This window comes from Gymnodraco acuticeps, unplaced genomic scaffold (genome assembly GCF_902827175.1).
Source record: "Gymnodraco acuticeps unplaced genomic scaffold, fGymAcu1.1, whole genome shotgun sequence".
Taxonomy (NCBI): Eukaryota; Metazoa; Chordata; class Actinopteri; order Perciformes; family Bathydraconidae; genus Gymnodraco; species Gymnodraco acuticeps.
In genome coordinates, this window is record NW_022991881.1 from 431578 (window position 1) to 557823 (window position 126246).

At 41.4% G+C, this 126246-nt stretch overlaps 2 protein-coding genes and 1 long non-coding RNA gene across 6 annotated transcripts; 1 reads left to right on the plus strand and 2 right to left on the minus strand.

Moving 5' to 3' along the window:
* The first annotated feature begins 50231 nt into the window (after positions 1-50231).
* On the plus strand, positions 50232-98050 carry foxp3b (forkhead box P3b). 4 transcript variants are annotated; one of them, XM_034199956.1, is made up of 13 exons: positions 50232-50336; positions 50510-50537; positions 50632-50695; positions 83096-83186; positions 83453-83621; positions 83744-83836; positions 84253-84340; positions 91502-91576; positions 91772-91925; positions 95541-95617; positions 96008-96109; positions 97211-97332; positions 97791-98050. In XM_034199956.1, exons 4-13 carry the CDS (start codon positions 83108-83110, stop codon positions 97846-97848), a joined length of 1017 nt encoding a protein of 338 aa, XP_034055847.1. In that variant the 5' UTR covers positions 50232-50336; positions 50510-50537; positions 50632-50695; positions 83096-83107; the 3' UTR covers positions 97849-98050. The 4 variants fall into 4 exon arrangements, with proteins under 4 accessions (XP_034055847.1, XP_034055848.1, XP_034055849.1 ...); XM_034199957.1 differs by having other exon boundaries at positions 83486-83621; XM_034199958.1 differs by having other exon boundaries at positions 83547-83621.
* Positions 98051-100949: 2899 nt separating this feature from the next.
* Positions 100950-102563, minus strand: LOC117535479. Its single transcript, XR_004567426.1, has 3 exons — positions 102241-102563; positions 101892-101989; positions 100950-101310 (listed from the first exon to the last, which is right to left on the minus strand). It is a non-coding gene; the product is annotated as an uncharacterized LOC117535479 (long non-coding RNA).
* A 1411-nt stretch (positions 102564-103974) lies between these two features.
* LOC117535481 lies at positions 103975-117302 on the minus strand. The gene is made up of 11 exons (XM_034199962.1): positions 117050-117302; positions 116350-116377; positions 116042-116236; positions 115688-115870; positions 114403-115507; positions 109854-109957; positions 109518-109685; positions 109108-109369; positions 108841-108994; positions 108411-108645; positions 103975-104073 (listed from the first exon to the last, which is right to left on the minus strand). Exons 1-11 carry the CDS (start codon positions 117184-117186, stop codon positions 103975-103977), a joined length of 2670 nt encoding a protein of 889 aa, XP_034055853.1. The 5' UTR covers positions 117187-117302.
* Between the last annotated feature and the right edge of the window lie 8944 nt (positions 117303-126246).

Here is a 126246-nt window from a genome sequence, read left to right on the forward strand (position 1 = left end):
GTTTTTTGGTGGTGGGAGACACATTTATGGAATCAGCATTTCAATAGATAACCGTTAAATGACTGGACATAATTTTTCTTTGTTACCAAGGTCCGATATTAGGGTTTACGGTCATTGTTATGACTGTGCATTCATGTTATGTTTGTATCTCTGTTCAGATATCTATGTTCCATTTACTTGTTGCAAACATAACGTATTGATTAGCACCTTAAGGGGGCGGATAAACCTTATTGCCTGTGATGTTTTAAAAATCAGTATAGAACTAAAATATGTGAAATAATATAATTATATCCAGTAAAATTATGTGAAAACATGAATAAAACGACACATCTTCAGATGTTATATATACATATGTGTCCTACACTAATAATAAAAAGTGATTATGGCATTGATTGTATGCTGTGTTACTGTGTACCTTATTTGTAACATCAGTTGCCTATGTATACAGGTGTATAGAGGTTCATGGCAGTGGCGGCCGGCCCATAGGGGCGCTAGGGGAGCCGCCCCACCTCTTCCCACATTCTAGATTGTCATTAAAAAATATTTGTATTTTATTGATTTAATAAAAAAAAAAAAATTAATAACAAGGTACATATTATATAGTTGGTGTCAGTTAAATGTATAATCTACGATAAAATATAGATTAAAATGGTTTTACGATGTCTAAAGTTACTGATAAGTCACGTGTTTCCTGCTTGGGGTGCAGAAATCTTTTCCCATTGACTCTCGTTATAAGTGGTGCATGCGCAGTCCGCACCTCTTCAATGCAACAGATAGGAGCTGCTCGGGGCGCACCAAACTAAAACTAGGGGGCAGCAGGAGCGCCAGAGTGAGTGATTGACGTTTGAATGAGAGAGTTAGATGGAGAGGGAGTGTAAACAAAACTAGATAGCGAATATGGAGAAGGAAATTTATGTTTAATCACTTAAAGAAACAGCCTTTGAGAAGAGGACACTGGAGGGAAAGCTGAAAGTAAAATTCACAATAGCTTCGATAACAAACTAGCTGACTAGTATCACAAGGTTCAAAAACGATCTGGCACTTGGCACAGGGAACACACAGAATATATACACATACAAGGGACTCTACAGGTGCAAACAATAAGGGCGGGGCAGGTAATCAGGTCAGTGAACATACTGACAAAGTAGGAGTCGAACTACCTGAAATGAGAAAGGAAATAACAAAGTAAAACAGGAAATGGCAGACAACAAAAAGGGTTAGCAGACGCGGACTTGACAATATAAACTAAACAGAGAAATAATATTGACAAATCTGACGAGACACAACAGTACCCCCCCCTCTACGGCCGACTCCGGACGGCCCAGAGTCCTGTGGATTAAGCCTGAAAAAGTCCTTTATCAGCTTCTGATCCATAACGAAACTTGCTGGTACCCACGACCGATGTTCTGGACCGTATCCTTTCCAGTCTACAAGGAACTGTCAGCCGCGTCCTCTCTTCCTGACTGCTAGCAGTTTCTTGATGTCGTAGATTAGACCGGGGGGGAGGAGGGAGCTTGGATGGAGGAACCAAACGACTCTCCCGAACCGGTTTGACTTTGGCAACATGAAAGGTAGGATGGACTCTCAGGGACCTGGGCAGGCGCAGGCGAACAGCCACAGGGTTAATAACTTTAGTTATGGGAAACGGACCCACAAACCTCGGAGCCAGCTTCCTGGAGGCCACACGGTATGCATGGTCCTTCTAAATACAAATACACATAGGGGTAGATCTTTTGTAGATAGCCAAACCTTCTGCCCGGGTCTGTAGGCAGGTGCCGGACGACGATGTCGATCTGCTGCCTTCTTCATGCGAGCAGCACCCTTCAGGAGAACCTGGCTCTGCGACACCACCTCACCAGGACATGTGATGATGGTACAGTCACTTCCTTCTCTACTTCTGGAAAAAGAGGAGGTTGGTAACCATAGGCGCAGTGAAAAGGGGAGAGACCCGTGGCAGATGTAGGTTGGGTGTTGTGGGCATACTCCACCCATATCAGCTGCTTGCTCCAAGTTGTGGGATTCTGGGACACCAGACACTGTAAACACGTCTCCAGTTCCTGGTTGATCCTCTCTGATTGACCATTAGCCTGTGGGTGGTAACCAGATGTGAGGCTGGGAGTGGCTCCTATCAGGCTGCAGAATTCCTTCCAAAACTGGGAAACGAACTGCGGCCCACGGTCTGACACCACATTTTGAGGAAATCCATGCAGCTTGAAAACATGAGATAAGAGCGCTTCTGCTGTCTCTTTAGCAGAGGGAGATTTGGGCTGGGGATAAAGTGAGTCATTTTGGTGAATCTGTCAACAACAGTGCAGATGGTGGTGTTACCTGCAGAGGGCGGCAGTCCAGTGACAAAATCCAGCGAGATGTCAGACAATGGGCGGCTTGGAATGGACAAAGGTTGCAGTAGACCCATAGGAGACTTGGTAGAGGTCTTATTCCGAGCACAGGTAGTGCAGGCTGCCACATACTCAGTAACCTCCTTCTCCATTTTAGGCCACCAAAACCTTTGCTTTATCATGTACATAGTTCTTTTGATACCTGGATGACATGTTAGTACAGATGTGTGAGCCCAGTGAATCACGTCAGAGCGGACAGATGGGGGGACAAAGAGGCGGTTAGGGGGACCACCGCTGGGTACAGTTTTTCCCTCTAAAGCTCGATTTACCTTAAACTCAATTGGCCATGTCACCCCTCCTATCACCTGAGTGGGCGGTAAAATGGATTCGGTCTCCTTGGAAAGAGCCTCTGGGTCAAAAAGCCTGGATAACGCATCTGGTTTGGTGTTCTGTGAGCCAGGACGGTAGGAGAGAGTGAAGTTAAACCTATTGAAAAATAAGATCCATCGTGCCTGTCTGGAGTTTAACCTCTTAGCCTTGCGTATGTACTCCAAATTTTTGTAGTCTGTCCACACAATAAATGGCTGTTTTGCCCCTTCTAGCCAGTGCCTCCACTCATCCAGTGCTACCCTCAATGCTAATAACTCTCTATTGCCTACATCATAGTTTCTTTCAGCAGCAGTCAACTTACGTGAAAGGTAGGCACATGGATGGAGCTTACTGTCTTTCTCTGCCCTCTGTGAGAGGACCGCCCCGATGCCCTCGTTGGAGGCATCCACCTCCACCGTGAACTGCCGTTGAGGATCCGGGATGGTAAGTATTGGAGCTGTTGTGAACACTTTTTTTAACTTCTGGAAAGCTTGGTCTGCCTGTGGGGTCCACACAAACTGAACAGAAGGAGAGGTGAGTACATGCATAGGAGCGGCAATAGAACTACAATTCCTAACAAACTTCCTGTAGAAGTTAGCAAATCCAAGGAACTGTTGGACTTTTTTCCTGGAAGAGGGTGTGGGCCAATCAGCCACAGCGCTCACTTTAGCAGGATCCATCATTATCTGGTCAGGACCCAGGATGAAACCCAGAAATGAAGTGGAACTGACGTGGAACTCACATTTTTCAGCCTTTACATAAAGTTGATTGTCCAACAACTTTCTTAATACTTGGCGAACATGCGAAACGTGTGAATCTTCATCACGGGAAAAAATCAAAATATCAGCAAGATAGACAAAAACGAAATTATTCAAAAATCATTTATGAGAGCCTGAAAAACGGCAGGTGCGTTTGTTAGACCAAAAGGCATTACCAGATATTCATAATGTCCGCTTGGAGTGTTAAAACCAGTCTTCCACTCGTCCCCCTCCCGTATCCTCACCAAGTGGTAAGCGTTACGCAGGTCAAGTTTTGAAAAAACTCTAGCACCTTTCAAAAGTTCAAACGCTGAGGCCATAAGTGGGAGGGGGTACCTGTTCTTGATGGTTATGTCGTTTAGGGGGCTGTAGTCGATGCAGGGTCTCAGGGATCCATCTTTCTTCTCGACGAAGAAAAAACCAGCTCCGGCGGGAGATGACGAGGGACGGATGAGGCCCGTTTTGAGAGAGCCGTCTATGTACTCCCTCATAGACTCTCTCTCTGGAGCTGAGAGAGAGTACAGTCTTCCCTTGGGCAAGGGGGACCCAGGCAGGAGATCGATGGTGCAGTCATAGGTGCGATAAGGAGGAAGGGATGTCGCTTTAGTCTTATTGAACACCTCCTTGAGATCTCGGTAGCAGCTGGGCACGTTCGAAAGGTCGGGGAAGTCTGAATCTTGGTTCTTTTCATCTTCCCTGTCAGTGTCTATAATGGGCTCTCAGCAGTTTCAGCAGTTTTACCCCTGAAACACGAATGAGAGCAGTCGCTTCCCCACCCAAACATTTTACCAGTCCACCAATCAATGAGGGTTATGTTTACACAACCAGGGATAGCCCAGAATTACTGCATGTTGTGCAGAATCAAACAGATGGAAAGTCATATGCTCTGTGTGTTCATGATCAATAGTTATTTCAAGAGGCATGGTTCTATGAGTCACTTTGCACATGAGAGTACCGTCAAGAGCGCTAGCTTCAAGTGTCTGAGTCAATGGCACAGAGGCAATTTTCAAACGTTTAGCTAACCCCCAGTCCATTAGATTAGCGTCAGCCCCTGAATCTACAAGTACTTTCAAACCTATGCTGTGCTCATTATTACTAACCTCAACTTGGGTCATGGAACGTGAAGGAAAATCTGCGGTTGTCAGTCGGCTCACCAGCACCCTCCGTTTTACTGGTGAGCCCCGTCTTTTAACGGGCAGGCTCCCAGGAAATGTCCCTGCTTCCCACAGTAGAAAAATAAACGCTCCCGGAGACGCTGCTGCTTTTCCTCGGGAGACAGCCTGGCCCTTCAGAGCTGCATGGGTTCCTCTTCTGTGTTCCATGAAGCAGGTTTCACGGTAGAGGAGGGATAGTGGGTACGAAATCCGGGTCGTCGTGGAGATCGTGCAGGAGGTGAGCTTCCTCGTTTAGTTAGCGGAGGTGACGCTTTCCTGGCTTTCTCCCTCCGTCGCTCTTGCAGCAGAGTGTCTGTGCGTATAGCCAAGGCGATCATACTGTCCAAATCCGGCGGAAGATCAAGAGGAACAAGAAGATCCCGCACACAGTCACTGAGTCCGCTGAAAAACATATAATATCATATCTTCATTCCAACCACTGTCCGTGGCCAAAGTGCGAAAATCAATGGCGTAGTCAGCCACACTCTGATTCTGCTCTGGCAGCTTCTCTCCCCGGTGTGGTTCGGTCAATGATTTTTTTTATAGTCTCAGTGAATAGTTGTAGTGATTTACACACCGGAGACTTCCGTGCCCACTCCGCCATAGCCCAGGCTTCCGCTCTTCCCGTGAGGTGGGACACAATGAACGCCACCTTGGCTATATCGCTGGGGAAAGCAGCAGGATGGCAGGTAAAATGCAGGTCACACTGCGTTAGGAAAGGACTGCAATTACCAGACTCGTCTGAAAACTTCGCAGGAGGAGCAAGACGAATCATGGAAGTTGGCATGGGAAAATCAGCTGTAGTCTCTGCGGCTCCTTAGCAATGGTCATTACCAGTGGTGTAGTGGGGATTTTTTTACTGGGGGGACGCTATTTTAATTAGGTCATCCCAAACAATGCCACACAAGTGCGCACGCGCACAGTGCACTCCCAAAACGGGCAGACAGGTCCACAGAAACTACCGGTATGCTTAGTCCTACTTTAGTTACTGTACTGCAAAAAGCAGACGGCGGTGCGCTCAACACACACACAGACTCAAAACCATGGACACACTGGCACATAAATTACATAAACAATGTATAGGCCTAAATTGCATAAGCTACAGTATTGCAACTAAGCAGACAGTGCTGCTTCTCTCTCTATCTCTCTCTATCTCTCTCTCTCTCCACTTTCAAAATCTATTTAAAAATCATAACAAACAAACACAATTCCCAAAGTTGTCCTGAAATTAACTTATTAAATAAACTAAACGAAAAATATAGCCTACTTATGCAAACAATATTGAATCTGGACTTGAAATTATTCTGATGAGGCCTAGCCTACATTGCAAATAAGCAGACCACACACACACACACACACACACACACACACACACACACACACACACACACACACACACACACACACACACACACACACACACACACACACACACACACACACACACCTTGCGTTTTGAAGACTGATAAATCCGAAATGGATGAACAAACTTTGCAGCCCAGTTTCCCAGCTTTGCAGTCTATCCACGGATATGCCTCTTGTTTCCTCCGCCACATCTCCTCCGTCCATGCATCTGGGAAAGGTGAGCTTGAGCTGGCTAGGGCAACGTTGCTAGCATAGCTACCGTGCACGTTAGCTAGCATTATCCACATCTTTAGGCGGCTCTTCTGATGATGTACTAGTAGCAGCTTCACTTGTAGCTTCGGTGCTGCTAGCCTCTTTATTTTTGTGAATGATATTCTTTTTAGAAAAGAAGTCAAGTATAGAATGTTTACCTGCCAATGTAGAGCTTTCTCATTAGCGTTCTTGAGGGAAAGAGCTGCCGCCAAATCACTGACACACCCCCAGCTCGCCGCGGGGTCACAAGCGTAATGACGAATCATCATTTTTTAAGGAAATCGTTTTTATCTTTTATTATAATTACCGTGAAATGCATTGTGTTTTTGTCATTATTACAACAAATACACACTTGCAACTGATAACACTGGCAATGATTTTATATTTATTAGACAATTAAAAAAAAGATCATGCTCCAAATAAGTGGGGGCGGCGTACCCCCGCGTCCAACGCCCACTACACCACTGGTCATTACATAATTTGATAGCGGTCTGTACTACTGGATTAACGTGTTACATGTTCTGAATGGACCAATCAGAACTTTATTTAGCCTCCGCATTGTTTATGGTTGAATGTGGGCCGCGAAACATTTTTTGATTCTTAAGTGGGCCCTGAGTTGAAAAAGGTTGGGAACCGCTGCTCTATAGCTTACTTACGTAGTACATGTCCTCCTGGTGAAACCTCAAATAATATTCGTAATATCTATCAAACTATAGATCCTACACATCCACTGGACGTGGATCCTGAAGGCCGAGGCTATATACAGGACGGTCCTGTACACAACGCCAAATGGCTATATACAGGACCGTCCTGTACACAGCTCTCTGAAATGGCTATATACAGGACGGTCCTGCACAGAAGCCCTGAAATGGCTATATACAGGACGGTCCTGTATATAAGGTCTCTGAAATGGCTATATACAGGACAGTCCTGTATATAAGGTCTCTGAAATGGCTATATACAGGACCGTCCTGTATACAAGCTCCGAAATGGCTATATACAGGACCGTCCTGTAAACAGCTCTCTGAAATGGCTATATACAGGACCGTCCTGTAAACAGCTCTCTGAAATGGCTATATACAGGACGGTCCTGTAAACAGCGCTCTGAAATGGCTATATACAGGACCGTCCTGTAAACAGCTCTCTGAAATGGCTATATACAGGACGGTCCTGTGGAGATATCTGAAATGGCTATATACAGGACCGTCCTGCAGCTAACGTCAAATGACTATATACAGACCGGGCTATTATAGCATGCTTAAGCAAGTTTCGCGGGTGGTAATGTAGGGATAGGATTCACAGATAAATATTCTCACGACAACATTATTTTCAATGAGTTTCCCCTCAATATAAAATTGTGGCAATTAAATCTCTTTCCATGCCAATTGCTTAGCTTTTTATGCTGATTTCAGTCTTTTTTTTGGCTTATCTTTTTATGTTGTTTCAATCATTTTCTACTTTATATTTTCCAATGCACAATGTTTTACTTGTAAAGGATATCACTGCATACTTTAAAGACTACTCGGTTTTATTAAAACTGAAGGTTTTTTTTTTAAAGAATACGCCGACATTTCGTTGACGTGTAGTGATTTTGCATTGAAAGCAACACAAATCATTTATCGGCTACGCCGGCATTTTTATTTTAGAAATCGGAGAAACCGTATTTTGAATTGTATGTAGTATGCTGTACATTTTTGTAATTTATCCTGCTGTAAACGTTAATTGTACACCAATTATATCCATATTTCTGTAGACTACATAAAAAGCGACTCGATTTTTCTGCCGATAAAGACGTGAAAATCCCATGAAATGTCAGGTTTCATTTCTAAAATTGGTGAAGGTCACCCTCTGGTTTCAAACTACGGCTGCAACAAACGACTAATTTGATAATCGATTAATCTATCGATTAATGAAACGATTAATCGATTATTCGGATCGTTAAGGTTTTAACTGTACTACTACTTATATCGATACTGCTTATCGATCCAGTCCTTTTAACGATAGTATTAACGGTTCTTTTGACAAGAAATAAGGTAAACTAACTAAACAAATTGTGAACAAAACTAACATTGCTTTTTATTTTAATTAAATGCATAATATTTCACATCAAAAGAAACAACAATGTTTTAACAAATCGTATTAAATAATGTGATGACAGAACTGTAAACAGAATAGCTGAAACTTTAACAAAATAAATAACTCAGTTTCCTCTAATCATTAACCCATGTTTGTATAACTGAGTTAACTCTGTGTATTGCTGCTAGCATACATAACACCTGACGTGGAAACGTTACTCGTGGACGGAGCTACAGAGCTGCTAGAAAGACAGTGGAACCCGGTGCATTCCTCCGTGTGAATGTGGAGCACTTTTGATAAATCTTTAGACAAATTGCTCGTGTTACCGCCCTTACATGCTAAACTGTTATTGCACTTTTGGTAACGAGCATTGTCCACATCGAGACGGCTAAAGTTTAACCACACCTCGGAGCGCGTTCTCTCCGCCATCTCCTCCGTGTGTGTGTGTTGCTGCATGTAGCAGCTGCGTGTGTGTGTGTAAACTGCCCCGCCCCCTCGCAAGCAGGCGGGGGAGAGATCTCTCGTCTGAATTGGGAAGATCGAAAATACATTATAGACGCATTTTATAGTCATATTGCATATTAGAAACGGAGTTGGCGACACTAAGACTGCGATATAATGTTTATGTAGCAATAATACATATGACATATGTTTTAAATGTCTCCTGTACGGTCCTGTATATAGCCATTTCAGAGACCTTATATACAGGACCGTCCTGTATATAGCCACTCCCGATCCTGAAAGTGCAATATACACAGGGTTGGGTTGTAACAGAATACATGTAACAGCGTTACGTAATCAGAATACAAAAATCAAGTAACTGTCATCAGCTCGCGTTATATTTGAAAAACAATTAATCTGATTATAGTTACTTTTGTAAACCTGAAGTGAATACATTTTGGAATACTTATTGGAATTATTGGTGGAAAGGTTTCCTCACAAAATGTAATATTCATTACTAAAGCTACAGCCTACAGGAATCATCACAGCTCACAAAACCTAGTACCGCCGCAGATAGAACCAAAAAAGGATAAAAAGCGTTTATAAAAAGCGTTTAAAAAAAGCGTTAAAAAAAACATGTCCGCTCAGTGAAACAACAACAACGAAACATTGAGGGAGGAAAGTCTGCGTTCAAATCGTGGCATTATCGACACCACTTCGAATTTAAACAAGACCATGGGAAGAATATGTTGGTCCAGTGTACCTCGTGTCTTCCATCAATACACTGTCTGCATCAAAGCACTTGCAGGTAAGTCAACGTGTGCTTTTTTTGGCTCTCTTTATTGTTGAAATTATTTCATAACGGAATAAAATCAGAGTAAATAACCTAAACTAAACTAACTAAAAAGGATATCCTGTCTAAACATCAGTCAGGCTTCAGAAAACAACATAGCACCATCACTGCCACAATGAAAGTGGTGAATGACATTACGAGTATTTTAGACAATAAGCAGAGTTGTGCAGCTCTATTTATTGACCTTTCCAAAGCGTTTGATACCGTCGATCATCGCATCTTAAAGCAGAGGCTACTCAGTATCGGCATATCCAGCCATGCAGTGGGGTGGTTTGTGAACTACCTCTCTGAAAGGCAGGGTCGGCGTCATGGGGGGTCATTCACGGGCCATGCCCCCCCAAATGAGTCACTGTGCCCCTCCAACGCAGGGTGGGCAAGCCTTGCCACTTTGCCATTTAAAAAAAAAAAATCATATAAGTGAAAACGTTTCCACTAAAGGTTTTTTGTGTGAAATACGTCAGAAATAAAGAATACACATATAAAAACACAGCCTGAGCTGAGCTCACTGCTGCTCTCTGATTGGTGTGTTGCTTGACCAATGACCCCCGACCTTTGTTTTGTTATCATTACGTGGCTGTACATGTGTTTAGATGAAAGCCCGGTGGCGATCTGTTCATCTGTTACACTGATTATACAGTAAAGCCATCGAAAATAATATGATATACAGTACAGTACAAGTAGCCTACTTCTGGGTCTCTGTGTTTCATTCAAGCTCGGCTCTGTGTGTGTGTGGCACGAGCGCATTTTGTGAGTGCGCAAGGGATAACGTGGAATGTTGTTGTTAGCATCTGGTTAGCTAGCTATGCTAACGGATATAAATAACTGTTTCTACACCAAGGTGGAGGAGAGTCCTCTCCTGACAGACTGAGAGGATCTTATAACGTCAGCTCAGTGAGGTAAAGGACTCTCTCAGTGTTTAGATAGTTAACTTTAATAATAATAATAGATTTAATTTGTTAGCGCTTTTACAGGTGCTCAAAGACTTTAGTGTTGGTTATCTCAGTGGGTCTCAAACGGTTTGGTCCCCATTTATGTAAACCAGTATTTGCGAGGAATACCTTTATATGATCATTATAGTTATTAAAGAATAAGATAATTAAAAAAAAAACGGGTATGAAATACTATAGGACAGTAACACAATAATACAGTTTAAAAGGGGAGTGATTAGTAAAATATCCATAAAGAAAAAGTAAATCTGTGTACAGTTCTGTTTCATATGGATGCTGAGAGATTTAGACTATCCATAGATCTCATAATGTTGCTCTCAAAGTGCACCAGATTGATGCATTTAACTTCAATATTTTTAAAATAATCTTCCCGGGGAAGAATGCCCCCAGACCCTCCTAGAGGAGGTTAGGTCGACCCCCACCTAAAACATGTTCACATGGATAGGATACTAAATACATTTGCACACTTTATATATGGTGGCCTATGTCCATATGTTTCTGTTTTGGTGGTCGTGCCACAACCGTGCACGTATGCACAAGTCATAGGTGCGCTATACAATAGCACTACACCCTGCAATGTGTGTGAAAGACAATAGACTTTACAGCATGTTTTTTGAACTTGCGTTGGTGTGTTGGTTGTTGACGGCAGTGTGTGCCCCCCCTTTGTAAATGATTTCCCCCCCATTCGATTTGTTCTAGAGCCGACCCTGCTGAAAGGTCCCAATGTGTTCACTTTGATGGGCTGTCTTCTGAGTGGTTAAACATTGCTAATGGTGTTCCTCAAGGTTCTGTTTTAGGTCCACTTTTATTCTCCATATATATCAACAGTTTAGGTGAAAATGTGGATGAAGCTACTTTACATTTTTATGCTGATGATACCGTGATGTATTGTGCAGGTCCCTCCATTAAGGAGGCTGGTGTTAAATTACAGGCTGTTTTTAACATTATTCAGACTCAGCTTGCTGAACTTAAGCTTATTTTAAATGTTGATAGAACTAAGGTAATGCTATTTTCAAAAGCTAAAAAGACACCAGAGCCTGTTTTGGATATTGTTACTATGCAAGGACAAGTACTTTAAGTGGTTACCAGTTACAAATACCTTGGTATCTGGCTTGATGATTGTCTTACTTTTAAACTTCATGTCAATAACCTGCTTAAAAAGCTGAGGGTTAGACTAGGTTTCTTTTTCAGAAACAAGTCCTGTTTCTCTTTTGAAGCCAGGAAAAGGCTCTGTGACCTTTTTACCTGTGCTGGACTATGGTGATTTGATCTATATGAATACACCTGCCCATTGCCTGGAAAAGTTAGATGCCGCCTATCACAGTGCCCTGAGATTTGTTACTAACTGTAAAGCACTTACTCATCACTGTACCCTGTATGCCAAGGCAGGTCTGCCTTCACTGTACACTGTACGGAGGCTCAGTCATTGGTACATGTTCATTTACAAAGCCATGTTGGGTAAACTACCTTTTTATATCTGCTCTCTGATCTCTCGACGAATTGAAAGTACATATTGCCTGAGATCTCATGATGTTGTTTTATTAAATGTGCCAAGTGCTAGGACTGTCTTAGGGAAGAAAGCTTTTAGTTGTGCAGCTCCACTAAATTGGAACAGTCTGCAAACATGTTTAAAACTGAGCACTTTGGTTCCCCTGCATCATTTTAAAACTCAGCTGGGTGACATGCTGTTTGATACCTGTTTGATACCTGTCTCTGTAAATAGAGTTTGTAAACTGTACCCTGTACATTATGTTGTATGTCATCCTTATTGTTGTTCTGTTGTTTTTATGTTACATGTGTAACTAATGTCCTGCAGGTCACCCATGAAAAATAGATCTTTTGATCTCAAGGGGCTTTCACCTGGTTAAATAAAGGCTACAAACCTGCTGCTGCTGAATGCATGGGGCAAGTGACTGGCAACAAACGTACTAATTGTAGCTAGTTAATCATTTATTCCGCCATCTATTGTACTGTCCACCAGTGGCGGCTGGTGGAAAATATCTTTGGTGGGGCTGTTGATATAGTGAGTAAAAACATTTTTTTTGGGAGAAATTACCTCTTAAATTAGAACTTCTAGTGATGTAATGGCGCGTTTCCACTGCAGCGCGGAGCTCGCTTTAAGCGTGCCGAGCTGTGCGGGGCCCATTTTTGGTTGCGTTTCCACTTGGCCTAGTACCGGCTAGCGGGTCCTAATTCACAGTTTTTCTGGCCCCATAAAATTGTGGTTCTAGGGCCAGGAACAACCAGGCTGAGTCGGGCTGAGTATGCTAAACTAGAGAGAGAATCGCTGGCAAGGGGGCTACAACTACAACAAGATGAACATATTTGACCGTGATTTAATTGTAATACACGTTTAAAAATGATGCCGAAGTAACAACATACTGATATCGGATAGTAAAAACCATGAATTAATGCTTTGACAAGTCTGCAGACAGATGGCAGGCGAAAAACCTTTTAAAATGCGTGTTTTCTAAATGGAGATTGGCTAAGCTAACGTTGTAAATGCTCCGACCGTCCACACTGACAACAACGGCCTATACAGACATAAATAAACCAGCGACTGTATTCGCCATGACACAGACAGTATGTGGTTTGTACTTCATATCGTTTACCCCCGTCATAGTCCACGGGCACATCGTATCTGTCCCCGGCTGTTTGAAGAGCAAGCATGGGAAACAAAAGACAGCATTTACCTGTTTGCATCCAGCTAGCCATGACTTTCTGGTGTACCAGCTACGTGAGAAGCCTCGTTGATACGTTTTGTCTTTTTCACGAGCTTGCTGCGATATATACAAATCGGGTTTGTCCGGTCCAAGGTCTTTAAGCAACAGTTTATCTCCCAAACTTCTCCTTTCGAAAGGATTGGAGATTAGCTCTTGAATGGAATTGGGCGGGGACTCCACCTGCACATGAAGCCATCCTCATCAACTACTGCCGTACTGCGTCACCCCACCGGATACGAGTCACTAGTGTCCAAACTACTCACAGACTGGACCGGGCGCTGACATTGGCACCCGGTGATCATCAGATTTGACGACGCTGATAGGCTGAAATTATGTTTCGGCATCATAGTTTACAGATAGCAACAGTCAGCTGCTAGTGGCTGCTGCTGCACTGGTTGAGGGCTCCTTTCTTACCGCCCAGACGAGAAAGGGCAATGACCATACATAGACTGTATATATAAAAGGTAATGACACATGGGCAAGGCCAGGCAGGAAACATGTGACTTATCAGTAACTGTAGACATCGTCGTAACACAATTTTAAACGAGATTTTATTGTAGATAATACATTTTACTGATACCAATTATATAATATTTACCTTGTTTATTAAAAATAAAAATGAAATAAATGTATTTTTTAAATATTTAAAAAAATTATTATTATGTATGTGGGAAGAGGTGGGACGGCGCCCCTAGTGCCCCTATGGGCTGGCCGCCACTGCTGTCCACATTGTTAACTGCTCTCAGGTCTGACACATTACTGGTAATCTTTAGCCTGGAAACCAGACGAATGTGAGAGCATTTCATTTGCTCTTCCACATTAGTATGGCCCCAGGAGGACGCATCCTTAATGTGAGTGAGACAATTTGACAGGGGGTGTGGGCAGGTGGTGGACCTCACCTCCTCTAGGGGGGTCCGGGGGCATGCTCCCCTGGGAAGATTTATTTGTTTAAATGTTGAAGTTAAATGCATCAATCTGGTGCATTTTGAGAGCAAAATTAGGGACTAAATCTATGGATACATCTCTCAACACCCATATGAAACAGAACTATAAACAGATTTACTTTTTCTTTCAACATTTATTTGAACAGCAAGTGGAGGCAAAAGTGACTGCACCCAAAACCTGCTAGCAAACTAGCCTAAACTCAGTAACAGAATGTGGGCAACACGTTCTTCTCCACAGCCGCGCGACCTCCGAGTCAGACGTCACTTCCCCCTTTTCTATCCTACGGGTGCAGCCACTCCCCCTGAACCCCGTTTCTCAGCCAACCCCCCCCTCCCCTATGCAAGCCCCTCCCTCTGAACCCAGGGCTCGCTACAATACTGTATACACAAACTAAACAAAAACGCCTTTACGGTTTGGAGCTTGTTTATCCATCTGTAAGCAACTGCCAGCTAGGTCTCTCAGTCACTCACTCCTGATCGTTCACTGCGCAGTGACAGCTGCTACGGGCCTGATGTGTGAAAGTGAAACTATCTGATAATATAGAACATAGGTAGCCTATCAAAACGGCCCAGCCCAGCCCCAGGGAGTCGCCGGGAACACTTACAAATGTGGGCCGGTAGGATTTAGGCCCACGCACAGCACCGGCCCACCGGGAAAACTCCCGGTATTCCCAATGGCCAGTCCGCCCATGGCTGTAGCTTCCTACTGAAGCTAACAAGCGACATTAATAACATAACTTGGTTAATAAAAGAGCAGGCTGCTGGTTTATTGGTATTGGCGTTATCACGTCCTCAACTCAACTCACTATCGGATAATATTCTACGATCTTTGCTACAATGATTTGTATGTAAGGTGAACTTCATTCACGACCAGAGATGGGGTCGTTACTAAAAAAAAGTAATATATTACATATTACATATTACTTTAAAAAAAAATATATATATTACACTACTTCGTTACTCTCTAGATAAAGTAACTCGTTACTTTACTCGTTACTTTACTCGCAGGGCCGGCCCGCCCCTACAGGCAGATCACGCAGACTGCGGCGCACCTACAGTGTAAGCGCGCCACAGTTTTGCCTCTTGCGAGACTCCACTTGCACCCCCAATTACTATTGCATTAAGGAAGACATAACACAAGTATTTCTTTTGATATGCTCTAAAATAGGCTACCAGCCTACCACAACAAGCTAACAGTCTGTGAAACGTCAAGACACTAATTAATGAAACCAGTTCAAGACGCATTATTCTTATCATTCTTTATGAGCGCATAACGGTAAGGTATCTAATTATTTATTTAGTATTCCATAACTTAGTAACAGAGATGGTCAAACTAAAGTGGTAGAGACATGGCAGAATTCCTACAATGAAGCGGGGCATTGAACTGTTCACCCGTGAGAGGGCGATCAACAAAAGAGAGCGAGCGGCCCCGTTGAGGGAGTTTACAGATGAAAAGACTCAGCCATGTTTATGCAGCACTGCACGTGGAGATGTGGTCTCGCAAATCGCACAGATTACATAGGCCTACATGTATATAAACCTGCGGCGGAAACCCCTCTTGTCTGTCAGTGAGTGTGATTATTTTATAAAAGTAACGAAGTAACGCGTGTCGGGGCAATGTTAGTAACTGTGATTACTGAATTATAAAAGTAACGCGTTACACTACTCCGTTACCGACAGAAGTAATATTATTACAAAGTAACGCGTTACAAGTAAGTAACGCGTTACACCCAACTCTGTTCACGACAATCTCAATCTCCAAGGGAGCTGTTATCGAGGAAGGCTTTAAGTGCAGTTGTTTGTTCTTTCAAAAAGAAATACACTGTCCAGATCGTTCATTCAATAATGTTACTTACAGCAGATTCAAAGTGAGCCATCAAATAAAGGCCGCCCCATATCAGATTAACGGTTGTGATTGGTCTGGGAGAGTTGCTGCTGAAGGGAAAAGTTTTCCACATGGAGTGGGGCCAGACTAATGTGGAAGAGCAAATGAAATGCTCTCACAGTCGTCTGGTTTCCAGGCTAGGTAATCTTTGTTTTTAAGTGTTGAATGTAAAAATAATCTAAGAGAAATTGGAAAACATTTCAATTGAATTGGCATAGAAAGAAAATGGTGTACATAGACATTAGTAGCCTATATTAGTATTATTTGTGGTTTTCAGAAGTATATAGTGGTATTTGGCTGGATAGGCAATCAAGTATGTAATATGTTTAAATATGTTGTTTGTTACAGAGAAAACATGCTGGTGTGTGTGGAGTCTATTTTTATATAACAGTACAAGATTCTTATTACATTATTTGCTTATTGTACTCATTGTATGTGCTGTGACTTAGGAATAAATAGACCCAATCACCCCCCCCCCCCCCCCCCAAGTTTTGATGGGGTGGACAGGAATGAAGGGGAAAGTTACATGAGAAAGTGTTTAGCTTGCAATATTGAAAGTAGCAAGGTCGAGTGCAGAGACTGAGAGAACACAAAGAGGTAGTCAGAACAGCACAACGCACCGGCCTTCACTTTGTATGGGAGCCGCGCTCCCCCGCAAAGCTAGGAAGCAACATTATGGTTTCCCACTATATCTGAAGAAACGTTAGAGAAAACAAATTAGTATGATGGTGCCAGAGTAGGGAGGGACTTCCACAGGCCGGCCGAATGCTGATTGGAGGATCGTGTTGCCAAGAGACTCTATCTGAGTCAGCGCACCAACCAAAGAGAAACAAGTCTAAACCGCGGTATCTCTTCAGCTAGTCTTGACCAATCAAAAATGTACGGGCAACGCCCTGTGTAATAAAATGTATTGTCGCACGAGGTTCGAGGCTCTTGACGGATTTGGTGGTTACAGATTACAGCTTTGCTGCCTGTGATTCCCAAAGACGTGATGAGTCCTTGGCCAAGTAAAATATATATTTTGCTCTCTTTACAATAAATAGTTCAACTTAGAAGTTGTCTGTCTTTTCTGGAATTCTGAACCCAAGAAAATGGTGACCCCGACGTGATTCCAGAAAGACGATTGGGAACTCCCGTCTTCGAGTCCGAGGGACTGAAGGACGGCGGAGACCTCCGCCGGATTCCTATCAATACTCACAGAGCCAAAATCAAAGGTAAGCAGAAGCCTGTTGTATAACTACCAACATTCTGCATAGGTAGAATAGGACTGTTAGAACTGTGAGTGTTGGTGGATGAACAGAGATTTAGATTTAGAGCCTTTTATTGTCATTATACACAGAGTATAACGAGATTCAGACTGCAACTCTGTCCCGGTGTGCAAAAAATACAAACAAATACATAACACTAAAAAACACGGCAATAGGACAGACAACATACAATCATACGGGGGAATAAATAGTTACAAATATTGATATAAAAAATAGTATATAAAGTGCATTTAAAAGTGTGTGTATGTGTGAGAATGGTTACAGTTATTGCATTTTGTGTGGTGGTTGAGCAGCCTGACGGCCCAGGGGTAGAAACTGTTTTTGAGTCCGTTTGTCCGTGACTTGAAGTTTCTATATCTCCTCCCAGAAGGCAGGAGAGAGAACAGTCTGTGACCTGGGTGAGAGCTGTCCTTTATAATTTTGTTAGCCCTGCTGAGGCAGCGGGAGGTGGAGATGTGTTCTAGAGAGGGCAGGGGGCAGCTGATGGTTTTCTCTGCCATCCTGATCACTCTCTGCAGGGCTTTACAGAGGAGGTAATGTAAAACATATGAGACAACTGAAGTGTGGGGGGAGCAAGGGATATATTTCTGATAAGTGTGCACATGGTTTAGGTGTCTGGAACCTATGACAAGAATTGAAAATCATCATAAGAGTTTGGTACCTATGTTAAGAATTGAACCGAACCTATGTTTAAAAATTCAACATAAGAGTCTGGGACCCATGTTAAGAATTAGCGATCAACATAAGAGTCTGGGACCTATGTTAAGAATTAAAGATAAGAGTCTGGGACCTTATAGATGAATTCAAGATTAGAGTCTGGGACCTTATAGCATTAAACAAAAGAGTCTGGGACCTATGTTAAGAATTAGTGATCAACATAAGAGTCTGGGACCTATGTTAAGAATGAGTGATTAACATAAGAGTCTGGGACCTATGTTAAGAATTAAAGATAAGAGTCTGGGACCTTATAGATCAATTAAAGATAAGAGTCTGGGACCTTATCAGAAAAGAGATTAAATCCTCGGCCGTGAGGCTCCACCGCCGTGTGGAGGCTGTGGGTTGGGGGAAATGAAGAATAAGGCAAGTGATTGGATTTAAAGTAAGATATTTATAGTAAGTGAAGACTTTTTACGGAGAGCCCGTCAAGACGGCATAGGTTTAAAAGGGTGATTACATTAGGTGAGTGACGACAGCTTAATTGTATGAAGGGCCGTGTAGGCCAAAATTCAAACTCACCTCGCACACACACTACTGAAAACATCTGGCCTTGCACACACACTACTGAAATACTCTCACATTCACTACTGAACACCTCACACACACACTACTGAAAACCTCTGGCCTTGCACACACACTACTGAAATCCTCTCACATTCACTACTGAACACCTCACACACACACTACTGAAAACATCTGGCCTTGCACACACTGAAATCCTCTCACACACACTACTGAAAACATCTGGCCTTGCACACATACTACTGAAATACTCTCACATTCACTACTGAATACCTCACACACACACACTACTGAAAACATCTGGCCTTGCACACATACTACTGAAATACTCTCACATTCACTACTGAACAACTCACACACACGCTACTGAAAATTAACGTCATACACACACTATTGAAATCCTCTCACATTCATTACTGAACACCTCGCACACACACTACTGAAAATTAACCTCACACACACACTCCTGAAAAACATTTTACTGAAAGGTTCTCAGTAGGGAATGTGCATGTGTTTCACCTATGTGTGTGTGAGGGGATTCTTGCTGTAACGGAAGTCATTCTAATGTAACGGAAGTCATCTGCTAGTGGTCTCTTTGCTAGCCCCGTTAGCTTCATTAGCTCCAGGCTGCTACTCGGACGTGTTTGTTGTGTTGATGCCTGGTGGAGTATTCTTCATTGAAATATCGCACTTATCTTATGGCTCTGCGGTTCAAACAGACCGTCTATGAATGCAGTTTATTCGGTAAGTGAAATTCAAGCACTTTATTTCTTACTTGTCTTTTTATTCAGCTAACAAGCGAGACGAAGCTACATCTGTGCTAACGATGCTGCCTATCCGTAGCATACAAGTTAAAACATAATGGAGAAGTGTAAAACATTAAGAAGGATTATACTGTAAAACATAAGGCTTCTCGGTGAGGTTGGTAAAATAAGGTCATGCTTGTACATTAGTTAGTTTGCTAGTTTGGTAACTGTATGCTGTGGTGACCACCTTTAATACACTGGGTTACATAATCCACACATGGAACTAGAGTTGGGGGTATTGTTTCCACACGGACATGTATGTGGTTGTCTATATGTATTGTGTGCTCTCCTGTCTTCTCTCTCTTGTCGTCCCGGGCTGCGACCGAACAACATCTACATTTCTGCTGCTCATTAAAGCAAGCTTTGTACCTCCATTGCACCCTCTCCGACTCCCTATCTCTCGGCAAAACATTGGTGACCCCGACAGCGTCTTGGGAAGTTTCCGAGACGGACCCGAACACGGCAAAGGAAACCCAGGTTTCTTTCTCGAAATGCCGGGGATTTTTTGGAGTCGACCGTAGCTGCTACAGGCACGCGGACTGAGGCTCGGTGCGCGCCTCGTGGAAAGGCTGAGGATGTTGCTCGCCATTCCCGCATCTGCCTTCCGACTACAGGGGGGACGATGCACGACCTGCTGGGTAGGGATGAACCCGATTGCTACCTCGTGGGGTTGTTTCTTCGGGGCGTGCGACTGCACGTCCCAGCTGCGCTAGCTAACGACAACTAGCAGCTAACCACGTTGGCTAACTACGGCTAGCAGCTACCGATGGCTGCCAGCTAACGGCAACAGCTAACGGCTATCGACCTTTTTGAGTTTTTGCTTTTTTTCTGGTGCCTGAGAGGAGGTTCGACCATGTCCGGTCGGCCTCGTGTGGACCCTCTCGCCTTTTCACCACCTCGACGGCGGCTTCGGACGTCACCTGCGTTTTCATCGGCGCCTGGGTGGCGCGCTTCTGGACCCCGTCTCGCCTCGACAGTTTCGGACGTCGCCCATGCCTTCGTCGGCCCGTGGGTGGCGCGCTTCGGGACCCTGTCTGGCCTCCTCCTTCGCCTCGGTGGTTTCGGACATCGCCCATGCCTTCGTCGGCCCGTGGGTGGCGCGCTCCGGGACCCTGCCTGGCATTTCCCTGTCCACGGCTCTTTCCTCCCGGGGGTGCTGCTCCTGCCCCCCGGCTCCTTCCTCCCGAGGACTTCATGCCCGCCGCCGCTGTGCCCTCGCCTATGGCCGGGCAGCGCTCCTTCCTGCTGGGGACCACGGGGTTGTTGACGCCCGTCGCGACTCAGCGACCCGGCTTTCACCGACTGGCGGGTGATGACTTCATTCGCCACGACGCCTACTGCGGCCCCCTCCCGACGGCCCGTTCCATGGCCCGGCCCTCACCTGCAACCTCACCCTCCTCGGCCCCTGTGGTGCTTCCTCCCGGACGCTGGGATTTGGTTGCCATGTTTGGATTCTGGGGGGGCTTGTGTGGTGACCACCTTTAATACACTGGGTTACATAATCCACACATGGAACTAGAGTTGGGGGTATTGTTTCCACACGGACATGTATGTGGTTGTCTATATGTATTGTGTGCTCTCCTGTCTTCTCTCTCTTGTCGTCCCGGGCTGCGACCCAACAACATCTACATTTCTGCTGCTCATTAAAGCAAGCTTTGTACCTCCATTGCACCGCCTCCGACTCCCTATCTCTCGGCACTACAATGCATTATTATTGTTAATTTAAAATAGCTATGCTCGACGATGCAGACAGCTAGCGTCACATTAGTGTTGAAGAGCAGAGTACGGTATGAGAAGATTAACCCATAGATTAACCTCACTATAAGATCTGTGTATCTGAAAAATATGAATCTCACATTTCCAGTTGGTTCCAGAAATAACGTTGACGTAGATATTGCAATATGGTTTGTTGAGCTGGAGTTGATTATTGAAGCTTATTGGTTAACGTTCATCATATTAAACGAACGAACCCAAACGTTGTTGTTTTTATTAATATTATTACCAATACTTACTTAGCATTTTATTATCATTACACTGGAGAAACCGATTTATTGTGGCAGCAGAACGTGAACATGTAACTTAATGCCTGCATTTGAGGACGAAAAATAGCTCAGTCAATGCTTTAGGGACAAGGAAATGATTTGTTTAAATATTAGATATGACGTTATGTGTGCTTCTGTGACAATGAAGCTTATTCATTGCATTACATTTGTTGAAGATGTTTGTATTTTACCCTTACGTGTGTGTTACAAATGAATGTGAATATGGCATAGTACAAATATTTAAATTGACTGTCTCATGAAAAACGATTCTAAAATAAAAAGGACCCCAAAGTGAGTCAGCACATGTCTGGATTATGGACAGGGCATTTAGATAATACGAATAAGTGTTCACTAAAAGTGATAATATTAATAATTATAATAGAAAGAAAACATAGGCCTACTCTTGAGTCAATTTACATTGTTGTGATCTGTTAGTATGCTCTATGCTGGTTTTTACTGTTGTTCTAAGTAACAGTTTTTTTTTTTTTAACAATTTTAAATCCTTTAAAATATTGGAGAATATGTGGGGATTTTCTTCTTGTGTGAAATATATGGAGCTTGAAATATGTGAGTATTTCATTTTATAGGAGAAAATGGTTTACTGAAGGAGTTGTTTTGAGTAAATATGTTACAAATGGTTGAAATAATTTTTTTAAGGAGTTCTGTAATATTCATTCAATTCAATAGACATTCATTTTGTTGTTAAGATGGCATTTAACAACAAAGACAGATAGTATGATTAGAAAAATACAGAGTGGAAAGGGTGGGATTTATTTAACCTCAGTGTGCTAGAATTGATATAGGTAATGCGTCCCGAGGCCTGGACTCTCTCTCTCTCTGCCTGTCAGACGGCTAAGACCCAGACCCGCCTGAGCAAACAAAGACCTAACCCAAGCAGGAGACTGCTGCTTCTCCATCGAACAGACAGAGAACCAGAGCTGAACCAACAACAACAACAACATCAACAAGACTGCATCCAGAACAATCTCCACCTGTGACAGCCAGAATCAAAGCTCCATAAAACAGCAAAGAGACTGTAAAGGAGGAGATGAAATGCAAAGAAGTACAAGAACAGTGGCATGATGGGGGCTGCAGATGTAACTGGGCAGATGGCTGCCTCAAAAAGTTACGGCGGATGGATTCAAGAGCTGACGGACAAAGGGGGAGGAGTCAGAATCAGAGGAGTTGGGCGAGCAGAATGTGCGGAGGCCGGGGTCACGGCTCGAGATAGACCAGAGAAGACGGGAAGGGAATCAATCGGAATGAGTGAGTTTGCACATAAACACACTTATTCAAATAAAAAGAACCAAATTTAAAGAAATTGAATTGACATGATAAATAAGTGAAGATAAAAAGTTGTATTACCCATTAATTAATCAATTGGTAAATTAAAAATAGCAGTAAAGAGTAAAATGAGGGAATAATCCTAAAACACTGAGGGTACTGTGGGATAAAGGGGGAGACATGATGGAAATATTCACTACACTGTAAGCAATGGGTGTTTTGGAGTCAAGAGTACAGAGTAGAACAGATTCTTCAATCTTTTCATCATGTTTACAAATTATTCTTTTAGAGTTTTTATTCATGTGTGAATTTGGTAGTGTTTTAATTTGTTACAGTATTAATCTACAGTTTAAAGGGAGAGTTTTAGTAACCACTCTATAAAATCAGACAAATATTTATTTATATAGGCCATGTTGAAGGGAAAGCTAGTTCTAAGCAAAATATAGTATTTCAATTTGAGGTATTGTGCAACTCGATTTTGACAGGAAAGCAACTGGAGACTTCTAGAATTGTGTGAGTATCATTCTGTTTTTAGACTTCTCTGTTTCAGTGTGTGTACTCTGTATCAATGCTCTGTAGTTGCTCTGACTGAAATTGTGATTTTAAATCTCAAAACCGCTACAGTATCTGTCAGGCAGAAACTTGGGACAAGTAATTTGACTGAAACCTTAAAACTGAACTAACTGACTGCTAGGGTTAACTTTGATTTAAACATTTGTAGAATACTAAGAGCTTTATTGAGTAGGTGTAACTTTATTAAGGGTTAAACTCATAACTTTATAACTTAGGGTTTAATGTATTTGTAAAACCATTGGGCCACTGAAAAGATACAATAACAACTCAGGAGGGAGCCAGTCTAGATTTCCTTTTGAGGGCCACCAGCTGCAGAGAGTTAACTAATTAAAGGGACGTGGCCCCACAGCTGTGAGAACTCAGCAATCAGGTGTCCATTTTAGGTAGCACTCTCCTGGAGCGTAAGCTTCAGCGTCAGACAGGCTAAGACTGACAAAGACATTAGAGTCCTGCGGGAGTAAGACTGACAAAGACATTAGAGTCCTGCGGGAGTCACGAGGGAGGCAAAGAGGAGGCAAATCCTACTTTGATTGAACTAAGTATCGCTGGTGTTTTATTTTCTTTGGTTGTTTAGCCCCTCATGCTATAATCATGTGTATTTTCTCCATTCCTGTTTATGTGTCTTCTCGCAATTATCACTGGCCCCGTGTATCTCGTAATCGATATAACCGGCCTGCTCTCGTCTATCCCACATGCTCCACTGACATCCAACATCTAGTTTCAGGTGGCATGTGGAACTGCCAGTCAGCTGTTCCTAAGGCTGACTTCATCTCTGGCTATGCTTCCCTGCAGTCTCTGGATTTCCTTGCTCTCACTGAGACATGGATTACTCCATCCAACACATCCACCCCAGCAGCTCTCTCCACAGCATATTCCTTCTCCCATACACCTAGACCCACTGGCAGAGGAGGTGGCACTGGTCTCCTGCTCTCTCCCAAATGGAGCTTTTCCCTCTTCAAGCTACCTAACTTCACTCCTTCCACCTTTGAATTCCATGCCGTCACATTAACCCATCCTATACAATTAACCATTGTTGTTCTCTACCGTCCACCAGGCGCCTTGGGGGACTTATTGGAGGAATTAGATCATCTCCTCTCACACATCCCTGAAACTGGTCCTCCCACTGTACTTCTCTGAGACTTCAACCTCCAGACAGGGAAGATAGACGAACTAACATCTCTGTTAACCGCCTTTGCTTTCTCACTGTCTCCGTCCCCACCAACTCATAAAGCTGGCAATGTCCTTGATCTCATATTCTCAAGGAACAGCACTACTTCTAACCTCTCTGTATACCCGCTCCACACATCCGATCACTTCTTCATTTCATTCTCTCTACCCCTTTCCAAACATAACAAACTAATCTCTTCTCATCCTGCACCTGTCTGCCGTAACCTTCGTTCCCTCTCCCCCTCTACCTTTGCCTCATTGGTGCTCTCAGTCCTCCCTTCCTCTGACTCGTTCCAACTCCTGCCTCCAAACTCTGCTGCAGAAACTCTCCTCTCTACTCTCTCATCCTCTCTGGACTCTCTCTGTCCTCTCACATCTCGGCAGGCTCGTCAGTCTCTTCCTGCTCCCTGGCTAAATGATGCACTGCGTGCTAATAGAACCGTCCTTCGGGCAGCAGAGCGGAAATGGTGGAAATCCAAACACCGTGACGACCTCCTAACCTATCAGGCTCTCCTCTCCTCTTTCTCTGCTTCTATCTCTCAGGCAAAAAGCACATTATTTCAAGATAAGATCCAATCTTCCTATTCAAATCCCCAAAAAACTATTTTCCATCTTCTCCTCCCTCCTGGACCCCCCCCCCAAAGCCCCTTCCCCTCCTCCCTTCTGTCAAGCGACTTTGTTAACCACTTTGAAAAAAAGATTGATGATATTCGCTCTTTTTTTTCTGACTCACCTCTACTCACCGCTGGGTCACCAGACCCTCCTTTCACCCACACACTGACCTCCTTTTCCCCTCTCTCTCCAAGTGAGGTTATTACCCTCATTACCTCTGCCCGCCCTACCACCTGTCCTCTGGACCCTATCCCTTCAAACCTCCTTCAGACTATCGCTCTTGATATTCTACCGTTTCTCACCCATTTCATCAACACTTCTCTAACTTCTGGTCACTTTCCAAACAGTCTCAAGGAGGCAAGAGTAAACCCTCTCCTAAAGAAACCCACTCTCAACCGGTCAGATGTTTTAAACTACAAGCCTGTCTCTCTCCTCCCGTTCCTGTCTAAAACACTTGAACGCGCTGTCTTTAGAAAACTCTCCTGCTATCTCAATCAATCAATCAATGTTTATTTATATAGCCCAATATCACAAATGTTACATTTGTCTCAGTGGACTTTACAGTTTGTACAAAATATCAGTATGACAATACGACACCCTCTGTCCTTAGACCCTCACATCGTACAAGGAAAAACTTCCGGAGAAAACCCACAGTTTAAAGGGAAAAATGGGAGAAACCTCAGGGAGAGCAACAGAGGAGGGATCCCTCTCCCAGGACGGACAGACGTGCAATAGATGCCGTGTGTAAATTGAAAAGATAATACATTTGCAACATAGGTAGTCCAAATGTTTGGAAATGCATGTGTGTATAATAGGAAGATGAATCCACGAGGATATCCATCCAGGGCCTATGATCCAGGACCACAGCCACGACTCAAGATCCAGGGCTCGCGATCCAGGACAGAGGAGCGCAGGATCATCCATGACTCCGGATCCCGGCGTATATAGACACCAAAAAGAAAGACATTTGGGGAAGCTGGGTTAATCGGAACATGAGAGTACACAGGTATAGACAGAGAGAAGGAAGAAGTAAGATGTCCCCCGACAAACTAAGCCTATATCAGCAAAACTAGGGGCTGGATCTAATCAGCCCTAACTATAAGCTTTATCAAAAAGGAAGGTCTTAAGCGCACTCTTAAAAACGGATAGGGTGTCTGCCGCCCGAACACAAACTGGAAGCTGATTCCACAAATGTGGAGCTTGATAAGAAAAGGCTCTGGCTCCCATTGTACTTTTAGAGACTCTAGGAACAACCAACAACCCTGCATTCTTGGAACGCAATGCCCTAGTAGGACAGTAGGGTATAATGAGTTCTTTAAGGTAAGATGGCGCCTGCCCATTAAGGGCTTTGTAGGCGAGAAGAAGAATTTTAAATTCTATCCTGTGTTCTATAGGGAGCCAGTGTAAGGCAGCCAGAACAGGAGTAATGTGGTCCCTTTTCCTAACTCTGGTTAGTACACGAGCCGCAGCATTTTGAATCAGCTGAAGCGACTTGACTGACTTCTTGGTACACCCTGATAATAAAGAGTTACAATAATCCAGCCTTGAAGTAACAAATGCATGGACTAGTTTCTCTGCATCGTTTTGAGGCAAGATATGCCTGATTTTTGCAATGTTACGTAGATGGAAGTAGGCGGTCCTTGAAATTGATTTTATGTGGGCGTTAAAGGATAAATCCTGATCAAATATAACACCAAGATTCCTTACAGTCTCACTGGAGGCCAAATTAATGCCATCCATAGTTAGTATATCCTTAGATAATTTGTTTCGTAGATTCTTCGGGCCAAGTACAATAACTTCAGTTTTGGTCGTGTTTAACATCAAAAAGTTTAAGGTCATCCACGTTTTTAAGTCCTTAAGGCAGTCTTGAATTTTATTTAGATGATTAATTTCATCAGGCTTGATTGATAAATATAGTTGAGTATCATCCGCATAACAATGAAAGTTTACAGAATGATTCCTTATAATATTGCCTAACGGAAGCATATATAATGTGAACAAAATAGGTCCGAGCACTGAGCCCTGTGGCACTCCATGGCTTACTTTGGTTTGCGTGGAAGATTCATCATTGACACGTACAAACTGAGAGCGTTCAGATAGATAGGACCTAAACCAGTCTAAAGCAGTTCCCTGTATGCCAACTAAGTGCTCTAGTCTTTGCAATAAGATATCATGGTCGATAGTATCAAATGCAGCACTGAGATCGAGCAAAACAAGAATAGAGACACGTCCCTTGTCAGAGGCTATTAGAATGTCATTTGTGACTTTAAAAGCATTCTAGTTTACTATCTAGTGTAATATTAGAACTTACGTTTCCGGGAGCTGTTGATAACACTATACTGGTCAAAGGCAAGAGGTCATTAATTTTGTTTCTAAGAGTAACAATTTTATCGTTAAAAAAGCACATAAAATCATTACTACTGAGTGCTATGGGAATAGAAGGCTCAATCGAGCTGTGGCTTTCTGTCAGCCTGGCTACAGTGCTGAAAAGAAATCTTGCATTATTCTTATTCTCATCTATTAATGAAGAGTAGTAAGCTGCTCTCGCTTTACGCAATGCTTTCTTATATTCATTGAGAGTAATATGCCAAATTAAACGAGATTCTTCAAGTTTAGTAGAACGCCATATCCTTTCAAGTTGTCTCGACTTTTGCTTTATTTTGCGGGTTTCGGCATTATGCCATGGAGCTAGTCTATGTTGTTTTATTTTCTTCTTTTTCAAAGGAGCAACAGAGTCTAATTTTATTCGCAGCGCATCTGTAGCACTATCAACAACATGATCAATTTGGGGTGGTGTACATTTTGTATAAGTTTCCTCCCTTACATGCAGACATGCTATCGAGTTAAGTATTGGTGGAATCTCTTCCTTAAATTTGGCTATAGCACTAACAGATAGGTTTCTGCTGCAGGAGCTTTTGACTAATGCTTTGTAGTCTAGTAACAGTACTTCAAAAGTTACTAAGAAATGGTCGGATAAAGCAGGATTATGCGGTTCGACTAATAGTTGCTCAATTTCAATACCATAAGTCAGAACAAGGTCGAGAGTGTGATTATAGCAGTGGGTTGGTTTATTTACACTCTGACAAAAACCAACAGAATCTAATATAGAGTTAAATGCAACAGTAAGGCTATTTTTATCATCGTCAACATGAATATTAAAGTCACCTACGATAATTACTTTATCTGTTTTAAGAACCAAAGTTGATAAAAACTCAGAGAATTCAGATAAGAATTCTGAATAAGGACCTGGTGCACGGTACACTGTAACAAATAAGATTGGCTGCAAAGTTTTCCAGGTTGGATGCGTAAGACTAAAAACGAGACTTTCAAAGGAGGTATAATTTAATTTTGGTTTAGTATTGATAAGTAAACTTGAGTCAAAGATGGCTGCAACTCCACCTCCTCGGCCCGTGCCTCGGGCAATATGAGTATTGCTATGGCTGGGTGGAGTGGCCTCATTTATGCTGACATATTCTTCATGTCTCAACCAAGTTTCAGTGAGACAGCATATATCAATATTATAATCTGATATTAAATCATTTACCAATATTGCTTTAGATGCTAGAGATCTTATGTTTAAGAGACCACATTTAATATTCCTGTTTTGTTGCACTGTAGTAGTTGTTACATTTACTTTGATTAGGTTATTATGTATGACACCTCTATTAGGTTTTACCTTAACTTGTCCTTGGGCAGACACACACACCGCTAATATTGGGTATTTTATTGGGTTCGGGATTCCTATGGATGACTGCCTAGGAGAGAGCGCAGAGAAGCGTGTAAGACTGCGACTCCGCCTCCTGGTCTCAACTCCAGTTTGTCATGGATTAAGTCCACAAAGCCCTGAAATGTTTGCCGAAATGAGATCGGCACCTTCCAAAGTAGGATGAATGCCGTCTCTCTTAATCAGACCAGGTTTTCCCCAGAAGGCTGTCCAATTATTTACGAAGCCCACATTGTTTGCTGGGCACCACCAAGACAACCAGCGCTGAAATGATGACATGCGGCTATACATGTCATCATTGATCAGATTGGGGAGGGGACCAGAGAAGATTACGGTGTCCGACATTGTCTTAGCATAACTACACACCGACTCCACATTAAGTTTGGTGCATTCTGATCGGCGTATACGAACATCATTACCACCGACGTGAATAACAATCCTACTGTATTTACGTTTATTTTTAGCCAGCAGTTTAAGATGCGCCTCAACGTCGCCCGCTCTGGCCCCCGGAATGCATGTGACTGTGGAGGCTTCGGTCTCTAATTTCACGTGTCTCATAATAGAGCTACCAATAACCAGAGTTGGCTTCTCAGCGGGTGTCTCGCTGAGTGGGGAATATCTGTTAGATACGTGAACGGGTTGGTGGGGACCTGCGGGTTTCGCGTTATGCCCCTTCTGAACAGTCACCCAGTCTCCCTGCTGCTCGGGAGTTGCCGGGGGACGGCTAATAGGAGCTACCTTTTGCCGGTCCGCACCGGCTAACATGGGCTTTACTGTAGCTGAGTTTCTTTCTAAGATGCGGAGCCGGGCTTCTATGTCTATGATTCCCGCCTCCAACCTAACAACTATACTACATTTAACACATGTACCGGTACCAGTAAAGGAGGTAGGGAAGTAACCAAACATGAGACAGTTAGAGCAGGAAATAGCACCCGAGGGTGGGGAAAGAGCCATGGCTAGCTATCAAGCTAAAGTAGCTACCGTTAGCAAACCCGAAAAGAGTTTAGGCAACTGTGGAGTTACAGTCGCTAAGAGAAGGAGAGTTGTGAGAGCTTAAGTTATAGTAACGTGTGATTACAACGTCAGGCAGTTGCCGTGATCAAGAGTTTTAAAACGATCGATTAAGTTAAGATAATAAGCTATCAGCAACAGAACGGACACACGGGATACCCGGAGATGACAACAACCGGAAGTTACAACATGCTTACCGCAATAGTGGTCCGTGTAGAAACAGTGTCCTGAATGAGCTAACACCCCTTGTTTGATTTGAATCTCCATCAGAACAACCTTCTGGATCCGCACCAGTCTGGTTTCAAGGCAGGTCACTCCACAGAAACTGCCCTCCTTGCTGTCACTGAGGAACGGCACACTGCTAAAGCAGCCTCCCTCTCCTCTGTCATCATCCTTTTGGACCCGTCTGCTGCATTCGACACGGTGAATCATCAGATCCTCCTTCGCACTCTCCAAGCACTTGGAGTTTCAGGCTCTGCACTTTCCCTCCTCACCTCATACCTCAAAGACCGCACCTACAGGGTTACTTGGAGAGGGTCCGAGTCCGACCCTTGTCAATTAACTACAGGGGTCCCTAAGGGCTCTGTTCTTGGTCCCCTCCTCTTCTCCTTGTACACAAACTCGCTCGGATCAGTCATTAGCCCGCATGGTTTTTCATACCACTGCTACGCTGACGACACCCAATTAATTCTGTCCTTCCCCCGCTCAGAGACCCAGGTCGTCGCACGCATCTCTGCTTGTCTAGCTGACATCTCTCAGTGGATGTCTGATCATCACCTCAAGCTCAACCTTGACAAGACTGAACTGCTTTTCCTTCCGGGAAAAGATTGTCCCACTCTTGACCTAACAATCAACATTGGCACCTCTGTTGTTTCCCCGACTCAGACTGCAAGGAATCTGGGTGTGACCCTAGATAACAAACTGTCCTTCACTGCAAACATAGCTGCTACAACCCGCTGCTGCAGATACACGCTTTACAACATCAGGAGGATGCGTCCCCAGCTGACCCAGAAAGCGATGCAGGTTCTGGTCCAGGCTCTCGTCATCTCACGCCTAGACTACTGCAACTCCCTCCTGGCTGGTCTACCTGCATGTGCCATCCGACCTCTGCAGCTCATCCAGAATGCAGCTGCTCGCCTGGTCTTCAACCTTCCTAAATTCTCCCACACCACGCCGCTCCTCCGCTGCCTTCACTGGCTTCCGATAACTGCTAGAATCCACTTCAAGACAATGGTACTTGCGTACCATGCTGCGAATGGATCTGGCCCTTCCTACATCCAGGACATGGTTAAACCGTACACCCCAGCACGTGCACTCCGCTCTGCATCAACCAAACGGCTCGCTGCACCCTCGCTGCGAAGGGGACCCAAGTTCCCATCAGCAAAAACACGTGGGTTTGCTATCCTGGCTCCAAAATGGTGGAATGAGCTCCCCATTGACATCAGGACAGCAGATAGCTTACACACCTTCCGGCGCAGACTGAAAACTCATCTCTTTCGACTCCACTTCGAGCGATAGAACTATTAATAAAGCACTTGTATACTAATAAAGGGCTGGCTTATCTAAAGCCAGTTGAGTAGCACTTTAAATGTTTTTGCTCTATGAAGCCTGATGTACTTATATGATTCTGTTTTCTTCAATTTGTATTTTGTTGGTCGAACGCACTTATTGTAAGTCGCTTTGGATAAAAGCGTCAGCTAAATGCAATGTAATGTAATGTAAAGGTATTGTTTCACCATTGTAGCATATATTATAACAGGAGAACTTTTTATGGGGAAATAACTGTTGTTTGTCGTCCAAAATGTAGAGTTTCAAATAAAAATAAAAAACAGCACATTTAATTTTGAAAAAGCAATATAATTGTAAAAAATTGGGGCCTTGGATCACCCATTGTAAAGGTGCATATTATTGACAACCAATAAGGAGAAGGGGTCACTCAACCCACCCTGCAGTGGTTTTTAAAATCTTACTTGCAGCTTCACAGGGAGCGCACGGCACCAGATTATGAGTTTAAAAGACAAGCGTCACCACCTCCTAATGGACATCCATTTAATTAGTAATTAACTGACATTTAGAGATGTTAAAGAGTAAAAACATACCTACCATGAGTGATAATTCCTAAATTCAACTACAAACCATTGATGTTTTTAAATCCTTGATAAAGAAAGGAGTGATTGTTACATGTTTATGTTTATGTTTATTAAGGATCCCCATTAGCTTTTGCTCTCGACAAAAGCTTAAAACAATACAACAATAATACAGCAACATTTAGGACATAAGTCCTGACATCATTAATAACATTAAAAACATTAAAAACATCACCAATATCATCAACAACATGCGATCAAATTAAATTAGGGTTCACAGCTCACAAGGGTACATGGTCATTAGTAGATGGCCCTTCAATCTCTTCTTGAAAGAGGCTCTGGACTCTATTTCAGTAAGGTAGTTTGGCAATGAGTTCCATTCCTTTATAGCTCTATAAGACACAGAAGATTTCAGAAGATGTGTCCTGGGTTTAGGTGCCAGTAGATGGCCTGATCTAGCTTGTCTAGTCTTATGGTCATGCTCGTCTCTTGTGTAAACTATTTGATCATAAAAATACAGTGGTTTTTTGCTAAATTGGACATTTAAAAAAAAAAGTGATAACACGAGATTGCAGACGTTTCTCAACTGGAAGCCATGATAGGCTTCTATGCATAACTCCAATATGAGTGCGCTTCGAACAGTGTAGAGCTAGTCTGGCAGCCTTGTTTTGAGCTATTTGTAATTTCTGTAAATGTGTTTTTGCTGCTGATGACCATATGACCGGACAGTACTCAAGATGTGACAAAACCAGAGACTGAATGACTTGTTTCAAAGTGGTTGGTGTTACATACTTTGTACATTTTCTCGCCACAGCTAGGCTCCTTCCCATTTTAGTTACGATACTGTCAATTTGCTTTGTCCACCGTAAACCAGAATCAAGAACAATGCCAAGCAACTTAGTCTCATTTACCTGTTCCACTGGCTGACCAGCCAGTGTCAGGCTTAATTGAGGATTGCTGCTTAACATCTGTCTGGATCCGAACACCATTGCTTTTGTTTTTGCAATGTTGAGTACCAGTTTGTTATTGTTGACCCAGTCTGCTATGGCTTTAATCTCTATTTTAAGTAGATAGTTTAACTCACTGCATGTTGATGCTGTACTGTACATCGTGGAATCATCAGCATACATTATTACACTGGACTTATTTAATACGTAAGGAAGGTCATTTGTGAATATAGAGTACAACAAAGGCCCATGCGAACTCCCCTGTGGGACCCCAAACTTCTCGCTGCCTTCTCCTAGTCAGGTAGCTCTCCATCCAACACATAGCAACAGAATCAAAGCCATAGTATTTGAGTTTGTTCAGCAGCAGACTATGATCGATTACATCGAAAGCTGCGCTAAAGTCTAACATCACAGCTCCCACAAGCCTCCTATCATCCATGCTCTTTAACCAGTCGTCGGTCATTTGTGCAAGTGCTGTACTTGTAGAGTGACCATCTCTATAGGCATGTTGGTAGTTCGTTGTCAGATTGTTACTTGAAAAGTAGTATTGAATTTGGGTGTATACTATTTTTTCTATTAATTTACTTAACATGGGAGGAGACTTATAGGTCGACTATTGGAACCAGCAAAGGTTTTTCTTTTATCCTTGGGTAATGGGATGACCTTGGCTTCCTTCCAGATCTCGGGGCACACGCCTTGCTCTAAACTTTTATTACAAATGTGACTCAATGGCTTGGAAATGTATTTGGCCGTCATTTTGAGCAGTTTACCATCCAAGTTGTCAATCCCAGGAGATTTGTCATCGGACAGATGTAAAAGCATATTTTCAACATTCTTCTGTAACATTGTGGAATTCAAACATGCACTGCTTTTCCCTCATGATACAATCTTTAATGATGTGATGTGACACTGTGTCCTTGACTGCACCCATGGCATTCCTCAGCTTATCTACTTTATTTGTAAAATAATCATTAAAATGATTTGCAATATCTGCTGGCTTGGTAATGAATTTACCCTCGGTTTCTATAAAAGAAGGATGCATGTTTGAGTTCCTCCCCATTATGTTATTCAATATTTTCCATAATTTATTTCCATCATTCGTAGAATCACTGATTTCTTGCATGTAGTATTCCCTCTTTCTACATTTATTCAATTTGGTTACCGCATTTCTTAGTTTACAGTAATGTTGTTTGTCACATAGATAACCTGTTCTGTCTGCAGTTTGTTTAGCATCATCTCGTTGGACCATTACACTTCTCATCTCGTCATTCAACCAAGGTGCACACTTTGACCGGGCAGACCATTTTCTCATAGGAACATGCTGATCGGCAATCCCCATGAAAGACTTCATAAATACTCCCAGTGCTTTTTCTGGGTTTTCCTCATGGCAAACATCAAACCATTGCACATTCTTTACCTCCTCTACAAATTGTTCCTGATTAAACCCCTTATAAGACCTTTCATAATTTATCATGGAGCCAGCCTTAGGTATTTTGGTCTTGCGTACTATAGCAACTAGATTATGATCACTAAAGCCAACTGTGAGTGACAACACTTTAGTGCATTGCTCTGGCCTGTTAGTATAGATGTGGTAAATGCAGGTCGTTGTAATAGCCCCATGTTTATTTGTAGCCCTTCTGGTTGGTGATGTTATTACCTGAGTCATGTTACACATTTTGGCAGCTAATGCAATCTTGTTCCACATGGGGCATTTCTCAATGAAGGCATTGATATTCAGGTCTCCCATGAAATATATTTCGCTATTACACTCAGCTGTATTATCTACCATTTCACAAATACCATATAGATAGTTTGAATTGGCACTCGGTGGCCTATAACAGCATCCAATTAATATGGGTTTTAAATTTGGCAATTGTATTTGTAACCATAAAACATTTTTCATTAGGTCGTATCGTACTTTAGCTGGAATATGATTTTGTACATAGATCAAAACTCCGCCACCATTCTTATCTCTATCCTTTCTGAACAGATTGTAACCATGCATTGCAACCTCTGAATCATCAACAGATGAGTCCAGGTGTGATTCTGAGATAGCCAGTATGTGTATATTATTTGATTCTACCAAATGGCAGAGTTCATGCACCTTATTCCTCAAACTACACACATTCAAGTGAGCAAGTAACATTCCCTTCTTTGGCAGATTAACAAAATGTGACATTATTGTCATGTGTTCATAATTAGTTCATATCAGATATACCTTAAAAGTCCAGTGATACAATTAGGTTCTGGAGTGTTCGGACACCCAAGGTTCCACGCACTGTTAGGGAGGTTAAACGTTTTTCTTTAAGTGGACCAGAATTGAAGATAAATGAATATGAGTTATGGAATACATGGCAGAGCTTTACAGATCCTAATAATGTTTTTACTCAAGATAATAATTATGTGCACAAGTTTCTGAAATAGATCTATTAGACACTTTAATATAGATTAGGTGTTAATAAACTGCAGTAGTAGTACTATAAGGAAGTTACATTTTTGGCTAACACATTTCAGGGAATGTGGGGAACAGCTGTTCCGATGAAAAGTTAGAGATATCTGAAAATTATAGTTGTAATCGTGAATCAATAAATGATGGCGCTCCATATATGACAGATTTTTGTAGACAAAGGATACTGGCCTATGCTGAAATATCAAAGTCTCTGCAGAGCACGACACATGGCCAAAAAGACTGAGACCAACTGACCTTTGACCCTGACCGACAGTGTTACTTGAGAAAAGCACTGTCAATGACTGACTCTGGGGTGAATCTGACCAAACTTGACTTTACAACCTGACAGTGTGAGTGTATGTCTGCATGTGATCAGTGTAACTGCATGATTTAAAACAATGACTAATCAAGCATGCTTTGGGACTAATATATTATTCTGGGGCTCTGTGGGAAATGAGGTTTCCTAAAATTCCACAACATTGGAAAACCGCACTTGTGACCCGTTTTTAATCTACTTGATGATATTTTACTCCCACAGGCAGCGGCGGTTTGCAAAATGTGAAGCTCAAACTAAAATGTGAAGATTCTGTTTCTTTTAGGACTGATGGAAAGATGGAGATCAACACTTCATTTCACTGAAGTGTTTACTGTGGAAAATAATGGATGTACATTTGTGAATAATGTTTGGTATTTTCTTATAATCAATTATTACCTGAAGGTTTTCTTCCCTTACAGGATTTTGTTACACATGAGTTCATGTGTAAAAAGGGGGAGTGTGGGTATGATGTATTATATCAACATGGCTGTCAAATTCACAATCTACATTTTTCATTTAGGGACTGAAAGAAACCTGCCGCCCCAACTCGGATGTTCAATCTGACCATTGATTGACAGTTTTAGAATGAACCTGCTTGATGTCTATAAGATACTGTTTGATGAATGTTGACATGTTTCTAATATTGAGTGAGTTATAACAGGTAACACAGATGCAGAATCAGTGACCAAGGGGCTACTGTGAGAGATGTAATTCCAGAATTGGAATACCAAAGAAGTTGACCTGTGATAATGAAACAATTTTGTAATGTGGATTTTTTTTTAACAGATATTAGAGTAAGTGGGGTTTGAAATGTAGAACCAACATATTACAGTTAAGTTAAGCTAAAACATAGTAATGTGATGAGACATAATTAATTTAGACAACATTCTTTCTCTAATCTGGTAAATAATTAGAAGTAAAAGCCATAGACTTTATTGTTCAGGTCATGGGGTTAGAAATGAACACAAGACTAGTTTCACAAGGGCAATTTAAATTCATAATCGAAAGACATTTGATGACAGTATGTTGGAATTATGTATTCATTTTCTCAGCTTGATATATATCTAAGCACTGACAGCTAGAAGCAGTATTGCTAGGAAATCATTCACTTTGACACTATAATGATTCTAGTTGTTGAATCCATAACATGAGTGTGTTTCTTTACCAGAAACATGAGCAGTTCATTATTATATTTAGATTTTAAAAAGGATTTCAAGGATTTGATTTAAGAATAACACAGATGTTTGTCAGAAATTCTGAGCTATTGAAATATGTGATTTAGTTCACCTAAAGATGTTGAAGTGTAATGTTGTTGGCACAGTCCAAGTACTAAGATTCTGAAGCTGCACTGGACAATTAGGAGGTCTAAAATTAATTTAGAAAACATTAACATTAGAAATAATAAGCACACCATTTATAATTTACAGAGATAAGAAAATACGTGGTTTAAACAGAAAATGAAGATGAAGAGAATGTGAGATTTAAAGAGAAAAGTGTAAATGAAAGAGCATGTGTTTGACATGTGAAAATATGAAATGGTAATAGAATATCTAATGAATCAAAGGGCTGTAGCTCAATCTTAAATTAACCATACTCGCAGAACACCCCACAGACAGCAGAACTAAATGGTCCCAGGAGGGAGTTTTTAGCTAAAGACAGCATTAGGGTGCCTCCTGATGAGTTTAAAGATAGAAACCAAATATCAGCAGGTTTTGAATTAATATTCCTCTGTCCCACAATCAACAAGGATGTGGATGGGGTGAACTATATCTATAACCAGCAGAGATTCATAAATTACACCAGAGACGCAGTAAAAAGAAAAATAGACGTAGATTAGATTCACACCTTAAAGGTGTGAAAGGAGGGATTTGAGGAGTCTATTTTTATATAACAGTACAAGATTCTTATTATTACATTATTTGCTTATTGTGCTCATTGTATGTGCTGTGACTTAGGAATAAATGGACCCAATCACCCCCCCCCCCCCCCCCCAAGTTTTGATGGGGTGGACAGGAACGAAGGGAAAAGTTACATGAGAAAGTGTTTAGCTTGCAATACTAAAGTAGCAAGGTCGAGTGCAGAGACTGAGAGAACACAAAGAGGTAGTCAGAACAGCACAACCGTGACTTTTATACCTAGGCCCTCTGCAAAAAAAATTGCCGTAAAACTGTGAAGTAACACTTTTTTTGAGTGAAACCGCTCAATTAACTACTTCTCTGGTCTTGCATAACACACGTCACCAACACCAAGATGGCCGTCACTACTGTCTTGCCAAACAAGTGATTGACTACCCTCACTATCACCACAATGAAACACGTCCAGAAGAATGTCATGCAAAGCTGCCTGCCTTCCTTCGATTCTCCCTGAACTACCTGATCTTTTTAATGTTCAATGTTAACCATTTGTGCAGATAGCATGAAGTAGAAAAGATCGCCGATGCTAATGTAGAGTTAGCGTTAGCATGTCTGCCCCCGGGGGAGGGGGCATCCGGCATTAACGGTGTATTATAGAATGATCACACTGGTGTGACAGTACTCTTCAAAGGGTTCACGAAATGTGACTACTACTCTTACTGTTTAACATTTTGGTTTACTTCATGTTAAGGCTAATAAAAATGACAAGGCTAAGGCTGTAATGTTAACTAACGTGCTTGCTACTAGCTAGGTAGCTAACTTGGTCCTTTCATCAGACGGGAAGTGAAAGAACGAGCAAGACCCATTGCTGGTATGATTACAACCTGGTACAAAGCACACTGTTACGGTGTGTGTAGGAAGCAGGACCCAAATGCAGATTAAAGTGACAAAAATAACTCCTTTATTTCAAGGCTAAACTATTTACAAAGACTGAACAGAACACTCACCGCAGACCAAGTCATAACACAAGACGAACCGACAAAGACAGACAGAAAAACCAGAACTTAAATACACACAAGACTAATCATACAAACAAGACACACGGGTGGCGCAGTGGTCTGTGCATCTGATCATCAGATCAAGGGGGGTGCTGGGGAACTCCAGTTCGAAACCAGCTCCTGCCGCCACTGCGTCAGGTCGTTGTGTCCTTGGGCAAGACACTTCACCCAGATTTGCTCCTGTGGGTAATGTCCACAGTACATGTATGATATCAATGTGTACTTGTAAAAGCGCCTCGATGACTTCGAGGCGTGAAGATGGACGGTGTGGCGCAGTGCGCTGTGCAATGATCATCAGATCAAGGGGTGAAACCAGCCGCTGCTGCGTCTGTAAAGCCGTTGTGTCCTTGGGCAAGACACTTCACCTGAACTTCCTCCTGTGGGTATTGTCCACAGTGACCATTGCATGTATAACAAATATGTGTAAAGCGCTTTGAGCATCTGGAAAAGCGCTATAATAAATGTAAGGAATTATTAAAGTTATCTTATCTTAGCTATCTCTTATATTTAGTGGAGGAAAACAATTTCCTGTGTGACATCACTTACGCGACTCTGGGATTTGTAGTCCGTCTAGTTGCGTATTTTTCATAGTCTTATATTTCAACAGTTTTACAACAAACTGTGACTTTTTTGACATGGAAATGATTTTTTAAGATTGACAAACATCATATGTGTAATTCGTGGCACAATTCAAACGGGATCGAAAGATACATTTTCTCTCGCCATTGACTTCAATGCATAATTTTTCCGAAATAAGGTCCCATGAGTTCCACCGGAAAGGGAGGGACTTCGCCTCTCTATACACATGCATAAACTTCACAGCGGGCAGAACTTGTCATAAAGTCCTCGAAAATAAAGACCACCCATTTAGAGGGAAGATATGATTGGTCAATTGTACTGTCATTTGACATTACTCTCTCATTGAGTTACTATAGCGGGCCCTCTGTGAATTCGGAGTACAATGCAGTTCAGAAGATTGTGTCACTTACAGATTCAGATTCGGGGAACAAAGACTTCGCCTTGACACAGCTGAAGTTCGGAGGACCCTGAGGAAAGTCAACCCCCGGAAGGCAGCAGGCCCCGACAGTATACCAGGACGGGTGCTCAGGGACTGTGCGGACCAGCTGGCCCATGTCCTCACAGACATCTTCAACACCTCGCTGGACCAGGCCATTGTTCCATCATGTTTTAAGACAGCAGCCATTGTACCTGTGCCAAAGAAATCCTCAGTGACCTGCCTGAATGATTACCGGCCTGTGGCACTCACCCCCATCATGATGAAGTGTTTTGAGAGGCTGGTACAGAACCATATCGTCTCCATACTTCCCCCCACACTTGACCCGTTCCAGTTTGCTTACCGCCCTAACCGCTCTACAGAGGACGCTATTTCCTCTGCGCTCCATGTGAGCCTGGCCCACCTGGAGGAGAAGAACACCCATGTGCGAATACTGTTCCTGGATTTCAGCTCAGCGTTCAACACAATCATCGCCCAGCATCTGGTAAACAAACTGGGACCCCTGGGACTCAACACACCCCTGTGTAACTGGCTGCTGGGTTTCCTAATAGAGAGACCCCAGTATGTTCGGGTCGGTAACAACACCTCCAGCACCATGACCTTAAACACCGGCTCCCCGCAGGGCTGCGTTCTGGGTCCACTGCTTTTCACCCTGATGACCCACGACTGCTGCTCCAGGTTCAGTACCAACCACATCATAAAGTACGCGGACGATACAACAGTGGTGGGACTCATCAGGGACAACAACGAACAGGCCTACAGGGAGGAGGTGAAACATCTGACAGACTGGTGTAACACCAACAACCTGATCCTGAATGTCGATAAAACAAAAGAGATCATTGTCGACTTCAGGAACAAAAAGCACTGTCACCCACCACTCCACATCAACGGCACAGCAGTGAAGACTACAGACAGCACCAAGTTCCTGGGGCTGCATATCACAAGCAGTCTGACCTGGTCCACTCACACTACATCACTATTTAAGAAGGCACAGCAGCGCCTACACTTCCTGCACAGCTCCCCCCTCCCATCCTCACCACGTTCTACAGAGGAACCATAGAGAGCGTGCTGACCAGCGGCATCTCCATCTGGTCGAGAGACTGCAACGCCAAAGACTGGAAGTCTCTGCAGAGAGTGGTTAGGACAGCAGAGAAGATCATCAGAGTTTCTCTCCCTCCCATCAGAGACACCGCTCAGAAACGCTCCCTGACAAAAGCTCAGAACATTTTTAAAGACCCCACTCATCCTCACCATGCTCTGTTCTCCCTGCTGCCCTCCGGCAAGAGGTTCCGCAGCATTAAGAGCAAAACAGCCAGATTCTGCAATAGCTTTTTCCCCCAAGCCATCAGACTTCTGAATTTCAAGTAGACCAGTAAACATATACACTGAACAAACATATAAATGCAACACTTTTGTTTTTGCTCCCATTTTTCATGAGATGAACTCAAAGATCTAAAACATTTTCTATATACACAAAATAACCATTTCTCTCAAATATTGTTCACAAATCTGAAAAAATCTGTGATAGTGAGCACTTCTCCTTTGCCGAGATAATCCATCCCACCTCACAGGTGTGGCATATCAAGATGCTGATTAGACAGCATGATTATTGCACAGGTGTGCCTTAGGCTGGCCACAATAAAAGGCCACTCTGAAATGTTCAGTTTTACCATACAGCACAATGCCACAGATGTCGCAAGTTTTGAGGGAGCGTGCAATTACATTACATTACATTACATTGCATTTCGCTGACGCTTTTATCCAAAGCGACTTACAGTAAGTACATTCGACCAGGAAGACACAACCTTGAAGAAAACAGAATCATATAAGTACATCAGGTTTCATAGAGCCAAACATTTCAAGTGCTACTCAACTGGCTTTAGATAAGCCAGTCCTTTATTAGTATAAAAGTGCTTCGTTAATAGTTCTATCGCTCGAAGTGGAGTCGAAAGAGATGAGTTTTCAGTTTTCAATTGGCATGCTGACAGCAGGAATGTCCACCAGAGCTGTTGCCCGTGAATTGAATGTTCATTTATCTACCATAAGCCGTCTCCAAAGGCGTTTCAGAGAATTTGGCAGTACATCCAACCGGCCTCACAACCGCAGACCACGTCTAACCACACCAGCCCAGGACCTCCACATCCATCATGTTCACCTCCAAGATCGTCTGAGACCAGCCACTCGGACAGCTGCTGCAACAATCGGTTTGCATAACCAAAGAATTTCTGCACAAACTGTCAGAAACCGTCTCAGGGAAGCTCATCTGCATGCTCGTCGTCCTCATCGGGGTCTCGACCTGACTCCGGTTCGGCGTCGTAACCGACTTGAGTGGGCAAATGCTCACATTCGATGGCGTCTGGCACGTTGGAGAGGTGTTCTCTTGACGGATGAATCCCGGTTTTCACTGTTCTGGGCAGATGGCAGACAGCGTGTGTGGCGTCGTGTGGGTGACGTCGTGTGGGTGACCATCACCTCATGTTGCAGCATGATAATGCACGGCCCCATGTTGCAAGGATCTGTACACAATTCCTGGAGGCTGAAAACATCCCAGTTCTTGCATGGCCAGCATACTCACCGGACATGTCACCCATTGAGCATGTTTGGGATGCTCTGGATCGGCGTATACCACAGCGTGTTCCAGTTCCTGCCAATATCCAGCAACTTCGCACAGCCGTTGAAGAGGAGTGGACCAACATTCCACAGGCCACAATCAAAAACCTGATCAACTCTATGCGAAGGAGATGTGTTGCACTGCGTGAGGCAAATGGTGGTCACACCAGATACTGACTGGTTTTCGTACCCCCCCAGACCCCCCCAATAAAGCAAAACTGCACGTTTCAGAGTGGCCTTTTATTGTGGCCAGCCTAAAGCACACCTGTGCAATAATCATGCTGTCTAATCAGCATCTTGATATGCCACACCTGTGAGGTGGGATGGATTATCTCGGCAAAGGAGAAGTGCTCACTATCACAGATTTTTTTCAGATTTGTGAACAATATTTGAGAGAAATGGTTATTTTGTGTATATAGAAAATGTTTTAGATCTTTGAGTTCATCTCATGAAAAATGGGAGCAAAAACAAAAGTGTTGCATTTATATTTTTGTTCAGTGTAGATTACATTACGCTGTGTAAAGTGTACATATTTCTATATTGTATGTCTATCTTATGTATATGTATAGTAAGTCTTTATAATTTAAACGCACACTTTATCTTTAATTTTATCAGCACCACGTCACTATTATTTATTTATATGTACAATTTTAGCAAGTTTTTATATTGTCCTGTTCCTGTAAGCCAGTACAACGAAATTTTGTTTTAATAGTACACTCTGTGTCTTGTTGAAATGACAATAAAGTATGTCTAAGTCTAAGTCTAAGAACCCCTTCCCGAGCCCAAGGACATTTTTTCTCTTGATGGTAGGCTCCTAGCCCGTGTAACTCACCTTACTGCCCCAGTGTCACTGTTACTCTCAGGTAATCATCACGAGACCATTTCCCTTTATGTAATTCCTTCACCCCTTTCTCCGCTTGTGTTAGATCTCCCCTGGCTTAAACTCCACAACCCACACATAGACTGGGCCACCTTATCCATCGTCAATTGGAGTTTGTTCTGCCACTCTCACTGTTTACACTCTGCCATACCCACCACTGTTACTTCCAAACTCGTTCCTTCAAGACCTGTTGACCTCACGTCAGTTCCCTCTGAGTATCATGAACTCCAGGAGGTCTTCAGCAAGGATTGTGCCCTGTCTCTACCACCTCACCGACCTTATGACTGTGGTATTGACTTGCTCCCCAGTGCTCCCTTACCTTCGAGCAGACTATATAATATCTCCAGGCCTGAAAGGAAGGCCATGGAGACTTATATCACTGACTCTGTGGCTACTGGTCTCATTCGACCTTCTCGCTCTCCATTGGGGGCGGGCTTCTTTTTTGTTGACAAGAAGGATAAGAGACTACGCCCCTGTATTGATTTCAGGGGCTTGAATGACATCACAGTGAAGAATAAATATCCTCTCCCTCTCATAGACTCAGCTTTTTGTCCCCTCCATCAAGCCACCATCTTCTCAAAGTTGGTGTAAGTAAGGATAAAGGAGGGAGACGAGTGGAAGACTGCGTTTAAGACTCCGCTGGGCCATTTTGAATATCTTGTTATGCCTTTTGGGTTAACTAACGCCCCTGCTGTGTTTCAGGCACTCATTAACGATGTCCTTCGTGATATGCTAAACAGATTTGTCTTTGTGTATCTTGATGATATCCTCATTTTTTCTCGTGATCCCCAAGAACATGTCCAACACATGAGGTTGGTGCTGCAGAGACTGCTGGAGAACAGACTTTATGTGAAGGCTGAGAAGTGTGCATTTCATGTTTCCTCTGTTTCATTCCTGGGTTTTGTGGTGGAGAAAGGGCAGGTCAGAGCCGACCCTGCCAAAGTCAAGGCAGTGGCCAAATGGCCCACTCCTACAACGAGAAAGCAACTCCAAAGGTTACTTGGTTTTGCCAACCTTTCCCGCATGTTTATTCTTGACTATACCTTCTGCTTTGGAGACTGCTACACTACTCACCCAACATGTTTTTAGATAGCATGGCCTTCCTCAGGACATTGTTTCAGACAAGGGTTCGCAATTTGCCTCTCGAGTTTGGAAAGCTTTTTACCTTAGGGACGTCGGCCAGTCTGTCATCAGGTTACCACCCGCAGACCAATGGCCAGACTGAGCGTGCTAATCAGGTACTGGAGGCGGCCCTTCGCTGTGTCTCTTCTCGCCATCCAGTCTCCTGGGCCTCCCACCTGCCTTGGGTTGAATATGCCCACAATTCCCTGGTTTTCTCCGCCACAGGTATGTCTCCATTCATGGCTTCTGTTGGTTTCCAACCCCCTCTCTTCCCCACCCAGGAGAGGGATGTTGCAGTTCCCTCAGTGCAGGGACATCTTCGGCGTGCCTGCAGAGTCTGGCGTGAAGCCCGGGCAGCTCTCACTCGCACTGCTGCTCGCAACCAAAGACTTGCAGACCGTCATCGCACTCCAGCCCCGGACTACCAGCCCGGCCAGAAGGTCTGGCTGTCCTCCCGTGATCTCCCACTCCAGACTGAATCCCGCAAACTGGCACCCAGGAACATTGGACATTGGCACTTCTCAAGCCAGTTTCCTCCAGTCCTTTGAGCCCCCCGGCCGAGCCCCCTAATCCCCCTCGGAACATTGACAATCACCCTGCTTTCACCGTGCGAAGGCCGGAGGTTCCAGTACTTGGTGGATTGGGAGAGGTACGGGCTAGAGGAGCGTTCATCGATCTCCCGCTCCCTTATTTTGGACCATGATCTCCTTAGGGACTTCTATGTTAGGTACCCGGACAGGCCTTGTAGGATTGCCGCCAAAGTACTGTTCCAATGTCCAGCATACTTGGAAATCTACCGAGCCCGGCGTACTTCATTTGGAGAAGTTTCGAGGCTGCACATGTGTAGACTCCACGGTCTTAAAATCCCCACAATGCTTTGCGCACGGACCAATTTCCCCAAATCTGTGGCGGAAAATGTAAGGCGGGGCAGACGCACACCTGCACACCTGCTCGCATGTTCCACCCTTTGTTTTCCGAAATGCCAGGAAGTATTCTTGCCTCGCTTCTGAAGCAAGACGCTCGGAAGACATGTGCTACCAAGCAAGCGTACTCGCGATTGAGAAACACTCAGGGAGTTGGCTGGCTCCTCCCAGCAGCAGACGAGGCACACCTGTTTTCACTCACCTCTTCAACCTGTTGACATAAAAGTCCGGTCCTCATGTCACTTCCCTGCCAGATAATTCCGTTGTGTTCGACCCTCCGGTGTGTCTCGATGTTCTCCTCGTCCCTGTGATCTCGTCGCCTGGATTTTTGTCTCCTGTCCTTTCTGTCTCCGTGCCAGCCAGCTTCCCGCCTCCAATGCTGCTTAAAATAAACTTTTTGTTTTTGACCATCTCTCTCTCTAAGTCTTTTGCTTTGGGGTCCAATATCTCTAGGCCGTAACACAGAGATCACAAGTGGGGTAACTGCTGATGTATTTAATGTCGTAGAACAAAACGTGATCCGTCTCTTAAATGTGTGTCAACCACAGACCTTATTTCCAGATATTTTCCAAAATCCTATGGAGAAATTCCATTGACTCTAAGACGAGGGAACCAGTAGTGGTAAAATGTTAACTCACTTCCGGGTTTTAGGACTCGTCACTGCACCACTCTATTGAGACGATAGGTTGGGACGTGGGCGGGACGTTGCCAGGAGTTCAACGTAAAGCCAGTCCACATTTTAGTAATGACATCAAGAAAAAAGGGGGTACAATGGAGCCCCATTTTTAGAGATGTGGGTAAGGAGGAAAAGAGAGAGGGTTTTATTTTCTGACACTTTGTGAGTCTCCTTACACACCGGGGACACATACTTATGTATAAAAGACATAGAAAAGTGCCTTTTTCTTTGCATGATAGGTGACCTTGTTTGAAAGGTGCTTTGTAAATACAGTTTATTATTATCATTATTATAACCTGGCACAAGTCTTTCACACTGGTAAGGTCATCAAAGAAACCAAATAAGCGCTAATGTTGGGTTTATGAGGTTATGAAATTAAATGAAAAGGTATGTAAATGTGTGCAATGCAGTGTGAAAAGAGGTGCTTGATGGGGACAGATAATGTGGACTAAACTGTGAATCACTTTATTCTTTGAAGAAAAAAAATGTTTTCAATAACCATATCTTTATAGATTCCTTGACTTCTGACATGCTGACTATGTGATTGAAAAGTAAAACATGAAACCGTTTCACACTTTGCTTTTTCTTTGTTTCCAGACCTGTCATCACAATGAAAACACGATTTGCATAACTTCTTTGCACGCACTGAACTTGTTACTCATTCACTGTGTTACATCATGCAGTATAGTTTTAGTTATAGTTACATACACTTTAGTTTTTTTTTGTTATCACCATTCACTGACTGTATATTTGAACTTCTGAATTACCGCACTTTGTCGTAAAATCAAAGCAATCAAAATAAATGTGGACCTCATTAACAAATTTGTTGTAATCCTGCTCAGCACGGCTCTGTAAAATACACACATATTGCATTGCTTATTAATAAGCATTTACATTGTGTTTTGCATTTTTTTTGTCAGGACCGGATTGTATGTTCAAAGAGAGAATCCAGCTTCACTTTCATTCTCTGCATCAGAAGTTTGGCTTTCAAAACGGAGCTAAAGAAATTGGAAAATATTGGAAGAAGAATGAATGGATTAAAAAAACAAACACAACTAAAAACACTCCATCAAATTTGATATTTGTGTTCATCAGGCTTCAGCTGTAATTCAGCTTTGTAATATCTGCATAACATTTCACATACAGCAAAGAGAGGTGCACATAAAGTACAGCACCACCTGATAATGTCCTATGAATTAATGTCACCCCATGAGCTTAAAAATAATTAGAAAACGTTCTGAAGTGGAGTTTTGAAAGGACTCAGGCTTCTGTCGTGCCTCGCTGACACTCTTATGGCTGAGATGACCTTTGACAGCAGGCTGTTTACACCTGTCAGAATGTCACTGAGCATGCTACTGGGCTTCCCCCCCGCTTACTGCTGTTAATGTTTCCTCTCCACAAATGTATTTGTGTACCATTTCAGGTTGTTGACTCTGAAAATGACTGAGATGATGGGTTTACACAGAACAACTGGTTCTGACACCACACAATCATATTTCTGAGGAGTTTCCAACTAAAAAGAGGCATTCTTTATTCAAAACATCTCGAACAAATACTTTATAGAAAGCGTGGCAAACTCATATTTCATTGAAGTTTTACCAAAGTTCAAATCACAAGGAGAGGGGGCTTTTATATTTTTGAGTGAAATGCCACATTTTATTGTCAAGGTTTTGTTTAATACATCTAATCGTCGGCAATGTGAGTGAATTCCTACACTGATGTAATAAATCATTCTAGAGCTGTGGTAGGTACTTAAAATATATTTGTTTTAGCATTCACACACATTTGTAAAAAAATTGTATTTATTGTGCTGGAACGCTTTCTATTTAATGTCAGTATTAGCTGGTGGGGCATGAAGTCAGTACTTACAACTGTTCTGATCAACTGTGGTATGTTGTTCAAATATAAAACATGTGAGACACAAAGAAACAAAATCATTTATAGATCTCCTCTAGGTGCTACTTTGTAATATAGTGCAGTGAGGAGTGCCGTATTTATCCCCTGCAGGAAAACGCAGGCCACAGTGGTATTCAGGATATCTCCATGGTCAATTGCACAATGGTTTTCCTGTATGAGGTTTAAAAGTCCTGTTGCTATCCAACCAAATATTCAGATAGCTAAGACTGAACAGTTTCAGTTTATCTACCATTATGTTTATAATTGGTAGGAAGATGTCAAATAAAATAATGTGTTCGTTAAGCCTTCGTTAGCATTCTGTATACATTGTGTGGGTTCTGCAGGGGAGTATGAAGAATGTTATGAAACAGCCAGACTGGATTGTATCATCTGCACATTCATGGAAATGTCCTCGTTTGGGTTATGATTCCTATTAGAAATAACTGCTCACATTGTTTGAGACCTTCTATTAGGTGTCACGCATGTTCAAAAAGCACTGTTCAATATCTCTTGGAAAGTCCCATTGCTGACAGCTGTGGGTACATATTCAGCACCTTCCCCCCCCCGCATCTACAGTTGACTGGATTAAACAGAAAACCCCCGCTACTATAAAGTTCTCTGTGAAAAATAGGACCAGACACTGATCAGTGTTACGTCATTTAGGTTTGAAAAGGCTGTAAGTTATTTAATGTGCTCTTACTCATGATTTATTGTCAATGGTGGTCTCAAACATGTGATACAGTGGGATCAAAACCTCTCAAACATTGTCAACACAAACTGATCTTGAGGACCTCCATGATGGAAGGGTTGTTTGCAGTTGTATTGTGGAGTTAGACTGCATTAGGTAAAACTAGCTTTATATAAGGACCGATGAGGGAACACATGTATTATGCCAGCATCACATCACACATGTTGAGGTGTGTTAAGAAAAATAAATTCTACATTTAGAAACAAGAGTAGTTCTACTGCGAGTTCAGACTTGTTATATTCACTGACTTCGGTCAGGTCATTCCATAGAAGAGTAAAGCTTTTACCATATTTAACTCTTCTGTAAAATAATTATACTGTAAATAGAAAGTTTTCTTTGAAATTCTGAATTTAAATTGTAATGTCAGTGGCCCTGGCAGAGTTTGCCCTCTAATAAAACAGACACTCACCCCCACGGCCCTCACATCCAACACATTGTCAGGGAAGGAGTGAATCATTAGCATATCGACAATATCATTTTCACTCTGAATCATACAGTACTCCCAAAGTCATCAGCGGAATAGCAGCCAAATGTATGCCTGTGCTGAAGTTGCAGAATCCGAAAGTACGATCATCAAAGCTTTCGCGGATATTCACACGAGAACGCCGTTCACACCGGCCGATGCCTGGCTGCAACAACATGATGTACTGTTTCCAGGACACGTCCACATCGCATATGATCGACAAATCATCACAACTTCAGCAAAACACATGACTTCAAATGAAATTTAAAAAGTGAATTCTGTATTCCTGCCAATGACTGGTTGAAACACGCCTTCAGGATCAATGGCCTCACAGTCAGCTTGAAATGAATGGAAGGTAGATAACGGCAATCAAGAGGAACATTTGTGCTTTAGAAAAAAGCTAGCATTAATTTCAAATAGAATGTACTTGCAGAACAAATATATATATATATTGAATAAATTATTGTAATGTTTTTTACATGAGAAAGTTGCCACAGGAGGATAATCAAACAACTGGTGGCTGGATTCCATTTAGCCTGTTAAACATACGTGCATAACATAAAGTAGTGATCTAATAAAGTAATTAAATCAAATACAGTGTTCAATTTGAATTTAAATGTTCATTGTAAATAACATTTCATTTTCATTTCTCACTTTAAAGCTCGCTGAAAATGCTCAGATTCATTTTGTAACAATAATAGCTTTGATTTGAGAATGTTAAATAGACCTAGTAGTTATTATTCTTTATAACCTCAGACATTATATTTTGAAACAAAGTAATATGAATACTTGCAAAGTAACTTACTGCTATGGATCATAATGTAATACATAATATACATACATATAAATATAATATACATAAATATATATATAATAGTTTTATTATTTTTGTTTATATCAAATATATATATAAATGTATATATGCATTTATATGTATATACATCTATATCAATCATATATATTTATTTATTACATATTTAACTAAGACCAACATCTTTCCCTATACTTTAAATAGAGACGCTACTATTGACTGATTCAAATGAAAATAAATGCAACAAGTTGCATCTGTGTGCAGTACCAATGCTTAGAATGATGGCATGTTGTGTCAGGATTCATGTATTTCTGATGCATGCATGCTGAAGTCATCATGTGTTTGAACATTAGCAGGCTGAACTTATGGTGAAGGTGTTATTGAGTGAGGGCTGTGTCAACGTTGGCACTGATGGCTTGTTTGCTTTGCTCTGGTGTAAAACAGCATACTTTCCATATGTTCTCAGGTTGTCAGAGCGCGTTTGGAAAGTGTACAGTTTTCGATGCACTCTGTTATTGTGCTGTGATTTGCTGAGAGCTCCGTGCCTCACCTTTCCTCCTCTCCCTCTGAGGTACAAATACCGAGAGGAGGTCTGGGCCTCCTGCTCGGAGACTGAGGCCGGCTGAGTGTGAACCTAAACAATTATCATAGTAAGATGATAAACATATTTTTTCAAACAGTTCAACTGAAACTACAACTTCACTTCTTCAAACTTTCCAAAAATGCACACATGATGTTTTATTTGTGATGGTGGAGTACACCTATTTCTTTCTTTTATTGTTTTTCTCTTTTCTAACTTTTGTTTTGTTTTAAACCTGAATAGCACAGCCGTGCAGGCGTCTAACAACGAGGTCTGTTTGACTTTTTCTCAAGCTTTCAGTTGCCAAAAAAACACAATACCATATTTCCTGTGGAATAACCCCCCCCCTCTAAATGATTTCACAGTATCTCCCTCGAAGAAACTGAGAAAAATAAGACAGAGTCAAGAGGAGCTTCTGCATGAGACACGGTAAGCTCCAACCTTACTGTTTTACAGCAAACCTCAAATCATCTGACTAGCTCGTGACAGAGTGAAAGGAAATAAATGAAATATGTGCAGGGTTAGAGAATGTGTTTAGAACAGTTGATACATGCCTACATATTTCATATAGTGGATATTAACAGCAATCACAAAGCTTCTTTCTTTAAATAATCTGCAAATGACCTTAAAACATCTTTGAATGAACGTGGAAAAGACATAAAGGTGTTATGGGTTTTATGGTCAAATTTGAGTTCAGTTCATTAGCAGTGAAATATTATCTATAATTGTATGATATACATATAATAAATCATTATATGAGAATTGTGGCAGAGGGTGTGAATACGCCCATTGGCTGTAGGGTTTTTACATGTAAGTTAGCTTTGGTAAAATAACATAAAATAGAACAGTAATGTAATATCATGTAATGAAACTGTACCAGCTCAGGCTCCTCCACTGAAATGCGCCTCTGATGTCTTTAAATAGACAGAAACTGTCTCCTAGGAGTCTAAGAGAGATAAAAGAGACACATTTACTCAGAATGAGGTTTGTTTTTTCTGTCCGGCCTCTAATTTCGCTTTTTTTGACAACTACTTGATAAATATGGACCAGAACCGATTCAAAAGGTCAAGGAAAGAACCCTCTTTGGTTGAACTGGTCCCCATATTGGCACTGAAATATGAACTGGTGTATGGAGTGCAAGGGTTTTCCTTTTGCTGTCTAATACCATAAGTACCAACATATTAAAATGTTATATTATATATATTATTATATTATATATCATTCAATTAAATTCTCCGTACAGATTCATCATTTACAAAACAGGCAGTGCTATGATAAGTGCGGTATATACATTTAAACTTCCATGAAACTCTTTAAAAGCCCACATTTTGATATAACTGATTCACAGTTCACAGATCATGTGACCATAATATTTTAAAAATACATCAGTATTTTAAAAACTGACATATGTTTAATGCCTCCATGTCCCACACAAACATTAGCTGTGCTTAACACAGGAAACATGATGATGATGTTTGAAGTATACAGAGGTGGGAAGTAACTAAGTACATTTACTCAAGCACTGTACTTAAGTACCATTTTGAGGTAATTTCACACAAGTATTACCATTTTTGGTTACTCTGTACGTTTACTACAGTACAATATACTCAAGTGTTAAATCAGACTTTAGTTCCACCTGGAGTAAATCCACAAGCTACCCTGCAGTATACAAAGTCATTCAAACTAGCTGCACCTTTACCAGCTTTGAGAACACTTTCATGATCAATCATTATAAAACATATCATATATATTATTCTGAAATGGACCAATCTGCACAACGACTACTTTTACTGTCACTACTATTTTGATGAGAATACTTTTCTACTTTCACTTGAGGAACATTTTGAATGCAGGACTTTTACTGTGACAGAGTATTCCTACTCTCCTACACTGGTACTTTTACTTATATTCAAGTACAAGATCTGAGTATTCCCTCTACCTATGCACATATATATAACATGTCATTGAATGTGGAGCCACCTGGATAGATTTACTGATGTCTCTTGACATTTTCAGTAGCAGTAAAGTAAGTTGACTTACTTTAAACTCATTGCTGTTCATTGCATTTATGTGAGTTTCACTGCGGACTAAAAACCAATGAGATCACAAGCGTCGGGTTGGTCTGAAGCTAATCAGGGAAATGTCAGTCAAACCGATTTTCCAATTCCTGAACACAATCATCAGCATCAGAATCAGAATTCCTTTATTTGGGGAAATTGACATTGTTACAGCAAAAGTAAAGAGCCAAAAATAGCTAAATATTAATAAGGAGGTATGCATAAAATATTAAAGATACAAATTGAAATTACACAAATTACAGTTGACAAAAATACACATCCAGGTGGACAACACAAAATACCAGTAACAGTATTTAAAATAAACAAGTGTAGCATGAATAAAGTAGTGTGATAGCAGCCGGGTAACAGTAGCACAAGCGCAAGTATATTGCGCTTTTATTAGCGATTTATTAGCGATTTATTACAGTAGTTAAATTGTCTAACTACGAAATAGCAGCCAGTAATAATTATTATTATGAAGTGGTATTGCACATAGATGTGTGATAGTCTTTGTATTTGTTGTTGTGTTTATCATGTTTATTTATATACATGTTTGCCTTTAGCAGACGGACTGGAAAGGGGGAGGGAGAGGTTATAGGATGCATTAGAGGCTGCGGGACAACAAAGCTTTGTTTTATGTATCGCTCCAACAGTTGGCTGGGTTCATTTAGATCAAAGATCACAGATTTGAATATAAGAGTCTCCTACATACATTTACCTATATCAAGGATCAACGTATTAGGATGTATGACTTGAATTAGAACTATGAGTAATAAACCCACACAGTTAGAGTAGTCGCTGTATGAGGCGCCTGCAAGTTTCCACACTGTAATGTGGCTGATTTCAATACCCTACAGGAAATACTTCTTCAAACCCTTTGTGGCCAACACATGGTGACTCACAGCCAAATATCAACCATCACATCAAATCATTTCGAGTGTCGTGTTGTGACTAAAGCTCTCCTCACTTTAATTTGGCTCTAGTAGGAGAGATAAAGTCAGGAAGGGAAGCCATAATGAGATGTGAGTGAGAAGCCACAAACATGCTGTGGGTGTGCATTTGCACAACTCATGTGAGGTCGCCTGTTTGTTTTTTGCAAAGATGCACACAACGTGCAGCCTTCGAGAAATCTCTGATGTGACAGTCAGCTCTAACACTTTACATTATAACTTCTGACCTGCTTCATGGAGAGCTATGTCATGTAGTAACCTTTCATATGAATTGAAGCTTTAAATGCATTCATTACATAACAAGAGTTCAAATAGAGTTTAAAATATGGGAGAAGAGACGCCAAGGATGAAGTACCAGGTGTAAATGAGGAATAAAAGGTCATTGCTTAAGTTCTTCCAATGACATGTAAGAAGTGGAAGAATAATTGATTTAATAATAGAATAGAATAGGTACCTTAGCCACATGCTTATTATTGGGACCATGGTGCTCCACTAACCTTAACCTGCTTCATCAACCCGATTCACTCTTTACTGTCACATCAGGAAACAGTGAATTGAAAGGCTTTTACAGATATGTCTTGAGAAATTAGCAAACCACAAACAATTCAATTTTGATTAAGACATTCCAGAACAAGCGCACAGCATTTGCTGCTTCTTACATAAAGGCAAGGCAAGGCAAGTTTATTTATATAACACCTTTCAACACAAGGCAATTCAAAGTGCTTTACAAAAAACGAAAGACATTAAGAAAATGGCATTTAAAATCAGTCTTTAAAAAGAAAAGATAATAAAATAAACATTAAAAGAAAAAATACATGGATACAAGTTACAGTGCAGTTTAAGATGTGAATAGTTCAATTAAAAGCAGTGATTAAAGCTCACTTATTATGCAAAATCCACTTTTTCACATTTGTTATACACAGTGGCGAACCGTTCCTATCACAACTTCTGTAGACACACCCCCCCCCCCCCTCCGCGGCATTATAATGTCCGTCTTTTCACTGAATTGTCATGAGAAGGGTACTCACAACAATTCCTCAACAACTTCCTCTTCACCTGTTGCACTTGTCATTTCAACCTTAAAAACAATAAAACGGCATGAATTGCTTCGTCGTATTCATCTAGATCCTCTGTCTCGAGCCAGTTAACTAGCGGGCCTTCTAGAATACCCTGGAACCGAGGGAAACTCTGAAAGAATACGCCCATTGGCTACAAATCAATATATGATTGGTTGATCAAACTGTCAGTCCAAACGTACGCTCTCATTCAGTGCAACGGCCAGGGCATTCTATCAAGGATGTAGAATACCTTGGTTGAAGGATATTCTACCCAGAGACCCAGAACAAGATCTGATTGGTTGCTTTCTTTTCTAACACAAAACCACTGAAATGCATAGTGCATGGTCCGAGAAGGACAAACAAATCAACGTAACACTGTAATATTACAGATCAACAACACGGATACGATTCTCATTTATTCATTTTATATACATTTTATTTATATAATTAAATCGATTTTTTGTTTGTTTTATCTGAGTGTTCCAGGGTATTCTCTGAATACCTTGAAGGCCCTGACGGTTCGCCACTGGTTATACATCAACATGTGTCCCCTCTTCTCCATGTCTCTTGTACATCAACATGTGCCCCCTCTTCTTCATGTCTCTTCTACATCAACATGTGTCCCCTCTTCTTCATGTCTCTTCTACATCAACATGTGTCCCCTCTTCTTCATGTCTCTTCTACATCAACATGTGTCCCCTCTTCTCCTTGTCTCTTCTACATCAACATGTATCCCCTCTTCTTCATGTCTCTTCTACATCAACATGTGCCCCCTCTTCTTCATGTCTCTTCTACATCAACATGTGTCCCCTCTTCTTCATGTCTCTTCTACATCAACATGTGCCCCCTCTTCTTCATGTCTCTTCTACATCAACATGTGTCCCCTCTTCTTCATGTCTCTTCTACATCAACATGTGTCCCCTCTTCTTCATGTCTCTTCTACATCAACATGTGTCCCCTCTTCTTCATGTCTCTTCTACATCAACATGTGTCCCCTCTTCTTCATGTCTCTTCTACATTAACATGTGTCCCCTCTTCTCCATGTCTCTTCTACATCAACATGTGTCCCCTCTTCTTCATGTCTCTTCTACATCAACATGTGTCCCCTCTTCTTCATGTCTCTTCTACATCAACATGTGTCCCCTCTTCTCCATGTCTCTTCTACATCAACATGTGTCCCCTCTTCTTCATGTCTCTTCTACATCAACATGTGTCCCCTCTTCTCCATGTCTCATCTACATCAACATGTGTCCCCTCTTCTTCATGTCTCTCCTACATCAACATGTGTCCCCTCTTCTTCATGTCTCTTCTACATCAACATGTGTCCCCTCTTCTCCATGTCTCTTCTACATCAACATGTGTCCCCTCTTCTTCATGTCTCTTCTACATCAACATGTGTCCCCTCTTCTTCATGTCTCTTCTACATCAACATGTGTCCCCTCTTCTTCATGTCTCTTCTACATCAACATGTGTCCCCTCTTCTCCATGTCTCTTCTACATCAACATGTGTCCCCTCTTCTCCATGTCTCTTCTACATCAACATGTGTCCCCTCTTCTCCATGTCTCATCTACATCAACATGTGTCCCCTCTTCTTCATGTCTCTCCTACATCAACATGTGTCCCCTCTTCTTCATGTCTCTTCTACATCAACATGTGTCCCCTCTTCTTCATGTCTCTTCTACATCAACATGTGTCCCCTCTTCTTCATGTCTGTTCTACATCAACATGTGTCCCCTCTTCTTCATGTCTCTCCTACATCAACATGTGTCCCCTCTTCTTCATGTCTCTTCTACATCAACATGTGTCCCCTCTTCTTCATGTCTCTTCTACATCAACATGTGTCCCCTCTTCTTCATGTCTCTTCTACATCAACATGTGTCCCCTCTTCTTCATGTCTCTTCTACATCAACATGTGTCCCCTCTTCTCCATGTCTCTTCTACATCAACATGTGTCCCCTCTTCTCCATGTATCTTCTACATCAACATGTGTCCCCTCTTCTTCATGTCTCTTCTACATCAACATGTGTCCCCTCTTATTCATGTCTCTTCTACATCAACATGTGTCCCCTCTTCTTCATGTCTCTTCTACATCAACATGTGTCCCCTCTTCTTCATGTCTCTTCTACATCAACATGTGTCCCCTCTTCTTCATGTCTCTTCTACATCAACATGTGTCCCCTCTTCTCCATGTCTCTTCTACATCAACATGTGTCCCCTCTTCTTCATGTCTCTTCTACATCAACATGTGTCCCCTCTTCTTCATGTCTCTTCTACATCAACATGTGTCCCCTCTTCTCCATGTCTCTTCTACATCAACATGTGTCCCCTCTTCTTCATGTCTCTTCTACATCAACATGTGTACCCTCTTCTTCATGTCTCTTCTACATCAACATGTGTCCCCTCTTCTCCATGTCTCTTCTACATCAACATGTGTCCCCTCTTCTTCATGTCTCTTCTACATCAACATGTGTCCCCTCTTCTTCATGTCTCTTCTACATCAACATGTGTCCCCTCTTCTTCATGTCTCCTCTACATCAACATGTGTCCCCTCTTCTCCATGTCTCTGCTACATCAACATGTGTCCCCTCTTCTTCATGTCTCTTCTACATCAACATGTGTCCCCTCTTCTTCATGTCTCTTCTACATCAACATGTGTCCCCTCTTCTTCATGTCTCTTCTACATCAACATGTGTCCCCTCTTCTTCATGTCTCTTCTACATCAACATGTGTCCCCTCTTCTTCATGTCTCTTCTACATCAACATGTGTCCTCTCTTCTTCATGTCTCTTCTACATCAACATGTGTCCCCTCTTCTTCATGTCTCTTCTACATCAACATGTGTCCCCTCTTCTTCATGTCTCTTCTACATCAACATGTGTCCCCTCTTCTTCATGTCTCTTCTACATCAACATGTGTCCCCTCTTCTTCATATCTCTTCTACATCAACATGTGGAAATCTGCTCTGTGGAAAGAGACTCTGAAAGTTTCAGGAACAAAGATTCTCTCTCTTTTTGATCCATTTCTATAAAAACCAGTCTGAAAATGAGCTGATCAGATTTTGGCCACTTTATGATGTCATAACGATGTTTTGTCTTTGTCCTTTAGCCAATCAGCAACCAAGGTTGATCATTGCAGGGTAATGATGCAATGATCTGTTTGGTGCTCCAGCCAAACACTTCAGAGACATGTTTTATCTGAGACGTGTGATATATTGATGAAACACAGGATAATAGGGGACCTTTAAATGGGGAAATAGCATTGGACGTCGAGCATTTTCCTTTATTGTTGATCTACAAGTTAATACATGGAACAACATTGTTTTTTTTTAAGGTATTCTTCAGGCCAGAAAGGGCCTTTATTAGAGATGTGTAGAGTTGAGAGGGCAAGACAGAGGGGAGGACTTTGCTTGAATGTTCGGCCGGTTGGGATTCGAACTGTCTTTTTAACAAAGTATAATTATGTATAACAACCTTAAATAAGCTCCGTTCGACAATCGGCCTGACCCCTTTTTGTCGAACCTCAGATTGAGGAGGAACAATGCGGATTCCGTCCAGGTCGTGGAACGACAGATCAGCTTTTTACTCTCGCAAGGATCCTGGAGGGGGCCTGGGAGTATGCTTATCCGGTCTACATGTGTTTTGTAGACTTGGAGAAGGCGTATGACCGAGTTCCCAGGGAGTTACTGTGGGAGGTGCTGCGGGAGTATGGGGTGAGGGGGTCTCTACTCAGGGCCATCCAATCTCTGTACTCCCAAAGCGAGAGCTGTGTCCGGGTCCTCGGCAGTAAGTCGGACCCATTTCAGGTGATTGTTGGCCTCCGCCAGGGCTGCGCTTTGTCACCAATCCTGTTTGTAATATACATGGATCGGATTTCGAGGCGTAGTCATGGGGGAGGGGGTCTGCAGTTCGGTGGACTAAGGATTGCACCACTGCTTTTTGCAGATGATGTGGTTCTAATGGCTTCATCGGTCTGCGACCTTCAGCACTCACTGGATCGGTTCGCAACCGAGTGTGAAGCGGCTGGGATGAGGATCAGCACCTCCAAATCTGAGGCCATGGTTCTCAGCAGGAAACCGATGGACTGTCCACTTCAAGTAGGGAATGAGTCCTTACCCCAAGTGAAGGAGTTCAAGTATCTCGGGGTCTTGTTCTCGAGTGAGGGAACAATGGAGCGTGAGATGAGCCGGAGAATCGGAGCAGCGGGAGCGGTACTGCAGTCGCTTTACCGCACCGTTGTGACGAAAAGGGAGCTGAGCCAGAAGGCAAAGCTCTCTGTCTACCGGGCCATTTTCGTTCCTACCCTCACCTATGGTCATGAAGGATGGGTCATGACCGAAAGAACGAGATCGCGGATACAAGCGGCCGAGATGGGTTTTCTCCGCAGGGTGGCTGGTGTCTCCCTTAGGGATAAGGTGAGAAGTTCGGTCATCAGGGAGGGACTCGGAGTTGAGCCGCTCCTCCTTCGCGTCGAAAGGAGCCAGTTGAGGTGGTTCGGGCACCTAGTTAGGATGCCACTTGGGCGCCTCCCTAGGGAGGTGTTCCAGGCACGTCCAGCTGGGAAGAGACCAAGGGGTAGACCTAGGACCAGGTGGAGGGATTATATCTCTTCGCTGGCCTGGGAGCGCTTTGGGATCCCCCAGTCAGAGCTGGTTGATGTCGCCAGGGAAAATAAAGTTTGGGGCTCTCTGCTGGAACTGCTACCCCCGCGACCCGACCACGGATAAGCGGGAGAAGATGGATGGATGGATGGAATAAGCTCCGTTATCAAATATGTTTTGCAGCCCCAGACAAACTTAATTTGGGGGCAGAAGTGATCAGGGCTGTCCTAGCAGCTCTCTTTCTTACATGTGGCAGCAGCTTTGAACCTGCATTATGTGTTTAAGATTTGACCGTGTGGTAAAGCTACGTTTACAAGGTAAACTATCTCAATACTTATTCCACCACGGTTAAAATCAAATGTTTCAGTATCCCTTTAAATACACTGCTGCGCCCACTGTAACCTTTAAGGTGGGCCATTAGTGGTTTGAACTACTCAATGAAAGACAATTAAAGAGTGAATTACGCTGCAAAATATGTATGATACGTTTCTATTAAAAAAGTCCTGATTTCAAGTCATTATTCAAATCAAAAGGAACTGAAGTAGAGCTGACTACACACATTTATTCATACAACAAAGTGTGAGAGTGCTTGATGTTTAAAAGCTGGAGTATCAATTTAAGAATGAAGAATATGACAGCTTGGTGGAACTGAGAGCTGAGTATAACACTTTTCCAGGAAAGATACCATCTGATTTGGAAATAGCCTCCAGGCATCTTCGACAGGTGGTTACAGGAACACCGTGCTGCACTAAAGTGGAGCAGCTTCCTCTCACTCATTCTGTAGACTGCTGTGGTGGTGCTCTGTGTGCTCTGTGTGTGTGTGTGTGTGTGTGTGTGTGTGTGTGTGTGTGTGTGTGTGTGTGTGTGTGTGTGTGTGTGTGTGTGTGTGTGTGTGTGTGTGTGTGTGTGTGTGTGTGTGTGTGTGTGTGTGTGTAGGTGTGTGTGTGTCACTGCACCTGCAACCACAGCCTCTGTGTCAGAAGGCCTGCAGCAGGAAATGTTTTGAACCACTACAGACTTGTACATGGCTGCAGTGAATGCTGCATGCTGATTGGCTAAAGCTGGTTGCATTATTTTGAGATAAACACATATTGACTTCACACAATACATACATTAAGGAAATAAATACTTTAAATAATTAGTGAGCATTAATTAATGCAAAAAGAATATTCAAACAGTTCAGGTTCATTGCTGCCTGTGGTTTAGGGATCAGCAACTCTGCCGCTGGCGAAGCTTTATCCCAGACGATCCCCCAAAATGTTACTGGTCTCAGAATCAGCATCTGAGGACGGCTGAGAACAATGACAGGAAGTCATACACTTTAGCACAGGGGTGCCCAACCAGTCGATCGCGATCGACCGGTCGATCGCGGGGAGATTCCCAGTCGATCGCGAGATGTGTCTAAAAATAGAACAACAATATTCAGTTTTATCGTTAATGTCCTATAACATAATCTTCCTGTGCCAGAATAATGCACTTGAACGCATCAAAGCTTTGTGATTGGCCAGCGTGACCCCATTTGTCGGGGCGTGGCTAGTGGGCAGTGCACTAATTCGCTAACGTTGTCCGTGTCAACAGGAGTGACAGTCCGCACACAAACAAGACCGCAATTATGGCAGAAGCAAAACATATATAATTTTCACTCCGAGTGGGAGGATGATTATTTTTGTATTTATTCCAATTCAAAGTCCATCTGTCTCATCTGCAATGCGAGCGTAGCTTTATCGAAGAAGGGTAATTTAGGAGCGGCATTTCAAAACAGTGCACAAACGCTACGAGACGGAATTCCCTCCTAATTCTGCCCTACGCTCCAAAAGGGGAGGGGCCTGAAAGGACCGCTAAATGCACAGCAGTCCATTTTCACCAGGCCCAACAACAAGAGCAAGGCTGCTGCCATAGCATCTTATCGTGTCAGTCACGTTCTTGCGAAACACATGAAGTCTTTCAAAGACGGCGAAGTTGTGAAAGAAGCTTTCCTGGAGGCTGCCGACGCGCTTTGGGGGGACAGTAAAAAACAGTAGCATTTCAACAGGTTTTTGATAAAAACTAAAGTTAGATACCGTTATTAATCAGCTGTAAGTTTTAGTTTGTTTGAACTTATTCATTATAATTATTGTACAAAATGGTATAAGAATGCAAACTTAAATTGATTATAGTCTATTATCAATTCGGGTTAAGAAACTAGTGTTGCTTGCATCCTATTTTAAAAAAGGCATTTATTTTTATAATCTACTAAAATACAACAAAAAAATGGTTTGATTTTATTAATGTTGTCTTTTTTATTGTACTTTGGCAGCAGATTCCTGTGTAGCTTCAGATCTGAGTTGTCTTATTAGTAAGCCTAATTTATACTTTTGTAACAACACTATTTTTATATAATGGCAAAGAAAGGGTTCAGAGTATTTTCTTTTTTTCCTGTGTCATATGTGGCAGCACTGTTCAATGTTTCTTGAAAACATTACCCACTGTAGTGACGTGTGAATAAACTCCAACTCTGTATCAACAACACTGTTGTGTAACTTCAGTTAAATACTTGTATGTGTGTAGATTAGAAAGAGGTAAGATAAAGGATCTGCAGTATTTTATGGAGTATTAATCGTACGAAGGTCAGTTTTATACAAGTAGAAGTGTGTATTGACCTGGTAGTAGGCTGTCAGTAATGGCTACGCCTCTCTATTTGGACTGGTAGATCTCGGCAGACTGGCAACTTTAAAAGTAGCTCTCGGTTCAAAAAAGGTTGGGCACCCCTGCTTTAGCACATGGAATGTTCTAGCCATCCCTTGACTTCTTCGCTCTTAACCCAAACTAGAATGTCAGACCTCAAGCCAATGTAAGTGTAGCACGCCATCTACAGGTTAAACTGTATAACAGCACACAAACTAAATATCAGTAGATAGGATTAATTCAGTGCACGTGTAATAAAGTTAGATGAACATGTAATTGTAAATAAATGTAAATAACTAAAAATTAAATAGTAGGGGTGTCTGTTTTTATCTAACTATGCATTACATGCAGTGGCGGCTGGTGCATTTTTCTCCAGGGGGGGCTCTATACAAACTCAAAACATGTCATATTACAATGCAGGGCTAGCTCAAAGGCAAACAGCACTCGATACCAGTGACGTGCGGTGAGGTTCATGGCTGGTGAGGCACTGACTCTTTCAGAGTCAGATTTACAAATATTATATTTTGACCTTAATCGAAATATTCTGTTATTTTCAAAAGATTTTTTAGTCTGATGCTTCAATTCATTTTAAACAGACCGTTCAACAAAAGGATACCCAACATCTAAATATTGGATTGTTCTTTCTTAGTAAGATCCAATTTTCATTACCAATGTGGTCTTACCTTGACTTGAAGATGAAGTCCATGCTATCCTTCTGGACAACAATCTCTATTACTTCTTTGTAAAAGTCCTCCTTATCTTCCTGTAGTTTCAAAAGTCTAGTTTGTTGTTTGCGTTCCGTCTCTGCGTAGAATAACAGTAGCAACAAGAACCTGTGGGCTCACGTGCGCCCCCTTCAGTGCGGAAGAGGTTATGGCTGCCTCTCCTGGTGCTTTTTTCATTGCCGTTGTACGGCGAGCCTAAATATCATATACGTGAAATAAGTTATTTAGAGACTATGGATGGCGAGGATAAATGTAATAAAGGGATCTACAAACATTACATTGGTGACATACAGTGAGATGGTAACAGGCACTTAGGGCCCGCTTTCCAGCCAGTTTCTGTGAGGTGACGCATTCTGAGGTGAGGCAGAGCTCATCTGTGCCTCACCTCACCACACAGTAACTGGCTTGAGCGCGCTCACAAAATAAGTGCCCGCGATAAATTAGTGCCCGCGCTCCAGCAAGTTACTGTGGGCTTACATGAGGCAGAGCTCGTCCCTGTCTCCCTTCTCATCGCTACCCGTAGTTGTAGCGGAGCTCGGCAAATTTGCTGATTTTGACTATAAAAAGCGATTGGAATCAAACAGAAATCACACTTACAACACAGATCAGTGGATACATTTTATTATTATTACTATTTAGTTTTTCTTTAGTTGTTTTTCCGTTACATTGGAGTATGACAGGTGAGGCTCTGCTTCCCCTGCCTCCCCTGACTGCACGTCGCTGCTCGATACAGTCTATTATTTTAGTGCCTGTTTTTGTCAACCTCCTTATTATGCTTACTGATCCCTCTCCTGTACCCTCATTGGACAGCTGTTTACTTTCCTACACATGGCTAGTCGCATAGCATCATCCATGTGGACTCTAGTTTGTTCATGCTTTTTTGTTTTTTCTGATATGTGCTCACTCACATCTGTCTGGATCCATGCTGGGTCTGGTCCATAGACCGGTCTGATCCTGACGTTTGAAAAGGGAGGCAGGGGAAGCTAAATGTAGCCCTGGTGTTGCTACAGGTAGTTAGCCTTCTTGCTAAAGCAGCTCCTTGAAAAAGAGCACGTATACTGCCTTCCTCTGTCCTTGACTCCTGCCTATGTCCGGCTGATCAGGTCCGAGCTCTTTTACTCTCAGCTTTCCCTCCAGTGTCCTCCTCTCAAAGGATGTTTCTTTAAGTGATTAAACATCATTTTCCTTCTCCATATTCGCTATCCAGTTTTGTTTACACTCCGTCTCCATCTAATTCTCTCATTCAAACGTCAATCACTCACTCTGTCGCTCCTGCTGCCCCCTAGTTGTTGGCTGCCTTTGGCGCAGTTTGGTGCGCCCCGAGCTGCTCCTATCTGTTGCATTGAAGAGGTGCGGACTGCGCATGCACCACTTATAACGAGAGTCAATGGGCAAAGATTTCTGTGCCCCAAGCAGGAAACACGTGACTTATCAGTAACTTTTAGGGTTTTAGAGAACCGCAGTGACGCATCCTAAAACCCGGAAGTAAGTTAGCATTTTTAGCACTTCCGGTTCCTTCGTCAAAAAGCAATGCATTTTCTCCATAGGGTTTTGGAAAATAGCTCGAAATAAGGTCTGTGGTTGACACACATTTAAGAGATAAATCACGTTTTGTTCTACGACATTAAATACATCAGCAGTGACCCCACTGGTGATTTCTGAAGAGTTTACGTGTCTGAAAAACGATGGTTGTTACCGAGTGGCTGAATAGGACTACAGAAATTGTCGAGGCCGTTGTACGTCATTACGCCTAACATGTAAACACTCCCGCTAAGTTTGTTTTCCCCTGTGTTCTGCTTGAAAGCAAGTACCTGCCTATATTTAGTATCTGTATATCTATATCTGACCATTAGAATCTGTATTTTTGAAATTGTCATTTTTAACACCATAGTTTTACAAATTATAGAACAATTAATTACCAGTGTTTTCCAATGTTACTCGGCAGTTCGTTTCCTTGGCTAACGTTAGCTAAAGCTAGCGCTACTAGTTAGCTACGCAATGGTTTGTTGCTTTGCTCCAGGTTGCAGCCACAGGTCTTCGCATGAAACGTGCTCGTTCTATCGTTTCCCGGCCAATGTTTTCCAAAGGAGAGTCTGGATTCGTGCTATGAGGTAAGCTGACGTTACATTTTTGTCCATGTCACGGTGAAATGTAAATGATGGGTAGTGACTGTAGTAAAGATAATGAATACATCCTATTAAAACCTGTGTGGCTTATATGATAAGTCTAATTAGTACAAGCAGCATAACGTTTCACCATGTTACTAAAGATTGTAGTCAGGGAAATCAGTTTGACATATTGAACTAATAACAAATCACCTCTGGCTGGCAGAGAACTCTCTGCTCCATAGCTTCTCTTGGACGTCAAATCACATGTACATTTTACATTTATATTCAATATAATATTCCATCCCTCACATACTTTTTTATATATAATAACTTATATTTTGTTTCTTGTTATGCTGCTGCAACACAAACATTTCCCAAATTGGGATCAATACAGTAATATCTTATCTTAATTAAGAAATATAACTATTATAATTAGTGTAGCAGCTGACAGCTATTTTCAATATGGATTAATCTACCATTTATTTCTTTAGTTCAATTTTCATCTATAAAAATGTCAAAATAGTGAAAATGTTCACGAGACAAAGTGCAAGGTTATATCTTTAGATGTTTTGTTTTAGCCTATGTACTGTATGTCTTAATGCTCTTATATGTGACGGTGTGACTTCCATGAAACTAATATTTTATATCTTCCCAACAGACGAGCTGACAGGAAGTCTAACACTCTAACAACCACAACATTGCAAAGGCGAGTAAATGTAAATTAAAAACGATTCACAATTTCTTAATTTCTTCTTCTTTCTTGCAGTGAGGTGAAGCTGACCTTGCACTTGGTGCCAGTAAGGATGCTCCTCACGCAGGCTGAATGTTTCTCCCTCCTTACTGACACAGAAGCCCTTGATTTGCAATGCTTCACTAATTGTCATTTCCCTGGCTCCGTAGGGACACTTTACCTCCAGCACAGCGGAAGACCCTACCAGACCATCTGGAGATGCCCCCAACACTCCTGATTGGGAGAGCCACAAACCTGACTCATGGACCTGCATCTGGGTTGCAGTGGTGAATGCCCTGACACCCTCACATTCATTCGTAGTCCCCCACTGTACAGACAAAACACCATCAAGGGCCTGTTGTTGCTCTAGCACCTTGGCAATAAGGGAAGCAGTCACACGCTTTGACCTCAGGACAGCTCCAAAGTAGCTGGCAGTCAACCTTCCTTTCCTGAACAAATGCCAGTTTGGGTTGGTTCGCTGACCAGTGTAGCCACCTGAATTGCCCTCTGTTGCTCCTCAGACAATGCCATGCTTGCCACAATTGCCTCAGGTCCCTGATGCCCAACAGATTTGATAATTTCAGGAACAGTAAGTGTTTCCAAGCTGTAGTGTTCCTCTTCTGGCTCGGGGGAGAGAAGCCAAGAAATTCCTGAGAACCTGCCCCCGAGTCTATCCCTCAGCCAGTCACGATCTTCGGAGGTGGGCTCTCTTGTCAGCGGGTTGAATGAGTTATTGGTTGGAGGAAATAGCTCCTCCACTGAATGCGTACGTTTAGCTGCCTTTGTCTTCTTCCACTGACAGGGGGTGTCAGTGCAGCTGAAATTGTGGAAGGCAAAGATGGCTAATGCAGCCGCATGACTGCATTTCCATTCTCCACGTGGGCATTCACATTTTGTGGAGAGAATTCCCTCTTCTCCTGTAGATACCTGTGGTGGTGGGATTGTTTTATTATTTAAAATATATTTACATTTGTAATGCCTTCCCAATTATCCCTTTAATTGTTTATTATATACTGTATGTTTATTTCATGGATATTTCTGTGTTTTCTGGTGTGTAATATTTGTAATAAAGATTTCATGTGACACATAAAATGGATTTGTTGATGGGAATTAATGTCACTAATGTGAATAAATTAACTCTAGGTTAACGGTACTCTTGCTATCACTACTCACCGACACTATAAACCTTATCCCTCGTGCTAGCCCTGACAACACCGGTAAGCACACCTTCATCTAGGCTGCATTGTTGTACGTGTCCTGACTTGTAGTGGTTCTCTCCTCTATCTACACTTCTTGTCATCTTTGTAAAACGATATCAGACTGGTCATTGACAGCCATGACTTCTAGTTAAATTCAGTGTGGCTAAAATGAAAAGCTTTGTTAAAATATGCAAGCACGCGGAAGTCAAAGTCAGCTTTATTGTCAAAAATTCTACATGTGTTATACATCCAGAAATATCGTTTCCCACAGTGTGACATGTATACATAAAACAAAACAAAAAGGGCCTAGATAAACGTGGTATACATTAAACAAACAAAAAAAGGGCCTAGATAACCGGGGTATACAGTTTAAAATGTTAATAATATATTTAAAGTGTTCAAAGTGCAGTTTCAGTGCAAGTCAGTTGAAACGATCTTAAGTTGGCAGTGCATGACATTAAGGATTTTGGGAGATGGCCCTGTGCGCCATCTAAGCTAATTTACAGATGGCCCTGAGCCCAATAGAGATTGCCCTGAAAAATGCTCACGGACGAAATGACGCACGAAGGGTTTGGGGGGCCTCCCCCTAGAACAGGGGTGTCAAATTCAAGGCCCGGGGGCCACATCCGGCCCGCAACTTCATTTGCTGTGGCCCCACAAGAGCGTGCAAAGAATATAATATGTTTATTATACGGTTACATGCTACTTTACAGAAGCACGTTGCCCATAAACTACATGTCCCACAATGCATCTCAAATTAGACTTTTTTCTCAGAATTTGCCTTTTTTTCTTCAAAATATTCCTTTTTCTCAGAATTAGATTTGTTGTTTGTTCTTGTATGTGTGTGCTCGCTTGCATGCCCTGCATAGCTATAAGAAATACTTAAGTTGTTGGTCAAGAAACTTTCCATCTGATGAAGGCAAATGCCTTCCCAGATGTAAAAAAGTAGAAAACATTACATTCAGTTATTGTGAAGTAAAAACTTCTTTGCAGCAATGTTGAGCCGATCCTGAAATGAGGGAAACTGGATTCGCCTGTCAATACACTGATATTTATTGAGAGACAAACGGCCGGAGGATTAACAAAGCAACTCGCACTGTTCAATGCAAGCTGCCAAAATTAACTCTCAACACACAAGACAGAAACATCTCTATATATCCTTTAAAGGAGGGGTCCAAACAGCCCGCCTTTTCCCCTAATCGATTACAGATGAACAGACAAAGAAACTCTGTCTGAGCGGGCAGTAACCCTCCCCCACACAGAGAAAGAGTAGTCACTCGTGAAGTTTCTCAGGTCAGCAAAGCATCAGACTAAAATATTCCTTTACAGATCCAGCCTTTTATCAATTTATGATAATCAATTAACATTAGTCTAAAGAATATTTCAGTCAATACTTAAATCAATAAGCGTCTTCAGAGTTGTGTGGGCTCACTCACATTAATTACATCAAAAGTAGAACAAGATTGAAAACACTTCAATCACCATGATTGAACACAGTCAATCATAATAAAAATCATCTCTCTTCAGTGCTTGGCATCATTTGTCAAAAAGCACAATAATAAACATGTGAAATACAACAATATTACAGCAAAATATATGTTTCAAAAATAAGATCTTTTATCATTTATCACTCAGTTAATCTCATTCATCAAACACAAATTCTAAATCAGCTTACATCTCAAAGATTTACTTCAAGGCAATTACTTATTAAAACACAATTAGAATTTAGGATTATAAGAAATCAATTGAGGTAAATACAAAATCATGAGAGATCCAGCTAAGGTTCCTAGTTAAGGTATAAATTCACAGTGATGAATCGATCAATCTGTAATCTGTAAAATTACAGTGTCCTCAATCTTTAACATTACTTTACGTTTACTTCATTACGCTGTATTCAAGAGTAAGGCATGATATTTAATTAATTACATTACTTCAACTATCAATCATTATGTCATCTCAAAATCTGAAGGGAAAACTAAACAATTCTCAAAATGTTTAACAATCTGAAAAGGAAGAATCAGACATTTTATTGTATAACAACCTGAAAAGGAAAAATCAAAACATCTGTTCTTTATTCAGAGTGTCAACTGTAATCAATTTCAATCGCTGAATTGGGAGCCTTGTAATCTGTTTTACCTGGTAATGATTAAGGATAGTAACATTGTCTGTAATCAATATTAGAAATATCTTATTGTTCAATACCTCATAAATCTGAAAATATCAATTAATTAATTTGTTTAGTGTGAAAGTGTAATCTGATCTGACAAAATATATTTATCACCACTATTTAACACATATCTGTTCATTGGGAATACAAAAACAATCATTAATTGTACATCTGTAATCATCTGGTCATTCAATTCAAATGTTATCTTTGTACGAGAGCCAGAAGAACATGTTTTCCTCCTCTCTTTATGACACAGAATGTCTGGTGTGTAAAGGCATCCTGATACTGTAGATTAGCACTGAGGTACTGATTGGCTCAAAACTCTTCTTCATCAGAGCGCCATATCTCAATCCCCCCCAATTGCTCTGCTTTTGTGGCTCATTCAGTGAGCACTTTATGATCTCCCAGTGAAACAGAGGCTCATCTGCCTGCATTCCTTCTGCTATCTGCTTGAGAGCAGTGCACCTGCCTATTCCAAGTGGCACATCCAGATGCCTCTGAAACCATCGCTCGTCCTGTAGAGTTGTCTGCCTGAGCCCACCGAGCAGAAAGATGAAGAAGCATCCCATCTCATCAGAAAGTTGAAGATTAGAATCCTCTCATCTCGAACGACCTCCTTGCCCGTGGATAAGTTGCTCTCTGCAGCCGCAGAGTGTGATTCTCTCTCTGACCCTTGGCCTTCAGAGCTGTTTAACACTTGATAGGGATGTTTTCCTGAGTGCAGACAACTCAAAGTAATGGATTAGCACATTATCATTCAATTACAAAAATAGGATAGGCCCCCTCAGAATGATTTGGGAGCCTTCCTAACACATGCACATTATAAATGTAAGGTTTGTGTTAGTCATTTAATATGCAAGAATCATATACTCATCAGTCCAAAGCAGAGAAATGTTATTTTAAGTTAAATGTGAGCTAGTCCCTGTGGAATAACCCTTTCTCAATGATTCTGAATGTTATATTAATTCACCATTTACCGTTTGATCAAGGATTAGTTTATCAGAAGTACATTTCCTCTTCCATAAAACATAGGTTTGAGAAATGAATGTTCCAATATGAAATCAATCGCTCAATTGCTCAATATAATTTGACTCTTCCCTCCCTTTTCTTACATATTGTCACATATGAAATAATAACTTAGGAGTCTATTTAAGCATGGTATTGTCTATATAAGCTATTAATCGAGAAAACTCAGAGTCAGTATGCAACTCGCAAATATCTCTCCTCCTTCCTATCCCTCTCTTCCACATCTCCCTCTCATACTCACTTCCCCATCTCTTTCTCATCCCTATCTCTTCTTCATCTCAATCTCATCTCCCTTTACTCACTTCCCCATCTCTTTCTATTGTCTCTTTCTCATCCCTCTCTCTTCTTCATCTCACTTTACTCACTCCCTTTACTCACTTCCCCATCTCTTTCTATTGTCTCTTTCTCATCCCTCTCTCTTCTTCATCTCACTTTACTCACTTCCCCATCTCTTTCTATCTTACTTCTGTTAGATATGAAGTAAAAACATACAAGTCCATGTAAGCATCTGAGTTACCACTGAAAGCATAGCATAAATCAGTGGTTACCAAACGGTGTGCCGCGGCACACTGGTGTGCCGTGAGGCAAGTCCGGGTGTGCCGTGGGATTTTGTGACAACCATACGTTATTATTTCAATATACAACTACACAAAAATAATTTTTTTTACTATATCAGTACTTTGTAGGTTTATATGTACATAATCTGCGCGACTTGCGCGTCCACATCTCCACGTGCAGTGCTGCATAAACATGGCTGAGTCAGCGATAACTCTCGAGGGGTGGAGGTATGCCCATTATTTTACGTTCGTCCGAAGAATAGACAGGAATGTGACGTTGAGGTGCAAACTGTGTCCAGGCCAGAAGCTGTTATCCACTGCTGTAAACACCACGTCTAACCCTCTGGTCAAACCTCAACAAACACCTGCAAAGAACACATGCTAAGGTGAAGCTAACGCACAGCTATTAGTTGTTTGTTTATATCACGCAGTCTGTTCTTCTTCTCTGTCTTCCGGTTGTTGCCTGTATTGAATGACAAATACACACTACCGCCATGGATGTACAATAAGAACTGGATACAGCGTGGGAGGCGGGGCCTCATTCATTCCTATGAGAGCTGCTCATTAGCGCATGATGATAAAATGGCCCAACTTTTGAGAGAGTGAAACGTCACAGATTACCCAGCATGCCTGAGAAGTACCCGTACGTGCACTCATAGAGCATGCGCAACTTTAACCAAAATGCTCGTTCACATCAAGCACGTCAATTTGCGTACATGCGTTCATGACAGCATGGTAATGGATTGTTGTTATCATGGATTTGATATGAACGAGGCGGCAGTTAGCAGCTAGCGGCTAGCTAGTAATGATCTAGTGATATCCAACAGAGCCTCATTTAGCATGAAATTATTACTGCACCGTATACATATATATTTATATACAGTGCAATAAGCTTCCCAGTGCAATACGAAACTACAGGGACGTTAATAATGTCGGTAATATTAACTCTATTTAATACAACATTTACGGTACAAGATTTAATCATACAGCCCATGTAGTATGACAATGAATTACAGCAAACATGTGCAATATATCCATTATTACAGCTCCGTGGGATGGCAGTAAGACGATATGGATCCGTTCCCATTGTGCATCCATGGATAAAGATGAACGCAACTCACATTGGTTCCTCATACAGCATCTCTGTAAACTACGTGTATTCACTGAATTTCACTCTCTGCCTTTAACGGCTCGTTGTAGCTCCAATAGCTCCAGCCCCACCCTCCCTGTGAGCACAGTGTGCTCTGATTGGTCGGGACACGTAACATGAACGTGCCGGGCTGCGCGGTCCCGTGGATTAGATGCGCGTTCATAATGCAGAGGGAAATAACTCTCAGAATAACGTTATTAGCAAAAAATTTACAACTTGAGGAATGGATGTTTTTAATAAGGGCTATACAAGTGTTCATACTGGGTAGTTTATTTAGTTTAAAACAATTATCCAACGAGTTACAGACCACTCTTTCCCCATGTAAGTCAATGGGAAAAAGTGTTTCCGGGCCTGGCAACCAAACGGAAGTGTAGTACCGCCGTTTGGCCAGCACGAATATTTTCATCTGAGTCCAGCGCACTTCCTGGGGGCTTGACTACCGCCGCCTGCTGGTAAGGAAAGTTATTGCCACTCACGCATGCGCAGTTTGTACGTGCTCGGCGAGTAAAGTAACGAGTAAAGTAACGAGTAAAGTAACGAGTTACTTTATGTAGATAATAACGAAGTAGTGTAATATATTACTTCTTTTTTTTTTAAAGTAATACATTTATAATTTGTAATTTGTAGTTCAGGACCATGGACAATTCAGCTTCCTTGCATTGACAGTTGTCTGTGCTGAATTTCTGCTGAGTTTCCTTTGCCTCATTTTCTATTTTGTGACCTGTCTGGTGTAAATGAGTGTGTTGCTGCTTTGATGAAGCCTAATTTGATAAAGTTTCAAATTAATTTCGGAAATATTTCGTAATATAGTTGTCTTTGTCACATTTTATTTGGCATTAGTAAATAATTATGCACATTTACAGATATGTTACATGATATGAGTGATAACACGTGTTATAAGGGCTATTGTTTTTTGTTTTTTTTTACTTGTCCTATGGTGTGCCTTGGGCACAAAAAGTTTTGGAACCACTAGAATAAATGATAGTGTGAGTCTGAGGGTGTCATTACTGAGAAATGTCAAAGAAATTCAAAACCTTACATTTTAAAACAGGTTTGCATTCCTCCACTTAAGGTGACATTATCATTGGAAATAATAAAAACGAACTATTTTGATGCAGAATCTATAAATTGAATCGTTAGAGCAGAACAAAATGGTTGTATTGTAGCCTCAGTTCCGTGCAGCCTCTAGTTTCAACAGGTGGAAACATGGTCCATATAACGTGAATACATGCAGAAGTAGACAGTAAGAGGCCCCTGACATTAGGCCTATTTTTAAAAATAGTAGGGGCTCTTCACTCTGCATAGCAGTATGAATAGCCTTAAAAAACAAACAACCCACTCCATGTTAACGAGAGTCATATTTCTGACCCATATGCCCTAAGTGAAGCCGTTAGTCTCATCTAACTGACCCAAGGGTTGGTGCTGGTGTGACAGTTCCAAGTGTTCAGAGCAGACGTCAAGCTTTCAGTTCATGGCTCGGTGGGGGGGAGCAGACCCACGCGAGACAGTATCAAGGCTGTAATGTTCAGTGTGAGGAGCGTCATTCTCTCTGGGAACAGGAAATGGTGCCCATTCTCGGACCAAACCATTAATGTCATGTAGAGCAGCCATAGCATCTCTGTGACTGCACTCAGCCGAACTGTAGCAGGGTAGAGCTGGGTGACTCTTAGTGAAGCTGTCCAATGCCATTAGACAAAATGGAACCATGTGCTAACAAAAAGGACACAGGGTCATCAATGTCTCTCTTTACCATTGGCCTAATCATAAACAAATTAGTGGGAAAAATGTGGAACACTAATCCATCATGTGGAATGTTGAGTTAATTTAAATAATTACTTATGGGTTGAAATCAAATTAACATTAACATTAGAACTAAAGTCAGTTAACAAATTGGACTTGCACAGATCAGTAATCAATACACCATTTTCCCAGCTCTGTGATGAAAACGATAACAAGCAGGGATGCAAACTTGTCATCTTTTGGGTAAATTTGCCGTTTTGAATCCAAAATAGGTCGTTTGTGTGATTCATGTAGATTCTGCAATAAAATATTATTGGGGTATGGACAGGGTTGCTAACTTTGGGTACCTGGCTGGGGTGAGATTTTGATATCATGGGTTTAATTACACACATGCGCACGAAGTGACTGCTATCGTGTCAGTAGCGGGACCTTAGCATACATTTAGGATATATATATATAATATATATATACAAATACACAATATTGGACACAGACTATAAAGAGCACACAGTTTCATTAAATAATGAAAGTCAAACACATGTTTGTTTCCACTGTTTTATTGTGTGCCTGTCGCGATAAGCAACTTATTGACTTATCGGCTCCCGAGTATTTGCGATATTTGCGTTGGGTAATCTATGGTAGGGCTAACCCATACAGTGGTGGGGCTCAAATCAGTATTTGAAATGTAATTACATACACGCTATATCGCCCCCTTGTCAGTGAAACGCCACGCGTGAGGTTTAGATTATTTCCCTGTCTCAATCCAAATTGAACTGTATGAAATAAAAAGGCACATTTGTGTTGTAGTAAATAAAAAAGGCGACCTGGAGGCAATCCTACCATTTCCTCACAAGTGAAAGAGTTGACATGCTGAAAACCCAACCCCCGCTTGGGGTCTGGGGGGATTCTCCCCCAGGAGATATTTTGAAATACTAACATAAAATACACATTATCTCTTGAGAGGAAAAAAATAAATCCATCTATTACTACACGACATATTTAAATGAAGCTGAACCTGCTGCTCCTCTCAGAGGGAAGAGGCTGTGTGAATTACTTAGAATTACTTTGAATTACCATTGTTCTGTGTGTCAAAATGGAAGGTTTCTGGCTAACGTTAGCTTAGGTACTCAGATCTTGTTCTTGAGTAAAAGTAGAAGTACCAGAGTGTAGGAATACTAAGTTACAGTAAAAGCACTGCATTCAAAATATTACTCAAGTAAAAGTATAAAAGTATTGTCATCAAAATATAGTGAAAATAGCGACAGTAAAAGTAGTCACTGTGCAGATTGGTTTATTTCAGAATACTATATATGATATGTTTTATAATGATTGATCATGAAAGTGTTCTCAAAGCTGGTGAAGGTGCAGCTAGTTTGAATGACTTTGTACACTGCAGGGTAGCTTGTGGATTTACTCCAGGTTTAACTAAAGTCTGATTCAACACTTGATTATATTTCACATCATTCATCCACATCTGAAAGTAACTAAAAGATATTAAATACATATAGTGGAGCAGAAATACACCATGTACCACTGAACTGTAGTGGAGCAGAAGAATAAAGTAGCAAAACATTTAAATACTCAAATAAAGTACCAGTATCTCAAAATTGTGCCCAAGTATAGTACTTGTTGAGTTTATGAACTTAGTTACTTTACACCAGTGGCTATACAGATAGAAAGAGTGCTGAAATTAGATCTTCCTTTGTGCTCAGGCTCATAAAACCCCCAACGCACCGTGCTGTGGTCTGCTTCAGATGATCTTTTCCTTCCAGAGGTCACGCCTGTCTCTGACCCCGTGTCTTGCGTTTTATTTTATTTTATTTTTATTCTGCAGCACCAAGCAGAGTAAAGAAAAGGAGGGGATTTTGACTAGAAATAATTTGAAACAGTTTAATAAAGAATGTTGAACTATATTTAAAACTGTAATTGAACTTCAACTTATATTAATTTTCCAATTCCAGTGGCCAGTTGGAAACAGATAATGACAAAGTTTTCATTTTGCAGCAACCGTGCAAAAAAGTTCAATCACCATTATGTCTGAGTCTTGTCTTATCTGCTTTGTTTCGGAATGTGTTCAATACATTAGGTTTTTTTATTTTCATTATTACCATACAATACATAGATTAAGAATAAATGAAACAAATAATACAACATTGACCTATTTGAGCAGACAGATGACCCGCAGTGATGCCTCTGAGGTTCCCGGGTGTAAAACAGACGCCTTTTGCTATTTATTTTCCTTTTGCGGAAATTTAGATTACAATGTATAATTTTGCTCTACATCCCTACATCATGCATTTTTTCTCAAGTAATTTACTTTTGGTGAGATAACTAAAGTTTAGTTCATTTTACCTTGGCTGTGGACTGATTCATTATTAGTTGTTACAAAGCATGCACAAGACGGCGGGTAGACAAACAAACACTAAACAATTATACAAACAAACATGAACCCGCAACAAATATCAGGTGACAGCTAAACTCATCCAGCTTAATTTTAATCCGAATTAGGGAAACTTCAGCGGGGGTAGGGAAATATCTGTTTAATATGAGTGCCTTCTTACCCATATATACTTGTACAAGTGCTAAGAACGTAATATGTTGAAAAGTAATAACTACATTATTCTCAATCAACAACCACTATGCTAATTTAGTGGTGCTCTGCCCTCCCCGATCCGGAGAGCAGATACTTTTAATTAATTCAGTACCCTTTATTTTAACAACAGCCAAATTCAACAACCCCTCAGATTATGAAACACAGCGTGACGTAATATTTCGTATCACGTTTCCCGTTAATAATAGTTCTGTTTAGTTCCAAAACTCATAATGGTGCGATTTAAGAAGAATACGACACTGTGCTTTGTTTCTCCTCGTGTGCTGCTCCCCACAGGGGGGAGGGGAATTACCCTCGCGCAGCAGCAACAGGGAGATGTCGAGGCGAGTTGATTTAACTAGTTAAACCGTTGAAATCTCCAGAATTCGGCGATTCGTTTCAGTACAAATCTTTACATTGCTTTTGAACAGAAGTTCCACATTACTGATGCCCTCTTTAAGGTCTCTCCGAATATTTGCCGTGCACACACACAGAGGAAACCAAAAAAAATACATCTATCTGTTCCACAGGTAATGTTTATACCGTCAATCACAGAGTCTGGCGAGGCAATGTCAAAATATAGATTTTAAATTACACTCACCAGCTCGACGATCTGTTGGTAATTGTTCGCGACGCCAATTGTGAAGTAAAAACTTCTTTGCAGCAATGTTGAGCCAATCATGAAATGAGAGAAACTGGATTCGCCTGTCAATACACTGATATTTATTGAGAGACAAATGGCCGGAGGATTAACAAAGCAACTCGCACTGTTCAATGCAAGCTGCCAAAATTAACTCTATACACAAAAGACAGAAACATCTCTATATATCTTTTAAAGGAGGGGTCCAAACAGCCCGCCTTTTCCCCTAATCGATTACAGATGAACAGATAAAGAAACTCTGTCTGAGCGGGCAGTACCCCTCCCCCACACAGAGAAAGAGTAGTCACTCGTGAAGTTTCTCAGGTCAGCTAAGCATCAGACTAAAATATTCCTTTACAGTTATAACTGCCAAAACAAACATTATTTACACTACTATGGCCCCTGTTAAAAATGTTTGTAATGTTATCTACTGTAAATTGGTCAAACGAATGCCTCCTCATCCGGAAGCTGACCGAGCAGACCAGAGCAGCAGTCGAGAGGAGCCGAGCTCATCCGCGAAGCACACAAAATGGCGACGTCAGAGTTCCCGTTAGCCGGCAAATCTAAATCTCTTCGGTCAAAATGTCCGGTCAAAATAATTTCCTTTTAGCGCAATACCGCTTCAGTTGCGCCACTTATGTGACAGACAAGAAGAGTATGTGACAGACAAGAATAGTCAATTCTAATGTCTAACACTTAATGTGGAGAAAGAGATGTCCTGTATGGGTTGATTGTGCGTTGATCTGTTGGTAATGCCTCGGGGTTCCGGTGGGCATGTAAACAAATGCATAATGCTGCGCTATACTTTGTGGCCTCACCCAGTTGCATAGCGACACTTATTGTTTAGGTGTCTTTTAATAAGCAGGTAGTCATATCATTAGCTAGAACTAGCTGGTTCTGATCGATATGGACATAAACGCGAGTGAAGTCTAATCTGACGGGAGAGAGAGATCAGCTGCTGCTGACGAGTCGACAAGTACCTCTGCATAATCACATGCAGCGGTGAGCGGACAAAACACACATTTCAGGTTAGAATATCACACGTAGCTATTTTAATTACCTCTCAAACTACCTAAAATAGTTATAGATTTGTTTAGTTTACTGTCTTTCACACACACATACGGTATTGGGCTGAGGGCGAGGGCGAGGGCGACACCGTACTTCCGGTATCCGCCGTTTTACGCGGGGTGCAAGCAGGCCAAGGGTTTAGCCGTACACCATCTAGGTGTTGCTAAGCTTCCTGTACTGAATATCATAGTCTATTGCCTTAATCAATATCTAGTCAACTCTAAAATACCACATATATGCAATGGCATGATAATATTATTGTGACAAGTGGGGTATTCACCTGGTGTTTCCAGAAATTAGACGTAGATGCAGCCAAAATCGACGCAGTCTGTAAGGGCAATCCGACAACCCACACAGCTCTAGTTTACGCTGGTAACGACCTAGAGCACACCCCTCAAGTCCAGAGATGTAATCCGAAGACATGCAGCGATTTCTTCGGTCGTTAATTCAGAAAAAAAACCTAGTGCGCTCTGCCTGGCTAGTTAGCTAGCTGTTTATATTTGCACTTCCAGGATATTAGCACCTCCAGGAAAATGGCGTATTTATATATATATATATATGGTGGGTGTTGCATTGTGGGTAGCTCGTGATGTCACTGTGTGTGAAAGATCGGGCAGTCCTTAATGTCGAGCCCTGGTTGGCGTGACGTTGAAGTCGTGCGACCCTGCTGCTGTACTAGCTTGTAGTTCGTTTATAGCATAACGTTAGCATTTTGCTTCTGGCGACTAGATTTATGATTCAAAAATTATAAAAGTAGGATTGACATGTGGAGATTATCTGGCTGAACAAGACGTGATCCCTCTCTTAAATGTGTGTCAACCACAGACCTTATTTCGAGCTATTTTCCAAAATCCTATGGAGAAATTGCATTGCGTTTTTGACGAAGGAACCGGAAGAAGTTTACTTCCGGGTTTTAGGACGCGTCACTGCGGTTCTCTATTAGCCGGGACGCCCCGTATTTGAGCCAAAAGGGGCGTGTCCCGTACGGGTTTGTCCCGGACTCCCGTGTAAAGGGAAAAATAAAATATATTTTTCTGTTTGCGCGCAATGCAGTGTGTCTGGCTCATAGGTCTGGCTCATAGGTCTAGGCTGTGTGTTTGTGTGCTGTATGCGAAGGGCGCTAGGACCGCTCAGTTGACAGGGCAGGCACAATGCTTGCACGTGTGTGTGTGTGTGTGTGTGTGTGTGTGTGTGTGTGTGTGTGTGTGTGTGTGTGTGTGTGTGTGTGTGTGTGTGTGGTCTAGCATTACTATACTTGTGGGGACCTACATCTGTTTACATAGTCACGTGTGGGGAATGGCTTCCCTTATGGGGACAAATTGGAGGTCCCCATGAGGGGGATCATTCATTTTAAGGTGAAGACTTGGTTAGGTTTAGGATTAGGGTTAGGGTAAGGGTAAGGGTTAGGGTTAGGCATGTGTTGGTTATGGTTAAGGTTAGGATAATCTCCAGGAAATGCATGTAAGTCAATGTAATGTCCCCTGAAGTGATGTATACATGGTATGTGTGTGTGTGTGTGTGTTTGTGTGTGTGTGAGATCTTCTCCGGTGGGCCGCGGGCGCGGCATCATTGTTTGTGTGGCATGTCAGCCTGTTCAGGAGGTGATAATGAAAGAGGAGAAGAGAGAGAGGATGTGGTTCTGGGCCCTGGCCCTTCTAAAAAGAAAAGACTTGTGTCTTACAACAAACAGTGGGAAGAAAAACACAGTTGGGTAAAGTGGAGATCTGTCTCGGGTCTTCTGCACCTTGTGTCGGAGGGAGTTTTCAATAGGTCACGGTGGAGAAAACGACCTGAAACAGCATGCTGGCACAGAAATGCACAAGCGAGCAACACAAAATAAAGGTGCATCAAATATAACTAAATTCTTCGGCAGTTCAACTGCAGAACAAGACAAAGTTGCTGCATGTGAGGTAACACCAGTGTATCACACAGTTAAGCATGGTTTGAGTTATAACAGCATGGACTGCAGTAATAAGCTGGCAAGTGCCATGTTTAGTGATTCGAACACTGCAAAGAAAATGCAATGTGGAAGAACAAAGGCTGAGATGATAACAGCCAATGTGCTTGGCCCCAAAACTGTTCGGGATATTCTAAAAGAGCTGTGTCCTCCTCCCACCGAGGTCGCAGCAGGTGAGGAGGTGGATGCAGCCCGTGTGTGTGTGTGTGAGAGTCAGTCAGCTGATTGATGGGAAAATGGTTGGTTGAAGGATAACATTAAGTCTAATAATGATGTACCGTGCATGTTCACATCATGTATCTGCTGCATTCGACACGGTGAATCATCAGATCCTCCTTCGCACTCTCCAAAAACTTGGAGTTTCAGGCTCTGCACTTTCCCTCCTCACCTCATACCTGAAAGACCGTACCTACAGGGTGACTTGGAGAGGGTCTGAGTCCGACCCTTGTCAATTAACTACGGGGGTCCCTCAGGGCTCTGTTCTTGGTCCCCTCCTCTTCTCCCTGTACACAAACTCGCTCGGATCAGTCATTAGCCCGCATGGTTTTTCTTACTACTGCTACGCTGATGACACCCAATTAATTCTGTCCTTTCCCCGCTCAGAGACCCAGGTCGTTGCACGCATCTCTGCTTGTCTAGCTGACATCTCTCAGTGGATGTCTGCTCACCACCTCAAGCTCAACCTTGACAAGACTGAGCTGCTCTTCCTCCCGGGAAAAGATTGTCCCACTCTTGACATCAACATCGGTACCTCAGTTGTTTCCCCGACTCAGACTGCAAGGAATCTGGGTGTGACCCTAGCTAACAACCTGTCCTTCACTGCAAACATCGCTGCTACAACCCGTTGCTGCAGATACACGCTTTACAACATCAGGATGATACGTCCCCAGCTGACTCAGAAAGCGACTCAGGTTCTGGTCCAGGCTCTCGTCATCTCACGCCTAGACTACTGCAACTCCCTCCTGGCTGGTCTACCTGCATGTGCCATCCGACCTCTGCAGCTCATCCAGAATGCAGCGGCTCGTCTGGTCTTCAACCTTCCTAAATTCTCCCACACCACTCCGCTCCTCCGCTCCCTTCACTGGCTTCCGGTAACTGCTAGAATCCACTTCAAGACACTGGTACTTGCTTACCATGCTGCGAATGGATCTGGCCCTTCCTACATCCAGGACATGGTTAAACCGTACACCCCAGCGTGTGCACTACGCTCTGCATCAGCCAAACGACTCGTTGCGCCCTCGCTGCGAGGGGGACCCAAGTTCCCATCGGCGAAAACACGTGGGTTTGCTGTCATGGCTCCAAGATGGTGGAATGAGCTCCCTATTGGCATCAGGACGGCAGATAGCTTGCACATCTTCCGGCGCAAACTGAAAACTCATCTCTTTCGACTCCACTTCGAGCGTTAGAACTATTAACGAAGCACTTTTATACTAATAAAGGACTGGCTTACCTAAAGCCAGTTGAGTAGCACTTGAAATGTTTGGCTCTATGAAACCTGATGTACTTATATGATTCTGTTTTCTTCAAGGTTGTGTCTTCCTGGTCGAATGTACTTATTGTAAGTCGCTTTGGATAAAAGCGTCAGCTAAATGCAATGTAATGTAATGTAATGTATACTTTGCATTACCTAATACCATTTTTCAAATATTAAATGTTAAATGTGTCCCGTTTCTCCATTTCTGGAAGTTGGCAACCCTAGTAACTTTAGACATCGTAAAACCATTTTATCTATATTTTATCGCAGATTATACATTCAACTGACACCAACTATATAATATGTACCTTGTTCATTACAAAATAAATGTACACAATTATTAACATTTAAATATTTTTTAATGACAATCTAGAATTTTGGAAGAGGCGGGGCGGCGCCCCTGGCACCCCTATGGGCCGCCCACCACTGATTACATGCTTCACCTTTTACAGACGGTACACATGCTCTCAAATGAATTATCAATGTGAACCACTTTTTTAAAATCCCTCTTGAATTAATAAGTATTGAGTGTAACAAATTACTAATTTGTCCACCTGACTAGGGATAGGTATCGAGAACTGATAGTAAATTAGTACTTGTACCTAATTGGTCAGTACCTACGTTTCGATAATCTCCTAAACCATCTGTTTACTTGTTAAGCGACGGATGGTGATGAGCACACTGCTTGTGCGATAGAGGCATTCAAAGCATTTTAAATGCTGAGCCTCATCTCTCAATGCTCTGATTCAGTATGTGATCCCCACAGTCAAAGCTGACAAGGAAAAACATGCATGTAAAGGAGGTGTTTGACTGCTGTCAGCAAGGTTAGCGTTACACTGTTGTCCCTCAATATCTATGTTTATGTCTATGCTCTGTACTAAGTGCAGCCTCCCATGTCCAATGGGGGGAGAATAACACAGAAACAGACATGGGAGTGTCACATGACAAGTTTATTGTCAAAGACTTGCAGCGCTTCACTACAGCCAGGACCAGCCCGTGGCATAGGCAGTATAGGCAAATGCTAAAGGTGCATCCATCCATGGGGGGCACCACAAATAGGGGGGGAAGAAAACATTCCCGGCGGTCCGACGTCAATGTAATTGTTTGCCTGGTGTCCGCTTGGATACAGTTGTTTTGCGGTCTATGTCGCCAGAGAATCATACCCTGGTGTGAGCGTCCTGTTAGAGGTAACTATAGTAATACACTGTATTATACAATCATTAGGAGAGAGCTTGACTTTTCACAGGGCAACTCGCTAGCGGGCAACTCAACAGCAGGAAAACAGAGCTAATGGTTGTGGCCCCCAAGGCGCTGCTCCAGAAGGTTGGTGACTTCATCCTTGAGGTTGACGGCTGCTCCATTTCCCCATCTCCTGAAGTCTGCAACCTGGGTGTCATCTTTGACTCCACCCTTCCTTCCACTCCCACGTCAAGTCTGTGACCAAATCTGTCTTTGTCCATCTAAGGAACATTGCCAGACTCCGCCCGTCACTCTCGGAGTCGGTTGCAGAAACCCTAGTCCATGCTTTCGTCACCTCCCGCTTGGACTACTGCAATGGTCTCCTGTTTGGGGTCCCCAACAAAACCCTGGTCAGGCTCCAGTATGTTCAAAACTGTGCTGCTAGGGTACTCACACATACAAAGCCATGGCAGCACATCACTCCCACCCTCATCCACCTCCACTGGCTGCCGGTCAAGTCCCGCATAACTTACAAAATCCTCCTCCTCACCTACAAGTCCCTCCATGCCCACTACTTATCGGACCTCCTCCGCCCACATGCCCCACCCCGGAACCTGCGGTATTCAGACTCCGGCTTGCTTATCGCCCCCCGCACCAACCTGCGATCCTTCGGGGATAGAGCCTTCAGTGTGGCAGCCCCCACCCTCTGGAATGCTCTCCCTGCGGAGATCTGCAACATCCCCACGCTTGACGCCTTCAAAAGTGCCCTCAAGTCCCATCTGTTTGCCAAGGCCTTCAACCTGACTGTTGGGTCCTTGGGTCCCATGAAAGGCGCTATATAAATCCAAGCTATTATTATTAGTTTACAAAAAACTAAAACTGTTGAATGAATAAATGATAACGTTTTTTTGAAGTGGACTAAATAATACGGGAGAGTCTTAAAATGTTTGTTCTTTGTAGAAAATTATATTTCTGCAAACATCATTAATATTACAACTGGTATTGAACCTTTAAAATTTGTTTTTTGATTTAGTATGCATTATTAGGAACGCCCCCGTTCCTGACCCTCAGGAGGTATTCATCAGGCTGAAATTAGTCAAGTTAAAGTTAGTAGAGCTTGTAATGGTTAAAAATGACTACATGTTGTTTTATCTGTCACATCATCCACATCATATTGGTGTTTTTTCTCCCAGTCTTGGAGCAGTATGGAAGACATAAGGCAGAAACAGCAGAGGCCATCAGTGCTGCGCCAGGTTTCCCAAACCGCTTCCAGTCAACCCCACGGTACGCACAATCCTCCGAGTCCTGAGCACCACAACAGCAACATATTCATCTGATACAACCCTTCATTCAAGTGTGCTAACGTTTTTTTTAGCTACGCTATTGTTGTATTCAGTATTTATTTCAGTATGCACAAACAATTAGCCTTTATACAAATTATGCAACTGGACATGAGACATTCTTTCTTGCAACGTACAGTAGAGCTTGATGCTATTCATGTACAATTTAGATCAAATGCCTACATCAATACTATATTTTTGTACATCCAGAAAATAATGCAGTCGTCTTCATTTGCAAGGAAGAGGTGGATGCAGACTCTCTTCCCCAGTCTTCCTCATCACACATGGGCTCTTCCTCTCCCAGGCAGAATCATCACTTCCTCCCAGTGAGGAGAGATGTTCATGTTCAGAACTCCATGGAGGCCAGGATTCATGATGGGTGACTTTCTCAAATGTCCACCGAATGGTGTCTTTCCTTGTACTGCACTTTCAGCCTGAAAGCGCTGCCGTTATTTCATTGGTTCAGAAATGGTATCACTGAGATATTTGTGTTCACACCAGCATCTCAGGCAGGACCACTGCTCTGTCTGTGGGGGGGCTCTGCCGCTGGCCCGGCTGTGATGTGCTGTCTGAGGATTTCCCCTCTTTCTTAAAGTAAGTAGACTGCTGAATCCTACAGTAACAGCACACTTGTCTTTGAATTGGTATGGTATTTTTGGAAAATGATCAGGAGGTACATATCCTCTTCAGTTGATATTAGTAATGTAATGTGAAAATAACCTAGCAATATCAAACAATGTTTGCCTCTTTAAAATATTTGTTCAGCACATATGTTATTCCATCTTACCCAGAGTACAATACATCTGTCAGGCAGTACCATGCCCTCATGTTGTGTTGTTTTGAAGCACATTAAGTTTGTAATGGCACTTGCTCTTGTTCATCATTTGGTAATTGAGTTGATGTGTGTTGGGGCTAGATACACAAATCAATGGAGGAAAGAACATCATCCCAATATCTGTTTGATTCCCAAATAAGCTGGAAGGTAAGCTCTGTCCTGTTTGGTATTCCAGGCACCTCCACTCTGAACATAGTCCTGGTGACAGGAGCATCGCTCAGTGGAAGCTCCAGCAAGACGTCGTCCAGTGCATTGAGAGCCAGGTGGGAACTAGACAAGCCTAGAAGGTCTGAAACGACACAGATATACATTAATATCCTAGGAAATTAAATTGATATTGAGTATTACTGATCTACTCTAAATGTTTCAGAAAACTGATTGTATGCCTCATTGATGATAACCAAAGTGTGTTGAAGCTATTATGGATGTTGGAATATTTCCTCTATATATTTTGTGTGTGTTTCTATAAAGCTTTTATCCTAATGACACATGAAAACCAAATAAAAGGAGCGTTGTCTCTTTAGGCTATAACTGAGAGTCCGCTACAGGACAAACACAGCTCTAATGTTTGTCATACACATTACATGTCACGTATTAGCCACTTTTATCCAAAGCCACTTACATAGGGTCCGGCAGTGGCTCAGTCAGTAGGGGCTTGGGCTGTGAGCTGTAGGGTTGCCGGTTCAAGTCCCGACCAGACCTAAATATGGAGTGTGGACTGCTACTTGGAGAGGTCCCAGTTCACCTCCTGCCCTGCCGTGGTGCCCTTGAGCAAGGCACCGAACACCCCCACTCCCATTGCTCTCCGGGCGCTGTACACTAGCCCACTGCCCCTAGTGCTAGACTCCTGGGGCTAGGATGGGTTAAAAGCAGAGAACACATGTGTGTGCTCTGCATGTGTGACTGTTACGTTCCCTCTTGGCTAGGGGTACAAAGGGAAACGACACGACCAGTTTGGAATTGGTAATTGTTACCGGTGGTTTACTTGTTACCAAAACTTTGAACAGAATAATGTACACAAACAGTTTGACACCAACAAAAGGCCAAACTGTTACTGGTTAACAAAAGGAGCACCCCAAAAGAGAGTAGCACCAGGGTATACAAAAGGAAAAGAAAGTACCTCACTTCTAAAGTGGAACAAAACAATAATCAAAACGAGGCTGTGTGAGAACGCAGCTGTTGCTGATCAACCGGTACTAATCACCGGGGTCTAAGCAATACGTTCACAAATGCTGATCTACAGGCGCTAAGCTAACCTGGGTCTAAGCTGTTTCACAATGTAAATATCCTAAATGCGGTTCTACAGGAGCTAAGCAACCTGGATCTACGCAACACACACACAAAACCCTATACTAGACACAGAATACTAGGACACACTGCTAATCAGTGTGCTCGCACAGAACCCTACAGAATACACTGCTAAGCAGTCTAATGAATCACAAAATACACACTGCAAAGCAGTCTTAGGAATCACAGAAACTGGCTTTGTCACAATGAGAGTTTTGAGGCATCTGTCACACAATACAGAGCCTCCCGAATGGTATCCGTGCCCAGCCTTTATACTCCTCCCCCGGATGACGTGGCAGAAGCGGGCAGGGCTTGGGTGACGTCTGTCCAATCCCCGCGGATGTTGCGAGGTCGAGACGGCCACTGACGGCATAGGAACGGCACAGCTCATTTGCATACACACACCCACAGAGTTAAAGGCACAAGGTAGCAGCGGCTGTAACAGTGACCATTAAAGAAGGATTCATCCCTCCCAATGTTATCCTTATTATACATTCAATGATGTGGGGTGAAGTCCATCCATCCATCTTCTCCCGCTTATCCGTGGTCGGGTCGCGGGGGTAGCAGTTCCAGCAGAGCCCCAAACTTTCCTTTCCCTGGCCACATCAACCAGCTCTGACTGGGGGATCCCAAGGCGCTCCCAGGCCAGCGAAGAGATATAATCCCTCCACCTGGTCCTAGGTCTACCCATTGGTCTCTTCCCAGCTGGACGTGCCTGGAACACCTCCCTAGGGAGGTGCCCAAGTGGCATCCTAACTAGGTGCCCGAACCACCTCAACTGGCTCCTTTCGACGCGAAGGAGGAGCGGCTCAACTCCGAGTCCCTCCCGGATGACCGAACTTCTCACCTTATCCCTAAGGGAGACACCAGCCACCCTGCAGAGAAAACCCATCTCGACCGCTTGTATCCGCGATCTCGTTCTTTCGGTCATGACGCATCCTTCATGACCATAGGTGAGGGTAGGAACGAAAATGGCCCGGTAGACAGAGAGCTTTGCCTTCTGGCTCAGCTCCCTTTTCGTCACAACGGTGCGGTAAAGCGACTGCAGTACCGCTCCCGCCAACACATCCTCACTCCCAGGTCGGCCTATGTTGACGTTATGTCAAGTCCTGTGTCGGCTTTTTCCAACGTAAGGGGGGGGGCCTTAGCGTCCATTTTCAACGCAAGGGGGGGGGCCCTTAGCGTCCATTTTCAGCTTTCCGGGATGTCCATATGCTTCTATGGACGCTCATGGAAGCACGGCATTCGTTTGTGTCGGCTGCCCTTAAAGGCAATGTGAGCGTCCATTCTCATTGGATAACGGAGAATTGTACACCCGGAAGTAAGTATTCCCCTTACTGTCGATTGATTTTACAGTGTTATCTGCACTACTCATCGACTAAAAAACACCAGATTATCCTTGTTAATTACACAACATTGATTGGTTTAAATTGTGTGCAATGCTTTTGTATTTTTCCCCTTCGATTCGGAGAAACAAATATTTTTTCGGAGTAAAGGATGGCAGAAGACACTACACTACCCAGAATCCCCAGCTATCGTTTGGACTACACCATGTGCTCTGTTTGACAAACCCAGTGATAGTCCTCAAGCTCTGTGATTGGAGAGTGTGCTCCGAGGGTTACGCCGAGCCTCGAACGGCAGACTGTCCAACACTGGATTTGAACGGGACCACCGCGTCCCCCCCCTCCCCCACCCCATCCCCAGAACTACACATGCTGGCTATTCTGTTTCGCAACATGTTCTCTATCTATGGCACGTCTATACTGGGAGTTGTAGTTTTAAAAGACGTTTTCGTATTTCCCATAATAAGAAGTTGCCAGTATTAAACTGTGTACATCCCTGGAGGTTTAGGGGGTAGGAAACACTCACATTTAAAACATATAATTAATAAACGGGTGAAAATTGCTTGTGCCCATAATGGGCAGCATTAATATATACACACACATGCCAGCTAAGGTCAGAAGAGCTTTATTTAACAGCTGGTCTTATGTTTGTGACCCCTGTTGTTAATTGATAACATTACATTACATTAATTGATAAGCCTGAAACATGCACTTGTCAAGGTTCAGAGGCACATTTTGCAAATATGGCAGTAGCCATCGATCAGCTTAAGATAAGATATACTTTATTGATCCCAAGTTGGAACATTTGCGTTACATCAGCATGTGTAACAGTTAAATATGCAGTGGTGTTTATTTGTAAATCATTTAGTATAATCACACAAATTCTGTGTTTTATATTCAACAATTCTGTGTTCTTTATTTATTGATTGTTCAATACCTGACAAGGCCGGAGATGAAATATCTACATACATTTTATAAGAGTATAATACATTATATATAATATCAGTTAAAATAAGTGCTTCAACATAGTTAACATTGCTGGAGGTATGCACAAATATTGATAGATGTCTTGTAATGCACTATTGAGGAACCTGCGACCCAAGTTTTTAATTCAATGCATAACTACACCATAGTTGTGTGGGCCTATATGATATGTCAATAAACCTTAGAAAATCTTGAAATCTTGAAAGGGATGTGCAAAATTGTCATTATATACAGTCTTTAATTAACTATTAGTAGATAATAACGAGTAATGAATATACTTTATAGGGATCCTATTAATATCTAATAATAAAAATAATGAAATTCAATAACATGCTTTAACCACTAGGTGTCCCTTTATATCAGCTGTGCACCTTTATGGTGTAAATACAGCCTATCTACGAATTGGATCAAATATAAAAGTCAGCCGAATTAGTGTTGATACTGCAAGGAGACGTATTGTGTGAAAAGAAATGTAAGATGTTGTTTAATTGCTGATATATTTATGACCCACGTCACGTTTTCAGTTCCTCATGTTTGTCTAGAAGTCTTCTCATCAGGGCTCTATAAATACAGAACTACGGCAGATATGTAATATTTAATGCAGCCGAACCGTGTATTACAATGCCGTTATGTGATGACTTTCAAAGAGAAAAGCAAGCACACTCGGAATAAAGTATTTTTTTTTTTTTTAAATGTTTTCGGTCTGTTTCCGGTATTTGTTAATGACGATGTGATGTGAGATGTGAGACTGGAATTGCACAGGGGAAAATAACGTAGGCTATCTTTAGATGCGGATTTTGTTAAACTAATATGTTTGCGCTGTGGACCAACACTATACATTGACGGGGAAGGGGGTAGCAATAAAGATAACACCATTAAACAGTTACACAACATAACAGAAATAATATCGATAGCAGCGTCCCTAGCAACCACCTTGGTAACAATGAAAACGTTATGGACGCAATTTCCTGAAGTAATCTTCGTAATAACTAGCAAACTAAAGATCATGTACATCCACTGCACACATAATCTGAAATAACAACTCATATTTCTCGCATCAAATGACATCAAAACGCATTTTAATGGCCAAACTAACTTTAAAATAGGCATTTTCCACCGAGAATAAAACGAAGTTCGGCCATGTTTTTTTTTTCTGCAGGGAGAAATTTGAAGATCACGTGACGTCAAACAGAGCACATGGTGTAGTCCAAACGATAGCTGGGGATTCTGGGTAGTGTAGTGTCTTCTGCCCTCCTTTACTCCGAAAACATATTTGTTTCTCCGAATCAAAGGGGAAAAATACAAAAGCATTGCACACAATTTAAACCAATCAATGTTGTGTAATTAACAAGGATAATCTGGTATTTTTTAGTCGATGAGTAGTGCAGATATCACTGTAAAATCAATCGACAGTAAGGGGAATACTTACTTCCGGGTGTACAATTCTCCGTTATCCAATGAGAATGGATGCTCACATTGCCTTTAAGGGCAGCCGACACAAACGAATGCCGTGCTTCCATGAGCGTCCATAGAAGCATATGGACATCCCGGAAAGCTGAAAATGGACGCTAAGGGCCCCTCTCTTGCATTGAAAATGGACGCTAAGGCCCCGCCCCCCTTGCGTTGAAAAAAGCCGACACAGGACTTGACATAACGTCAACATAGGCCGACCTGGGAGTGAGGATGTGTTGCTCCCGCTGCTCCGATTCTCCGGCCCATCTCACGCTCCATTGTTCCCTCACTCGAGAACAAGACCCCGAGATACTTGAACTCCTTCACTTGGGGTAAGGACTCATTCCCTACTTGGAGTGGACAGTCCATCGGTTTCCTGCTGAGAACCATGGCCTCAGATTTGGAGGTGCTGATCCTCATCCCAGCCGCTTCACACTCGGTTGCGAACCGATTCAGTGAGTGCTGAACGCCCTAACACTCCATCAGTTGAGGTCAACAACGTCCCATCCTTACTGTACACAGCTTGGATGGTTCCCAGCTTCCCCCTCCTGAGGTGTCGGACAGTTTTCCAGAACAACTTTGGTGCCGCCCGAAAGTCCTTTTCCATGTCTTCTCCGAACTTCTCCCACACCCGCTGCTTTGCCTCGGCCACGGCTGAGGCTGCTGCTCTTCGGGCCTGTCGGTACCTTGCAACTGCCTCGGGAGTCCCCCGGGATAACAACTCCCTGAAGGCCTCCTTCTTCAGTCGGACGGCTTCCCTGACCACCGGTGTCCACCAGGAGATTCGAGGGTTACCGCCCCTTGAGGCACCTAAAACCTTGAGACCACAGCTCCCCGCCGCGGCTTCGGCAATAGAGGCTTTGAACACCGACCACTCTGGTTCAATGTCCCCAACCTCCACAGGAATGCCCGAAAAGCTCCGCCGGAGGTGTGAGTTGAAGGCCTCCTGAACTTGGGCCTCCTACAGACGTTCCCAGTTCACCCGAACTACACGTTTGGGCTTACCAGGTCTATCCAGAGGCTTCCCCCGCCACTCGACCCAATTCACCACCAGATGGTGATCAGTTGACAACTCCGCCCCTCTCTTTACCCGAGTGTCCAAAACATACGGCCTCAGGTCCGATGATACGATAACGAAATCGATCATGGACCTTCTGCCTAGGGTGCTCTGGTATCACGTACACTTATGAGCATCCTTATGTTCGAACATGGTGTTTGTTATGGCCAATCCATGACTAGCACAGAAGTCCAGTAACAAACCACCACTCCGGTTCAGATCAGGGGGGCCGTTCCTCCCAATCACGCCCCTCCAAGTGTCTCCATCATTGCCCACATGTGCGTGGAAGTCTCCCAGCAAGATTAAAGAGTCCCCTTCAGGAACCCCATACAGGACTCTTTCCAGGGTCTCCAAGAAGGCTGTATACTCTGAACTGCTGTTTGGTGTATAAGCACATACAACAGTCAGAGTTTTCCCCCCCATAACCCGCAGGCGTAGGGAGGCGACCCTCTCGTCCACTGGGGTAAACTCCAACAACGAAGCACCCAACCGGGGATTTGTGAGTATCCCCACACCCGCCCGGCACCTCACACCTTGAGCAACTCCGGAGAAGAATAGAGTCCAACCCCTATCCAGAAGTAAGGTTCCAGAGCCGACGCTGTGCGTAGAGGTGAGCCCAACCAGATCCAGCTGGTAACGCTCCACCTCCCGCACAAGCTCCGGCTCCTTCCCCCCCAGAGAGGTGACGTTCCACATCCCCAAAGCCAGCTTCTGTCGCCCGGGTCTGGTCCGTCGAGACCCTCTGCTTTCACTGCCACCCTTCTGGCAGCGCACCCGACCCCATCGCTGTTTCCCGTAGGTGGTGGGCCCGCGGGACGGAGAAGCGGAGGTGTTGCCCACGTTGCCTTTTCGGGCTGTGCCCGGCCGGGCTCCGTGGCAAGCCTGGCCACCAGACGCTCGCTGACGAGTCCTCCATCTGGGCCTGGCTCCAGAAGGGGACCCCGGGCTTCCACCGGGCCGGGTATCCTCACTTCTTTGTTGTTCTTTCAAGAGGTCTTTTGAACCAATCTTAGTCTGGCCCCTTGCCTGAGACCAATTTGCCATGGGAGACCCTACCAGGAACACAAGGTTGAGGTGGGGTGAAGTGTCTTGCCAAAAGACAGAGAAATGCTGACTGCAGCGGGATTTGAACCGGTGCCCCCCGCTACGAAGATCAGCGCACTAAAGCACTGATCCACACTTGTCACCTGCCAGCATTCTTACAAATGTTGAAAGAGGACTTACAAACACTGTGTGTGTCATGTTGTAAAATCACTTATTTAATGTGATGTATATTTAACCATAGGCTTTCTCTTTTCCAGCTCATCCTGGAAAAACAGAAGCTCATTGCAATGCAACTTCATCTACACCTCTCTGAACACAAACACACTGATTTGGTATGTTGGTTCAAAGTATGTATTGTTTCTTCTAGATTTGTGTGCTTTACTAGAATTTAGCTAAGTGTAGCTTGAAGAATTCATTCAAAACTTTATAATTAGCCAAGATTCTTAGTGACTGATTTTCTACCCGGAAAGAAAGCAGATGAATGAAAGTGTTTTCATATCCTCCTCCATCCATGCACACTACTGAAGGCAGCGTCTCAATGGCCGTACAGCCTGCGTCTGTTCCTGCCCCAGCCCCCGGGCACAGAGGGAGACAGAGTGCAACAGTGGAGCATCAAACATCCAGAGGGGAGGGGGGGGCAGCACGGCCCCAGAGCTCCTGCCTCTGCCCACCTGCTGCCAGGTAAGTTTTCTATGGAAGTGTAATACAGTTTATTTTGCTAACACACGTAAACATGGCTCATTTTCTCAAAACCCTTAAAACAATTCACAAAATCACACAGCCAAAGTACAGAACACCTCTTATATCCTGCAGAATGACTTACTGCACCTAAAACTACATAAACACTCACCAAAACCAAACTTTTGCACCACATGGCACACACCTCATTTAGAGTTCCAGCTTCTTTGTCCACCCAAATACACAACGCTGTGCTCAATCTAAAGCACACTCGTCTCTTATGGCGTTCTGTATGTAGAGAATTCTGCGCTAAGTAAGTGCAGAAACACAAATATTCTGTTGAAACAAAACTTTAATTTTTCTACACAGTCCATCAGCGCAACATACACACAGCACATACAGTGACAGTTAAGGGTATAAAACATGTGCACACTATCAAATACAGTAAAGGGAAAATAAAACTTTAAGGAACAAATATTTAGCAGAGGAAAGAAAAATACTTAGGCTGCATTTGACCACGTAGCTGGCTCTGGCCACATCATCAACATCACAGGCAACATTTCCCCTGGCTAGACATGCAGGGAGGAAGTGCCTGTTGATTCAGCTCTGGACCCTAACCAGGGTCATCATCGCCTGTTGATTCAGCTCTGGACCCTAACCAGGGGCATCATCACAGGCCTCTCCACTGCCTGCAGAGGAGGCTCACTAAGCTCCAACCTGACATCCGTTCATCCTCCCTCTCTCTCATCCTCCCTCTCCCTCATCCTCCCTCTCTCATCCTCCCTCTCTCATCCTCCCTCTCTCTCATCCTCCCTCTATCTTCCTCCCTCTCTCATCCTCCCTCTCTCTTCCTCCCTCTCTCTCATCCTCCCTCTCTCTCATCCTCCCTTTGTCTCATCCTCCCTCTCTCATCCTCCCTCTCTCTCATCCTCCCTCTCTCATCCTCCCTCTCTCTCTCTCTCATCCTCCCTCTCCCTCATCCTCCCTCTCTCATCCTCCCTCTTCCTCCCTCTCTCATCCTCCCTCTCTCTCATCCTCCCTCTCTCATCCTCCCTCTCTCTCATCCTCCCTCTCTCTCATCCTCCCTCTCTCTTCCTCCCTCTCTCATCCTCCCTCTCTCTCATCCTCCCTCTCTCATCCTCCCTCTCTCTCATCCTCCCTCTCCCTCTTGCTGCTATCCATATATCCATGTTTGTTGTAAAAAGGTATTATGTGGAGCCTTGTTCAAGTGCTTACATCCTGATTGCTGAGTCAACAATAAAGCAGTTTGGTGTTTATGGTCATTTGGCACGTGTATTTGTTTATTGGTTCATGTGTGTAGCATTTCTAATGGCAGTGTTTTGAAAACGGCAAACAAGTGAATATGTCAGATTTATGTGTCTTACTTAGAGAACCGTGTGCAGTGTTTTGCAAAAAGTGCCAGGTTGAATTGCAAATTGGGTTCAGAGCTGAAAATGTGTTTAGAGTTTTGGAGATTTGAGCACAGGTTTTGCTCTTTGAGTGTGAGTTTAAATAATTGTACATACATGTAATTTCGTTCCAATGCTACGATTGTGTTAGCAAATACATGTGCCATGTGCCTAACTGATTATTTCTTGACTCATCAATCAGGATGTAAGCACTATATAAAGACTGCAGGTGAGTATTTTTTTTGCAACATAGATAGAAGCAACATGTGAGGACGAATTGAAGTCAATTGAGGAGTTATTTGGGCGTGGTGCATGCCACAGGGAGCAGGACTCTGATGTCACAAACCGGATCAGGGAATGTGACAAAAGAGGGGAAACAAGTCAGGTGAGTGGTTAGCAATGTATTTATTCAGGTGACAACATAGTATCCATGTAAGGGACGAGTTGTGTCTTCCATCAGTGTTCAGCCAGTAAATATATTGCCTGTCATGCTGATTAGTCGCTGTGGCCAGTCCCAGCTCGGTTAGGTATTGTTCTTTCCGCTTTTTTGGACAAAAAAATATTAATTATTTTCTCATGGTTTTCTTTTTCCTTTACTGTATTTGGTAGTGATCACATGTTATGGTTCCCACAACTGTAACTGTTTGTGCTTTGCATGCACGTTGCACTGATTAGTTGTTTCGAAAACTAAAAGGTTTTGTTTCAACAGTGTACTGTATTTGTGTTTCTGCATTTATTTCTGTAAAGCAAGATTCTTTACATACAGGGGCCAAAGGGTGGATAGTGGCCCCCGCGTCGGGGAAGGAAACTCTAGGCCCGGATCGCCAAAGGGAACACAGAGGGGTGGAGCTTGAGCAGTGTCAGGGGCTGGAACTTGAGCCGGGGCTCGGGCTGGTAGCAGGGCTGACTGAGGGCCAGCAGTCCGGAGCAAGCAACAGTTTCAACAAAATCCTTTATCCAGCCGGGTAAAAAACATACAATCCAGAGAGCTTTGTCTGAGCTTCCAGAGGTCTGTAGACGAAGTCAGTCCAACAGACCCTGATATCTCTGAGTTATCTGGCTTAACTAACCCTAACAAACGAGATACGACGCTGGTTATCAACTCGGTAAGTCAACCAGGGTTTCTCTGTCCAGAGCGTGTTCATGTGAAAGGGACAGGGTTAGCAACAGTTGACCAATCACAAACATGAAGAAGCGTACTGACAGCAGACGGTCATACTTCATGAAAGAAGAGTAAACTATCATGTTAGACAAATATGAATTAGTTAAACTTTAAACATCCATGACTCAAACACTTAATCCAGGATAAAAGCAATATAATATGTTATCTGTAATATGACTTGATAGCTTTAACCTCAGCACACAGAGCTCTGATTGGTCAGCAGGCGGTGCTTTCACTGAGTTGATCTCTTATCTGGAACATAACCTGCTCCGGAGCAGGTTTGGTGTTCATGGAGATCTACCCCAGTAAGAAGTGAAGCAGCGTCGTAGGACAGAAAACTCAGAGTTAACCCTGAAGTTACCTCGCTAACCGAACATCCTGCTTCTAGTACAGGCCCCTGGTATGCCAGTCTTAAAGCTACTCTTTTGTAGTTCGTTGTCGGGGCTATCCTCCACTCCCCATAGCAGCAGACAAGGGAGTAGGACAGCTCAAAAGGTTCTTCCTCAAATAACTCGTCCGCTCGGTCCATGTTCTGGTCAGATCCTTCTGTCTGGCTTGGGAGCAGAGCAGGGTGGACCCAAATGCAGAACGTACAAATGTTCAACAAAAAAAATACCTTTAATCGATAGAGTAGGACAACGTCAGGCAAAATAAAAGTAACAAACTCTAGGCAATCAATGCACTAATCCACAAATGACATACAAGGATCTGACAACAACTAACAGACCACCAGAACTGACAAAGCATGCAAGACTAATCACGAGGACAAGACCCAGCTGGGTAGGGAAGGCAAACACAAAGGTTATCAAACAGGAGGGAACACAGAGACAGGAAGTAAAAAGAGACGTGAGACAGGGGGCGAACACTGTTCAAAATGAAACAGGAAACAGACATGCTCTTAACACCACCTGTTCAGTGCTATAGTTTCCCACTAACACTCTGTGGTTTGACAGGAAACTATCTTATAAGATCAGATGAATAACCACATGATTGTAGTCCCATGTGCTTGTTGACATGAATTGATGATCATTATTTTTTGTTGTACAGATTTGGTTCCAAGTATTGAATGCTACAAATACAACAACATCAGGCCTCCGTACACCTATGCGTACTTGATAAGATGGGTGAGTCTCTCTCAGGAGGTGCTGTGAGATGTTCCATTATTTGTGAAGAAATGTGTGTGTTTTTTAACAACAGCACAGCAATAATGCGAAGCATGTTAACAGTATGACATTTGAAGAAGTTGTAATTGCACAGATGAAAGTTTAACACAAAATAAACTATAACATGACATATAACACTAACATTATCAAACAGAAACAGCACCTCTGGTTACAGTTTAATATTGACTGTGTTTCAATGTAGTGGTTGTTAGTAGTGTTTGCCAGAGTGCCTCCGGTTACAATCAGATGTAGTCTGCTACCAACTGCACCGTCTCTGATCTGTCAACACATTGGATTACAGTCTTCTCACTGAGTGTCATTGTGTGTTTCTCTCACTGTGTCTGTGTGCAGTCCATCCTGGAGTCTACTGACAAACAGTGCACGTTGAATGAGATTTACAACTGGTTCACGACCATGTTCTTCTACTTCAGACACAACACTGCTACCTGGAAGGTTTGAACACACACATTCATTCTGCTCAGAAGTATTTATGATGGGTGGAGCCTAACTGCAAATGTCACTTGCTAAATCATGTATGTACACTGAAATGCAACTTCACAGTTTTGTCCACTCCTTACAATTGTTCAGACTTGTTAATATCACTTACATTGCAACACGTTCAAATTTGGCGAACATAATACATCAAAAGACTAATGTTTGACCTGCTCATATCTTTGATATGATGATAGTTCTACAACTAATAATGACCTGATGTGGCTAATACTGGGTTTTAAACTTTCTGAAGCCACATGAAGTCAGGTGACGGTGTCTGACACACATTACCAAAAAGCACGCACAGAGATGCAGTTTAATTCCACACGAAAAATGATGATTTATTAAACAATAAACTCCGGCAATCGTCAAAGATAATGTGTGAAAAGAATGTGCTAAATAGTGCGGCAAAAATAATTTAAACAATATGCCAAATAATGTGATCTACTTTATAGAATGCTGCGCTTAATAATGTGGTCTGAAACCTCCGCCATCTGACCCAAAAACACACAAGTGTCTCGTCAATTTAAAGCCTCAAACACCACAGGGGGAGGCTGACGTCACACAATCACAGAGTGATAGAGAGCGCCTGCAAACAAAACATTATATATATATATATGTATTACTTTACATAAATATCTTAACAGTTCTAAAAATAATAGTTCGTAACTAATGCTGTTCATAAATCATAAAGCGATTAATGGCTCCAAAAATCTCTTAATAAGTGAGTTTGACTGTGGTGTTCTCATAGCAACATATCTATATCCATTCAACAAGGCAACAGTAAAAAGGTAATGAGGCTAAATTAAACCGCATTTTCATTTACTTCAGCCAACAAGATATATTAGAGTTCTCAATTGTTTTAGATCATGTCATCATAATTACAAATGCACTATTTAGAACTTGGAAGCTGGCAATCACGTTAACTCCTTTGTGACAGGAAGATTGCATTATGGTTAAACCGACAGGAAAATCACAAGAAATGTTGGTCTTAATTGTTCTACTAAAAATCTACAAGAAAAAGTTTTCCATCTACTAAATCACATTGACCTTTCCTCCCAGAATGCAGTGCGGCACAACCTCAGCCTGCACAAGTGTTTTGTGCGCGTGGAGGGAGGAAAGGGAGCCGTGTGGACAGTGGATGAAACAGAGTACCAGAGGAGGAAAGGACACAAGTATCACAGGTACAAACATCCTCAGAGCAAACACTGTTGCTCCCCATTCACCACTCAGCATCCACTGCCAAAGCAACAGGAAGTACCGAAATATAAGCTTAACACAAACAGTAAGGACATTTGTGTTTGGTAGATGATTTATTTGTTATGGCAAACAATCTTATACCGTTGGAAAGTCTATTTATTCACCTTTAAAATAGTGCTACATTTGTGAGGAACATGCATTTGTGGGATGAGAAGCAGAGCAGAGTGTGTGAGGTGTGCCCATGAAAAATGTGACAAATCTCCTCTGCCAAGGTAGGAAAGCAAAAGGGAAATAGTAAGGAAAGGTGGAAGTAAAGAAGAAACTTCAAATTCAAATGATCACTCTGCATAACTTGGTAATTAAAGACAATGGCTGTAGTGATAGAGCAGTCTCTTAGTGCTGTGTGTGTGTCTTTTTTGATAACAGGTGTGTGTGTTTTCAGGGACTGTGCAGTGAAGTGGATCTCGCCATACTCCCATTACTGTGTGGAGGAGCCCTGATGAGCAGCAGGTGGCAGCACTGAGGGCCGCTCAGAGTTAGACAGAACTGCATGAGAAACAGAAGAATCTGTTGCATCTTTTCACTTTGTATTTTTTTCTAATGAATTGTTAAAAAACATGTATTCTTTGTAAGTTTAAGATGTGTTGTACACATATCTGACAGCAGTTTTTATACTCACTGAATTGTAAATAAAGTGTTGCAAAGCCAATGAAGCAAACATTGTGTTGTTTTTCTTCTGCATGATTTGACCTACTCAGTCAGTAGGTCAGAGGTCAAATGTATCTTTCCCTGGAACATATCATTTCCCATAGAGAGAGAACACCCCTACACCTTGACGCCGTAGCGCTGTGGTTTTCAGTGATTTCACAACAAGGCACAGCAAACCTCTTTCCCCTACTGTTCTACTTTCACACAGAAACCCATGTAAAAATAAATTCTTCTTCAGTTCAAAACGCATACAAAACGATATAACAATTGATGAAAAAAACAAACCAATGTCTTATAGTAAATTTGCTAAATAGTAAATATAAAAAAATAGCAGAGAAACAGAAAGCAAAAACCTTCCCTGACTCAGCGGGCTCAAACGTTTATGTTTATGTCACATCTAGTGACACTGGACCCCATAGTCCAGTGTCACTAGATGTGACATAAACACATAAACATATGTGGCTCAGTGGAGAGTGTGCTGGACTTCGAATCAGGGGGTAGCAAGTTTGAGTCCCACTGCAGTCAGCATGTCCTTCCCTGAGACACTTCACCCCAAAGTGCTCCTGTGGAGATTGTCCACAGTACTTTGGATAAAAGCGTCCAAGTGACATGTCATGTAATATATATACAGTATATATTAGGGCTGTCAGTCGATTAAAATATTTAATCGCATGATTGTCCGTAGTTAATCGCACATTTTTTATCTGTTCTAAATGTACCTTAGAGCAGTGGTTCTCAAATGGGGGTACGCGGACCCCTAGGGGTACGTTGGAGTACTGCAGGGGGTACGTGAGATTTATTTTATGTTAATGACAAAAAAAACATTTTTTGTATTTATTCTACTAAAATCATACAAAAACAAAAACGTATAATTCATACACACATGCATTTACACAAACTACTAATAGTAGATTAACTACTTCAAAGGTTTAGAGTAATTCTGGATAATAAAATGGGAAAAATAAACGGGGTGCTCTCTTTTCCTCTCCCTCTCCTGACAGCCCGTCAGTCTCGTGCAGCTCGCTGAACCTGTAATAAGTGACCCGACAGTAAAAAATAAATATATTTATAACTAGTTTAGCTAGTTCCAGAGTAGATAAACTAGCTAAGTGTGTTAGGTCTAACTTAGTGTATTTTGCTCAGCTCAACGGTCCGTCACAGCGGCGGAGCTGTGATCATGCAGAGCCGCGTGTTCTCCATCAGCAGCAGCTGATCTGATCTCTGATCTCTTTCTCACGCCCGGTTATACTTCACTCGCGTTTATGTCCAAATCTATCAGATCTAGCTAGTTCTAGTTAATTATGTGACTGCCTGCTTATCAAAGGACACCTAAACAATAAGCGTTGCTTGGCAACGGCGTGTGGCCGCAGAGTATAGCGCAGCATTATGCATATGTTTATATGAGGGGTCAAAATCCCATGCTCATAAAATGCTCATATATCTTTTTCTCTACATTCCCCACGCCCTTAAATAAATAAATAAATATACCAATTTTAGGAAAAGTAAGGAAGTTGGAGCAGTGTGGGTTTTATATGAACAGAGTTACACATATTTCAAAACGCGAAGTGTAATAACTGCAGGTTGCCTCCCTGTCAGAATGACAAAGATCCTCAGTGAAGCACAAGCCCATGTTTCTCACTACATTGTAAGTACAACTTATCAAAAAGATCAGTTCAATGTAGCCTAACTAATGTCGTCTTAGTGTTATTGCATGATGTTAAAATTGGTTTGCCATGAATTTAGTGATGGATTGTAAACATTTGAAATGTAGCATTTAAGTGCTTCTCAGTTACAAAGTTGTTGTTTTAATAAATCAGACATGATGGTGCAGCGCTGTACAGTACCTCTTTATATAGGCTTTCTTTCCTTAACAAATAGTTTTTGCGCTGATCAGGGGGTACTTGGCTGAATTTTTTTTTCAAAAGGGGGTACATGAGTGAAACAAGTTTGAGAACCACTGTCTTAGAGGGATATTTTTCAAGTTTGTAATACTCTTATCAACATATGAGTGCACAAATATGCTTTATGCAAAGTTTTGTTTATCATTTGAACAACACACACACAATGACAAATATTAAACACAACAATCTCTGAACATTACAAATATTCGCCTCAATTCAACCTGGAACCTCTCTCATACAATAATACAATACAAAGTGTGTGTGTGTGTGTGTGTGTGTGTGTGTGTGTGTGTGTGAAAAACATGGCTGCAACGCGTGAGTGGTGAGATGAACTCGCTCACCTTTAACATCTAAGTTCACATTTGTAACTGCCATCATTATTGCAGTGGGGATATAAGATCAGAGTTGGGTGTAACGCGTTACAAAGTAACGCGCTACTGTAATAATATTACTTTTGTCGGTAACGGAGTAGTGTAACGCGCTACTTTTATAATTCAGTAATCACACTACAGTTACTAACACTGCCCCGACACGCGTTACTTCGTTACTTACTAAAATCAGTCATAATCAAACCTCAACAAACACCTGCAAAGAACACATGCTAAGGTGAAGCTAACGCACAGCTATTTGTTGTTTGTTTATATCACGTCTGTTCTTTTTCTCTGTTTTCCGGTTGTTGCCTGTTTTGAATGACGAATACACACTACCGCCGCCTGCTGGTAAGGAGAGTTATTGCCACTCACGCATGCGCAGTTCGTACGTGCTCGGCTGAAGTCTTTGCGGTGTCTGGTTCCAGTGCAACACATGGCCAACACGCAGGAGAACACGCCGACGCAACAGCGTGAGCAGAGATAGACTGCGCAAAATATACAGATAGCAGGAGACAGAGGACAGCCATGGTCAGATAGGAAAACATTCAGGATCTGGATCAGTCTTATGCGACAATGGAAACTGAACTAAAGAGAACATTTGAAACTTTAGCAGTCTGTGTGATCTGCCTGTAGGGAGGGGCGGGCCGGCCCTGCGAGTAAAGTAACGAGTAAAGTAACGAGTAAAGTAACGAGTTACTTTATGTAGAGAGTAACGAAGTAGTGTAATAAATTACTTTAAAAAAAAGTAATATGTAATATATAACTTTTTTTTAGTAACGACCCCATCTCTGTATAAGATGCACTGGACGCTTCTGGTACACAATGTGTCTCGTTACCACGCTAAGATTGGCCTTTAATCAAGCCCTGAACAGCGGCCGCATGTCTGTCTGTCTGTCTGTCTGTGGTCTTATCAGATACCTTCAACTGCGGGTACTCCTCTATATTGTTCTGTGTGCCTCCAGAGCACACTAAAACACGAGGTCTGAAATGAAAGCAAAAAAAACAGCTTATAGTTATTCAGGTACTATTCTGATGCTAATACTTTAGTACTTATACTTGAGTATTTCTACACTCTGGTACTTGTACTCTTACTCAAGTCCGGTACCGAAGTGGGCCGGTCGGACCACTCGAAGCGGCCCACTGCCCCACTCCGATCGGCCCACTTCAAATTGTAATCAGCTTAATGCTTGGCCCATGTATACGAGTGAACGTGGATCGCTTTATTTAGTGATCGGATACGATCGGAAAAACATTCCATGTAAACGGCACTATTGATAGGTTGTCAAACTTGTCAATCTTATGTTTTCGAAAGTAGGCTAATAGATTAACTGAAGGGGTTGGGCCGGGAGAGATGAGTCGTCTCTTCCAATAGACCTATCGCTAAGCCACGCCCCCTTTGAAAACTCGGACAAACAAAGCCGACCGTGAATGACTGTTGACAATGGCCGCGGGGGAGTTCAAGTCAATGTTAGCAGTGGTGGTCACTACATTAAATCTATAACTATAACTGTCCTTGTTGGTCATCATTTTCACTGTTATGCACCTGGCTGACTGTTACGTTACCTTTTTTTGGTTGAGGGTCTGTGTCTTTTCGGAGCAGCACACACGAGAGCCCGGATGGGATCTGGATATTCCAGAGTTGGCTTCCCATCTCTGAAGTGCTTTGAGGTGAAAAGACAGTTAGCTAAAAACACCAGCTAACTAGCGAGGACGAAAAGTCAGACAGCAAACGTTGATGTTGATAACACTGTAGCTAGTTAGCTGGCTAACAAGTTGGCAGCTAACGTTAGTTAGCTGGGCTGGATATACGCTAGCTAGTTGGCAGTCAAAGTCAATCGTTAGCAAACTAATAGTTTGGTCTACGTTTCTAATACATGCCGTCAAATATTATGTCTTTATGAATTGACCTTACCTTTGAGCAATAATAAGTGTCCTTGGTAATTGTCTTCACATTCAGTTGTGTATGTGCTATGTGGTCGACGACACAGCATAATCCACCGCTTGCATTTGTTGAGTTTTCTTTTGGGCTTCGGAAAAGGTACGAAATATACTCCTCCATCCAGTCTTTTAGGGTACCTGGTGTCCGAATTACAGGTACCCCACGCACAGCGTTTCACCATCAGATATTAGCTAGATAATAAACATAGAAACTGAACTCTTCACAGTGGTTTCGATCACAGACGTCTGGTTTTGGTTTGATGCGCCCCACAAACGGCTTTTCTGGTGATGTCCGAGTTTTCTACCCGGAGGGATTTTTGCTGTGATATGATTGGACAAATTATATTTGGGGCGTGGTTTAGCGATAGGTCTATTGGAAAGAGGGCGAGGTCCGCGTCAGAGGTCCACTCATCAGACAAGCTCCCTAGCTTCGTTTGATGATTGATCAGTAAGTTAGCTAGTGAAATTGAGAAAGACAAGAAGAAGAACAGTAAAAAAAGAAAGGGTGGGGCTGAAAAAGCCAGAATGAAAAAACGAACAGGAAGATGCTGGAAACATTTCGAAAATCACAGAGCTGTTTAGTAGAAGGGCTCCCGCTCCCAGTCGCAGTAATAAGGAGGAGAATGAGAAGGAAGATGATGAACCACAGACCCGGCATATAATGACAGCAGGTGCAGTGTGCAGGGCTGTGTTCCTTTATGTTACTGTTAGCAATAGCATTAGTTGACTGAGAAAACCGTCAGGAAAAAAGTTTAGCAATGTTACGACTAGTATAATATGCCCACGGCTGTGATTGACAACCTGGACAGCCAGTCAGAAGCTAGAATGCCAACCTAGAGCCAATCAGAACCTAGAACGGGCTGCAGGGCTGGCCAGACTATTATATTGTGCATACAGTTAGATGCATTAGGATAGAGTCATATGCTCATGATATTCCAAGTTAAATTATATAATATTAATATTATAATTTTAAATAATTATATTCAATAATATTAATATTCAATAATATTAATATTGAATAATAAGGACACAGATGTGTGGCCAATTCACTATTGCATTCATTTTAGTGATTGACATTACTGTGCATGATATTGTATTCCTTGAAGTTGGTTATTTAATAATGGACAAGTGCTCTCATAATGACTATTAGAATCATTTGTTGGTTAGACCACATGGCATTGATTGAATATCTGAGCTGCATGTGCATTGCCACTTCTTTTTGTTTACAGCCAGGCACAGGCAACCATTTTTTACTATACCCATTTGCTGTACTTTGTCCTTAATCCCAATTGTACATTCACGTTACTGACTCCTACAGTCAGCCACTTTGACACACTTCACACGGAAATTTGTAAGAAACCTTAACTGTTTGAGGCGGCACGTGGGGGGTGTTTGTTGGAAATCCTATTCAACTAAAAGCCAGACAACGCCACCTTGGGAATTGCACCCAAGGAAATAATTATTCCAAGTACCAACAAGGCACTCAGGTTCGTGATACTGAGAGGCAGGAGACGTGGTTCCAATTTATCAAATGTTTTATTTCTGGCATTAAAATATCATTAAAAACACCATAAGATCATTATACACACTGAAAATAAAGGGGGGAATTCTTAATTCAGGGATGCTGAGGCTTACCAGTGGATGGAGGTGACGAGGGGTGAGAGGGATCCCAACAAAGTAAATTAAGGCACCCGTGATCACTACACACTCACACGAAGGAACACAAATCAGGGGGGAGCACAGCACAACACACAAAGGGGGAAGCCACCACCGGGGACACCAGCACCACACCTTTGGCTCTCAGCAACTAAGAAGGGCAAACAAGAAACAATTACTGGGATAAACAGTAAACAGAAATTAATACACAGACCAACACATAAGATAAGTATAAGACAATAAAAAGTCAAGAATACTACAAAATACTGATTTCAAGTAACTGATATTAACTGAAATAAACAAAACAAATTTAAAGCAACAGGGTCGAAAACTAAACCAAAGAAACGAAAATCAACCTAACAGTCTACTTAATCTAGAATTAAATAAACAAAACAAACTTAACTCAATGAAATAACTAATCATGAACAGAGATTAATCGAACAGTCCGCGATAACAATGTTTAAAATATGGCCCTGTAATGAAGAGCAAAGGCACAGTGATACCAAAAAGCTGGTACAGACAATGTAGGCCAAGAGCAACACCCGCCAGACAGTAGTGTAGCGGTGAAGCACAGTAGGGCAGGCAAGCCGGCTGTGCAGACCATGGATGTATAATAAGAACTGGATACAGCGTGGGAGGCGGGGCCTCATTCATTCCTATGAGAGTTGCTCAATGGCGTATGATGACAAAATGGCCCAACTTTTGAGAGAGCGAAACGTCACAGATTACCCGGCATGCCTGAGAAGTACCCGTACGTGCACTCATAGAGCATGCGCAACTTTAACCACGCCACCCAAAAGGCTCGTTCACATTAAGCACGTGAATTTGCGTACACGTAACAGCACTGCGCGTTCATGACAGCATGGTACTGGATTTATATTAACGAGGCGGTAGTTAGCAGATAGCGGCTAGCTAGTCAATTATGCTAAGTTACACATCAATCGTTATGTACTTTTATATTACGCTGACATCAGGATCTAGTGATATCCAAGCAACAGAGCTTCATTTAGCATGATACTTGTGTGGGTTGTACATGAAACCACTTGGTAATATATAAAAATGTATATGTTGAAGCCTGTTATGATCAATTGTGAGTTAAAACTTTATCTAAAAAGTAAAGCTGATGATGGATTACTGTGGTGGAGTTAAAATAACAATAGCCCATTTCTTTTTGAAATGTGATGGAGTAAAAGGATAGTAACTGTGATTATTCATGTTAAGTAGCCCACAAGTAACTAAAACAATTGCAAGTGCAATAAGAAGCTACAGGAACGTTAATCTACGTCGGTAATATTAACTTTATTTAATACAACATTTACGGTACAAGATTTAATCATACAGCCCATGTAGTATAATATTTTACAAATGATGAATTACAGCAAACATGTGCAATATATCCATTATTACAGCTCCGTGGGCTGACAGTAAGGCGATATGGTCCGTTGTTATTGTGCATCCATGGGTAAAGAGAAACTCATGTAGTACTGAACACGTAACATGAACGTGCCGGGCGGCGCGGTCCCGTGGGTTAGATGTGCGTTCATAATGCCGAGGGAAATAACTCTCAGAATAACGTTATGAGCACATTTTTACAACTTGAGGACCGAATGTTTTTAATAAGGGCTATACAAACGTTCATACTGGGTAGTTTATTTAGTTTAAAACAAATTATCCAACGAGTTACAGACCACTCTTTCCCCATGTAAGTCAATGGGAAAAAGTGTTTCCGGGCCCAGCAACCTAAAGGAAGTGTAGTACCGCCGTTTGACCAGCACGAATATTCTCATCAGACTCCGGCGCACTTCCTGGGGGCTTGGTGCAGACAGACACAGCCGTGAGGGTAGACCAGCAGTCCAGGCAACAGTCAGGCAGGCAAGACACTCGTAAACTTGGAGCAGTCGTGGATGCAACACAGACGTGGAGGCAAAACAGCAGTCCTTTATCACGCTTCCAGTGCAGAGCCTAGCAGACATTACGTTTAAGGTGATGTTACGATAACAATACTAGGTTAAGAACATTCAGGAAGAATGATACTAGCAGAAGGTCTACCTACCGATCAGGCCAAGTTCAGACAAACACACAGCAGGAGAGCTTGATTTACAGCGGCAGCAGACATAGGCTGCAGGATCCCTGCAAGGGTCTACAACCAGCGATACATTTAGTATTTAGGCTAATTGTCATGCTAGGTGTACAACAAACGGCAGCCACTGCAAACTCACCGGTGCCAGCGGAGAAAGCATGTCAGCGCAGCGGCCTTCGTGCCAAAGAGCAAGAGCGACACTGACCCCTCTTTATAAAGGTTGCCCCGTGTGGTGATAGGGCTGAACAGTCTATCCTGCTACATAAAGGAAGGTTTCATTTTGCACCTTACTCCTGTTGTCCATCTCTTTTATGTTATGGCTTGACTCTGGGGAATCTAGCCATAACAGTATACAGTATATGAGCATAGTATAGATGTATCATTTATCTGTAGGCTACAAGGGTGGCCCGCATGCGTGGGCGGCGGCCCGGTGTGTGGGCCGGTGCGTCTGAACATCCCGGGCTGAATTTGTGTCCCAGTCTGGTCCCAGTCCGCCCCTGCTCAAGTACAAGATCTTATCACTTCTTACACCTCTGGAAAGCACTTTTATGTAAAGGAATACATTTTTATAAATGTCCCAACATTTCATTTTTACATGGTCTCAAAACGTTAATATGTTATTAATGTCAAATGTTATATGTTGTATTATACAAAATAGACATTTATAACATATTATAAATGTATACCTTTAAATAAAATATTAAATAGATACCTTTACATCCTAAACAGAAGGTCAAAACGTTAATATGTTACATGACAAACAAAATGATAGTAACTCTTATATGATATATCCATCAGGAATTAATATTAAATGATGAATTAACATTATCTCAGCGCTGCATAGTGTGGTCGTCAGTCATATTGACAAAGAAGCACTATTATATTGTATATTGTATATTATGCGGCGTTTAAAATGACGCTATTTCGCTTGTCAGATTCAGATTTCACGGGTGTGCCGCGTGAGGCAGTGATGTAACCATAGGCAGAGCCCTAGAGATACTTATCTCTCTAGGGCTCTGACCATAGGGATGTAACGCCAGGTTGATCCTGTGACGTAACTTCGCGTCAATGCTTGCGTAACTTCGCGTCGATGCTTGCGTAATGCGGAAATGGGATCTAAACTGGGTTGGAAAAACGATAGACGCCTCCGGGCCGCGTCTATCGTTTTTCCAACCCAGTTTAGATGTAACCACGCCCACCTCCGCATTACGCAAGAACGTAGCTCTACGGGATAGCGTCATAGACTTCATCTTCGGCAGTTATAGCCATAGATATATATAAACACTAGATGACTCACCCGCGCTGCTGGCCAATGGAGACCGACGTTGCCACTTGGCCGCCATCTTGCTACAGGGAGTTCTCTCATTCATAACATTATGGTTTACCTTTTAAATAACCATAGCTTGCTCAATTTTCAACCAATTTTCAAACTGTTTGGTTTTTTATAAACATCAAAGATGTAGTTATGATACTGCATACTTATAATCATGGACTTTCATATGAAAATAACATTAATCAGATAAAGCAATAGCTATACACACACACACACAAGGTATTTATATTAAATATTTGCCGGTGTATATATTTCCATTTATTTTATTATATTGTTAATATTTAAAATAAATTATAAAATTAAAATACATTTATATTTTATATATAAAAATCGGTCTCATGTTACCACTCTGTAAGCCAAGAGTTGTTAATTTAGCAATGCCTTAGCTTTAAGAACAGGGACACAACTAATGACAATAGCATATGGTGGTATATTATTTAGATATTCACACCTTTATCAGAAGAACCAAACCAACATAAAATGTGCTCACAGACAGGCCAGTTCTGTCTAATTTATCACAATTATTTTTGACATGAGATCTCCATATTACTATACTAGTTTTGTATTTAGTTTCTAGATTTGTAAACAAATCCAGAACCTTTGAAATATGTTATTGAAAAAAGACCAAGAATAATATAAACTGTACCATGTGTCCTTTTGTGTCCTTCTGTAGTCCATTTGTGGTTTGTCTTGTCTCACCCCGGCTGATATATCACAAAATCCACTGTTTAAATTGTTCCCTATATTGCCCCTATGGTGTCCTTGGGTCCTTGGGAAAGGCGGCCTCCCAAAATAAATGTATTATTATTATTATTAAGAAGAACAACTTGGTGTGGTGTGGAGGGGATGTAGGAAGCAGGAGCAGGTGGGGAAAGATGGGGCTTCAAGGTTCAAGGTTATTTGTTTTAAATGTGTCTTGGAGATACGGACCAGCTGCACACAATAAAATACAGTATAACACAAAACCAATAAGACACACGGTGATACATGGCAAGACTTTCTGTGTTTCTGGTGTGAGGGACTTGGTCAAATAATAAGCAATTGGAGCTTTCCAATAACCTTGAAGCCCAACCACCATAAACACAAGAGCCTCAGAAGCAATGTCAGTCTCATTAATTCGATCCCCCATGTCCACAAATCCAGACATTGTTTGTGTCTGAGGATCATATTGGACGTGCTTTTTGATGGCCATGGCATCCAGCATCAGAGTGACACTTCCGTACTTGGCCTCATCTTCCTGACGCCGTCTTTCCAGCATGTCCAACATCATTTTGTTGAGACCAGGTTTGGCATCAAGAGAGCTCAGCCACCTTAGTAAAATTAAAAAGTAGCCATTTAACCACTTACCCAGTCCCTATTGTAGACACTGGACATACTAAAAATAGCTACAATATCAAAATGTATCAGCATGAGACATGAGCTGTTATATCAGTAAGTTTAACCATTCCTGATAATACAGTCTGTAGTGCTTAATGTAGTTTAAAATTAGACATCATGAAGAATACCTTTGCAATGAACTGGGATGTGGGAGGTGAATATGCAGAGTGTCTCTCAGGTAGTGATATGCCTTTGGACCATGCAGATGGAGCGTAAGAGCAAAATCTCTCTGGGCCTTGGTGTACTCTACACCCTGCCTCGACAGGAGGTGAACGGGAAGATCTGAAATTCAATTAGCAAAAGTGATTTAGTATGTCTCCTTTTAATAGTAACTAGGAAGTCTAACAAAGAACATAAAATACACAAAATATTCAATGCAATATTTTTTATTTTACCTGAGTAGCATTCAAGCTTGTCTTTCAGCTCTTCGTTTATGAGATTTTTCTCCTTCAGTTCCTCCAGAAGAGCCTGCATGTTTTTCTTGGCCCTCCTTTCTCTCGCCAAGGCATTGGTCTTCTCCCGCTGCAGTTTCCTCAAACTCGCTGAGGCTCCGTTGAGTTTGGCCTTTATAGCCTCGGGGCAAGCAGGCAATGCATATGGGTGGTCAGTGCCCTGCCGCTTGCGGCTCTTTCGCCTCTCTCCAGTGGCTCCCTGTTGCTTTGGCAAAATATACGAATATATAAATAATAGTAATATGGAAATAAATATCCTTCTTCTAATATCCCTTCTTGTGCACAGCGTCAGTGTTGATCCTCCAGTTCAGCCCATTGTCTAAGTGCACTCCCAGGTATTTGGAGTCCTCCACAACAGCCACATCCTCTCCCAGAATGCACAGGGGTAGAAGAGACGTCCTCACCCTCCTGAAATCAATGACCATCTCTCTGGTCTTGGCCACATTCAGAATACTCACAACATTAGGCTGAGGTTCATCATCCGCTCTTCTTGAAGTGGTTGTGCTTCTTGTTGCTTCCGGCTAAAATAAACATTAAAGACATGTTGAGTGTTTAAAATGTGCTGTAATACACAACACATTATTTATTCCTAAACTTGCAGAAAGAAAAACTAAAGTGTGACATTTAATCACATATTTATATATCAATCTTATACACCTTGCATTGTTGTTGGCCAATGATACACATACCCTTTGAAGATGAGCTGGGAAGTTGAATATTGTTGGCACAACACCATCTTTAAGCCGGACAGTCTGCCCTGTCCGGTCAAATTCCTCACTCCTGAAGTGCGAAACTGCAGTAACAGGAAACAAAACACTACCTCCTCCTCTCTTCGGTTTTGGGAAACCTTAAAAACATGAGAAAGGTAGCCAGACAGATAAATTATTGTCAACATTTTCCTCCCTTCTTTCCTTTAACATTAAGGGTAAGGACAAAAATACACACCGAAATTATCATATTTTTGCATGTATGTATAGCCTACTTTAAGAATAAGACAACCACACTAAGAGTAATAAAAAAGGTGTCCAAAATAAACATTAAATAATTGTGTAAAGAAATGGTAGCAACATATTCTAAAGAGGCTGGGTCAACAACAATCTTGCAATACTATTATCTCACATAGCCCCACTGATCCTGTGTAGCAGGACTTGTAATGTACATACATCCACTAAGTAATTAACGATTATCCTAATTTTAGTCATAATATTGTCATATCTTACATGTGAAAGGTGATCCCACGGGTTCTTGTTTGCAGACTGCGGTGATTAGAGCATCCGTAGGCTGCACAAAAGTCCGGCATAGTCAGTTCTGTAAACACAAAGCCAGCAAATTCCTGTATCATAATGCAAGATGTTTTTAACAAGCCAAACCACTTGGAAGAAATCATGTGTAACTTAAGTTATGTTGAAAAGAAAGAGCAGTTCTGCCTCTCCCACTGGTGTAAAGTACTGCGGTCAACTCAGCCGTCTCTCGCATTTGCTTGGTCAAATGAGCAGCGCTTCATTTTTGAGTGCGCGATTAATAGCGTCTTTACGGTAATCGCCGAGAAGTGGCGCTGACGATAGTAAAAGTGCTTATGCTATATTTGATCAATCAATCAATGATATTTGATGAGGGATCAAATTATTTTTAGCCATAAGTTCTTAATAAAATTGGTACTGTTGGACTCAGTACATGTTAGACTACTACCACAAATACAATCAAGTACTTTTACTGTGTACTTTTTGAGTAATACTCTGTCAAACTCCCCTCCAGAGTACAATAATGCATGTTTTCTGCCCTCTTTGATGAGAGATACAATCATTTTTTGCAATGAGTTCTTAATAAAATCGGTTATGCTGAATTCTGTACTACTTGGACTACTACCACGAGTACAATCAAGCACTTTTACTGTGTACTTTTTAAGTAATACTTGTTTAAACTCCTGTCCTGAGTACACAAAAGAATGTATTCTGCTATCTTTGATGAGAGATAAAATGATTTTTTGCAATAAGTTCTTAGTGAAATTGGTACTGTTGGATTCAGTACTACTTGGATTAGTAGCACAAGTACAATCAAGTATTTTTACTGTGTACTTTTTGAGTAATCCTTTGTCAAACTCCACCCCTGAGTACAATAATGCATGTTTTCTGCCATCTTTGATGAGAGATAAAAGGATTTTGTGCAATAAGTTCTTAATGAAATTGGTACTGTTGGATTCAGTACTACTTGGACTACTACTAAAAGTACAATCAAGTACTTTTACTGTGTACTTTTTGAGTAATCCCCTGTCAAACTCCCCTCCAGAGTACAATAATGCATGTTTTCTGCCATCTTTGATGAGAGATTAAATGATTTTGTGCAATAAGTTCTTAATGAAATTGGTACTGTTGGATTCAGTACTACTTGGACTACTACTAAAAGTACAATCAAGTACTTTTACTGTGTACTTTTTGAGTAATCCCCTGTCAAACTCCCCTCCAGAGTACAATAATGCATGTTTTCTGCCATATTTGATGAGAGATAAAATGATTTTGTGAAATAAGTTCTTAATGAAATTTGTACTGTTGGATTCAGTACTACTTGGACTACTACTAAAAGTACAATCAAGTACTTTTACTGTGTACTTTTTAAGTAATACTTGTTTAAACTCCTGTCCTGAGTACACAAAATAATGTATTCTGCTATCTTTGATGAGAGATAAAATGATTTTTTGCAATAAGTTCTTAGTGAAATTGGTACTGTTGGATTCAGTACTACTTGGATTAGTAGCACAAGTACAATCAAGTATTTTTACTGTGTACTTTTTGAGTAATCCTTTGTCAAACTCCACCCCTGAGTACAATAATGCATGTTTTCTGCCATCTTTGATGAGAGATAAAAGGATTTTGTGCAATAAGTTCTTAATGAAATTGGTACTGTTGGATTCAGTACTACTTGGACTACTACTAAAAGTACAATCAAGTACTTTTACTGTGTACTTTTTGAGTAATCCCCTGTCAAACTCCCCTCCAGAGTACAATAATGCATGTTTTCTGCCATATTTGATGAGAGATAAAATGATTTTGTGAAATAAGTTCTTAATGAAATTTGTACTGTTGGATTCAGTACTACTTGGACTACTACTAAAAGTACAATCAAGTACTTTTACTGTGTACTTTTTAAGTAATACTTGTTTAAACTCCTGTCCTGAGTACACAAAATAATGTATTCTGCTATCTTTGATGAGAGATAAAATGATTTTTTGCAATAAGTTCTTAGTGAAATTGGTACTGTTGGATTCAGTACTACTTGGATTAGTAGCACAAGTACAATCAAGTATTTTTACTGTGTACTTTTTGAGTAATCCTTTGTCAAACTCCACCCCTGAGTACAATAATGCATGTTTTCTGCCATCTTTGATGAGAGATAAAAGGATTTTGTGCAATAAGTTCTTAATGAAATTGGTACTGTTGGATTCAGTACTACTTGGACTACTACTAAAAGTACAATCAAGTACTTTTACTGTGTACTTTTTGAGTAATCCCCTGTCAAACTCCCCTCCAGAGTACAATAATGCATGTTTTCTGCCATCTTTGATGAGAGATTAAATTATTTTGTGCAATAAGTTCTTAATGAAATTGGTACTGTTGGATTCAGTACTACTTGGACTACTACTAAAAGTACAATCAAGTACTTTTACTGTGTACTTTTTGAGTAATCCCCTGTCAAACTCCCCTCCAGAGTACAATAATGCATGTTTTCTGCCATATTTGATGAGAGATAAAATGATTTTGTGAAATAAGTTCTTAATGAAATTTGTACTGTTGGATTCAGTACTACTTGGACTACTACTAAAAGTACAATCAAGTACTTTTACTGTGTACTTTTTAAGTAATACTTGTTTAAACTCCTGTCCTGAGTACACAAAATAATGTATTCTGCTATCTTTGATGAGAGATAAAATGATTTTTTGCAATAAGTTCTTAGTGAAATTGGTACTGTTGGATTCAGTACTACTTGGATTAGTAGCACAAGTACAATCAAGTATTTTTACTGTGTACTTTTTGAGTAATCCTTTGTCAAACTCCACCCCTGAGTACAATAATGCATGTTTTCTGCCATCTTTGATGAGAGATAAAAGGATTTTGTGCAATAAGTTCTTAATGAAATTGGTACTGTTGGATTCAGTACTACTTGGACTACTACTAAAAGTACAATCAAGTACTTTTACTGTGTACTTTTTGAGTAATCCCCTGTCAAACTCCCCTCCAGAGTACAATAATGCATGTTTTCTGCCATCTTTGATGAGAGATTAAATGATTTTGTGCAATAAGTTCTTAATGAAATTGGTACTGTTGGATTCAGTACTACTTGGACTACTACTAAAAGTACAATCAAGTACTTTTACTGTGTACTTTTTGAGTAATCCCCTGTCAAACTCCCCTCCAGAGTACAATAATGCATGTTTTCTGCCATATTTGATGAGAGATAAAATGATTTTGTGAAATAAGTTCTTAATGAAATTTGTACTGTTGGATTCAGTACTACTTGGACTACTACTAAAAGTACAATCAAGTACTTTTACTGTGTACTTTTTAAGTAATACTTGTTTAAACTCCTGTCCTGAGTACACAACATAATGTATTCTGCTATCTTTGATGAGAGATAAAATGATTTTTTGCAATAAGTTCTTAGTGAAATTGGTACTGTTGGATTCAGTACTACTTGGACTAGTAGCACAAGTACAATCAAGTATTTTTACTGTGTACTTTTTGAGTAATCCTTTGTCAAACTCCACCCCTGAGTACAATAATGCATGTTTTCTGCCATCTTTGATGAGAGATAAAAGGATTTTGTGCAATAAGTTCTTAATAAAATTGGTACTGTTGAATTCAGTACTACTTGGACTAGTATCACAAGTACAATCAAGTATTTTTACTGTGTACTTTTAGAGTAATCCTTTGTCAAACTCCACCCCTGAGTACAATAATGCATGTTTTCTGCCATCTTTGATGAGAGATGAAATGATTTTGTGCAATAAGTTCTTAATGAAATTGGTACTGTTGGATTCAGTACTACTTGGACTACTACTAAAAGTACAATCAAGTACTTTTACTGTGTACTTTTTGAGTAATCCCCTGTCAAACTCCCCTCCAGAGTACAATAATGCATGTTTTCTGCCATCTTTGATGAGAGATAAAAGGATTTTGTGCAATAAGTTCTTAATGAAATTGGTACTGTTGGATTTAGTACTACTTGGACTACTACTAAAAGTACAATCATGCTTTGCCTGTCCAGATACGATGCTGTAGTACATGGAGAGAAGTTCCTGGAGGCTGACTCCACAGAAATTATAGGCCATGGACTCCATGAGGACTGTAGAGCCATCACAGATCAGCATGACAGGTCTTTTTTTGGCTCCCCTTCCATGGAGTCTTATTACATCAGTCAGAAATGACCCAAGGAAAAAGGATATGGAGGCTATTGTGTGGTCGTTTGTGATGTAGGTGGCCACAGGGACAGGGGAGGATCCTTTGAACGGATTTCGGACCACCATCTCATACACATAAAAAGGTGAGGTTTTCCCTTTTGCCTTTTTAACAATGCTCCGTGTCGCATCCACATATACAATGTCTTCCCTGCACCTGTCATGGAAGAGGTCAATTGTTTTGTTGGACCATAGCATGACTCCTTTGGGGTGTGCTATAATTTTTTTAATGACTGCTTCCTCAGTCTCAAGCTCTTCCTCCATCATTTTTCTGAGGCTGATCATTTCATTGCTGTGTTTTCTCAGCTTCTTTCTTGCCTGCCAGGACAATGTTTTCATCACACCAGTTGATGGTACCTGGTCTCTGTTTCCAGAAGCCAACACAGTGTCATCCAGTTTATTGAGCTTATCAAGGTACACACTTCTGGGAAGTTTGCTGGTGAGGGCATTAGCAAGTGCATCCCTTTCATCTGCACGCACAGGCCGATGTTTGAGTTCTTCACAGTTGTGCCATGCTTTTTCACCTCTGAAGGTCACAACTGCCTTAAGGGATGACTCATCCTCAATGTCAACTTCGACCTCCACAGGACAGTCATCAAATCGACAGTAGCCAACACATGAAAAAAGTGACCCTTTCCTTTTTGACCCAACTGTTCGCACACTGTGAGATTTGAAGACAAAGCAACAGTGTGGGTGGACACTCCGGATGCCAGTGGCCATGACTGAAGTCCAGTTTAAAGATTTGAATCGACGCTTATGTTGTCTCATCCTCCGTTTCTTCCAGTCACTTTTAGTGACAAAAAAAAATGAAGGATTTGAAGGCAATTTAAATGAGTGTAAGAGTTGCCCATCTTTTGAGTGTGATGAGGAGTCATATGTCCCTGATGAATTACACTGTAAAACACAATGAAAACATATTAGCGAAAGTGACCAAAGTTGGAATGACTCTTTACTGATATGAATCAATATATCTGAAATTGTTTATTTGGGACTAACTATAATTTCACTCCACACAGTAGTGTGCATGTTTCATAACACACTAACACTAACTACGTGCTAATATGCGATATTTACCTCTGAAACGTCTTCTGGTTCACTCGTCTCTGTGAATGCCTGTCTAACCGACGATGGGGTAGCAGGCACTGTGCGGTCAATGTCAGTGGAACTGTGGTCACTGTCGATGGGGCAGGCCGTGTGGTCACTGTCTGTCGATGGGCTGGCAGGTGCTGCGGTCACCATCTGTGTCTTGTGTCTCATCTGCACATGACAAGGAGCAAATGAAATCCAAAGATGTAATTATTAATCAAATAATATAAAATATTATAGCACATCCAAATTAAAGTTGTTCACACAGGCAGACTGATGATGAAGATAAAAGCAAAGCAGAAATAAGAATCAATATTAGTGCAATATTTATAAAAAATGTACCTTTTTATGATGATTATAGGCATGATGAAGCCGTGTCCTATTGGTCTTGGAATCGGATATTCCAAGCTCCTGACACACCTCGCCCCAGAAAGTGTCTTTCTCGTCACCTTCATCGTTGTCTTTTGTTTTGGTTGTGGCTCGAAGCTTGTCAGTGACAGCCAAAAGGACTTCTTTTGTTATTGTTATTTTTCTTGTCTGAAATTGAAATGTCAAAGTTCCGTCATTTCTTTGTAAAAAAATATGACATTTGAGAAATCATTGAATTTTTTAATGCAATTACAATTGTGTGACAAATAAGAAACACTTGCCTTCCCAAACGTTGAGAAAACCAAGACTCTGAAAAGACATAACAAGTTAAAATCTATTATTTATAGTTAGACTTTTCACTCAGTTTAGACTTTTTTAATTAATTAGCTTGATTCCCTGACTTCTGATTTGTTGCCTATGCTATGTCGATTTGCACTGAAAGGACAGAGGGATATATTCATAGGTGTCATTTAAGCTGGGGATGTCCCCAGCACTTTTTAAAATGTTGTCCATACATTTTATAAAAGTATAACTTTATAACCTGTAATAAACAAGAACACTGTTTTTTTCTTATTTAAAAAAAATAATAATACATGTACATCTTGAGAAAACAGTTTGTCCGTTGACAATTTCTATGGGGATTCTTAAATTTGGACATGTTCATACAATTTTAAAAGATAATGTATCACCCAGTCCCCCAGCAGGGTTTTTGTTTACAAACGTGTCATCTGTTAAACAACATGTGAGTTCAGTGTGTCGGGTGCCGCGGGAAGTAGGGGTGCTGGAGGAGCTGAATGGTGTACATTTGAAAAACTGAGCGACCACCTAAATAAAAATGATTAAACTACATATAATAGTTATGATTTGACTTAAAATAAAGTCAAATCAGAACTATAAACAATTAATATAAACATTTGTGTTTTATTTTCGAACACAATTATGTATATAACTACTTTTCTGTTGAAATACAAATATACGTACCCTCGACGAGCTTCCATTACAGATGAGGTCCATGGAAGCACTAATTGACAGGTATAGAGAACCGCAGTGACGCGTGGTAAAACCCGGAAGTAAACTTCTTCCAGTTCCTTCGTGAAAAACCAATGCAAATTCTCCATAGGATTTTGGAAAATAGCTGGAAATAAGGTCTGTGGTTGACACACATTTAAGAGAGGGATCACGTTTTGTTCAGCCGGATAATCTCCACATGTCTACCCTACTTTTATCATTTTTGAATCATAAATCTAGTCGCCAAAAGCGAAATGCTAACGTTATGCTATAAACGAACTACAAGCCAGTACAGCAGCAGGGTCGCACGACTTCAACGTCACGCCAACTTAAGATCGTTTCAACTGACTTGCACTGAAACTGCACTTTGAACACTTTAAATATATTAACATTTTAAATGGTATACCCCGGTTATCTAGGCCCTTTTTGTTTTATGTATACATGTCACACTGTGGGAAACGATATTTCGATATTTCTGGATGTATAACACATGTATAATTTTTGCAACCATGTCTCCTAAAAATTACGTTCCCACAGAACTAAACTGCATTCTCAATTACGTTTAGCTAGAAACGTATTTTCTCCCACGTTACGTTCGTTATGAACGTATCTTAAATACGTTTATTTTCTACATATCTTTGCCATTTATTGTCTTGCTTATAATAATGATAATAGTCATTTATAAATATCATTTTAGAGCACACCTTTGAAATCGACAATCGGGCTCGATATATGGTTACATTAAAATCAGTAGGCAAGGCTGTCATTTCGCCAGCTGTTAATCTCATGAGCGAGGCAGAAAATAATAGCTTTAACATGACAAAAAGCTGCTGTGTCATTTATTGCACCTCAAACATTAAAACAAATCCAGAGTTACGTGTTTCTGTGCTTCCTCGAAGAAGAAAGGACAGTAAAAGAAGATCTCTGTGGCTTCAGGCTTGATCGCTGTTCAAATGACAGCGTTGGTTTCCCCAAAAGTGGGCGGGGCTGTAAAGTGACGTAGATTTGACTATCATCTATTATTCAAAACCATTCTATTTATTCTAACGTAAATTGCATGCCAGTCTTTTATCTTTTTATTTATTTGTTTTTATTTTAAATCGTATAATGTCGGACTTTTTTTGTCGTCTGTGAGGAAAATAAATGGGGCTTAGAGCCTCAAAATACTGAAATCTGTATTTTTTTAATCTTTTCCTTCTAATTTGTTATTCTTTTCTAAATAACACACTGTTATTTACTCAACAATAACACACAATTATCCTTGTTTTTATTTATTCGTTTAATTCTATAATCTTGGGCTTTTTAGCCGTAAATAAAGTCACCAGAAACAGACGGGACATTTCGAGATTTAGGATGGCCAAAGATACTACACTACCCATAATCCCCAGCTATCGTTTGGGACTACAGTCCCGTTGACAAACCCTGTGATGTTGGAGTGGCAGTGCGCCAAGGTTACGCCGAGCGTCAAGCTCTTTGAAATGGAACGAAACCACGGCAGACTATTCAAAACTGGACTCGAACGCCCCCCGAGAAATACACATGCTGGCTATTGTGTTTCGCAACATGTTCTCTATGGCACGTATCTACTGGGAATTGTAGTTTTAAAAGACGTTTTTCCAAAAATTAGAAGTTGCCAGTATTAAACTGTGTACAGCCCTGGAGGTTTAGGCGATAGGAAACACATTGGTGTGTACACATTTAAAACATGTAATTACTAAATGGGTGAAAATCGCTTGTATCCATAATGTGCAGCATTAATATATACCCACATGACAGCTCATTGTTACTTTGTAATTCTCCACTACAAATCAGAGGTTAACCTGGTATTTTTACTCCACTACATTTAGTTTAGTTACTTTGCAGATTCTGATTAATGATGTGAAATATAAACAACCCTTAAAGCAGACTTTAGTTACACCTGAGTGAAATTCAGGGAAGGTGATTGTCAAGTGCCAACAATCAGGAGAGATATTTGATAGGTGGTGCTTGAGAAGACGAAACATTTATCTGCAGATCTCTATAAAGTATTCATTACTCGTTATTCTCTACTAATAGTTAATTAAAAACTGTATAATGGCTCTTTTGCACATTCCTTTCAAGATTTCAAGATTTTCTAAGGTGTATTGATCATATACACAACTTGGGTCGCAGGTTCCTCAACAGCGCATTACAAGACTCAAAAAGTACACAGTAAAAGTACTTGATTGTACTTTTGGTAGTAGTCCAAGTAGTACTGAATCCAACTGTACCAATTTTATTAAGAACTTATTGCAAAAAATCCTTTTATCTCTCATCAAAGATGGCAGAAAACATGCATTATTGTACTCAGGCGTGGAGTTTGACAAAGGATTACTCAAAAAGTACACAGTAAAAGTACTTGATTGTACTTATGGTAGTAGTCCAAGTAGTACTGAATCCAACAGTACCAATTACATTAAGAACTTATTGCACAAAATCATTTTATCTCTCATCAAAGATGGCAGAAAACATGCATTATTGTACTCAGGGGTGGAGTTTGACAAAGGATTACTCAAAAAGTACACAGTAAAAATACTTGATTGTAGTTTTGGTAGTAGTCCAAGTAGTAATGAATCCAACAGTACCAATTACATTAAGAACTTATTGCACAAAATCATTTTATCTCTCATCAAAGAGGGCAGAAAACATGCATTATTGTACTCTGGAGGGGAGTTTGACAGGGGATTACTCAAAAAGTACATAGTAAAAGTACTTGATTGTACTTGTGCTACTAGTCCAAGTAGTACTGAGTTCAACAGTATCAATTTCACTAAGAACTTATTTTTAAAAATCCTTTTATCTCTCATCAAAGAGGGCAGAAAACATGCATTATTGTACTCTGGAGGGGAGTTTGACAGAGTATTACTCAAAAAGTACAAAGTAAAAATACTTGATTGTAGTTTTGGTAGTAGTCCAAGTAGTACTGAATCCAACAGTACCAATTAGATTAAGAACTTATTGCACAAAATCATTTTATCTCTCATCAAAGATGGCAGAAAACATGCATTATTGTACTCAGGGGTGGAGTTTGACAAAGGATTACTCAAAAAGTACACAGTAAAAATACTTGATTGTAGTTTTGGTAGTAGTCCAAGTAGTACTGAATCCAACAGTACCAATTACATTAAGAACTTATTGCAGAAAATCATTTTATCTCTCATCAAAGATGGCAGAAAACATGCATTATTGTACTCAGGGGTGGAGTTTGACAAAGGATTACTCGAAAAGTACACAGTAAAAATACTTGATTGTAGTTTTGGTAGTAGTCCAAGTAGTACTGAATCCAACAGTACCAATTACATTAAGAACTTATTGCACAAAATCATTTTATCTCTCATCAAAGATGGCAGAAAACATGCATTATTGTACTCAGGGGTGGAATTTGACAAAGGATTACTCAAAAAGTACACAGTAAAAATACTTGATTGTAGTTTTGGTAGTAGTCCAAGTAGTACTGAATCCAACAGTACCAATTACATTAAGAACTTATTGCACAAAATCATTTGATCTCTCATCAAAGATGGCAGAAAACATGCATTATTGTACTCAGGGGTGGAGTTTGACAAAGGATTACTCAAAAAGTACACAGTAAAAATACTTGATTGTAGTTTTGGTAGTAGTCCAAGTAGTATTGAATCCAACAGTAACAATTACATTAAGAACTTATTGCACAAAATCCTTTTATCTCTCATCAAAGATGGCAGAAAACATGCATTATTGTACTCAGGGGTGGAGTTTGACAAAGGATTACTCAAAAAGTACACAGTAAAAGTACTTGATTGTACTTTTGGTAGTAGTCCAAGTAGTACTGAATCCAACAGTTCCAATTACATTAAGAACTTATTGCACAAAATCATTTTATCTCTCATCAAAGATGGCAGAAAACATGCATTATTGTACTCAGGGGTGGAGTTTGACAAAGGATTACTCAAATAGTACACAGTAAAAGTACTTGATTGTATTTGTGGTAGTAGTCTAACATGTACTGAGTCCAACAGTACAAATTTTATTAAGAACTTATGGCTAAAAATAATTTGATCCCTCATCAAAGATGGCAGAAAACATGCATTATTGTACTCAGGCGTGGAGTTTGACAAAGGATTACTCAAAAAGTACACAGTAAAAGTACTTGATTGTACTTTTGGTAGTAGTCCAAATAGTACTGAATACAACAGTACCAATTACATTAAGAACTTATTGCACAAAATCATTTTATCTCTCATCAAAGATGGCAGAAAACATGCATTATTGTACTCAGGGGTGGAGTTTGACAAAGGATTACTCAAAAGTACACAGTAAAAATACTTGATTGTAGTTTTGGTAGTAGTCCAAGTAGTACTGAATCCAACAGTACCAATTACATTAAGAACTTATTGCACAAAATCATTTGATCTCTCATCAAAGATGGCAGAAAACATGCATTATTGTACTCAGGGGTGGAGTTAGACAAAGGATTACTCAACAAGTACACAGTAAAAATACTTGATTGTAGTTTTGGTAGTAGTCCAAGTAGTACTGAATCCAACAGTACCAATTACATTAAGAACTTATTGCACAAAATCATTTTATCTCTCATCAAAGATGGCAGAAAACATGCATTATTGTACTCAGGGGTGGAATTTGACAAAGGATTACTCAAAAAGTACACAGTAAAAATACTTGATTGTAGTTTTGGTAGTAGTCCAAGTAGTACTGAATCCAACAGTACCAATTACATTAAGAACTTATTGCACAAAATCATTTGATCTCTCATCAAAGATGGCAGAAAACATGCATTATTGTACTCAGGGGTGGAGTTTGACAAAGGATTACTCAAAAAGTACACAGTAAAAATACTTGATTGTAGTTTTGGTAGTAGTCCAAGTAGTATTGAATCCAACAGTAACAATTACATTAAGAACTTATTGCACAAAATCCTTTTATCTCTCATCAAAGATGGCAGAAAACATGCATTATTGTACTCAGGGGTGGAGTTTGACAAAGGATTACTCAAAAAGTACACAGTAAAAGTACTTGATTGTACTTTTGGTAGTAGTCCAAGTAGTACTGAATCCAACAGTTCCAATTACATTAAGAACTTATTGCACAAAATCATTTTATCTCTCATCAAAGATGGCAGAAAACATGCATTATTGTACTCAGGGGTGGAGTTTGACAAAGGATTACTCAAATAGTACACAGTAAAAGTACTTGATTGTATTTGTGGTAGTAGTCTAACATGTACTGAGTCCAACAGTACAAATTTTATTAAGAACTTATGGCTAAAAATAATTTGATCCCTCATCAAAGATGGCAGAAAACATGCATTATTGTACTCAGGCGTGGAGTTTGACAAAGGATTACTCAAAAAGTACACAGTAAAAGTACTTGATTGTACTTTTGGTAGTAGTCCAAATAGTACTGAATACAACAGTACCAATTACATTAAGAACTTATTGCACAAAATCATTTTATCTCTCATCAAAGATGGCAGAAAACATGCATTATTGTACTCAGGGGTGGAGTTTGACAAAGGATTACTCAAAAAGTACACAGTAAAAATACTTGATTGTAGTTTTGGTAGTAGTCCAAGTAGTACTGAATCCAACAGTACCAATTACATTAAGAACTTATTGCACAAAATCATTTGATCTCTCATCAAAGATGGCAGAAAACATGCATTATTGTACTCAGGGGTGGAGTTAGACAAAGGATTACTCAACAAGTACACAGTAAAAATACTTGATTGTAGTTTTGGTAGTAGTCCAAGTAGTACTGAATCCAACAGTACCAATTACATTAAGAACTTATTGCACAAAATCATTTTATCTCTCATCAAAGATGGCAGAAAACATGCATTATTGTACTCAGGGGTGGAATTTGACAAAGGATTACTCAAAAAGTACACAGTAAAAATACTTGATTGTAGTTTTGGTAGTAGTCCAAGTAGTACTGAATCCAACAGTACCAATTACATTAAGAACTTATTGCACAAAATCATTTGATCTCTCATCAAAGATGGCAGAAAACATGCATTATTGTACTCAGGGGTGGAGTTTGACAAAGGATTACTCAAAAAGTACACAGTAAAAATACTTGATTGTAGTTTTGGTAGTAGTCCAAGTAGTATTGAATCCAACAGTAACAATTACATTAAGAACTTATTGCACAAAATCCTTTTATCTCTCATCAAAGATGGCAGAAAACATGCATTATTGTACTCAGGGGTGGAGTTTGACAAAGGATTACTCAAAAAGTACACAGTAAAAGTACTTGATTGTACTTTTGGTAGTAGTCCAAGTAGTACTGAATCCAACAGTTCCAATTACATTAAGAACTTATTGCACAAAATCATTTTATCTCTCATCAAAGATGGCAGAAAACATGCATTATTGTACTCAGGGGTGGAGTTTGACAAAGGATTACTCAAATAGTACACAGTAAAAGTACTTGATTGTATTTGTGGTAGTAGTCTAACATGTACTGAGTCCAACAGTACAAATTTTATTAAGAACTTATGGCTAAAAATAATTTGATCCCTCATCAAAGATGGCAGAAAACATGCATTATTGTACTCAGGCGTGGAGTTTGACAAAGGATTACTCAAAAAGTACACAGTAAAAGTACTTGATTGTACTTTTGGTAGTAGTCCAAATAGTACTGAATACAACAGTACCAATTACATTAAGAACTTATTGCACAAAATCATTTTATCTCTCATCAAAGATGGCAGAAAACATGCATTATTGTACTCAGGGGTGGAGTTTGACAAAGGATTACTCAAAAAGTACACAGTAAAAATACTTGATTGTAGTTTTGGTAGTAGTCCAAGTAGTACTGAATCCAACAGTACCAATTACATTAAGAACTTATTGCACAAAATCATTTGATCTCTCATCAAAGATGGCAGAAAACATGCATTATTGTACTCAGGGGTGGAGTTAGACAAAGGATTACTCAACAAGTACACAGTAAAAATACTTGATTGTAGTTTTGGTAGTAGTCCAAGTAGTACTGAATCCAACAGTACCAATTACATTAAGAACTTATTGCACAAAATCATTTTATCTCTCATCAAAGATGGCAGAAAACATGCATTATTGTACTCAGGGGTGGAATTTGACAAAGGATTACTCAAAAAGTACACAGTAAAAATACTTGATTGTAGTTTTGGTATTAGTCCAAGTAGTACTGAATCCAACAGTATCAATTACATTAAGAACTTATTGCACAAAATCATTTTATCTCTCATCAAAGATGGCAGAAAACATGCATTATTGTACTCAGGGGTGGAGTTTGACAAAGGATTACTCAAAAAGTACACAGTAAAAATACTTGATTGTAGTTTTGGTAGTAGTCCAAGTAGTACTGAATCCAACAGTACCAATTACATTAAGAACTTATTGCACAAAATAATTTTATCTCTCATCAAAGATGGCAGAAAACATGCATTATTGTACTCAGGGGTGGAGTTTGACAAAGGATTACTCAAAAAGTACACAGTAAAAGTACTTGATTGTAGTTTTGGTAGTAGTCCAAGTAGTACTGAATCCAACAGTACCAATTGCATAAAGAACTTATTGCACAAAATCATTTTATCTCTCATCAAAGAGGGCAGAAAACATGCATTATATCTGGAGGGGAGTTTGACAGGGGATTACTCAAAAAGTACACAGTAAAAGTACTTGATTGTACTTGTGCTACTAGTCCAAGTAGTACTGAGTTCAACAGTATCAATTTCACTAAGAACTTATTTTTAAAAATCCTTTTATCTCTCATCAAAGAGGGCAGAAAACATGCATTATTGTACTCTGGAGGGGAGTTTGACAGGGGATTACTCAAAAGTACACAGTAAAAGTACTTGATTGTACTTGTGGTAGTAGTCTAACAAGTACTGAGTCCAACAGTATCACTTTTATTAAGGATGCATCGATAAAAATCAATTTATCTCATCAAATATAGCAGAAGTTGCATGATTTTGTTCTCAGGAGGGGAATTTGAGAGTATTACCCAGAAAAAAGACAGTAAAAGTACTTCATTTTATTGTTGGTAGCAGTCAAACTAGGACTGAGTCAAACAGTGTTAGTTTTTTTAAGAACTCATGGTAAAAATAATTTGTATCGCATGAAGCAGAAAAAACATGCATTATTTTTACTCTTGCGTTAGTGCCGCTTCTCAGCGATTACCGTAAAGGCGCTATAAATCGCGCACTCAGAAATGAAGAACTGCTCATTTGACCAAGCAAATTTGAGAGACGGCTGAGTTGACCGCAGTCGTAAAGTTGCTGGGTGAACTTTGTAATACTAGGTCTCACTCACAGCCTCTTGTTATTAGCCAGCTAATAAATACAACCACATACACAAAGAAAAGCTGCAATTTCAACATGTCCAAGCATCCTGTATCATAGCCATGCTAATAATGTTTATAATAAACCAAACCGTTTGTAAATCAGTCAAGATTTCAGCGAGTTAAGAGTATTTTTGTGCAGATCACTCACCTTACAACAGCTACCATAACGCGAATCAGAGTAACTGTTAACTGTAGCAAGATGGCGGCCGGTCAGCTACGCTGGAAAATCTCCCATGAGCCATCTAGTGTTTATATATATTATCTATGGTTATAGCGGTCGCGGTAAAGCAGGATATTGAATAGTTGTTTTTGTCTTTCCAAAGGATTTGTTGACTGAAAGTAAACGATCCTGTAATCAAAGTCATATCGAAGAGTCCTGAGATTGTATTACTGGTGTTTTATCATCTATAAATAGCCTGTGAGTATTCTCAAATGTCGTTTTCAGGACAAACAAAAGGCGTTTTAAATATCTTATCAGCTGGTGTAAGTGCAGAATATTGAATATAACCTTGACTATTACTGTGTGTACTTCATTTATCTGACAGCATTATTTAATGATACTATTTTATATATATATATATATATATATATATATATATATATATTTAATGATACTATTTTATATATACATTTATTCATTTATAAACATATAGGCTATATAAACACACACTTATATGTACTCACACATGTATTTATTCATTTATACACACAGATGTATTCATTCATTTATACACACACAGCATTATTTAATGATACTGTTTTATATATATATATATATACACACATTTATTCATTTATAAACATATAAACACACACTTATATGT

What these genes read in the sequence shown, in the direction of transcription:
- foxp3b (XM_034199956.1), top strand. Translation starts at nt 83,108, where the DNA reads ATGGAAGACATAAGGCAGAAACAGCAGAGGCCATCAGTGCTGCGCCAG. An exon ending in GATTTCCCCTCTTTCTTAAA is followed by an intron (nt 83,837 to 84,252) that starts GTAAGTAGACTG and finishes TTGGTATTCCAG; the next exon opens with GCACCTCCACTCTGAACATA. An exon ending in CTCTGCCCACCTGCTGCCAG is followed by an intron (nt 91,926 to 95,540) that starts GTAAGTTTTCTA and finishes TTTGTTGTACAG; the next exon opens with ATTTGGTTCCAAGTATTGAA.
- LOC117535481 (XM_034199962.1), bottom strand. Translation starts at nt 117,186, where the DNA reads ATGGAGAATTTGCATTGGTTTTTCACGAAGGAACTGGAAGAAGTTTAC. An exon ending in GTAATGGAAGCTCGTCGAGG is followed by an intron (nt 116,378 to 117,049) that starts GTACGTATATTT and finishes ATGTCTTTTCAG; the next exon opens with AGTCTTGGTTTTCTCAACGT. An exon ending in TCCCAGCTCATCTTCAAAGG is followed by an intron (nt 109,686 to 109,853) that starts GTATGTGTATCA and finishes TGTTTATTTTAG; the next exon opens with CCGGAAGCAACAAGAAGCAC.